The sequence below is a fragment of the Anabas testudineus genome, chromosome 12, assembly GCF_900324465.2.
Source record: "Anabas testudineus chromosome 12, fAnaTes1.2, whole genome shotgun sequence".
In the NCBI taxonomy this organism is placed as follows: domain Eukaryota; kingdom Metazoa; phylum Chordata; class Actinopteri; order Anabantiformes; family Anabantidae; genus Anabas; species Anabas testudineus.
Window position 1 is genome coordinate 14,209,888 of NC_046621.1, and position 136,928 is coordinate 14,346,815.

At 41.0% G+C, this 136,928-nt stretch overlaps 3 protein-coding genes across 12 annotated transcripts; all 3 read right to left on the bottom strand.

The window, feature by feature from the left end:
* Positions 1 to 6,355: 6,355 nt before the first annotated feature.
* kiaa1109 (KIAA1109 ortholog) lies at positions 6,356 to 69,279 on the bottom strand. 10 transcript variants are annotated; one of them, XM_026354879.1, is made up of 90 exons: positions 69,152 to 69,279; positions 66,397 to 66,532; positions 65,391 to 65,507; positions 64,140 to 64,218; positions 63,983 to 64,047; positions 62,414 to 62,588; positions 61,822 to 61,903; positions 61,472 to 61,665; positions 60,968 to 61,047; positions 60,016 to 60,166; positions 59,598 to 59,754; positions 59,119 to 59,197; positions 58,533 to 58,624; positions 58,280 to 58,397; positions 58,053 to 58,208; positions 57,337 to 57,434; positions 56,943 to 57,127; positions 56,137 to 56,243; positions 55,733 to 55,965; positions 55,411 to 55,629; positions 54,913 to 55,050; positions 54,385 to 54,561; positions 54,106 to 54,234; positions 53,372 to 53,491; positions 52,904 to 53,235; positions 52,057 to 52,307; positions 51,707 to 51,947; positions 51,005 to 51,496; positions 49,496 to 49,769; positions 48,975 to 49,112; positions 48,747 to 48,817; positions 48,439 to 48,612; positions 47,794 to 47,914; positions 47,521 to 47,670; positions 46,067 to 46,194; positions 45,596 to 45,798; positions 45,228 to 45,422; positions 44,887 to 45,098; positions 43,983 to 44,134; positions 43,309 to 43,459; positions 42,962 to 43,114; positions 42,474 to 42,714; positions 42,081 to 42,223; positions 41,030 to 41,261; positions 40,579 to 40,740; positions 39,160 to 39,344; positions 38,500 to 38,672; positions 37,735 to 38,317; positions 36,535 to 36,733; positions 34,522 to 34,785; positions 34,056 to 34,149; positions 32,414 to 32,620; positions 31,575 to 31,810; positions 31,028 to 31,272; positions 30,812 to 30,917; positions 30,096 to 30,193; positions 29,759 to 29,947; positions 29,503 to 29,671; positions 27,665 to 27,876; positions 26,650 to 26,736; positions 25,566 to 25,764; positions 25,289 to 25,348; positions 24,900 to 25,126; positions 23,883 to 24,059; positions 23,213 to 23,343; positions 22,947 to 23,070; positions 22,694 to 22,806; positions 22,097 to 22,187; positions 21,750 to 21,809; positions 19,489 to 19,757; positions 19,114 to 19,329; positions 18,666 to 18,846; positions 18,381 to 18,570; positions 17,882 to 18,043; positions 17,626 to 17,765; positions 17,228 to 17,423; positions 16,477 to 16,677; positions 16,019 to 16,195; positions 15,455 to 15,592; positions 14,654 to 14,899; positions 14,313 to 14,466; positions 12,852 to 13,009; positions 11,944 to 12,133; positions 11,557 to 11,774; positions 10,913 to 11,176; positions 10,564 to 10,767; positions 9,792 to 9,977; positions 8,783 to 8,917; positions 7,898 to 8,063; positions 6,356 to 7,292 (listed from the first exon to the last, which is right to left on the bottom strand). In XM_026354879.1, the coding sequence occupies exons 2-90, from the start codon at positions 66,500 to 66,502 to the stop codon at positions 7,076 to 7,078; spliced, it is 15,510 nt and encodes a 5,169-aa protein (XP_026210664.1). In that variant the 5' UTR covers positions 66,503 to 66,532; positions 69,152 to 69,279; the 3' UTR covers positions 6,356 to 7,075. The 10 variants fall into 10 exon arrangements, with proteins under 10 accessions (XP_026210664.1, XP_026210668.1, XP_026210667.1 ...); XM_026354883.1 differs by having other exon boundaries at positions 19,489 to 19,592; positions 42,081 to 42,229; XM_026354882.1 differs by having other exon boundaries at positions 18,474 to 18,570; positions 42,081 to 42,229.
* A 2,379-nt stretch (positions 69,280 to 71,658) lies between these two features.
* Positions 71,659 to 84,342, bottom strand: c9orf72 (C9orf72-SMCR8 complex subunit). The gene is made up of 10 exons (XM_026356251.1): positions 84,201 to 84,342; positions 82,889 to 83,374; positions 81,884 to 81,979; positions 81,238 to 81,302; positions 80,063 to 80,135; positions 79,319 to 79,435; positions 78,157 to 78,392; positions 77,545 to 77,602; positions 76,649 to 76,758; positions 71,659 to 72,940 (listed from the first exon to the last, which is right to left on the bottom strand). The coding sequence occupies exons 2-10, from the start codon at positions 83,333 to 83,335 to the stop codon at positions 72,754 to 72,756; spliced, it is 1,389 nt and encodes a 462-aa protein (XP_026212036.1). The 5' UTR covers positions 83,336 to 83,374; positions 84,201 to 84,342; the 3' UTR covers positions 71,659 to 72,753.
* A 14,817-nt stretch (positions 84,343 to 99,159) lies between these two features.
* Positions 99,160 to 126,665, bottom strand: lingo2b (leucine rich repeat and Ig domain containing 2b). The gene is given in 3 exon segments (XM_033326274.1): positions 99,160 to 101,404; positions 101,406 to 102,534; positions 126,420 to 126,665. Coding segments are annotated over 2 exon segments (1,839 nt in total). The 5' UTR covers positions 102,462 to 102,534; positions 126,420 to 126,665; the 3' UTR covers positions 99,160 to 100,621.
* Between the last annotated feature and the right edge of the window lie 10,263 nt (positions 126,666 to 136,928).

A 136,928-nucleotide genomic window follows, 5' to 3' on the forward strand; every position in this document is an offset into this window, starting at 1 on the left:
TGATGCCTTTAATCCTGCCCTCTGGAAGTTGTTGCTGTTGTCTTCCTTAGTCTACCTGTTCTATGTTTGTTACTTAGTGCACCAGTTGTTTCTTCCTTCTTCAGGACATTCCCAATGGTTGTACTGACTATAAATTATATTTTGTGCAATGGCTCCGATTCATTTCCCTTTATTCTCTCAGCTTTACAATTTCTTGTTTTTTCATTGACAGTTCTCTGTTTTTTTTGTTGGTTACACCTCTTAACTATAAATGCAGTTTGGACAGGCAAAACCTAAATCTATAACTGAAACTGAAACTTATTGTTGGAACAATCAACACACCTGGGCAACTAAACTCACCTGTCAGTCACATGTTCCAATAGATTTTCTCAAATGAAAAATGGGTGGGTTCAACAAAAGGTGCTATCTATCTAACATGTTACCAAAGTTTAGCAGGGATAACATTCAGCATATTAGTTAGTTTGCTCAGCACTAAACATAAAGAACAGCTGGTTTTACAGGTAACAGGTCATACACTCTTGTTGCCCAGCTAGACATTCCTGTAACCATAAATAAAAACAAAAAGATTGAAACAGGCGTTTCCATTGTTCCGTGACGACTCTAACTCTCTTTCACTCCTGCCACTTCAACATCTGGCAGCTGACAGGATTTTATCTGACGCTAACAGAAGAAATCATCTCTCCCTTTCCCATTAGTTTCATTATTGATAGGTGTTTGTCAGCACAGATGCATAAGCGGCTTCCCACCGAGCAAAAACGCAATCACAGGCTTGCTCTTACTCAAACCTGCACTGGGGCCTTTGTGGTATGTCTTGATCCCCCCTGAACCTCCATCTTTTCTTGTCTCTTTTCAACTGAAACTGTTCACTTACACCAAACATAATATTTAAAAGCACACATCTCCTGTTTCCAATCTCTCTCTCTGCCTTGACATGCAACACATTTCTGAGCAGGAACATCTGACAGCTACTACACTAGATTTAATTTAATGTAGAATTCTAACCACCAAAGGGCCTTTCCCTATTGTTTCCATGTAATGAATGTAAGCTTTTATTTTTTTTCCATAGCGTTTGTCCAAATAAAGGTAAGGCTTCCAAATACCTCAGGGATCCAGAGCCTTGGTAAAGGTTACTGTCGCTCTCTGAAGGTGAAGGAACAGCTGAAATAAAATTCTAACAAAAATATCAACCTTCAAAAATAAAACCAAAATAATATGGACTGAACTAGACAAAATGTGTGTCAGCCGGCATGAGCTCTACACAAAAATAGCCCCTATAATCACATACAGTATATTACAGGTGACCTTTAAATCTCCAACTGAAGAGGTAGAAGCTAAAGGTCAAAAGAAACTTTATCATCAAAATTTCCCCCCAAAATGGGTTAAATAAAAGGTAAGAGGGTTTTTACCTACAATACATTGCGGTGGGTTTATATGTCAAGGTATTTATGGGTATTTCCGTCACACCAAAGGTTTAGAGTCTTATTTAAAGTCATTTCCAACTGGGAGCTTGTACTGTACAGGGACAAATGGAGGAGACCTGGAATTGAGCTCTGTGGGAGTTTTTAGGGACCTCCTAGAGATGAATCGTCAGACAGAGGTCTATTAGAGAGACAGGATCAGAGACAGGACAGTGCCGAGCCACATGCCCACCGTAGTGCTTAAGTGAGTTGATTAAAAATTCATGATCAAATCTCGGATGGTGAGCTGAGGTCAGAAAGAATGTAATTTCCTGGCTAAAACTATTTTTTAAGTTATGCTGGGTATGTTCTGAGGTTACTGGAAAAAAAACTAAAGAGGAATTTTCTCAAAATTCTTTGTATCTAAAAACCTTATGTGTTATATTGTTGACCTGCAAGTTGTACTTTTACTTCCATTATAGGAGTTCTCAGAAGGATCCTTGTTGAGGCGCACACTGTGTTCCTTCACATATAATATCGATTCAGGCCGACTCTCACTGCATTAGTCACGACTGCTCAACTGAAAAGACACAATAAAGTAGCTGGTGTGGTATCTGAACACAAAGGTGAGGATAAGCATCGTCACTTTCAGTCAAGTACATTCAAGTCTGTTGTGCTTTCGTTGCCCTTTTAAAAGCGACGATTAGCCCAAGAGGCTTTCAATGTAAATAGTCCCAGGATGAAACACCTCGCATCCTTGCTCACATAAATCATGGGTCACTGAACATGCTGTGAGGTAGCAGATGTATCTAAAGTTCACGTTGTGCCTTGAGAAATGTTGAACTAAAACACCAGTTGGGGCGAATTAATCAAAAAACACAAACGTGAACAGGCTCAGAACGACAACACTGAGAATATGTGAAGATTGGACCACCAAGCTTTCATGGCGCAGTGGTTCCCTTTGTTGAAATGAGCTCTAACAGGCTCCCAGTGTGTGTGTGTGTGTGTGTGTGTGTGTGTGTGTTTTCTGTGTGTTTCTCTGGTGTTAAAGCCGTTTTCAGCTTTTATCTTTTGGTGCCAGAGATAAGTCTGACAAGTGTCACAGGTGAGACATGCCTTGTGGTCCTGACGACCGAGACGTGACTGGTTGGAAACAGACTGTGAGAATATTGAGAAAATGTCTTTTTTTTTCTCCTCTGTTTATTTATTCATGTAATTTTTTACTCCATCCCTCTCAAACCTCTCTTTTAATGAACCGAGAGGAGCTGGCAGCGATGTCCTGCCCCGTCTTTGGCTCCTGAGCTGTATTAGTCCTGGGGCACTCTGGGGTATTACTCTGGGCTGGATGGGAGGGGGGGGTGGGGGTGGGGGTTCAGACTGGGTCACCAAATTCCAAGGACTGATATATTAGATGCATTTATTTATTTATCGGTGTTTATTTCTTTCTAGCTAATTGTTCATTTTGCCTCCCTCTGTGCTTTTCTCACCTGCCCAATACCCCTAACCCGGTACCTGCCCCCTCTCCCACCACCCTAATGCACTTTGACACACACATGCACGTACACTTGTGGCCGTGTTCTATATCCTGTCCTGATACGTGTTGTGAATTTAGAAGTAAAGGAAGGACGGAAACATTGAGGTGGAGGTGGAGACTAGAACGCAGCTCGGCGGAGAGGAACGAAATTGGTTGCACATTATTCTCTATCTCATCTATTCTAGCTCGTCTCAGCTGATTCGCAACATCCACTGAGGAGCTGTAATATTGATGTAGATATGTCCAAATCAAATGTTAAACAGCGGCTCCTTTTTGTGGCAACGAAAATCAAGAGGGCAGTGGAACGAGCCCTCAACGCCTCTGACTCTGACCATCAGCCTGGATGTATGTGACGACAAACAGTTAGTTAGTCACTAATGCCTTTGTCTGTGTGTGGTTCTGAGCAGGTAGCAGGTGGCATCCAGCAGATGTGGAGCTCCATTAACATTAGTAACAGTCAAAAGTCGCTCTTTATTCATTCTACGTTTTGGTGCCACTCGTGTGCAGAGCAACGACCTGTAAACACACCGTCGACACATTTATCTCCATATAAAGTGCTGTACACAGGACGTCTTTTCCTATTTGCACACGGCAGACGTGGAGCAACACTTATTTGGAGTTGTGTTTCTGGCCACCCAGCAGCTTTAAGCCTAATATTCAATCTGGTCACATGTCTGAAGGTTAGTTCCACTGTCCTCACTGAGAAATGTATGAGAGGCTGTATTTCCACAGGGCCTGACAGCTTTTACACTGCTGGCTGACTGGTTCACAGGGAGATTGAACTTTTCTAACTTGGCACTAGTACAGAAGCAGCATATTCCAGCTAGCACATTTAAATAAGGGAGCTGCAGCAGCCACCGTGGATTCTCACGGCGAGGAAATTCCTGGCGACTAAGCGGTCAGGGATGTCACGACCCAGTGAGCGAGGACTAACGCAGTCTGTGTGCGGTCACACTCAACCCATCCTACTAACTACCAGCTGCTGCCTTCAGAAACCCAAACCTTATTGTACCACTGAATTATTAAATCGAGGTAAAGCTGATGAAGTGGAACAAGCAATTAGAAACTCAATCAAAAAGGCAGCTCAAATCTCAGTTTGCTCATTTGTATTAAGACGGTTTAGTTGCCGTACATCACAACGGCACTCTGAGTTATTCAGTTTAATGAAGCTCAGCCGGTTCTGCAGGAAGGTGTGATGCCAACCGCTTTTCTTTCCGTCGTGTGAGGAGTGATGACTTACATATCAGGGTGATCATTTGAAGAATATTGTTGCCTAAACAGCAATTTTCTGGAACGTCTATATAACGATTATTAAGATAATGGACCTTGTAGAAACATAATCAGAGTGGAATTTTGGCCTGTGCAATATGATGCAGTGGATGATTGTTACAGCTCATCATGAGGACTAAAAGAAAAGGGAACCATTAACATTAACATTAACATTATATTTTTTAATATATTAAGTTGTGCAACCTCCCACTACAAATGATCTAAATTAGACTTCAAAAACAAGATATGACTCCAGACTGTTCCTGTTGCCAGTTCACTGCTCCACTGAGCTCCTGGACAGTCTGTGGTGGTACTTCTCAGATGCACCGATACAGGACGTCCCTTAAATGCTCGGTTGGGTTTATGTCAGGGGAACGTGAGGACCAGTCAGCATCAATGCCTTCATCATCCAGGAACTGCCTACACGCTCTGGCCACATAGAGTTGATCGTTGTCCTGCACCAGTAGAAATCCGGGTCTCAGGATACCTCACAGGAGTCAAGGTACGAGGGGCTATAACACAGAGACTTGTGCAGACCTCCAGGCATGTGCTTCCCGAGACCATCGCTGATCAAGCACCAAGCCTAAAAAGAGCATTTGTTTGTTTGTTTGTTGCCCATGTTGTCACCTTCATTTACACCTTCTAAATGGACGGATTAACATACTGTGATGATTTGATTTTTAGGACAAGTGGATTTCACTGTGTTAAAAACATTCTTTAAAACTTCTACTGTTCGGTTTCAATACGCTGCCTCCTGCCTACTAATAACTTCCATCCTTGAAAAAGAGAAAGCATTTTTCTAACAGTAAGTGAAAAATTAAACTAGCATGTGGTTCACTTCAAAGCTTCCGGTGCCATCACTTATAACTGTTCATGCTCACCCTTGTATTAAATTTAACACCCACACCCAATTAAGACTGTTACTACCATGTGCTGGCCACTTATCGGACAGTCCAGAGCTTGGTGGAGCCTGTCCAGCAGTTTGATGCACATCCAGGAGGGACAGAGTTGGGCAATTTTGAAGCTGTTCACCGTCTCTGACCACTTCATTACTTTTTAATGTTTTCTACTCCATTTCTATTTTATAATTCAGTAGCATGACAGTATACTGTAGGGAGCTGAAGAGTCATTAAGGAGTCCAGCCTTCAGGACAACTGGCTTTTGACTCCATCTACTGGTCACCGACTTGGCTTTTATGTTGAAGTGCATGCTGTACTGTACTGTAGCTCTGTGAAGTGGAGGAAATAAGAGAGTAGTGCGCAACAATATGTAAAACAGAAATTGCTTCAAAGGAAAGCTTGTGCAGCAGAGAGAATAAGAGTCAAAAATAATATCTGGCCGTGGCAAAGCAAGAGCACAAACTTGAGTGTGCTCCCACACTGAGCTGTCTGACTTTCCTCAGGTGACACTGCTGTAATCTCACAGCAGACATCACAGAGGAAAGCCGCGGCTCCCTTCCTCTCCACAGTGCCACCGCGTTTTCCTTCACCCTCCGACGCACCATCAAAAATGCAAAACCGTGGCGTGGAACCAAAAGTGGAACATGGCTCATGGTGAGAGGGGATATCGCAGTGGAGGAGATTAGCGCTGGTGGAGGGCGTCTTACAGTCAGAGTGCTGTATTAGCAAAAGCCTGACAAGCACTGGAGGAACCTCACAGAAGCTGTTACAAATCACTAAGTGAAGCTTACAATTGCAGTAATTGTCATTAATTAACCTAAAAACCCAGAACAAAAGCAAAACAAATATTACAGCTGATATTCTTAAAGCTTTGTTTCAAATTACAGTATATAAAGCATTTAGAAAAAAAAGAAGACAACATACTTCAGTTACTTAAAGTTTCATGTGAAGTCCTAAACTGCTGGCTGACAACACTGTTTGTGTTGCATTTCACAGATCGGAAAATGAGCAGTAAAAGCTTTTAGATGACAAGAGTGCCACATACAGAACCTGAGCAGCATTAAAGGGGAAACTCACGGGTGATTTCACAAGAGGCAAGATTGTTTAAAGTAGCAGTGTATTGATTTGTAGTCTCTTTCACAGGTTAAGCTTCAAAAACACTCAACTTCCCAGAATGCAACCAAAAGTTATTCGATAAGAGCTCCTTTAAATATAAGCCACAGATCAGCCCAAAATTAAAAGACCCTAGCTCAGTCTAAAATTCAATGACAGCATTTTTTTATTAAGTTAGGAAATCAACACATTTAAGGAATTTCATTATGTACACTGGTTCTACTGAATGGATTAAAAAAAGACAAAAAATAAGCTTGACACACCAAGCTAATTACATGTTATGGACTTTGCATTTCACATACCCATAAATAATGATTTCGGTTCTAATTAATAATTACAAGTTCATTTCATTCTCATATTACTGAGTGAATGCTGTGCTGTAACCTGCCAGTGTTTGTTTGTTCATGTCAAAATGAAAAATAAAACAAATCAAGGACATTACCACTGAAATGTTCATAAATATCTACACTATGTAATTCATAAAGCATATTCTACCACGTGTTCCATGGGAAACAAAGAAAAGGCAATGGTTTAAGAAATCATTTCTCATGAAATATTGGAAAGCCTTAAAATAAACTTGCACGCAATTCCAGTGGGGTCACTTACAACAGGTAAAAGAGGCGGAGGTTTTACCATTAAAGCAAGTAATGCAAGCATTTGCTACGTTGTTCAAAATATACAGAAAATAAAAATGGTGCAAAACTCTTCAGTCAGAGCTGTTAGTGACATGCACGGTAAACAACTACGCTGAAATTCACAGGGTTTTAGCAAGTGGGTGGTTTGACGTAGTACAGTAGTGGCCATTGTCATACAGTAATCCAGTGTTTGTGACCTGGCGAAAACATAAGCACAGCTTTTGTTCTTCAGTGTTCCTCTTTGTCGCGGCCTTTCTTGTCCTTCTCGTCCTGCAGGTAGGTGCCCAGCTTCTTGATCAGCACTGACAGCACCTTGTCCAGCGGGTCCATCACGCCCCTCTGCAGCCACTTGGGAATTGTTGTTCTGGCGTGATGGAAGCCGAGCTTCTGCAAGATGTAGTCTACGCCCACGGGGTCAATCTTACGTCCCGTCCAGGAGATGAGCCTGAGGACAGAACAAATGTTTAGTCATTGTTGACATCATTTCAGAAAGTACAAGATAATTATTCTTGTATGTGTAATTCTTGTAAAATGGTGATTTTATACTGCTCACATGTCAAAACGTTAGTAGACCTCCACATTATGTTTTACTCTTACTTTTAGAGCTTATTACACCTTATACAACATCTGTATAAGGTGATTCCACCATGTGACAGATGTATTATTTATTCTATTTCTAGAATTAATAGTACAATGCAGGACACCAACTCACTCTAAGTGAAAAGGTTTTGGTTTACAATTGCTTGCATTTAAATTTTTTTGTATTCATATACAAAGATGCACGTCAGCCTTTTGTTCTTGCATTTGTACATTTGCTCCGTGCGTCATTGTAAAGTCTGATGTGGCCACGTTGTAATGAGGAGTGAAACAGTTTCCAGTGTCACAAATGCACTTCTATTTTCTCCTTGGCCAATTTCAAATGAGCATTATTCATGAATGAGCGCTGTGACTCAATTTGACTCCGTCATACAAAAGCGTGTGCGTCTGTTAACACACAGGAAAAAAGGAAAAACACTCCAAATGTCTGAGATGTGGTGGAGCGGAGCTGACCTGAGAGTCGGCTCCAAGTGCCACGTGTTACACGCAAACTCCCTCCAGTCCACTGTGGTGTAGTTGATGCACTCGTCCTTGTCCTTGTCCGAGGAGCTGTCGTCGTGCAAGGCGGTGGGGCTCTTCTGGCCAGGGCGCGCCGCGTACATCCGTGGAGCAAAAAGGGCTGAGGAAGCATAGGGAGAGGAAGAAAGGCAAGAACAATGTTTCAAATCCTCCGCTGCCTTCGTGTTTTCATTTTATCATGGCGAACACACAACCTCAGAGAAGCTGAGCACAACAAACATTCATTAATATCCCTCAAAGCCCTGTTGACACCTTGATAGTATAGATCACACCTCTATTCACATTCAAATACCCATCTGCCTGACTTCAATTAATCAGGATTAATCAAACACTGATGAAAATCTTCACCGCTTGTCTCTTTTCTCTTTCTGCTCAGCTGCAGAACCAACAGAACAAAATAGTGGTGCTTTTTTAATTGTCACGAAGAATGCGAGGTTGTCGGCATAGAGAGTGCTAATTTGCTCCTCCGTGACAATAGGAAACCCATTAAAATGCTGCCTGCATCGGGCTCTGTGACCTCCTCGCTGTGTGTGAAAATAACACTCAGCTGCCTGCACTTCCTGCTGCTCTCCAAAATGTGTCCAGCAGCATAAAACAGCCTTGCAGGTACAGAGGCAGACAGATGTTGTTCATTTTGTTATTTTGCCCTGGATAGTTGATGACTCACTTTGTGATGTGCAGTACAAAGCCTATTTGGAACTCGGAAGCGCCATTTTCAGTATTGAATACTATACTTTTCCAGTGTTGCACTTGATATGGATGCGTGTGTTCCACAGAGCATTTGCCTGCCATGACTGAATCAAAGTTATAGAGACAAACCTTTCTCCTTCTCCTTCAGGTAGGCTGACACCAGGTCGTGGAGGAACATGATGAGCTCAGCGTCCATGGTGACACAGATGTGGTCAGTGAATTCTGTCACAACGCTGCACTCCACTTTGGGTTTGCTGTTCGAGTCTGGAACAAAATCGGAAAAAAGCTTATTTACCCACAACTTCATTGTAGACTTTTGATAAGAAGGTTCCAACTTTTAGACCTGTACACTCAATAGGAAACTGTGGCTTAGTTTAGCTTGACATAAAGCCTGAGAACAGGGGCAACGAGCGAGCCTGGCTCACTAATCATCAAATTAAATACTGTTTGTTTAATCCAAACAGAAACCCTACAGCAACAACAAAAAGTGGCTGGTTGTCTTAAGTTATTATAATATAATTAGAACAGGAAAAAAGAAAATAATGTGAGAATGGCTGTAAACATAACCTGCAGAACTAGCACAGGCTGACAAAAGCTATTCACAAAGTTGTAAACTAAACAGCGTTTTATCATCAATCACTGTCCTCACAGCATTCCTCCCTGCCTAAAACAACAATATAAACAATCATTATTTCCTGAATGAAATATCGGTCACACCCCGTCTTTCAAATCGTCTGGAGCGAAGCGAAGAAGACGATTCAATTCGCACCTGGAGGCGAATGCATCTCACCCCTTTCACATAGCAATGGCTGGGAAGCTAATTTTGATCTGACTGTGCCGTAAAATGGCAAAGAAAGTAAATAAGTATATTCCCAAAATGTGTAACTGTTCCCCTCATAGCAGACACTGTTTTATACGAGAAGAGAACAAACTTTCTTTGTACAAATAAAATATGAGGTGTGCAGTAAAGTTAATACAATTGTGCTGAGGTTATGTTGGACAGGGGCAAAGGTTTCCACCATATTTACAGACCAACGTGATGAGAGTTTACAGTTTGACTTCAAAAACAGAGCATGAAAACACTTCCAACAACACGGCTTATTGCCTTGATGCGCCTTTTCATTACTTTGTGGAGTACCTGTCAGACAAGGTTCATCTGGATCTTGTACGTGGATGGACTTAAAGTCCAGCTGCATTCTGGGAAGGGCAAAGATGGTCTCCGTTTCATGGTTGTAGCTGCGGAAGCTGCTCAGCAGACTGGAGCTTTTGGCAGCCGCTCCACTCTCCTGGTTGTTGGCTTCTACATTCCTGAGCAAGTTTAACTCTGAAACAAGAGATAAGACGTGTCAAGACTCTTTAGAGTTTAAGGTCATGTTCACACTTCTCTGCTTTTCAGCGCCGTTAAAGACTATCTGCACCTATTTTACATTTAAGATAACAAGCTAAAGCTGCAAGGCAGAAAGTAGCTCTCGGGCTGTCTTCTTTTAGTTGGAGCTGTCTGAAGTTAAGAAAAGTTTGATGTTTGAATCAACCATTTACATTCAGTTGCCAGTTCCCGTTTCTGTATGTAGGCTGCAATAATTTATAGTGAGATTCCAAAGTAAAAAGAATCAAAAACTACAGCTGGAAAAATTAGGTTTTAATTAAAAGTTCCCACTATGAAAATTCCCATTTGATTTGGCTTAAAATTCAACTGTATATTAACATTCACAGGCAGACACCATGACAAAACCTGATCTACAAATGATCCCAGTGATGTCCACACGGTGAAGCTTACAGGTTTCATATTTGGGGAAAAGAGAGCGCTGCTACTCTCAGATTCAGCAGATACTATGAGCTGATCACAGCAGAACCACCAAATGTACGCTTTGTGCATTCTCGTACTTATGCAAGGCTACAGGACCGGTTACCTTCATTCCTCATGGCAGTGACGTAGCTAAACCATTCTTTGACAGTGGCGACTCCATGCGGAGGGTTTTCGTGCCTCCGGCGAGTTATTTTGGTAATGGTGGCCATGGGGCTTTCGAGGGCACCACAGGGTTTGGTCACCATGGTGTTATGACCAAGATGGAAATCCAGTGTTTGGACAATGTAGGTGGACTCATCTTTGGAGCCTGGATGTAACAGAAACAAAGATCAGTTATCAAATCTTATGTAACTAATGACTATTATGAGCATTATTATACTATTTGTAATTTTTTGATAGTCAGGGTCTAGTCAAAAAAAAACAAACAAACAATCAAAGGCTTTGAAATTAACATTTTGGCTCGCTGTCCTCCCAGATCTTCTGTGCCTCTGTCCAGAAGGCAATGTTGGGCTCTTCCAGGTGGAACAGAGCCCACGACTTGGAGCGGAAGTTGGGCCCATGGAAGCACGCCAGGGTCATGTGATTGCCATGGAGGCTCATTGAACCACCCAGCTGCACGGCGTCCTCGGGCAAAGGCATCTGGAAGAGGGAGATGTGGCAGCCGGCGATTACCTTCAGCACCCCGGGCCAGTGGCGGTGGTGGGCCGCATCCATGTCTGTGTGACAAAGAGGGTTTGGAAACACAAAATAAGAAGCAAGAGGGGGGGGGTGTAGGCAGATGAATCAATCCTGAATGGAACATGAGGCATGTTGTCAGTACCAGCGGGATCAGTTTTGTTTATTTTGTTGTTTTTGTCCTTTTACATGTGTGCAGCTCCAGCTTTTTGTTTTCAATTATTTCATAAGCATGTTCTATCATATTCAGTCGTTGCACGACCCTCTCAAAAAGTGGTACACAAATTAAGCTCATCTGAATTACAAATCATTTCGCTTTCTATAAGCAGCAGGATTGCCAAAGACACTTGCTGTGCATAGCTTCTTATGCTGCAGTCTGCACTAAATATTTCACCCAGCAGTATATAAAAGGCGTGCTTACAAAGCTCAGCTGCTCCTTTCTCAGCATTGATGACGGGGGTTTTTGGGGGCAGGTAGGGGCCAGGCCCCCAGGTGGAAAGGGCCCGCTTGCTGGTGTCGAACTGCTGAGTAAAAAACTCTTGCAGCTTCATGCCGATCTTGATGAGGTCTGGTGTGGTGGAGCGTGAAATGATCACCTGGAAAATGTCCCACTGCAAGTCTCCATGGATGAAGATCTCACTGGGAAAACAATGAGGAGAAAAGATGGAGAGGGAAGAAGTGATGGTGGGAAAGAGATGATTGAGGAGATAATTAAACTAGCACGATACAAAGACAGTAGAGTGTGCATTAAAGAAAACTGCTAATCTGGTGTCATTCACTGATATATTTATATATCATCGTTTCATACCTTTTCTCTGATAGGCTGGTGTCGACACTGCACAGGTTGACCTTCCATTCGTCCTGGAGCCGTAGGTCAGCATTACTGAACACACCCATCAGGATGCTAGAGCCCATGTAATCCACTCGCGCCTCTGTCGACCCCATGGTAATTTGGATCTTATGGCTGGGTTGCTGGTTGGGATGTTCAGAAATGTGGGCTGGAAGACAGATGCAAGGTGATTCGCACGGTATCACTAAGTGGCCACTATTACAGAAACAAGGTAATAACAGTGATTAAAGAAGGAACTACAGCAAACGTCTACCGTCTCAAATAGCCAGACCCTCCCACCATCACCACATCGCATATCCATCATATTAACAGAGGCTCCCTGATGCCCATATGTTACTATATACAACATCTCTGACATATGATTATTTCTTGTCTTAACAGGACATAACACTTGCTTTGTGCGTGGCTCTACATTACAAACTACATTAAAAAAGCATGTACAGCATGAGCTTTCTGTCCATTTCAGCTCTGGCTAGGCATTCATGGACAGTGCAGTGCTTATGTCATCCATCTTTCAAAAGCACTCAGAACCCAATAGCGTTTTGGGTTTCAAGTTGTCTGGGATTTAATGAGACCAACAATTCTTCTGCACCAAAAAAGGAGATTTACAGCAAAGTAATATCCATATGCAAAGATATAAAGAAATACAAACTTACAATCTATTTACAATGCAACATTTAAATATGTCCTATGTCAGATGCAATATATAAAAAAAAGTAAATATCTGTAAAATGTGAGAGAATGTGTGAAAAATCTGCACTGAACTCTGGCTCTGCTCCACAGTTTACACTCTGCTACAACAAGAGCTACTAATGAGTTGCAGAAAAACACCAGATGTCTGAAAAGTGGATGCATTGTTTACTTACCGACCATCCCCAGGGTGTTCACGTCTATATTGCCACCCACCACCCCGCCCTTGGAGTCGAGCTTGGAGCGGCCGAGGCCAACAGACATGCTGATTTCTCGGTCCTGGTTGCTTCCGACAGACAGTCGACCCTGACTCTTCAGGCCACTGGTCGTCCAGCTGCAGGGGCAAACATAACTGTGAGAGCTCCTGAAACACTGCTGAATAATGTAGAAGTGCTCTCTATGAAACATGAATGACTCATCGCAAGGACTGACCTGGGAATAAACACAGCTAACTCAAAAGAAAAAGACCAACAAATCTTGAGTGCTGAATTTGATTGACACGTCAACATATCAACTTTATTAGACTAACTTGCTTACTTCACCTTGTGTGTTATTAAATGTACCAACTTAATATTGTTAGGCTATTTGCTATAACTCAAATACATGAATTATAGCACCTGCATTAATGGTTAGTCACATCTCCTGTCTCTTTCTGAAAAAGAGGCAGGAGACGTGTGTGTGTGTGTGTGTGTGTGTGATGTGTGTGTTGCTCAGAGAGCTCACAGATTTCCAGAGTGGAAGACAACTTTTAACTTTATGATGAGGCAGAGCTCATGAAAAAGTGCTGCTTTAGTTATCGGGTGTTGTGTTTGTCACTGATTCAGCAGGATTTTCTGCACTTCTGTGTTAACGGAAAAGTTAACTCAAAGTTGGAAAGACAGCAAGTCGCAGTGGCTGAAATATAACAGAGTTTATGAAATGTATTGCGCCCATAAGAGTAGGTGATGAAAGGCCATAGGAGTTGAAGTGTCAGACGATGATCAAGTGTAGCTGGAAATATAAGAGTAGCAGCTGAATTGAGACACCCTAGAGGCATTTAAACAGCACTGTAGCAGCCAATTACACAAATGTAAACAAATGATCCTGACTTTGCTCAGGAGGAGTGGTCAATTACATTATACACTTAGATTTTTACCTTTACTTACTCCACCAATTGCCATGCACACTAAAGCTGTGTTTTCCAGTCACCATTATTGCTGTAATTAGGCAATCTTTCATTGAAAAAAGTTTTTTCTAGGTTTTTATTTCATTTCATGCAGCTGTCATGGGTGACATGAATCCCTCCTAGACTCATTTGGCAGAATGTTTAATTCCAGATTTAAATTTGAGGCTGGTAGCAAAACTCAGAGGATTTGTGTGCACGAGCCCTGAGGGTGAAAATGATGCAGATGTCTGTTTGTGTATAAATATTTATTAACTATTGCATCATCTGCTATATTTCTGCAGAAAAGGTTCTGAATGTTTGTTTCCAAAAGGGATAAAGCTGTGAAAAATGTAAAGATTCTTAGAGAAAATTTAAACTGTGCTTCCAATTTTATCTCTGTCACCGTTTTCTTTACATTAATTTTTAAAAATTCTGATGTAACAGTCAACTGAGTGTACACTAGGTACACTGTACAAATCATGTGAGAACTTACGTATTGTTTCCCATGACGTTGCTCATGTTCATTTGGACGGTGAGCTGTTTCAAGTTGATGGCGAACACCACCAATGTCTCCCATGGTGACCCCTGCTGACCTGCAGCTTTGCCATTTTTACTGAAGGAAGGAGTTGATGTTTTTGTCACTGAATCTAGAGGAGAGTGAATAAAGATTAGGAGAAAAAGGTTATTATGGTTATTTTCCATCTTCTCTTGTGGGTTTGTACAATGTCCTTTAAAATTAGACGTTTTCAATAGCAATGTTCACTCTGAAATGTAGCTTTTTGGCAAAAATGTGACAGTTTTTGAGTTCTGTTGTGAAACAGCAAGAGTAATTACCTCTCCTAGGAGCGGAGGAATCAGACACGCTCCTGGTGCGAACAGGTGCAGGGGATTTGAGGTGGCCCAGACCGCCAGGGGACATGTTGCTTCCAGTTGAGTGCTCTGAAAAGACATTGGGGGACTGAGGCATGTGCTGTGTCCCGGAGCTGCCATCCCACGTCCTCCAGTAGGCTTTGCGGCTGGACTCAGGGGACAGATGCTGGGTGATGTTTTCAGCTGAGTCAGGGGTGGCGGGGCCAGAGGCTGAAGCAAGGTAAAGGTTGAGAGGTGGAAGTTACGTACAGCCTTGGAAATGTCAACATGGAGCAGTGGGAGGAAATGTTGGCTGAAGGAAGGTCAGCAAGATGGGATATTAAAAATGAAAACAAGCTCAGCCTGTAGAGGTTAGTAGACAGACGGAGGCAGACACGTTTGAACAATCAAAAATCTACTTGTGCATTTCCGCGTATGGTAAAAACTTTTCCCTGTTTTTGTCAATATTATTTATTTTACTTCAAGGCCATGTTCAGTACTACTTTCAGACAAAAGTCAGACAGAAAGCATTCTGGAAAAGCACATGAACAGAAGAGCTTTGTCAGAGGTGCAGAGATGCTCGCTGTTCACTCTGTTCGATGCCACATAAAAGCAGAAATTTTACAAAGAGCTGGGCACAATTACTGTTCTCATTTTGGCACAGATTCAGCTAAGGCAGTTATGTTCTTCAAAAGAGTAGAGTGGTGTAAACACACCACACTTATGTATGTTTTGCTCAATAAACAAACCCAAAGCATAGCAAAGCACGTGCGAACAAATATTCACCTGGTAGGTTGATTGTCTGGTCTCCGAGAAAAAGGCGTCTGGCAATACTTCGTCTGTACCAGGCTCTTGGGAAGGCCAGGATCTCACTAAGTCGTCTCATGTCGTACTTGAAAGAAGCCGAGCCGATGTCACACACAGCTAAGAGAAGAACAATACATTTTTGTTTAGCTGCTAGACATCCTTTTAAATGTTTCCATAAACCTACAAGTGGGACTAAGCACTTGTGCACCCTGAATTCAAGGTTATCTTCAATGTGCCCTCAGTGTCCTTTCAAATGCTGGGGGACTATAATTAATTAATGAACAACTTAGGTAGCACTCACAATAAGAAAAAACAAACATTTCTTGGAGTACACTCTCAAAGCCTTGGTGAATTGGACAGCTTTACACCTCAAACTGCTCATAATGATGGTCTTAAGCTGAAACTGCAAAAACCTCTCAGTGCTTTATTGACTTACTCTACTTCTACAAACTTATAATTATATATAATTAAGTAAATTATGTGCTGTTCCTTAAAAAAACACTTAACAGATAAAATGTCAACCAATTATTTCTGACCGCATACCTGAGATGTTGATGAGGGTGGTGTCCATTTTGCCACTTTTGCCAGGAATGAAGCTTTCGATGAACGTGGGGCATCCAGTTCGCCTCATCCTGGATAAGCTGACCTTTACAAACTCCAGGTTGATACTCAGAGAATCTTTCCTTCCTGTTACTGAGGACGGCTCCTCGTCTACTGTACCTTTAAAAAAAAAAACATAATGGTCATAACATTAAAGTTTCACTTAATTTTAATCTCTCTGTCCTGTAACAATTAGTAACTAGTGAAAGATAATAATTTAATTTGAGCATTAAGTGGATTTCTTATACTAGTATCTACACCAGACATAGCTTATGTTAATGTTTTTTAAAGAACTCACAGAGTAAGAGGAAGCCTATCAGCAGTAACATTAGACACCATTTTTATTAAACATTCTATCCCCATATTATTAGCACATTAGAATATTACAAAACTTTCCTTACCTAATGGCCCTGGGCCCGGAGGCAGGCCTGTGACAGCAGATTTCTGCTTTCCGGCGCCATAGGGGTGGAAGACGTAGAGGGAAAAGTCAGACATGCATGCTGTGAAGCTGAGGCCTGAGGAGTTACTGGGGGGGCCAGTGAGGTCGGACTGGCTGCTGCTGTGGCGGCTCCTGCCCAGAGGGCTCCCAAGCAACGGAGATGCTGAAAGGATGCAGAAGGGTATGCATGGAGGGGAGTAAAAACAAAGCAGTCACAAAGAGTAGGTTTTAATCTACTAAAACATGATCATGATAAAGTTGCATTTTCAGTAAGTTACAGTAATTAGAGCAGAGCAACTGTCTGCAGTTCACTGAACTGCTGAAAATTTAAAGCTTCACATGAATATTAAAGTAATAATGTAATATTAATACCCAGCCAATCCCCCTTTGGCTTTAGAGCAAACTGTACATTTAGTGTAAATGTGACTAGACTGTAAAAAATAATACCTGAAATGAACTGTGACATAGCAAAAAACGTAAGGAATAGCAGAAGACACAGGATATGGCAATAAGAAGTAGAGATAGAAGCTGTGAGCAACATTAAATCACACAGGGACCAGACTTTCATGGAGTGACAGCTAATAGAAATGTCCACGGTGTGTGATAGCGATTTGGAATTTTGACTTCAAATATTTTGCTCTTCAAATCTCTCTTCACACATGAGAGCACTATTGGTCTGCTAAAACAAAATGATGCATCACAGATCTGCAGACCTTTGCTGGGAGGTGGTTTGGGGATATGCTGCCCCGGTGGAGTGGAGGAGGGGGGGTGAGATCCATCAGCGGGGTGGGCTCCTGTTGGGATCTCCAGTTCACCACGGTTCGATGAGAAGACCAGGTCTAGAGAGGGAAGTTTGAGCATACACTCTACCCTGGACATGGGGAGGCAGCTGAAGCGGATCTGAGAGGGCTGGAAACACCCAATAACTGACATTAACAGTCTGAAATTCTCAATTTGCTGTCAAGGTGTCTAACTGCCTTAATGCATGGCTATACATATTGCATCAATAATCATGCATGAATGATGAAACGTGACTGAAGTGAAATTTTTATTTTTTGTTACTGTCATTATTTAATGTTGAAGATTTCAGTGTGAAACTGTCCTCTGGTACCTGGACTCTGACATAGACAACCACATCAACAGGGAAGTAGGAGTAGGCTGATGTGGAAGAAGAAACAAGGGAGGTAGTAGACTCCTCCAGCGGCTCAACCGTGTCAAACTGACCCATGTCCTCTTCTTGGGAAGCTACAGCTGTATGTGTAAGCACAAAACAAGTTCACAATGAATGCCAGACACAGAGGAAGGTGTTATCGGTAAAGTCCCTTTGAGAAAAAGATCCATAAAACCATGTGGTTCATCAAACAAACCTGTGTAGTTCCTGTCCACGGGGGTGATAGGAATAGTCTCCAGTGCTTTTTCCAGAAAGTCCAGCAGACAGGGGCTGATGACCATTTCCTCTGGTAGAGTCTGGAGGGCCACCCAGGCATACAGCTTAGCCGTCTTTACTCCTCCGCTGCCCTTACCTTTGGCTACAAAGACACATGGTTAAAGTCCCCAATAACCTCAACTATTGGTATATGACTTACAATATTTCTGAAAGTTATTTTTTTCAAATTCGTTAATAGCAAAGTCTTAAAAACTGCCTTCAGTGTCTTTCCCTCTGTGGTTTGCATCAATATTCATGAGCCCATGTGATCAATTTGCCCTCTATGGTCATGCCTTCAAATTAAGGATGAAATCACATGCATTTGAAACGGTGGGTCCACGTGTAGATGTAAATCATCACGTCACAGAGGTGCGGCACTAGTCTTGGTGACTATGGATAGTGGTAGGGCATGCAATTAAAAATGAGGGAATGCTCAGTACCTGATGGAATAGGTGGGGGGGGGGGAGGTAGGAGCGAGTTAGTCTTGCTTTGGACAGCATTGGGAGGGTTGGGAGGACTGCTATCTTTCATACCATACAGCTTCGACTCTTTGGAGAGAGTGCGGGGGAGTGAGGATCCACGCGAGGCATTGGGCGACTCTGTCTTCAAGGTCTTGGAATTGTAGTGCAACTGGAGATAAAGAAAAAGTACTAATTATTTAAAGCACAAAAAAACGTTCCACAGCACAGAGCAGAAACCTATAGATGCAAAGGTGAGATGCTAACCTTAACGTCTACTCCTGGAATGTAGAAGACGGTGGTCTCCATGTCGTTAGACTTGGTCTGCAGGGAGGAGGGACACTTCTTTCCAGCTAGGAGATGGGTGGTAGAGGTGTAGGCTGGCTGTAGTTTCTTCTTTTTGGGGGGTGACTCCTGGTCCAGACTCCTGAGGCTGCGTTCACAGCTCCTATAAAACCCACAGGGAGAGGAGTTATTTCATGAGAAGGTGTTTTATTAACTTAGCCAAATACAGAAAGTTCTGTATCCAATGAAGACAAGTTGCCATGGATATTCCACATCTACAGCATAAAGTTTTATATAGCAAATCATTCAAATGGAATTTGAAAATGAAGTTTGATCTGACTCTATGAGAGACGCTATTTGAAAATGATGAAGGAAATGTCAGTCTGACTCTGAATGAAATTCTGAAGTTATCAGGTGGATTTCAGCGTACCTCCTTAAAGAAACGTCCTCATGCTCTGCTTGCTGAGTAGTGGGGTGGAGGACACACTTCCCGCTGTCAATCTCTACACGGACATCCAGTTCAAAGTCAATGTTTCTTTCAACTGCTGGTCCACTGAAGCTGCGGTTGGCTGGTGTGCTCGGCCAGCGCTCGCTGAACAGCTGAGTCACAGCAGAAAAGCCTGTGGACTTCTTGTGAGACGCTTGGCTGAAAACAAAGAGTAAAAGAATTGTTTAGTGATTTTTGAATTGCAAAGCTTTATAAAAGCTCTCAGGCAATTGTAATGTGAGTTCAATGGTGTTTCCTCCTATGGAACATTTATCTTAAGAATAAGACAAACAAAAACAAAACAATAAGACTACTCACAAGTGCCTTCGATAGCTCGGCAGTCTCTCGCGTTCAAACTCGTCCTCCTTCTCTGAGTCTTCGGAGGAGGAAGAGGACAGCTCGTCGCGCCTCATGTCGTCGTGCTGCAAGGGAATTGCGGGTGAAAAGACAGCAGGGGTGCCAGGGGCACTGAAAACTGAGCGCTGGCCCTCACTAACGGATGGAGAATGAAGATGGAGGTGATGATGAGGATGGGATGGCTCATCATTGGTGACTGACAACATGTCCACATCTGTCTCCTCAGGAAACTTGAGGAAAGGACAGAAAGTCAAAGTTTATGTCTGCATTAAGCTCTTCCTACTTACAGACATCAATCCAGCAATGTACTTGATGTCTTAAATAGGAAGCTAGAAAAAGACTCACAGCAGTGTTCTGTAGATTGGACATGTGGTTAATAAAGTATTTTCTTTTGTTGATTTCTGACATTTAGCCTAGTTTTAAGAGCATATGTCAAATGACAGAGCACTAGCAAGCTGCAAAGGTTCTCAGAGGAGCTGAGAGGTCATGCACTTTCTTTGAGGAGGAATGAAAGAGACACCGTGTGAGACAAGGAGGGTGATGAGGCTGACAGTGATATCCCGACAGGAGTAAAGGTGAAACACTCTCAAGAGGGTGACCGTGGAAAAAACCCAATAAAGTCGACAGCTGGAGAAAAAGACCAGGTGTCAATAGGAACAACAGATCCCCAAGGTGGATATCGACAGAGGCTGGCTGCTACTGACGTTTGCTCAATGCACCTGAAACAAATTCAGTCATACAGCCTAGATCTGTTATCGTTAAAGGGTGGTTACTGGTTATTGGCAGTGAAAAGAATTTGATCATTTACCCAAAGGAGGAAGCTAACTCACTAACTATTGAACTGTTTTCATTTTTACATTTTCCAGTACAGTATACAGTATATGAGTTTTTTTTTAATTTATAAAAGAAGCACAGTCCTGCTTGAATTTCTGCTGGTTGCCTGGCAACCTATTGATGACGACATAAAAACACTGTGCAAGACACCAAACCACACTTTAAATATTTTTATTCAGAGACAGTTTTTCTTGTGACTTCAGTCTCTATGCTAAGCCAAATCCTTTCCTGTCTTATACACTGATGGTTCAAATGAGACATTTAAAAACTTGGACTCACGTTCATCTACAATTGTAACCTGAATCTGTATTTTAGTTGATATACCCACACTACTGTGGTGAGAGAGGACATACAGTTTTGACAAACAATAGTAATAGACTGTGGTTCATTTGTTAATCATGCGTAGATGTTAGAAATGAATGAACAAAGGGATTTTTTTTGCCATTTCAAGACAGGATGAGAATGTGCGGTCCTATAATTCACTAAGTAGCATTCTAACAATACACTAATCTAGAGGTGAGCTATGTTATCATGTGAGCAAATTCAACTTGTGTTGAGGTTATCAATGAAATCAGGCAAAAAATAGCAATCTTGCATTCAGCATTTGTGTGGTGAGATACCAGTGTGTTGCTCCAATAAGAGAGAAGTGATAAGGACTGAACACACATCATTTGGTAACACATACAGTCATGTACAAAAGTTGGTACCCCATCGTTTCAGAAGAACAACATATTAAGTCTTTCACCGTGCCATTTTTTTTATATAACAACAACAACAACAAAAAAAAAAGATTCAGTAGCTTTTAGATCCACCTTTACAAGCAATAACTTGAAGTAATCCTTTCCTGTATAACTTAATCAGTCTCTCCCCTCTTTGTGGAGGATTTGTGGCCTGTTCTTTCCAACATTGCTTCAGTTTATTGAGATTTTTGGGCATTTTCTTATGCAAAGCTTGTTTTAAAGTCCAGCCACAGAATTTTAACTTGGAAGATGTAGCTTGTGGAGGCAATTTGCTGAGCACTGAAAGCATTAAGGGGTACTTACTAGTTCTCACGTTTTTATCTTTTTGACTCATTTCTGTCGACTAATGGCACAATAAAAAAATGACATGTAAAAAAAAACATAGATAAAAGAGAGTGTACTAACTTGGAACATGACTGTATGAGTATAAATCCAGAAACAAATCAGAATGTAAATCATAATCACGCAGAGAGGAGAGTAACACTAACTTATTATGCAAATGATTCATCATCATCCTGTTTTGATTTAGCATATATTTAAAATCTTATAAGCACTGTCAAGGTAACCACAGAGAAGAGGAAACATAAGTATTTGTCGGTGTTGGTTAGGTATTTTAAATTGTAAAATTTAACCTTTTAAACCATATACCTTGAATATTTCTCCAGGACTGACAGGTGCATTTGCAGAATCCAAGGCCTGATTATTAATCTTCAATTGAACAAAAGAGTTATTAAAAGAGCTCATCCAAAACAGAACAAAACAAACATCCTCAGAGCACAACTCCACCTCCATATAAAGCCTTTTGTAATCCACAGATTATGTATCGGCCAACATATTGAAGAAAAGCGCATGGAGATCCATTACACTTATAAATGCATGTGGAAATGGAGGATGAGGTGAAGATATTCAAACATGTCAACATAAAACAGCAGACTATTGAACATACCTACTTTTACAGACTGTGGAACATGTCTATAGAAAAACTGTAAATTTACCGTGTCCTGGATATTGAAGGTGACTCGGGGTCCAGGTGAGGAAACCTCCACACGGATATCAGGTAAATCGTCCACGTCCCCTATTCTGGAACTAAAGACACAGGAAAATGTCAGTATAGTGGGAGGAGATGCACATACACAGAACATACATTTTAATGGGACTGATATAATGTAAAGTTCCTTTCCTTTAATATACACCTTTTCCTTATTATTCATTAGATTTATTTCCAGTTATTTATTTTATTTATGTATTTTAACCACACAGACATTTTCATCACATAAAGGTCTGTGTGAGTGTGAGGTCTCTTTTTAATATCATTACTAAATCTGATATCTATGTAATTACTGTAAACAAATAAAATAAGCATATTTCTCTCCTCTACACTCTAATCAGTGAGTCACCACATGCTTTTTTGCAAAAAGGTTAATGGACAATGTGTTTCAAAAACATATAATGCAAATAGCAGAAGTGGTGTGAGACAGAGGTTAGCTGGTCTTGTTTGTTTACAGTAAATGCTGGATAAGGCACCCTTAAGGGTGTCATTTCTATGATAATGTGATACAGGGGGAATGCGACTACCGCTGCCCTTTAGTTACCTCTGTCTGTCCATCCTTTTTAGAGGCGGTCTGCCTGCTGCTGCTGAGATGCTTTTGGAACGGTTGTAACTTGGTTTGTAGCCAAGACCCCACTTATCCTTTAGAGAGGCCGCCTGGTAAAGAACAAAGAGTCAAAAACAGGTCTCTTAAAACTATAACTGAGACCTACATTCTGGCATCAGTCTGCATTTTTGCACTGATTGCTGTGACACACAAAGTGCCTATTGGGGAAAGTAAATAGATTTGAATTTACCCTCATGCTGGAGCGACGCAGTTTCTTCCTGACATCTCTCCTGATGTCATTGACAGCCACAGACTCCAGTTGCTGATAGCGCTGGATCTCCTGGTTGATGGTGCCTTCGCTGGCCCCCAATTTCCTGTGGTGATGACAAGAGAATGCAGATATGTTTTATTAGGTGAGCAATTAAATATAAGGCAGTTCTACATCATCTGAACTTTTGATAAATATTAGCGTCAGACCATGAAGAATCAAATGAAGAAGGTAAAAACAAATCCTACTTGAGGTCATCGATGACTTTTGCCTGTTCATTCAGCTCTCTGATGTCCACCACTCTCTTGGAGAACTTCCTCCCTCGAGCATCAATCACCTGGTTCCCCATCACCATCTGTCTTCTGGGGTCAATGGTCTCCTGTTGGTTCATAATACCCAAACAGATTTATGAGGTAGAATTCAAGATAAAATGAATGAAACCCGCTGACCAAAGCTCAGAATATATTTATTTCTGAAAAGCAGTCGTGTTTCCACCACACTATAAATCTGAATGCATTCTTCCCAAATGTGTCTGATTAAAATTGGTTCATTTTTGCTATGATGTAATTACAATAGGCCCCATGTAGATCAGTGATAAAAACCAAAACAAAAAACAAACAAACAAACAAAAAACACCATCACCACCATCACCATACCATTCAAAATGAAAGAGAAATTAAAGCTCTATTGGCACAGGGGATTGTGCAATCCCAATTTATTTCTTTTCACCCATCAACCCATCAATGAAGCTTAATGAGGAGGACAGTGAAAGCAAATGCTACGCAACACTATTCTCCATTGCTATGTTATTTAAATAAAGCATAGAATAGTATGCCCAGCATTGCAGGTGACTGCAATGTGACGCCAAGTGATTTTGTCAGCCCAGAGAAGAGTTTAACGCTGTGGGTAACTACATACACAGGCCCAGGAGAGAGGTCTTTGAGCCCTGGCACTGCCCGCTCGCAGGCGAGGCGATGCACAGTTTAAGTTGTCAGCTGCGACAGATACACTCTCAGGCCTGGGGCTGAGGCCCAGGATGTGGTTTACCAGACGCTTCCTTAAGGTCAGCCGAGGGCTGAACGGGCTCTCTGGACTCTGAAAACAATGGCAGGGACAAGTGGGTGGATAGATAGAAGAGTGGACGAGTCGTGTCACAATTTACCTTTTGGAGCTTAACAGTATGTGAGGTAGGATGTTGATGTATTGATGTAATAATAAAAAGGAAGAGTATGACCTTCTGGGAATTGTAGGTTTTTGTTTTCTTGCAGAGGACTAGAAAATTGACAACACTTCCAAATGTATACATTTAACAACAACAACCTGCAGCCAGTTAGCTTACCTTACCAGTTAACGAAGTCAGTTAGCATAGCATAAAGACTGGAAGCAGCTGATATTTCTTCTAATATTAGTTTTTTAAAGATATATTTCTATTGTGTATATACATAAAACTGCTCAAAATGTGGAAGTTCCTGGAGTCTTGTCATCACCTTGACCATTCCAGGCACCCTTGCTGAGACTGTATCCAGGCAACAAATCTGTTGCATATAGGCAAATTTAGTTACCTTTAAAAGGGACCAGGCAGTATGTGTACAGTCTTTATGCTAAGCTAATTTAACAGTCTGCTGTATTTAGCATTCCGATATGTACTTGCATCTACCTCTACAAAAAATATAATATATGCATAATCAAACATGTGTAATTACTTTAACTCATGACAAGCACATATGATAATCTCAACAGCTCCAGTTCAGTACTTCTGATCAGTGTCTAAAGTTTACACCTGTAAACTTTCAAGAAACACAAAACAAAACTATTGGCTCTACTGCTGTCAGAAATAAAAAAATAAGTGTTCAAACAGGCTAGCTTTTTCTGTGATGTGTGTGTGTGGGGGGGTTTATGGTTATAAGTAAAGTAATAGTTAAGGTATTCACTAACCATGTGGATGGTGGGGGACATGGGGTCAGCCTCGTCCTCATCTGAAAGATCTGCCATATTGACAGAATTCAGGTCAGCGATGTCGTCTATGTCCTCCTCGCCTGTCAGTGATGTCAGCGTGTTGCCCAGAGCATTGAGCCGTTTGCCAATGTTGGGATCCATGTGAACATCAATACCGCACATTTTCCAAAGCACGTTCAGAGTCCAGGTACCTGCACTATTGCTCTCTGTTTTGACGATGTCAGCAGGGAAAGGAAAGCAAGAATTGAAGGGGTTTGCTGATGAGATTAATGCAAAATAATATTTTCAATCATAAGTCTCAAGCTTACTTTGCAGCTCTAGGGTGTGATTCATATTTTATGGCCTATAGCTTAGTTAAAAGAACTTGCCTGCAGAGGGCTGCCCCGTAGTCCTTGAACATACTTCATATGTACCATCAGGGACTACACCTGTATACAGAGCACACACAGAAACGCAGAAAACAGCAAATCAATATTTCAGACATGTTGCTACCTACTGAAGTCAGGTCATGAATCACACTATGACAAGCCCATATAATTTACAGTGAGGAGCCTTTCCCTGCATGTTATGCTCTTTTATCTTTTGATGGGAGTTAGTGTAAAAAAAACTTTGTTGAAACATGTATGAATGTAATTAATCACTCACAAGCGTTCATGACCAGATCCCCACGGATTTCAGGCTTCCAGTCGTCCCAGGTGGTCTCGAAGCCCTCTGCGAAGCGGATGCAGAAATTCTTGAAGTGTCCTTTGCTCACAAGGGACTCAGAAGAGCAGGCAGTGATCAGTGTGCTCTCAATGGTCAGGACCAGAGCCGATCCTGTATCAAATTCTATGGTATGGTTGGCCTGGTGGAGGAACAAGGAGAGAGGTTATCTGGGCCTCAAGTAAACAGGAGAGTATAAGGAAAAAGAACCCACTTTCATGTGCTTGGAAAAGTCAGAGATGGCTGGTAACATTTCATTCTACCACATTGTAGAGCCACTTATAACGTCTGAAAGAGTTCTTTTATTCACATTATGGTTGTGCAAAATAATGACGCTATCTGGGAAATTTGCAAACGACAAATAATAAGATCTGCTGTATGAATAAAATGTTACCAAACCATTCACTTTGTTAGACTGGGTTTAATTGTACGATTGGAAAAGGTTGGATTAACTCTGCATTATTCCTAAAACAGCACCCTGATCATTATCTCAGCCATAACTGGAGACAGACATTTTTATGTCTAAATTCTGACTCTCCAGTTATTTATCACTTGGATAAAAATCAGACTTCAGTTTTAGGACAATTACTGCAGTAATCCAGTTTGTTTGTCACATGCTTTTATTCTTGCAAGAGTCGAAAAGACTGAGCCTGCCATGTGCACCATTCACTGTCATTCTTGATCTACTGTAGTGTTACTAGATATAAAATTTAACACACTTTTATGGCAGTTTCTGAAAGGTTATTATTTCTGTTTTAGAAAAAAACATAAGGCAGGCCCTAGACAGCAACTGGCATAACCTTATTTTAGTAATAACAAACCCAAACCACCTCAGACACCAGCTCAAGCGTCATTCATTTTTATGTGTGTGAAGGAAATCTGATTGCTACAAAGTGATATGACCCACCATTTTAAACCAAACCACACTTGTGATGCAGTGTATTTGTGGTAAGGAGGAATAATAGATCACAGTAATTCACTGTCCCACAACAAGCCATCACAAGAGATGTAATAAATTGTTGGTTACTTTTCGTGCATTTTTTTGCTGGCCTACTGATGCTTTGCTGGCCCCAGCTTCAGAGTTGATGCCCTCCGTAACTGGTACATGTCCTCTCTATGGAAATAAGTGTGACACAACAGCTGGTATATGTCGTCTCAATGGACACGCTGTAAGTATAACAAGACAACTGATATGGACCATCAAATAATATCCAGTGTTTCCCCTTAAATGTCCTCCTGTTCCAATATTATCCAAAATGTGAGTTTTTATAATATGTACCTCTCTACACATTCAGTATATATTTTTGAAGTTATGAAATATAGAACTTCACACACTTCCTACATCAAAAATAATATACAAACAAATGAATAATTTAAAGTCTTGAGAATACTAAAGCAGCAGACATTAATAAACCCCTCCCAAAAAAACAACAACAAAAAAAGCTGAACACTGAACCTGCTGTCTAACTGTTAATTGTCTAATCAACTCTATGATAGGCTAAATGAAACATACACAGAACATATGCTGTGACATAACAATATGTAGGTATTGTTATTGCTTTACACTAAAAAACAAATATGTTAGGCCAGTCTGCATACCAACAGCTACTGTAGGGGAAACACTGATATCAACACCGATAACAAAAAATTACTCTTTTTAGGAGCATAAAGATTAAGACAGCAACTCTAGGCTCTTAAAAGAAGAAAAATCCACATCACTTGTGTAGAAAATGAAAATAACGATATGTATATCTATTGCTCTTAACGTTTGTAAAAATCAGATTCCTAGTGAAAGGGAAAGAAAAATATTTTAAAAAACTTTAAAACTCTCTGTTGCATTACATTAAAAAATACATGGTAAGTCCGTTTAATTAAATAACCTTAAGATGATATGACATGATTGTTACCCTGCTATTGTTTATAAATCTATCAAGTACAATATATGAACTTTGACATCTATCTCCAGAGGTTTAGATGTTTATAAAAAAAACAGTTTGACAACGCTGACTATGGGAGATCAAAACCCAAGCATAGCTGTTTACCAGAGATGTGTTGGTGATGGGCAGGCAGATGCCCAAGTCGTTGACGGTCAGTTGCAGGAAGAGGGTGCTGAAGGCCTGAGCTGAGGTCTGTTGAATGCCTGGCAGCTTGTCTACCACCTCTTTTGTAGCCACGTGGATGTCCTTGTTGAGGGCCAAACGCTGCTCATTCCAGTTGTCATATGCTGCCTTGTAATTCAGCCAGAAGAGCACAGCTGCAGGAGGGCACACAGCAGGCAAAAGTGTAAATGAGATCCTGAATGTCGTGTAAATAAGATGCATTGAGGTCAGAACTGTCAAGTAACAACATCATACAAAGTTCTACTTTTGTTGTGGGGAAAAAATCCAAATAGTTACAGTGGCAAGAAAAAGTATGTGAACTTTTGGAATTCATTGCTTTTTTGCAATAATTTGTCATAAAACGTTATCTGATCTTCATCTAAGTCAACAATCAAATATCATGTGCCTAAAATAATAATAATAAAAAAAATGTAATCTTTCATTGAGAACCGTAAAAAGCTCGTAGTGCTACTGGAAAAAGTATGTTAACCCTTGGAATAATGCAAGCATACCTGGAGTCGGCTTAAGAAGATTAGTTTGGATGTGTAGACTAGAGCTACTTTGACTGACAAAAACCACTCAAATAAAGAATGTGCTTATGTGAGCCATGCCTGGCCAAAAGGAGCTTTGAGAGGATCTACGATTAACAACTGTTAATTTACAAAAAACTGGAAAGGGTTACAAAAGGGTTCACCAGTCTACAGTTATGCAAACAATCTACAAATGGAGACACTTTGGGACTGTGGCCAAGAAGTAGGGGGCCAGTCAAAATAACCCCAAGAACACAACAAACACTCATCAATGAGGTAAAGAAGCAACCCAGAGAGACAGACAAATATTTGAAGGTTATCATTGGAACTGGCTAACATCTGTGTTCATGAGTCTACAGTAGGTAAAATGCGGAACTAGCAGGGTGTCTATGGCAGGACACCACAAAGGAAGCTGCTGCTTACTAAAAAAAACATAAAGATGAATTCCCAAGTGTATCACAAAAACATCTTCAGGATATTTTGACAATGTCTGGACATCAGCTGAAACTATGTAGAAGTTGGGTTATGCTACAGGACAATGACCCAAAACACCAAAGCAAGTCCACAACAGAATGGCTTCAGAAAAACAAAATATGCCCTTTGGAGGTCAAGACAAAGCCCAGACCTCAACCCAATAGAGATGCTATAGAACGACTTGAAGAGAGCCACAGAGACAGAGCTAAAGCAGTTCTGCAGGAAGAATGGGCTAAAATTCCTCCAGGACGATGTGCAGGTCTGATCCACAGCTACAGGAAGCGCCTCGTTGAGTATATTGCTGTCAAGGTACGGGGTCAACCAGTTGCTGTTTCGATTGTTTTTTGTCAATCGAAGTAACTCTAGTGCACGCCCTCAAAATATTTTTCTTCCAGGTATGCTAACACCTGACTCCAACTAGCTTTTTAGAGGATGCATTAACTCTGTATTATTATTATTATTCCGGGTTCACATACTCTTTCTACTAGCACTATGAGGTTTTTATGGTTGTTCTCAATAAATACATGAAAGATCATTAGTTTTTGTGTGTCAGATCATGTTTTCTAAAGGAATTATTGCTATTATACTGTATTAAAGAACAAACCCCTATGTTCCTGTGTTGGTGATACAGGACCTAACTGAACTATCCAAAAATTGATCAGACAGACCAAATTCCACATTGTGCTGATGGTGTAATATAATTTGTTAAGGTATTATATATATGACCAGTTTAAACATCTGATATGACATGTAATGTAAAGAAAAAGTTAAGTGAACCTCTGTCGAATGCCACTGGTTGGGCAAAAACAATTGGCCTGTTCAGTGTGATGAGAACAGCCTCCTTGTCGGAGGAGCCACTGATCTCCTCCTGCAGAGCATTCCGCAGACCAATCCGAGTTTGGAAGTACGCTACCTGGTGGAAATCTGAGCCAGCTTCTTCATATACCTGTAAAGTCAAAGAGACAAAGGACATCAGACAGTGATCTATTGTGAAGTCAAGACTCTGCATCTGTAGTGAAGAACATGTCTGTACCTGATGTTTGACAATTTGTCCAAGGGCCAGGTTGAGATCTACTTGACATTTGCCAAAGAGCTTTAAGTAACTGCTGCTGCCACCCGGCTGGGTTTTACATTGGATCCTGTTGGATAGTTCCAGCTCAATGAGACCGGTCTCAAAGCGCACCGCTCGCATTGAAGGAGTGGTGGCTGTCATCTGGATTCCCTGTGAACAAGAACATTTAATTTGGAAAACTCTTCAATTTGGTTCCTAAAGCATGAATCCCCTGATGGTAACTCTTCACTAGTTGTATCACTTAAAAGAAACTAAAGTTTGTAACAAAATCCTGAGCTACCGCATTTTGCATTTTTACCTTAAACATGAGGCTGAGAGAGTAAAGCAGGATTTTTGGCTTGTCGGCATCTGTTGAGGTGTCATGCTCGTTCCACAATGGGATGGGCTGTTCGCCTCCTGCATTCACACAAAGCATACAAATTGACTTCACAGCTTCACACAGGTCTTTGTAAGATGCTATAAAATGCAATACAGTGGGATTATGTTCTCTGTGTGTGAATGCATAGCCCTGAATATATGCAATATGTGTCGTAGTGTCCCATTGCAACCGCATTTAAAGACTCCTCCCTGATGTGAATTCTTGCCTTCCAGCTGAAGGGTGTACCATTATTCTTTACCCTAACATTGCACAAAACCTCTAGTTCCCTCTCCCTGCTGGGCAATTACATTGATTAAGCTTAGTGAGTTAAACAAATTACTATCAATAATGTGGAAATGAACACGACTGGATTTGTGCCAGTGTCTTGGGCATTATTTTGTATTGGAAATTATTTTTTTTTAGTGACTTAAGCAGCAGCTGCAGGGTAAAGGATACTGTGGGGAACTGTCAGATGTTTAAGATGAGATTAGCTTTATTGATCTGAGAATGAAACTGAACTGTTGTAACAGCAAAGAACAGGATATAGTTTTGTATTGGTTCTGTATGTGTAGATTTTATCAATTGCAATTACAATTTATAACTGATGTAAGCTTGTAGCCATGTAAAATTGTGCGTGTTGGTCTTTGGTACAGTACCTGACACCTTCTGGATCACCTCGTTGACCTCTTTCATGAAAACCTTCTGCAGGAAAACCAGGTGGTTGAGCAGGTCTGTGGTCAGGTTGTGCTCAAATGAACCAATCTGCACATCAGAGAAGTCAAGTATGTGATCCATCTTGGTGGCTAATGTCTGGCTATTGTTTCCTGGTATGATATACAAAAAAGTGAGAGGTCTCAATCTGAGCCTCTTACCTCAGCCACACAGCGCAGGTAGTTGCCCTGCAGGTAGTTCCCTTGCTTTGCCGGGATGTCGTCTGGTGCCCAGCCCTGGTCTGAGTGGCTCTCATGGTCCTCCATGATGTACTCTCCTGACATGGTGACTGGAGGCAGGGTGAGACTGGCTGATGGTGGCATGGTGGATTTGTCAACTGGGGACACTTTTGACTGGAAGCAAAGCTTGTGGTTTGGCAACTCAAAGGTGAAACTGGTTTGTGCCCCTAGATGAAAGAGAAGTAAAGATAGGAAAAAATGTTTAATATAAATATATATGTTTATATATAAATATTATATTAAATTAAATTATTAAAAATAATATAGTTTTTTATTCTTTTGCAGGGCTAAGGCCAAGATTATTGATAGAGTAAAAAGAAACATATCACAACCCAACAAAGGCTGTCTTTTGACACAGAAAGTTAAAAGTGCTGTACAATACTTAGTACTAGGTGAAAACCAATTTGCTCCCTTGTGCATCTTTTTATGGATGGGTGGAAATCAATGTCAGATTTCATTTCACACACACCTGTCATGCCGTGGCTCTTCATGCGACCCATTTTATACTCTGCTTTCAGTGAGGGCAGCAGGGCAGCTCCGATGGTGATGCCATCCATCATGGCGCTGAACTTGAGGACAATTGGCTTCTTCTCCAAGCCTTCGGGAAGCTGGGGGAACTCATTAGCCTCTACAGGGGTCTGATTGATGCTGGATGCTTTGTCAGAGGGCTGAGGGGTTGGAGTGTCCTCCCTGTTAGGAGGTTGACTGCAAGAAAAAATTGTTGCATTTGCTTATCATCTACCTAGAAGTGGCCTTATATATGTGTAGTAGGTGTGCTATCCGGAGATTTTTGTTATGTTACTGGCTGGACTTGATTTGGCATCCAGTATCTCATAATTTCTATCACATTAATCCCAAACTGCTGGGGCAAACTGATGTTAAACTATAAACTAAAAAACTGTAAGCTAGCGCTTAGCATTTAGGTATGTGTATGCAGAGCTTTGCAGATATATGCTTATATTTCGATGAATATCACACTATACAAAAGTTCTTTAATATCCTAAGCACGCCTACAACTCTATAAATATATTAACATAATTCAGTGTATTACCATGGAAACCCACTACACACACGATTTGAAAGCCGTTAACTGGCAACAGTGTGGATACGCTGTAGAAACTTATGCAGATGAAATACTAGAATATATCAAATACAAATTACTGTGTAATGTCATTAGAGGCTGCATGACATCTTCATTTAAACTTTTAAATATAGTTGCAAACATTTTCAGCCAGTTCTTATTTATTTTCAAGGCTCTAAATGACACTTGCTTACATTAAAATGAAAAGCTAAATGAAGCAGACATACATGTTAGAGGGCTGGCGAATGAGGTCAGAGATCTGTTTGGAGAGCTGGTGGGAGCTGCGGACCATCATGCTGTGCAAAGTAGCTGGGTGCTGTGGGATGTTGATCATGATAGCTCCCACTTTTAAAACGGCTGCGTTATTGGTCTTCAGTCCTCGCTGGGCGCTGTACAAGGCCTGGGACTTAGCGATGTTGCATTTGACCACAGTTCTAAAACACAGAGTGAAATCGAATGAGCAAAAGCAATAAAACAGAGTTGTTTGCCCCCCAGACGATGTGGACATATAAATGAATGTGCAACTTAAGTGGAAATACTGAGAGGACATCAAAAATACCATGCAGATTCAGAACAGCATTCATTTTTCTGAGCATGGGAATGAGGAGCAATGATAACAGTGACACATGTTCCACTATGAATGAATAAGGTAATGATCTATGGCGGCTGAATTCATGGACTCTTATTTAGATTCTTACACTTGCTTTTATCACATACTCAAATAGAAGAAACTGAAACTAAATGCTGAACTATCAAACAGACTATATGATATTTCTGCTTTTGATCAACTTCAGATCAGTTACTCTTGACTCTGTCTATCCAATGGAAGTGGCTTCATTCACATCTAACACAGTTACTGTCAGAACAAGCGTGGTCCTGAGAAACTGTAACTGTGGTTTACAGGTGACAGACAAATGAAAGATGCACAATTCAATGGGCAGTTGTGTTGTGCATGTGAACCCTGAAATGGAAGTAATAACATACAGAAACTCTTGTTTAGCTGTGCTGGTAGGAGATGTTGGGAAATCCTCCAATCTATGCAAGTAGTTGGAAGAGAAAGCAAAAAAGTAAAGAGTGAGAAGAAGAGCAGAAGAAAGGGTGAAAGACACCGTAAGGTGAGAATGCAGTGTTTGAAAAAGGATTCACTTGGCCTATGGCCTAATAAATGTCAAAAGTCAAAAAGGCTAGTAGTAGAGAAATCTATCATTGTGGTTATGTGCAGCATTACCACCATTCTTTTACCATGTTTTAGAGCGTACTGTATGAAAAACAGGATTAAGTTTGAGTTTTATTTTCACAGCGGAAGAATCAGTTAAATAGAACAAGATGAAAGCAGCAGCAAAAGTTTTAAACTGAATCAGAGCAGTGTGGAGATACATCAGCCTGTCTGAATGCATGACTACACGGCTTGGAACCTGATTACGGTGGTTATGTTTTAGAGATGTTTTATTGAAATACTGCTCCCACTTTTTATTTGTTCAGAAAAAGGTTTTCCTCTTTGACTGCACTTGCTATTTTGATTTGAGAAACTTAACCATTACATTTATACAGTTCAATCAGTCAATTAATATTGCCTTTAGGTAACAACAAATAATCAAAGAACCAAAAGCCATACATTTGTTGCAATTATACAACCAAAAATTAACAATTCAAAATAAACTTTAATCTAATTCAACAAAAAAAAAAAAGATATACTATATAGGTATTACTGCATACACAGAGCAAAAGCTCAACTGACAAAACATTATTCAGCTGACAGATAGGATCATCTGCTAAAAAGATGAAGAAAAAGAAAATCATTTTTTTAAATAAAAAAAATATTTGTAAAAACCCATAAATTGGCACGATGGAAAGAGACTTTGTACGTACTGGATGTCAGGAGTTATGCCCTCCAGCAAAACAATATTCACTCCTCCTATGTGAGCAGATGCACATGTTTCAGTCATTTTCTGGTGCAGGATATCTGTGAACACATGGCCATTAAGAAGAAAATTAACCAGAATGAAATCAACAGCTGCCAAGAATTACTGGATTCCTGTTTTTTTATTTATTTTTTATTTAATTTGTTTGCAGAAATGCATCACTACCAGTTGTTAATTGTATTTTGTGTATCCAAACACTCATTCGAACAAGACACCAGATAGCTTTTATAAATTCAAACTTTATATTTCTAAAACTCTTAAAGAGAACAACAGAAGGCAGCTTACACAGTGGCTTCTTTTTTCTTAACCATATCAGTGAGATTGACTTCTGGTGATTGACTTTACAGTAGTGAAATCCTCATATAAAACACAAACAGTAAAAACAGTACTTATCACACAGATCTCCGTCTCACCTTTCATCTTCTCCTTCAGGGTGAAGCTTCCATGGATCTTTTTGAGCTCAGCCTCCATGGTCAGCCCGCCAATGTCTGCCTCCAGGTGGGTGCGATTCACCATGCCGATGCCAAACACTATAAGTGTCACGTGCTGGGGCTCAGAGTTCACCAGGCTACGCCGTCTCCCACCTGCACCTACCGGCTTATTGGGTGTGTTGGAGTCCTGCTGCTCGTTCTCAAAGATGACTTTGCAGAGAGGTTCTGACGGCCGACGCCCACCTTCTGCAGAAAGTATGCATGTACAGGAGGTTATGCAGAGTTGCACATTACACAGTAATACCGCTATTATTCATTCAGAACATTTTTGTTAAAACTAGAAATTATTTATGGAGAATAATTGTAGTACATATGTTAATTCCTTCTAACAGCCTGACCTAAACTTTGCTTGTGACTACAAAATGATTGAGCAGTTTTAAGTTTTATTCCCTTACAAAGCCACTTTTTCAGGGATCTACTGTGTGTTCTGTTGAAACACTGCTTCACTACCTTAAGCTCCTCTGTTAATTAACTCAGAAGGAGAGTATAGGGTCAGAGCAGCAGAAAAGAGTACTATAGTGATGAAATTATGAATTATAAATGAATAATATGGCAAATGGGAAACGTTATAAGCAACAAAGCAGAAAGGTATATACACCTCAGCTAAGGTGACCTGAGAAGGGAAATGTCACAGGCCAAACACAGTTACAAGGAGGACTGAAGAGCCCTTCAGCTCTTCTGATCCCAGATGTATTTAGCAAGGCAAGACAAAGACCATATCATCATCATGATATAATGTGGACAACACAATGTAGCACAGTCTTAACATGTAGAGCATATTATACAGTAGTTATAGTAAGACTTATGGCACCATGTATGACATAGTACATACTTACTGATACCTGCACTTTACATCTCTTTGCATTTCTGGTATATGTACATGCTAAATGTATATCAGTGGCTCTGAACCTAAAATTAATTCATTACATTTATTCTTAATTCATTAAAAATGAATGAAATCAATATTTGAATAGGTTTAGTTATGCACTGATTGCATTTCTCCATCTTTCCTTAATTAACAGGAGCAACAGGTAATAGAAACAGAAGAATGTAACCATGCACCAAATGTTTTAATAGTCATTACTTGGTGGATTATTTTTGCCTTACAAAAATGCAGCTTCGTATCTTCTTCAGTCACAGTAAATAACTCAGTAAATAACACCGGCGACGTGCTGTGTGTGTATCTATGATGTTACTGACTCTTACTGTGTGTGCAACAGAGCATGTGAGCAGGCAAAGTTTGGACACAGCAGCTTTTTGTCCCTCTCACACAACAAGCTATAAGCATTGCTAAGCCTGACTCACGATGACAGCTTTGAGCAGGAGAGCGAAGCGGATGAACTGTGAGGAGGGGGAATTCTCTCCACTCCGATGCGCTGGGGTGCATGACGTGAACCATCATGCTTCTAAATATGATCGGCACAAAATTGGTTATCTTAAACTAATTGGCCAGACAGCCGCCATAACCGAACAAGCTTAAAACTGGCCAATTCCGATCTCTAGGTGATTAATCAGGGCATCTCTATACGTTACATATGGTATCATGAGAAATGCTCATGTTTAGATTTTGAATCAAAATCACAAAAATATTATGTTTGTGTAGTAAATCAGTAATAATAGGAAAAAATATATTAGCAGAAGCAAATAGACAAAGAAGGAAGAAGGGTGTAAACAAATTGTCAAAAGAGAATGTAGGATGTAGGAGCAAAGCTTGTGGAAAGGAGACAGTGCAGAGTGCATGTAAAGAACTGCAAGGAAGAAAAAAAAGATTGAACCTGACAGGAACAAAAACAAGCACGATTGTGTGCAAATAATGTGTGAAAGAAGGTATGGTAGGTAAAGGGAAAGTGAAGCTGAAAAGGGGTGTAAAGAAAGGACAAAAATGAAGGACTGACTAACTGACTGACTGACTGACTGCTGGAAACTGATTCCCACCTGAAAGGCAGTTCTCTGGGGAGTTTTTCTCCAGGATGCCAGTGGGATCTGAGATGAGGGAGTAGAAGTTAAGCAGCTTGTACATGTTCTGCCAACATTCTGCTGATGGCTCGCTCTGCTCCGACACTGTGATGGAGTCTGAATCGTCCATCTGGATTGCCATGTGGTCTGCCACGTCACGGGAGCCCTTCCTCGACACCTAAAGACGTTACACAATGTTCCAGATTATGAAACAAATAGAAATATCACAATACACATCACAGGGCTGAAGAGTAAATAAACAACCTTCTTCTTTACTTCGCCAACTGTTTATTGTAACAGTAAAGTTAATCTGTCACAACTGTTTTAGATAATAAAATCTGTATTGTGTGCTGTAGACAATATTCATAGAAGGTACTTGCAGTCTGTCACGAATCCTTCTGATACATCGTGTGCTTACATTAAAGCCTAATCAAAAAAAAAAATTTCCTTGTGCTAACTATCCAGTCAGACAGATTTGCAGAGATTATTCACTTTATATTTGGCCTTTAAGCTGTGGACTTAATAAAACACTTATTTTTTTATTATCTACTGGCTCCCTCTAGGGTTTGTGTGTCGGAAATGTCAGTCAATGTTACACAAAGCATTTTGTGGCTTTACTCATCATTTTAAAAGGTTTGTAAAGATGTGCTACTAAGAAATGACAGTCCAGAGACCATTTGAGTCTGATTGAGTAGGTACCAAGCTGTAGATTATTTCCATTCTATGAAACAGCCTGCTGTTGCTTTTGAGACTAGGAAAGTTTATTTGCCATTTCAGCATTTAGAGTATTAATGGTGTAGCATGATCGCACTGAAGGGTTATACATTCTTAAATTTTTGGCTGAAGTATTGTTATGATGTTATGTTATGTGAATATTCTCAGTCATGCAGGTGAGGTCAATCTAACTGTCCATCTAATGAGCCTATTCAGGGATAAATTTGCGTTTGCTGACCAGATTTCTATAGTTACAATAAATGAGTGCCATTGCTGTGACTCAACTGGCAGATATATATTATTACACTGTTATATTTTTATTTTTTTCCTGTTGTGCTACTCTGACATAAAGCCAGTGCTTTGTGTCTCAGGACAACAGCTATATGAGTTTTCAAAAGTGCAATGGGATACATCTCTCTTGTATTCCCATATCTTTTGGAGGTAACTTAAAAATATTATTACTACCTTGGAGGTGCGGCGCTCTGAACGTCCAAGAGAGCTGCGTCCTCGTGGCTCCCGTCTCCCCAACGTATCCATGCCCGATGGAGGTCCGTTAGGTGGTATACCTCCAGTAATGCCCGCTGTTCCTCCACCTGCTCCTACCCCTCTCTTGCTCTTCAGAGTTTGGGTTCCACTCCGGCCGGTTCCATTAAGGCTGCCTCTGGAGCTGCGGCTGAAGTCGGATGACCTGAAATGTCGGTATGGACGTGCTTTGAAGGTTGGGGTCGGGGAGGCTGAGCCGGCAGTGTATCGGCTTAGCTTGATATCAGTCTGTGTGGCTTTGATGTCGTCAATCATGGTGCTGAATTGGTGTATGAGGCGTACCAGGGCCATGTCAACGCGCTGGCTAATAGCCTGGCAGGCTGTGGTGAAATCACAGTGGAATGTGTTGTAGTGTCGGCGGTTGAGGTCATGAAAAGACAGCGGGACTGTGGTGGAGCCCTGAGGAGCACTGGTAGACTTCTCCATCACCACTGCATTCAGGCTAAATGTCTCAATCAGAAGTGCTGGCTTGAACTCAAGTGGAGGGGGGTTCACCATGCCTTGTCTATACACAGAGGGCAGACAGACTGGGTGTTATGTATGTATTTTTCATTCTATACTTCTTGATGTATATATCACACAAACAAAACAAACAAAGACAAATCAACAAGCAAGGGAAAAGAACAAACTATGTTCCTAATTATTTTGCCATAATGTTGGCATGTTATTGTTGTAAATGTATTTTACCTTCTTCTTTTATTTTTGCGCTCCTTGGAGGTGTCAGAGTCAACAATGTCTGCTCTCAGACATTCAAGGTTGCCAGAAAAAGACAGGTGCTCTCCAAAATACATCTTGTAACTAAGAGGAGTGGTGTCCTGAGCCTGGATGCCTGTGTAGTTCAGCAAAGGCTTGAAAACAACCTGAGGGGAGAAACCGGATATCAAGGCACAGAACAGAAATGCCTTTTTTTAGAGGTGATGAACTGTGATCCCTGCAGAAGGCGCTTCAGAAACATATCCTAAAATGCTGAAAATGGTAAGGAAAGTTATGGTAAGGACTAACCTGAGATATGGGAACACAATAAATAATCCCTAAAAAAAGGTGAGTCTCTAAATACTCATTGTTTCATCCATCTCATTGTTTTAGGTGACATTACTACACCATTATATTAACAGTGACTATTGGAAAGGTCCATTGCTCTGCCTCTGCTCTGAACTTAGCTATTTGCCAGTCAATATATATTAATCTTTAACGTTTTAACAGCATTTCATTAAAAAAAAAATACTTCAAAACCACAAACTCCCATTTGAAGACTTATCACTGAGTTGCAGACATTATGCTACTTGCCTGCCTAATGAAAGTTCGGGCACAATGGTTGAACAAATGACAAAGAGCAGTGGACAGCACCTGAGCATCAGCCAGTTGAACAGCAGCAGGACACTGGTTGCCCTCTTCTATGTCGGCTATGTCGTCCTGGCTTGTGCTGTGCTGGGAATGCTGGGAGTGGGTTCCATCTAGGGTGTTCTGGTCACTGGAGAGCACTGTGTTGAAGTCAGATGCGGAGGGGATTGTAGGTAGGTTACACGTCCCACCTAAGGGAGAGAAAGGGCAGCTTGAGATACATGTGCTGTAGGGCCAGGCAGATCCTATGACCTACACTGCTGTTTCCTTGCTAGAATATGATTGCACCTGAGCACGTGAGCACTTACAGGATGTGACAGGGCTGAGAACGTGTGAACTGCAGTGAGTGCGGAGAGTGAAACATTTCACCACTCCAGCTCCTCAAAACAAATATGTTAGGGGGTAATTAAATAGAAGGTAACACTCTCATTATGAAGAGTATGAAGGGGAACTTTATGGCCATTTTCTGAACAATTCGGCAATCTAAACAACCACATAACAGCCTCTTCATTTGTTTGGGAGAAAGTGTTTAGGCTAATTTGCTGTGCTGTCACTGACTGACAGCTGGATGAGTAGATAATGACAAACCTTATCATCTTATGCACAAATCCAGCCAATACCCACACATAATTGTACCCACACAATCAAGGAGTGCTCTGCAAAACTGAGTAAGTAAGATGTGTTTTTTCAGAGATACATGTTCCAAATTCTGAATTGATATTGGGTGAGGATGAAACAATTGTAGAGCGAGGACAGTTAAATTTGAGGTTGCTAATTTGTTCTAACATGTTCTGGTTTGTACTGTGAGGAAGGGTGGGGGGGTCTTGCTTTAACTCCACTTTGAATCAAATTTTTCATTATTAAACCCATTTTGGTTGCAGTATACAGATTTAAAAACATAAAAAACAACGATATGCAATGAAAAGAACGGTAAAATGTACAACACATCAGTTTCCAAGTTGTATTCAGAGGTTGACACCAAATTCTATTATTTAACTAAAGAAAGTGAACAAACTAACTCCTAGGTAACTAATACGTTCACAAACATCACCAGCACAACACTTAGCAACAATCCCTGACCTCCTTCTGGGCTTTTAGCTGTAGGCAGTGGTTGACACTGGTAGTTGTTCACAGGTGAATCCAGTGGGTCTAATAAAAAGGGTTCCTCAGCTGTTATACATAGCAGAGTAGAACTGTGAAGGTGTTGATGATTAGTATTCTTTCTAACAGTATTATAATTGTGCGTTTAAAAAAATAATAATTTTGCCTTTAGTGTTGCAATGAAATGAATTTATCCTAAAGAACAGAAATCCCAAAATTAATGAATTTTCTGAATATAAAGTACATCTTTATCCATATCTTTGGAAAACATATGCATAGAAAATCATCTCCCCTACACCAAGGTCTGAATCCACAGTGTCTGACCTGTTTGTAGGCTGTTGTGCTGAGAGCGATTGACTGGCGACTCCTGGTTTCCAGCACAAGTCCTGTTGCCAACAGCGTTGGACATCCAGTTGTAAAAACTGACGGAAGAGGGCTCCGACAGCAGCGGGTGCTCTGTCAGCATGTCTGTTCCTAAGCTGTTTCCTGAGGGCAACAAGAGAGAGACAGAATAGATTACAAAAAACCTGGACATCACACAGTTATTGACTGCTGCTCCGTGATAAAGTTCATCTTTCATTGGGCTCCCGGGGAGGGATGAAACAGTTTTAGCTTGTTATAATTCACATTACTGAACAGTAGAGGTCAGTATTGCAGCAAAAGTGACAAGTAGACTGTTCAATGTTGTAACAAAAATAAGGTTTACAATTTTAATCAGTGGCTGCCAGAACTTTCCACACACTACAGTTAGCAGTAGTGGTTCAGGCATGAGTACCTGTGCGAGTGAGGGAGCTGCTCTTGGCTGCTGAGGCAGCAGATGGTTCGTTCCTTTGAGGTGTGCCCTCCAGCAGATTGTGCAGACTCCGAAAGCTGCCCGTCAAGTTGCTCAGGAGACTCTCTTTCCTGGGGCTGTCCTTGGCTGGCAGGCCTGCACGACTCACATGGGCAGGTGAGTCAGCTGCTGTATCACCACTGGTGTAGCTCAGCGACTGGTATGGATGGGAGCCCTGGGTGTGACAAATGTACAGATTTTTGAAAGGAGGTCACGTTCACAGAGCATCACTTTTCAGAATCTGCCAGTGGCTTTTTATTTTTAAAGACAAGTGGGATAGGTTGTGTCTGGCACCATTAGGGGAAAACATTATTGAAAGAGCTAAATAACCTCAACAGACCCTGAGAAGGTACAGACACATCCTACTTTTATGTGGCAGAGAAAGGAAAAAGTAATCTCTCCACTGAGCTGTGATTCCTCCTGGTGGGATCATCTTCACATAACAGTCAGTACAGCAACATTTTATGCAAAATGTCTATCTCTTTATGAGCATGTGTAGCATCATAGAAGACTAAGAAAACAACAAATATTCAATTTGTAGGTGCTAGAAAAAAAATCTATATGAAGATTTATCAAAATTGTTCTGATTAATTTACAGGTGATTTAATTACACATGATTAATCAACTAATAATTTTAACTGTGGTGTTTTGAGTTTAATACATTTAGTTTTTCCTTTATGGTTACAGTTCTCTTCATGCACTGAAAAAGGCAAAAGAGGATTTCTAAACATATATATAATCTTTGTCTCTCTGATAGCTTGCCATGTAATCCTCTACCTTTGGGAAATGTGACATAACTTATGCTAACACATTGTAGAGGCTACAAAGAATGTCCTTTCAAAAACCTAGTATCTGTGATTGCACTAGAGCTACAAATTCTGGTAACCTCTCATCTTCTGTGAAAATCTGTTTCTGAACCTCTATAGCAAGGTTGGACTTGTAAAGAACTACACAATCTGGTTGATAACAGAAAGATTAATTTTCAATGTTGTACCTTTATCCTGAGCACAGACTCGTTGTGTGTGTGGGATTTGGACAGTTTCCTCATGATCTCCACTCCACTGACAGGTCCAGAGTTGGCTTCCTTCGGCGGGGGACGACTGCATGCTCCCTCCAGCAACATGGTGTGTTCACTCACTGTGGCTTCACAATAATTACATAAAATAAAACTCCTACAAGGACTATGCACTTGACTGCTATAAAAGTAAACATGGAAATACACTCATTTCATCTCTGCATCTCCTTTCTAACAACAAGTGGTAACAGTTTGTTTATTTATGCACAAACACTTAAGAAGTAGAGGTTAAGAGTTTAGCAGTCCATCTGTAGCAACAGATGGGTGGGTCAACACAATATCACATACACACTGAAAGCTGTAAGTTCCCACCTGCGTCAAATTCAAATTCAGCTCCGTCAGCACTGGTGTCACTCTGTAGTGCAGCGCCATTGTCCAAGCCAAGAATGGTCTCACCGAGGCTCTGCTGAGGCTCTTTGGGTTTTGTAAGCTGGTTGGGCCTTATCAGACCAATAGCCTTGAAACCCTGTGTTACCACAATGAATTTCATCCATTGTCTGGCCAGAGCTACTAGACCTTTCTTTAGTGTCACAAGGGCTGGAACCCCGTCATTCTGGGGTAGAAAGAGGAGGAAAGAAGTGGATTAATGTCAGTTTTTCAGACTGGTAAAGGATTATTAGATGTGTGAAGGCGAGCCAAGAGCACTTAAAACCACTCTCAATAATTGCCAGTTGTACACTTGGGTCCAACTGAGCCTATATAACTTAAGTATTAGCCATTTTAATTACATATGATCAAGTTTGAGAGCTTTGTATATGTGAAGCAAGAAAAAATATAGAATTAAAAAGCTTTGCACAAACCATGGTAGCCTCCTCTATGACAGAGTAGTCAGCTTGTTGTAGATAGCGGTGCAGGATATTACAAAGCATACAGGAGGGATTCTCGTGCAGGTAGCGAGCTCGTTTAGTAACACGGTTGTACTTGCTCCTTATTGGGATATGGATGCTCTTTCTCTGTTGAAAAATGAAAAAAAAAAAAAAAAAAATGTTACACACTAGCAGAGTAAAACTATTATTTCAGTTTTGGAGTCCTACACAAGTTGTTCAAAAGTTAGTTTGAGAAAAAAGGCAATGGCAATCAACTTTATTATTATCAGAAGATCTTTGATCAGAGATCATTTGAATATGTTTTTAGATGTACTGCTGACCTCGAGAGCTTCTGTCATAATGCAGCCCATAACAGCACACACACGCAGTGTGCCCTCCATGTCCAGCTTGCGTAGTGAAGATTTGAGCTGGTCGATGGGAACCAACCAAGCTCCGATGGCAGGTGTGGCTGTGCTGAGCAGATTTAACTGCCTGTAAACACAACGGAGTCGAGGAAGCTTCAGTCATCTTATATACACCTTACAAATGTCAACAACTTTCTTCTTTACTTTCACAAAGGTTAGCGTTGATCTTTGGTCTTCATTTTTAGCTGCACAGATCAAGTACATGGCGCAGTTGGTTAGTTGAGCTGAGTTCTAATAATGCTCACATCCTCACTACAGAACAGAATGTACGTGTCAGTTTGATCAGTTTGATGACCTGTGAGTCTGACAGGCCTGCATCAGCAGCAAAGTTGATAATGGCTGACAACCGTTGCCAGGGGCACACGGGAGGATTTTCATAAAGCCTCCTCCAGCAAGTAACACTGTGATGTGTATGATACTAAAATACCTACCTCTCCACTCAGCTTGCTTTATTGTAGCCAGATGACAGTGAAATGTTGCTTTTTGTACAGCTTTATTTTTTGTGTCGTTTCAGCACAAATCTGTCACTCACTATAATTATGTGAAAGCATCTATGTAAACAGGTCCATCTTTTATCAGTGACGTCATACCTTGAGATTGCCTGCGAAGGCGAACGCACATTAGTGGGAGCAGCAAAACTGAACCAGATCTCTCTGATGGTCAGCTTCATGCTGCTAGAGTCAGGGGGTGGTGGCATGAGGGGGAGGTCCTTCTTCAGGTCATCTGACTCAACCCCTTCATCCTTCAAAGCAGAACAGAGCAGGATTTAACAGGTGGGTGTGAATTGCTAGTGGGAATGAGTTCCATTGTTGAAGCTTTGATACAGATTTTGTGCTATTATCTGTGACTGAAAACACACTGCATTGCTTTCAGCATGATGATAAATCCTTCTTGACAAATGTTCAAGATAAGAGCAGATCTTTGCTTGTTTGAGTACTTTTATCTCTTTCTTTTCACTCTGATAAGGCTCCAACTGGTTATCTCAAATAAGTCTAATTTTCTGCATACCCAAGATGATTGATGCTAATTTTTAAGTGAGGAGGACAATTATTTAAATCTACACCAGAAGAAGAGGCACTGACATATTTGAGATACAAAAAAAATACATCAATATGCCATCATTTTAAAATGAGACAGGCCTGACATTAACATTGTGCAGCAGAGCTTTAATCCTCTGTGACATTAGATTAATTCTAACTAACAAATGGTGTAAACAGGTGCAAATGACACGATGAAGGAATCAACTTTAAGATAATTTAGTTATGAAATGGTGGAAACAGACATGACTACATTTTTGACATTATTATAACAAGTCCTAAACATATTGATTGATCTTGCACAACTTGACAACAAGGTAGTACAAGATACAAGATAGGGCGCTAGTACATATCACATTTAAAAAGCAACATTTAAGGTGTAAGCAGGGGTAAAGCAGGTCTGACATGGGTTTGATAAATTGCTACTTCACAGTATGAGTCCATCTTATTGTCTCACCTGCTCGTCTGAGTCTGAATGTTCATTGGCATCAGAGCCAGGGCTGATAGTATCATGTGGCAGGTTATCATCAGAGACGTCAGTGCTGTAACCACTGCCCGTCTGGGAACCTGTCGAACCATTGGACTTAGACATCCCAGTCTTCCCCCCATTGTCCGAGCGCCCCATTACACCAAATGCATTGTACAGAATGGCTCCAGACTGACGACCCCCTGCAAAATACAGTGTAATACAGTACATCCACAAATCTGTACACATGTTCACTAAAGGCTTTCCCTTTTGGTTTTATCATTTCTACAGGTCTCAGTTTAAGTAATGATTCATGCTCTGAGTTGTTTTACCCTTGACTGTGAGATTCTCAATGCCACATTCAAACATAATCCAGCCCCATTTCTCAAGAGATGTGCAACGACCAAGATCTGCTGTGGCCTGGGCATCTGTTTCATCGACCAGTGTAAACTCCTCCATCTCCTCCAGGCCAAAGAGCACTTTGGACTTCTCAAAGGGAATGGCTGTGATGGCACATGTGCCAATGTCTGCAGAAGGAGAAGGAACAACACAACTGTTAAAAAAAGTAGGATTTTAGGGACAACTCTTACAGTGCATTAACAAGAAGATTGCAAGTCAGGTAAAGGCTGTATTGCTTTGAAATGAGGCACATGAAAAATAAAAATGTTATTTGTTATGTCATGTTATTTGTGTCATCTACCTGTGGAATCAAGGCCTCGGAGCTGGCTGTGAATACGGTGGACATTGAGCCTTGCTGCAATCTCTTTGCCTTTCTCGATACCAGCATTGGAGCGCAGAGAGCCCGATGACTGAGGCTGCATCTTTGTAGCTGATGCATACTTTTCCAACATGACTGATGGTCGACCATGTTCTGTGGTGTTGGGATTCTCCTCTACAATACCCCTGAAAGGAACAAAAGCAAATGCATGTTTGCATGTTGTCAGGTAATGCTGTTCGACGAAATCACCCCTTCTGGATGTAAGATGACGAAGAATCTTAAATCTTGAAAAAAACACACAAAGTCACAATTAAATATTCCACGAGGCATTTTAAGGCAAGCATATTCGCTCCGTAGAGGTGGTCAAAAAAAAAACCTTTGTCACCAAACAGACACACACACACACACACAATAATATTGGGGGGTGGGGGTGGGGGGTAGTCAAGGCATTACCTGTTCATCCTGAACTGGGTGGCTATCCTGTCGAAGCACAGCGCTACTAGAGACACATGTGTGACACACTTACTGGAGCAAGACGGTGACCCCTCCTCTACAGAAGCCTGCAGAAGGCAAAGGTTCACCTGCACAGAAAGAGAATAAAACAAAAAAGACAAATAAACCAAACTGCAGTAAACACTACCATGCTGCAAAATACTGAAATCTCATCTTATAAATAACAAATAACAGCAATACCCACAAGAATATGATTATAAAGAGAAATCAGTGCTCCACTGGGAGAACCACAGTAATTAAGAGAGAGTGTTTGTGAGGCTAATTTCCCCAAATGCACTGCTTTTGTCCTAACTATGTGAAGATAAAATAGGTCAAAACAGAAAATCAATATCACAGTGACTGCAAATGAAAGTAATGTATTATGTGTCCAGTAAAACATTTAGTAAAAGCAGACACTGACTTCTATTCAACAGCAAAATAAAATATGAGCATTTTTATATTTTAATAGTGAGACAACCATTAAATGAGTTCACATTTAAAACGTGGCTTTATGAGCTGACCCATTCTAATGGTTCTATTCACTACAGTGTTTGTCATATACACTGCCTGTCCGAAAAAAAGATACACACTAATATTTTGTTGGACTACCTTTGGCTTTGATTAAAGCATGCATTTTATGTGGCATCGATGTGATGTGATAAGCTTCTGCAATGTCACAACATTCATTCCTGTCCACAGCTGCATTAATTTTTCTGCCAAAATCTTGTATTGATGATGGAAGAGTCAGACTGCTGGTTATTCAGTATATTCAGGTATTCAGCTGACCTCACACTTTGGACACATAACTTTGTTCAACCTAGACCAACTGCAGCAACCCCAGGTCATAACACTGCCCCCACAGGCTTGTACGGTAGGTACTAGACATGATGGCTGCATCACTTCACCGCCTCTCTTCTTACACTGATGTGCCCATCACTCTGGAACAGGGTAAATCTGGACTCATCAGACCACATGACCTTCTTCCATTGGACAGTTCTTAACCCAGTTTTAGTAGTTTTATCAATCTCCTTAGATGTTTGTCTTTACTTGATTTGTGACAATAATTTGACCCTTCTGAAACAGATTAACATCTTTTCCACAGCCACAGGATGTGTCTTCTGACATGGTTGTTTAAAAAATGAGAAGTTACTCACTGCATCGGTTAGGGTTAAATAACTTGTTGCCAGCTGAAACATAATCATCCATGCAGTAATTATCCAGTTGGAGGTTAATTCCTTTTGCTTAGTTAACTCCAGGTGGTGACTTTTTTTTGGAGGGCAGTGTAGTAACCATTAAAATGTCAAGTGGTCTACAGTAATGCTCATGATTCTGTGCTTGTTCTTGAACCTTTCTTGGTCAGAGCACATTTTGAGGAATGCTGATGGCCTCTCATTATTCAGGGTCATGGTTCTTACCTTGGGGATGGACACATTGGCTTGAAGGCCCTTGATTTTCACATTATCTGGTTTGACGGACAGGTCCGTCTGGCCCTGAGAGATGTTGAGGGAACCAGGGGTTGTGCCCTCTGTCTTGGACAGTTTGTGCTCCTGCTTGGCTGCTTGGCTCTGTTCAGATGCAAAACAGTGAGACATAAATTACTGGACAACAAAACGACTTTTAAACTGTGAAGCTGAATTTGTTGAATCAAAGCAGCTGTAAATTGGTAGAATCTGTGCATTTGTACTTACAGACTCAGTGACAGTGGACTTGCTGATCTGGTAGGCTTCATTGAGGACTTTCCCATGTAGGTCATCCAGAATGGCTGCAGGGTGACGAATACTGGCAAAGTGGACCATGGACTCAATGTACCTGAAACAGACCAAACACACAGGCAATAAGACAAAAACGTATAGCACTATTAATATTATGTTTTATTTAGTTAATTATCTTTGTGAAATAAAGTCTTGGTGTTAAGGGACTATTAACATTTAATGATATTTTAATATAGTCACATTTACTATGCGAGTACTTGGACATTCTTGAACATTATAGCTATAGTTCTCCCACCTCCCAGCCAAGAACTATAAGAGCATTGTTACTGTTGCACTGCTAGCCTTCGGCAAACATGATTCACAAGCTTCACATGATAGACAATCAAGACTGAGACCAGACTCTGAAGCTCTACAGCAAGTCATCAGAAATTTGGAGCCAAGATGCAATGTGCACAGCAATTCATTTCACTTATGGTCAAAACGCCTCAGGTTACAAAAAAAAGGTCAGATCAAGAAAGCAGCTTGGAAAGCACCATATTCATTCTATTTCATTTCCACAACATAGCGACACCTTAAACTAAACATAGACATTAGAAACATTTAATAAAGGCCATCTGGTACCTGTCCAGGGATTCGGCCACCAGGGGAGTGAGCACCACATTAATGGCCCCCTTCACTTCTACAATGGCAGTGGTCCTGGTTTGAGCTAATGGCTGCTCCAGCGTCCAATCATCTGTTGTTGTGTCCTCATCTGTGTTCTCCATGGCTCTCTTATCCAGAGGGGTATACGGTGTACTATGGAAGAACAGAGAGACAATCTCTGATTATGCAGTACACTGCAATAATCAAACACAGCCCAACTTGCTACTTGAAAGGACAGTGTGAATTTATTCATCCCATGGGGATGAAATGAAATGTGACTTAAGTACCTGTTGTTCTCCCCCATCAGCTGAACTCCTCTATCTAGCAGAGAGCTGGCTGACAGGCCCTGCTTTATCACCTGAAATGCAAAAGAAAACATTACAGGAAACTGATGCACTACGCTTATTAAAGATGCACACACTCTTTATTTAAACAGACATAACAATCAAATAATTCTAAAGTGTATAATAACTTTAATACACATATACAAAGACTGTAAATCATGAGGCAAACACCTTAAAGCTTGGCACAGAGAGCTGGTCGAAGGAGGCAGAGCTCTCTTCGCTGGTGGGTGTATCCAGATCTAAGGGGCGGTGCAGAGAAGACTTGGAGGTTCTCTTATTGGTAGGCTGCTTGACAGACCAGTTTGAGACCTGGCAGAGAGGATGTACAAATGTTTAATTTGGAGGAAAGTCAACACAGTGACAATAAACAGATGGTATATATGGTGCGACAAAGTATATATATATGACTCACAAACTCATATGTGAGAGAGTGAGACAGTAACACTTGGTACTCTGGACCTTATAAATCGTGACGTGGACAAATGAAAAGGTATTATAATGTGGCTACATAAAGATATGTGTGAATACATTTCCAAACGTCACATCATCTAAACACAGCCATATAGATTTGTAGAGGAGTGATGGATTAGAAAACAATACATTCAAAAGTGACACGTTCAGCGCCTTGCATCTGCTGCAGGTATTAGTGACCCAGACTTTGCACAGATGTTGACGAGCATGAAATCTTTTACCTGGTAATGACCAAGGTAGCTCTGGTAACATGCCATCACATGAGGCTGTCGAGTGACTGGTCCAGGTTCAGCAGTTTTCTCTGCCTCCACTGAGCTCTCCTCCTCCATGGCCAGGGCAGAGACAAAGGAAGCCTGAGACGTGTGGCTGGGCAGGGAATGTGGCGGCAGCGGGGGCAGGATTGGGGGCATGGGCAGGGGGCGTGGCTCAGTGATCAGCTCCCCATTAAGAACATAGGTGAGGGGACCCTCAACGCTATGGTAGATGGAGCTCCGGCTGGGAAAGAAAAATAAATATATATGAAGTGTGAATAATGTAGTTTTAAAAAAGTATTGAATTTTCTGTTTTATTATTATTTATGTGATCAGCACTAATTAAAGTAAAATGTCACCAACAACCATGCTTGCGAAATGCTTTTTAGCAGCATTTGCGACAAAATCTATGATACTACTGCTCTGTAAATGTTCTTACTTTCTTGAATCCAACCTTATTTTTACAGGCTTGTGGCAGTTCAAACTTTTCATGAGACCAAATTGATCATTTCTGTTTGCGTGGAGGCTGCATCAATCAAAAAGCATGTTGAAATCAATGTGAGAACATTTTGGGTAATAGAAAAATGACAAGGTAGTAGCACAAGAAAACTGAAATCCAGTTTGCAAAACACACCAGCAGTAAGCATCTGCCTATAGATCAAACATCTCATTTGCTACAACCCGTCTACACCACATCCATCTATACATGATCGAATCAAAGTAATAAATGAAAGCTGCAATGTGTTTGGCTTCGGGGCACAATGCTTTACACAATGAAATTCATAACTGTGTGGGTATTAAAACGAAAAATGTCAAAACACTGTTAATGTATTCCTAATATAATGTGCCATCAAAACGTTTTACAAAGATGGCAAAGTTGTCAGTGTGAGCCATAAGTTATTTAGTCATGTTATTCAGTGTAATCGTACATGGCCTGTTTTTCCATTCCAAGCTGTTCTTATAGCTTTACTACATTACTTTTGATGTTTTCAGAAGACTTAAAACTAAGATTTACTTTTAACTCCAACTACAGTGAAAGTAAAAAAAGAGCTAATCATAACTTCTATAGCTCTATTTAAATGTAGATTGAATATATAATTAGTTCTTTAATAAAATATTGAAATTGTGAATTCCTGCACTCATCAGAATCTTAAAATGTAAATGATGAAGGGCAAAGTCATTCACAATGGCCCCTTAACATTATTCATGGGGTAACTCTTTAAGCTATCTGGGAAGGTCAAAACTTGCTAGAGAGGCCATTAATTCATCTGCTTTTACAGATGAGAAATGAGAGAAACTTTGATGTTACTGTGAGCTGTCTTGAATCTACCTTAATTCCATACTTAACCTTGTAATTGATCTGGCCATCCAACCAGTCCCGTCTCAAAATGTTAAACTTTTTAACTTTGAGAACTTTTGTGAACATTGGCAGAATATCTCATGCTCTATTTTCCATAGTGTATCATTGTATAAACTGACCTGTAGTTCTCCATATGATATGGAGGTTGCTGTGGCTGTTGCATCTGCTGCCTCCTCTTCTTCTTCCGACCCGGGTATGTCCCTGGACCCTCATCTGCACTACTGATTGGGTCAAAGTCCTCAGCGGCAGAGAAGTAGGCCTCACTGTCGGCCACTGACATGCTGGAATCTGCAGATCGATACTGATGGAAGGTATTGGAGTCAGCTGATGGAGTGAAGGGAAAGGAGCCGTAACTCCTACGCTGACGGGGTGAATCCAGGACATTTTCATCACTGCGAGAAACCTCACTGCTGAACTGGACGCCCCCAGACAGAACCGGTGGGGGTTTGTCAGCGAAGACGGCAGCTGATAGGCTCTTGGTACTGCCCAGTCGACCTGAATGCACAGACGCCTGGCGCTTGAGAGGAGAGCAGAGGGGTGAGCGCACTGATGTACGGTCCTGGGAGCTGTTGGGTGAGACTGGTGAGACCTCTGGGACCTCCCCCAAGGTGCTGCACAGTAACATTAGGAAAAAGGAAGAATGAAATACTGGTTGTTAGTCATTAAAATTCTGTAATTATAATTAAACAGCAACTACACCCTGGGTGTAAATTTAACTTGAGATGCCAAATTGTGGTTTCTATATGATTTCCAAAAATCACGTAGTACAATAATTATACATTCAACAATCTAATCAGCCTGTGAGGTTGGAGGTCACTCACTCAGCAGGGCTTTTTCCATTTATGGGGAACACACGCTCTTCTGTACTTGGCGAAGGCGTGTCCCTCTCTCCAGCCAGCAATGGCAAAGCAGCACTAGAAGAACTATTTTCTTCAGAGGAAGAGGCGGAGCTGTGGGAGCGCTGGGGCACCTGGAGACTGAGGTGTTGCTGACCACGCCTTTCAGGAAGCTCAGGAGGCAGACACGGGGAGTGTGTGTCTGTTTTCAGTCCAACAACTCTCCCTAAGAAAACACATTGTGGGTGTAACTATACTTTATTTTACATGAAATCCACAAGAATTCTCTGAAGCAATTCCTGTGGGTTGAACCACTTTTCTTAACAAACCCATACCATCCACTTTTGGCGTTTCTTTTGTAATGATCCACTCTCCAGGCTGTAGTAAGGACTGCCCGTAACACATGTCAGACTCGGTGCTGGAGGAGGAGAACGCAGATGATGAAGATGGCGTCAACTCATCAAGTTTGAAGAAGTCCAGGCCCATGTTGTTGCCTCCAAAGAACCTGCAGCCTCCGAGGCAGCCACAGCGGTTCTTGGTGCGCTTGTTTCGAATGCTTGCTTCTTCTGGCCACAGGAACCAAAGTCTGGGGAGAAGACAGGGAAAGACGGCAATTTACAGACAATGATGAAGAGAGCGATGAACATACATACAGACGTTGTCGTTTACTGTTTTCCAGATACTTGGGTAGGTAAAGTTAGAACTTTTCTTGTAGTTAAAGTTATAAGAAACACCATTTCCAGTTATATGCTGTAGACCAATGAAATTTATAATTATTATGTTGAATTTATTAACACAATAGTCGTTGTTACCAATGATGACGTGGATTACTGCATCTACTTTACTACCATTACGTACAGAACATCATACTGTTTTAATATCACTCACTAAAAACTGTTAAACGAGGAGTGACTCATTTCAACTCTGAAGAATTTCACTGTAGACAAACCATGTTTTTAAAACAGTCACTTGATAAAAATATAGGGGGCTTCTATCCGTTTCTTTTACCTTTATTTTTTTTTATTATATTATGATGAACAACAGTGGCTAATAAACAAAGGTAGAAATATATAATGTACTGTAAATAATATAATAATAATTCCTGCAAATGATGCACACATATATCTAAAGTGGGAAGTGATTGGAAAAGTAAATAATAGTTAACACTCTAACACTTTCTACCTTTTGGTCTGAGCATCATGTAGCTCCAGAAAATGCCGCTGAACGTCACATTTGGCTGGGTGGTCAGCGGCCAGGGCAATGTCTGCTGTGATGAGGTTCAGGTTGACTGAACCTGCCTCCAGCCAGACAGAGCGTCGCAGCAAAGGGGGCTGACTGAGACCTAATGGCTGACCCGGTGCCTGACCCTGTCCAGCTGGCTGTAGCCTGGTCGCTTCGCTGTGCTGCTGCTGTTCAATGAACTGGCGGATTTTTATGTCCTGCACAACAGCACTGATGCCTTCTCCCACTGCCTGGTTATGCAAGTTGCAGTTAGCTACGCGAATAATATTCGTCTGAAAATGAAGACAGGAAAGAAAAATTTAGGATCTGTTTATCTGTACATACGTATAAACCCACATACAATTAAACAGTTATAAAAAAATAAAATAAAATCTTGACTTTAATACATAAATAGTTGGAGCTAATTACCTTGATGTTGGCAGCACACCCATGTTCCACAATGAAGAGGTCAACTCCATCCATGGCCAGTCGGGTCATGGTATACTTCAGCTCCTCTGATGTACGACAGTGGCCTGGAAGGCAGCTTAGCTGAAAGACAATCATTTAGTAACCAAAACTTTTCATAGTTGCAAGGAAGCCATTTCCAATTTAGTCTGACTTTACATACTGCTACAGGCTGTAGCCACAGCTGCTCAGTTGTCAGAAACTAATGAGGGCTCTCAGGCAGAATTTTTAAAAATATCCTTGTTAGTATTTGCATAGAAACAAGGCATTTCGTGAAACAGACTTGTTTTCTCCAAACATTATTTCATGCATCATGGTGTTGGCTATGTATGTTATATATGTCTGCTGGCAGCAGATCAATAGTTTTGTGGTAGCTGGTGTTGTTCTGTTTCTCCAACTGAGTCAAAATATGCTTTCTGAGTCAAACATCATTACAGAAAAGTTCACAGTGGTCTCCATTTATTATCTGATGTCATTTGTGCTTTTTCCCCACATCGGACCATTTTGAGTAATATTTAATCTAAACAAAGACTTCAGCCATAATGAGCTAGTTTAGTAGCTTCGAGTGTGAGATCCATACACACAGCTGCAAAGTAGTTCCAAACAATGCAAGACAACTACAGGAAAGCAAGTGCAAATGTGTGAAGAAATCAGGTCGTCTGTACATTTCAATGGTAGAGAATAATGCCTATTTGTACCTTTGCATCGCAGATGCGACGGTCAACACCATGTTGGCAGATGACGGAGGGTTTGGGTTGCTCCAGCTGGAACTCCCGGGACACAACGTGGAAAAGGAAAGTCTCACCCCACTCTATCATACTGGCCAACTAATGACCACAACCACAACGGGACACATTAGTGATTTACAGTATCTATAATTATAATTTCTTTAAGTAGAAAAGCATGGAATAATAAAAAAAGCACTGTATGAGTACAGTAAAATACACTAAATATAACACAAGCTGTAACACACACACCTGAGGAACAGTAACCCTGCCGGTGAGCCCCCCAGCCTGCATGTCGATTAACCAAGCATATTCTAGTGTGTCACTGCCCAAAGGGAGACCCTGAGCGGAGAACATGGCATGGGCCCTCATCTGTAGACCAGACAGACTCAAATGGCCGTCCCTCAACACACCGTCTGCTGTGGGACGCTGTGGGTTAAAGACCAGATTAATAAAGGAGAACTGTGTTGCTAATAGCAATCTTTAACGTAAGTGTGAAATTACATGAAGTTTTACACTGTGTAATACTGACAACTTCAGGATTTACTTGTGGTGTTTAAGGACGTGTCATCCTTGTAAAAATGTAAACATCAACATGGTCATTTCAACAGAAGAAGACAGTAATTACATGATTTTGTGTTTGTATACTGTTTGGTTTATTGTAGCTATAATCATCACAAAAGGTTTACTGTTACTATACCTGCTGTGCTGCTGTGCTTCACAAAAGAAATCTAAATAAGTGCATTGTATGGAGCAACGTCAGAAAAGTGTGTTTCATACCTGGTAGTTGTCACTAATGAAGATGTGAATGGGAGACAGAAGCAACTGAAGCATCGTCTCCTTGTAACCCTTTTTCATCTCAAAGCACAGCCGCTCCAAGAAGCCAGATGGCCCTTCGGGGCCCTCGCTGCTGCAGTGCTGGAGGCACCCAAGGAAGTAAGTAAACACGTGGTGTCATGCATCAGGATATTTTCATAAACACAAACAAATAACAACTTTAAAGCTGGTTTAAATCAAAAAAGAGACAAATGATAGTTAATAAAGTAAGATAACATACACATCCACACACTTCACTTCCCAATTACATTATACATTATATATGTTCTAATTTTTTCCTTCTGTGGCCAATATTAACACTTAGTCCACATTTTTATTATTTATTTCACACTGCAGAGATTTATTATCTAAGTGTCTCCTATTTGCTTCACGTCTTTGTCGATTTCTCTTTACCATTTTTTAAGCCAAACCATTAAACTGAACTACAGTCACAAATCCTACCACTGGCAGTCGGCCATGGACTTTGTAGAGGTTGATGAGCACAGTGATGTCCCAGGGGCGCAGGTCAAGGGGATGAATGTCTGAGGACTGCTTCTGTTCACTGTCCTCCATGCCAAGAGGAGACCAACCAAGGCCTGAGGAGGTCGAGGTGGATAACACAGGACTGGATACAGCCTCCTCAAAATCTGTGTACATGTCGTCTTCACCAAAATAGTTTTCCTATAAATTTTAAGGGGTTGGAGACTCATGACTTTCTAATTATCACTTACCAAAGAAGCAAAAACTACAAGATTATTACTAAATAATTCACTGTTTTCTGTACCTTGATGGAGATCAATGCTCGTAGCAAAGGTCCATATAGAATGATTTGAGAATCTGGGGACATTTCCATCTCTACATGAAGTCTGTCAGGGGGTAGCTCCGAGGGGTCAGTGGGCAGCCGGCTACGGGCAGCTGAAGCAGACGTAGAGGTGTAGCGTGGCGCAGCGTTGTGGGGTACAGAGGTGTGTTCAGGAGGTCGCAATGCTGACAGCATGGATTCCTCCATCTCAGACACTGGGTATAGAATCACAGGGAAGTTAGATAAGGGACAAGGAAAGGTAAAGACAAGGTAAGATTTAAGAAAAAAAAAAGAGGTAAAATTCCTTGCACAGACCACAGTCTAATGGGAGGCTGAGTGGCTTTACAAAGAACAACAAAGAAGTGACACCAAGGCAGTGAGCTTACATGACTGCTTGAGCTGCTCATCAGCCTTCTGGGGATAAATGGGGTGCCAGGTGTAATCAATGATGAGCAAGAAGTTGGGAACACTCCAGCAATCCACCCAGCCAGCTCTGATGTAGGACAAAACAAAACACATATGCTAAGAGCATTCATTATGTTAAGTTTATCATCATTTCAAGTGGATTTACCGGTTCATTTTTCGCTTTATGAACCGTTCAACTCAAGGACATCCAGTAGCGGTGAGAGACGGCAAATGGGTCACGCCTGGTTTTTCTACAGCATAAAGAATTTGATCACAATTTCCCAAGGGGGAAAGTGGTGTAGTATATTCAGTATAGTCTTCTACCAGGTTATACATATAATTTATTTTGATGTTGTGTTGTCATGTACAACATGTACAATGCAGATGCTATCCAACAGGCAAGGCTTTAGCAGCATCTCTTTGAACTTTCACTGATCTTTAGGGTGGCATAACATAATTATAAGATACTTTTTCACAAAAATATGGACACAAAATAAATCCCATTTTCAACACAGCACAATACTGAAAGAGTACTATTAGATCAGCCAACACATCTAATTTAAAACTAACAGACAGCAACTACTAAAGCATCCAGCGCATGCAAAGTGAAGGTTAGTGGTACATTTATCTGAAATTATCACCTACTACCTTGGCAACGTTTTCCTTTTTACCTAAGCACTGATGTGAGTCAGTGTTACAATGATGAATCACCCTGCTCTTTGCTAACACACTCAATTTTTGCCCACACCTAGAGAGAAATAATACATAATGCCCAGGTTTAACTCACTCTGCGTGGGTGATGTTCCTCCAGCGGGACTTGGTGGGTTTAGAAGAGGGAGCACCTTGAGTCTCCCCTGACATGAACATGTCTGGGGGCAGCTTGACATTCTGGTAGTCTTTGGCCAGGGTGAGAAGGGGATAGCGGCTTGGGTGGCACTCGGGCAGGGACAGTCGCATGTCTGTATCCTCTGCCTGAGGAGGACAAAGCATGTATACGTTCATGCACCCACACACATTCAGAGGTGGTGTCAAAGTACGCACATCTGTGGGTTCCCAGCAAAAGCATCTGAAGCTCAGATATCAGCCAGTATGACACACACAGTATACGCACTCTTTTGTAGAGTATATTTTCATATTCTTTTTAAACAGGATAATTTTCTGATCCTGAAGGCATGACTTACCTTCAAGCTGAAGCGAGTATGGCAGGTGGTTGGAACAAACTCATTGAAAGGCAAAGTGAAGTCTATATTGAGCGTCTCGCCACACGCTGCCAGGTATACTATAGAGGATCAATAATGCAATTGATTAGTCTGCTCTGCTCTGGTATTAAGTGGAGTATATACTGTACAATATATCATGACCTAATCGAGTTAAAGTATCCTGTCACGGGCAGTTTCCAGTGTTAAAGAGGGATTCATGTATGAATTGCCTTCATGGCTGGATCTTGATTGGTCTATTTTGTGTGCTAAAGCTAAACACACAGGTCTATTTATTAGGCTGCAAAAAACTATAAAATGACTACATTACTCAACTACAGTATCTACTTATAAAGGACATTTTAATAATAGATTGAATGTGATTTTTTTTCACTTAACTTCACTTTTAATGGCTGACATTTCTTTTACAGTGGTCAATGTAAGATAAAATGCTACTATAAATATAGCTTCAGTGCAGACTCTGTGGTGTCTGGAAAGAAATAATGACATTTACTCTCATTTCATTTATTTTCTTTACTGTCACTACAGCTAACATTTCAATACGGTACTGTATATCTCATACTGTTACTGAAATCCGTTGTAGTAAGAGAAAAGCCAGCATCTCACCAAACACCTGTGCCTTTGGCAATAACATCTGGTCATAACAAATCTTGGTTTTGTTTTTAGATTGACTTTCATACCATTCTCTTGCTGCTTGGTAGAACAGTCAATCCAGTTGTGTTGGTTTGCCGCCCAGATCATCTCGAACTGGTGGAAAAGAATTTTGAATTTCCAGGCATAGGGCACAAAGGAATAGATGTCTGGGGCACTGTCACTTGCCCAGTCCTGGATCAAATCTAAAAAGAATGAAAGAGCAGTTATTATCATGTATTTGTGTCTTCTGTCCTGTGTATTTGCTGGGCCTTGCCTGTGAAGAAGTTTTTCTGCGCGTAGATGAAGTGGTAAGTGGCCTTATACACCTCAATCTCACACTGCCACGACTGAGGCATGTTCCACACCCGAGGGTAACTGGCTATCACATGGAACTGAAATAAAGGCAGAGACAGATCATGTTTTTATTTGTATGAGTGCACTTAATCTGTAAAGTATATGACTCCTCCGTGGACATTAAAGAAAGTAAAAAGTGGCCATTCTTTTTCATGTAACTGCTTTCTACATACAGCTAACATCTCAGCCTCCAGAAGAGTCCTGTACTGCATGCTGCTGGTGGTGTCCACGTGAAGCAGCTGACCTTTGATAGTGGGTGAGTAGCCTGAGAATAGAGCACAAAAACAGAAAAACAGGACCATCAATTCTCAAAACCCCCAAACCTGTAGGTGAGTTCTAGCAAAACCTGAAAGACTATTTCTGGGAACATTGGGAGCACTGAATGATGGCTGTAAAAAATATTATCTGCTCGATGTGACAATTAATAATTAATTATGATACTAGGCACAGGTGACACAGAGTGCTACATTTCTCACTTACTGACAAAATAGTCCTTGGCCCTGCTAATTGCTTCGAAAAAAAAAAAATCAGTTGTTAGAAACATTGAAGAATCTTTAAATCTAATATAAAAAACATTTTGACATCCTTAAGTTTGTCTTCATCTTGACTTTTGAGAAACTCAAGATGGGCACAGAAACAAGTCTGCTTGAGTCTATGAGCAGCATTGGTCCTTGAGCCTGTAGCACATCAATTGACAAAACCAATTTGAGTACTGACATATTGGCCTGCTGGTCTCATTTCTTTAGAACATACACTTACCCTTCTCTCCGACAGTCATAGGGATGTTGACTTCCAGGTAAGAACCTGCACCTACATTCACATGGATCGCATTGGTTTCCTAGTAACAGGGAGAGTGAGACGAGACATTAAAATAACACATGCTGTCGAATTATAAGAGAAGGTACCTTACTACCTTAAAAATAAAAGAAAGACTCATTCTCTGAACAAAAGAGGCAATGAAATGACATCCATGACTTAACCCATCTGATGTTTCAATTCATTGTACATTTATGTTGTTATTTAGTATGCGCATTACATGCTTAGCTTTGTAAAAACCCTGCACTGCTCCAGGATGAAAATTTGAAAAAGCATAAAACATGAACCTATATCAGCAGCTAAAACATGGTGAAGTAAAGACAAAGACAAGGAGAGCAGCAGGAAGAGGAAGACAGATCAAAGGGGGTGGTAAAAAAGAGAGGAAAAAAAGACGAGAAGAAAGCAGTGAGAGCAAGAGTCACCCTGTTTTTAGTGAAAAGCAGATCGATGGTGGCGTCAGCTATGATGTTCATGCGGAGTTCAAAGGCCTGGATCTGCCTGGGTTTTCCTGGCTGGGCAACCTCGGTCACTTTCATGGCCTGGTAATCAGCGGGGAGGAAGAACTTCCACAGACAGTCCCTAAGAAAGTTATATGCTCAGGTAAATGCAAAACCAGCAGGTTTGCAAAGACAAAGTCTGAGATGTTCACTTTCTGATGTTTCAACAACAAAGTCTAAAATGAAAACCTTTTACAAGTGCAAATGCTGATAAAACACACCTAACACACCAGTATGCCCTAATGCAAGCACCTATAACCACACTTTAATGTCAGAATAAATGCTGTTTATAATGTGGACACTGGTTAATAAATGTATAGATTTATATGTGTTTGTTACACACCTCTGGCGATCTGCCCAGGGACCATAGTTGAAGTCAGTTCCTTTTCCACAGACAATGTCTAGACCCCAACATGGAGGCAAATCTTGGAGTTTGTCACCCTCACTGCATGTTTCTGCCTCCTCCCCACTCTCCTGCTCCACAGGGACCAGACCTACACATATATACACACACAAACACGTCGAACAGCTATACACAACCTCAAACCTTTGTTACTGACGGTGTACTAGTGAACATATGTGATAGTGATATAAGTATTTATCATTATATAAACCTTTGGAATTTCATGGTTTCCTGCATTAATTTGTCATTAAATGTCATCTGATCTTCATCTAACCCAAGTATTAACAAATGTATTGTGCCTAAAGTAATAACAAAAAAAATCTGATCTTTCACGTCTTTCTATTGAGAACAACCATTAAAACCTCGTAGTGCTAGTGGAAGAAGTATTTGAACCCTTGGAATAATGACCTCCAAAAGGTCATTGGAGTCCGACATTAAAATACCTGGAAGACAATTATTTTGAGTGTGTGGACTAGAGCTGTTTCGACTGACAAAATCTACTCAAACTTTTTGAGTCTGCTCCGTCCAAGAAGAATACGCTTATATGAGCCATGTGAGCCAAAAAGACCTTTCAGAGGCTCTACGATCAACAAATGTTGTATTACAAGTTGGAAAGGGTTAGAAAGAGATTTAAAAGACTTTAGAGACTCACCAGTCTACAGTTATAGATACAAACAATCTACAAATAGAGTTATCACCAGTTATTATTTCTAAGGGTTCACATATTATTTCCACTAGCACTATGAGGTTGTTATGGTTGTTCTCAATAAAGACATGGAAGATCAGAATTTTTTTGTTTGTTGTCATTATTTTAGGCACATTATATTTGTCAATGCTCTTGAGATGCTTTTTTAGCCACTGTACATACAGCACAGGGAGTGTGCATCCCTACCGGGTTCATCTTGGTAATAGTAAATGTCAACATCATTGGACTGCATGACCACAAAGCCTTCTCCCATCAGTCTTGGGGGTCTAGAGAAGAAATCCATAGAGTTGCAGTTTATACACAAAGGCAGATTTTTATTTTCAAAAACAAAACAAACAAACACAGTTATATCAATTATATATATATATTAAAAAAAAGTATTGGTAAAATAAATTTTTAATCGCCATGCAAGAATTTGGCAAAATTCTTGCATGGCGACACAAATTTGAACTTTTATAAACTGGCGGTGGCCCTGTTTCACTGAACATTTCCAATCTTTACAGCTTAAAGAGCGTTAACGTTAATTGTCTGCACGCTGTTTCATTCAGGTAAGTGTGGATAATGGCTTACACAAAAAAGTTTGTGTCAATTTGTTTGCTGTTGCTATTTTTGCTATTTAAATAAATTTCAGCCATGAATTAAAACAGCAACACTTAGATGTAATTTAATTAAATGTTGCCTCAGACTTACTCGTCATTCTGCATGCCTAAATAGCGTGGACTGGGAACCAGCATGACGCGCACATTCTCCAGTGAACCTTTAATGATGTGCATGTACTGGTCCAGATGGCTGGATGGAGGCTTTGTTGCGTATGTCAGGAAGGCATCCTCAAAGTTCACACACAGAGTCTGGGGGAGATGGTGGTTCCCAAATGCCAAACGACCCTAAAGGCGAGAAAATGATAAATGGAATATGAATATGAATATAAATATGAAGGAGCAAGGCTCTCATTTTTCTCAACAATGCTCTTGAGCAACTGCTGTCACTTAGCTGTCTTACCAAATTTAATTCATTTTTTGTTACATTTCTGAAGTACTTACAGTGCTGATGTTAACTTTGATTACAGGAATGAGGGAGCGCCAAGATGACGTGGGGTCTGAACTCTCTGCTTTGATGTTCACACTATAGAAGAACGAGAAGACAACAGCTTGTTAGTGCTACACTCCCAGGTAGAACAATTAATCTGACTGCCAGTGGGAAATAACAATAGCTCTATTTTGTGCCTGCACTCCCAATGCATTTTATAATAATACAGAATAAAGGGGGCCTGATGTGCAGCTTATTCAGATTGTGTCATCAAATCTCCCATCATCAATCTTCTCTGATAGAAAAACTGCTGAATCCAGCTTTTTTGCATTCCCAACCACATCTCTGAACTTTCTCTTTCATTTCTGCACTAGTAAACTCAAGCCAAATACTGACAAGATAAGAAACATACTTAATGTACATGGCACTATTATAATTAAAAAGCTATTTACTGAGTAATTCCCACTTAGTATATTTTTTATGTATTTTGAGATGATTGTTACACATATAAAAATATGGGCAGATTTTAATGCATCCTAATGTTAATGTTGCCTCAATAACCCTACCATTAAACACAAGACCAATTTTCTTCCATGTTATTCACACCTTTCCAGGGTCTTGTTTCCATCCTCTCGTCCCCTCTCATCGTCTTTTTTAGTTGTTATGAGTGTCGGTTCCAGTCCGAAGGTCTCCTGTAGTCGTGCGTACAGGTCGGTGCGATTGTAGACGTGAAACTCAAAGCCGTTAACTGTCATGTAAAGTCTGGTTTCTGCCTTGGGGTCTAATTAGACAAGAGAGAAAAACCTCACAACTCATCATCAGGACAAGCATTTTCCTTCTGTCTATGTTCATGTTTCCTTCCAAGTTTATTTGCATAGCTAGCATCTCTCAAATAAGAGTTGGGGACCATTTGAATACCTTACAAAATAAAGTAATATAGATTTACTGTCATCATATGCTTGATAAATCATTTCCTTGTTTGGTTTATATGTAAAATAGTGAAACATGCATGATCGCACAGTCCTCTCCAAAGGTTTTGGAACAACAAGGCTAGCTCATTTGTTTTTGCTGTACACTGAAGACATTTGGGTTTAACATTTCAGCTTTTAGTTGACATTATTTACACTCTATTATACAGCACAGAAGATAGAACCTGTTGTATTCATTCCTTCGAGCCATGAAGACTCAAGCCATGACCCTATCTCTGCCATACAAAGATGAGCTTGTATGGTTTGGATCATGAGCGCATCCTTTCTTCTCCCACACTTTCTTCAAACAGTGGACTGTGATACCTTCACCTCTACTCTGTGGAGCTTTGGATTTTCCCTTCACAACTTTCACAAAGCATCTGTGATCAGCTGTCCGACTTGTTCTCTGTATGTGGCTCAGTACATCAGTATTTTGTTTTTTTTTATTCAGTACATTGCTGTATTTTTAGGCTATGCCCAATGTTTGTACAGTTTCTCAGTTTTTCCCTCTTTTCTAATATTCTAAATGGCTGCTTTCTCCTGCTGACAGCTCCCTGGTTTTCATATAGATTTATTCTATTTTAACAACAAATGCAGTCATCACTGAGCATATATTTAGAGCTAGTTATTATTTTAAAACAAATCTCAAAGGACACTCACAAAAAAGACGTCAAAAAAGATGTCAATCACACGCTCCAATACTTTTTCTCACTTGAAATATGGGTCATCTGATACAATAGGTGCCATCTTCTTTGTTGTTGTTTAGTACACCAAGGTGAACATGGCAATTAAATAAAAGCTGAAATTCAGAACTTTTGTCTCATATCCACTAGTTGATATTAAACCTCACTTGTCTTCAGTGCACAGCAAAAACAGACTTTTGTCATTCCAATATTTAAGAGAGAACTGCAGTCCAGTTTAACAGCAAAGATACTCAGTTTATCATCTAAGAAAAAAAAGAACCAGCAAATATTTACAACCGCAATTTCCAGAAAAATTTTCTTATATGACTTTTTGTAAAATGAAATAAAAACTAACATCTGTGATTTGTTAATTTGCTTGAACCTTTACTTATCTGATTAAAGTACAAAGATACGGTTTTGAGTATTTACACAGAACAACATAATCATATTTTGTAGCCAAAAGCAAATGTATAGTTTGATGCCTGAAACATGCTAAAAACACAGGACAGTCACAGTCCACTCACCATGCTGTTTCTGTTTTGGGTTATACATTTTCCACCAACGAAATATAAGGAAGCCATCCTGTATTCTGCCACACAGAAAACAACATGATCAGTGAGCAAGCTACAAGATGTTAAAGGAACAGGAGAGAAGCAAAGAACGTAGCATGGATCAGGTTACCTGATAGACATGTCTTGGTTGATGAAGTAGACGTCTCTGAACATAACTTTCCCCGACAGCACAGAAAAGGAGAAAGAGCCTGTGGAAAAGGGGGGTGACACATTGAGTTACTATGTTTTTTTTACAGGAGTATTTAAAAGTTGCAAACTCAATTGTAGACAAGGGTGAATTGGATTACAGTGATATTAACTGAAGTTAACAAACTAGTTATATAAAAGTCATGTTATTACATAGTTGTGTAAAGCCTGATAAAAATATCGCTTATCATTGAGGAAAAAAAATTAGGATCCAAATGTACAGCAACAACAAGAACATCACGGATTCTCACTGAGCAGGAAAAACAGCCATGAAAACTGATCATCGTTCAAGTTCAACTGTCACCATGCTTGACGATAAGTACTTCTTCCTGTGTGCAGTCTTTTTTTAGCTTTCTGCTGACAGACTGCTGGCTTTCACTGGAAAGCTTCTTTTGGTCAGTAATACCCACCAAATCTAAGCAGGAATCTTTACACAGCTCAGGCACGGTAGTGAGAAGAACACATACAAACCTGCTGAGCATAAAAGAGGGTTTTCTATTATAAAGGTTTGTGCTGCTATTTACTTCCAAACACTAATATCCTTCCAAGGCTTTAAGTAAATGCCACCTCTAAAGCTTGGAACAATCTTTGTGGAGTTTCTAAATCAATAAAAAAAAGGTTTTAAAAATAGTTTAGCAGGCACACAGGTGGCTGCTCACTTTGTAATGACACATATTGGCAAAGTGACATTAACTAAGCCATACCCTCCTCATAAAAAATGTAGCGCTGTTGTGATACTTGTTCTTGCGCTTCACATTTACTCAGCCAGTCAGCTGTGGGTTTCTGCCAACATAAACTGCTCTGATGCTAAATATACAATTTTGACTGTTTACTTACAACCATGTTTCACTACAAAGCTGGAAGCAATATGAAATGTTCTGGAGCAGATGCACCTGGCAAGATTTAGAGAAATTAATGTTTCTAGAACAAAGCATTAAGTATTAAGATTATGGACTAAATGTGCTTTATACAAGAATTCCTGTGTCAGTTATGTAGATAAACTCAAGCTGGTGTTGTTTGCTTTGCTTTTCTGGCTCTATGGAGATAATCACAGAGAGAACTTGGCTCATCATGAAATATTCAGCAGACTGAGTAAACGCCTTGAACTGAAAGCTTTGGCAGTACTCTGCCTGCCTTATCATCACTGCATGACCGAAGCTCCTGATCAACGCACCGATGTGAATGTACCCATCCTTGTAGAGTCTGTTGATGATGAGGGTGAGGATGAGGCCAATGTTGCGGGAGTTGTAATAAGTTAAATAGATGATCCATCCACAGGACAGAATGGTGGCTGAAAGGCAAAAATACAACATGTAAGGAAGAGTGGTGAATTTTAAGTTAACAGGTGCTCAGCTGTAATTAATCCACCCCCCCGCCATCTCTCTCAGTTACACTCCACTGTTCCCAGCTACTTCTATCCTGACAAGACAAAGACTCATCCTTACAAAGAAATTCCACAGATAAAAGTTCATTATTTTTTAGGAATGAATATAGCAAAGAAGGTGGAATTTAAAAAGAAACGACTTTTTGTCAGTTTTGGGCTGACAGCTTTGTGGTACTGCTGCACCAAAGGTTTGTTTGAGTTTTACTTCTTTGTCCCCAAAGGTTGTGTCTCCTTGAAGACACCACCGTCACATACAAACAAGTAACCCATCAGCTTCATTGTGTGAGTCATCCTACACTGTTTGCCTGCCGAGAGCCGCACCTGGACTAAGCAATAACTAGAAGCTATCATTTGTCATGCTTTAATTAGATCAATGAAGAAAAGACACGGCCAGCATGACTAAATGAAACTAAACTGAAACTAAAAGCAAACGCTGATTAAAATCTTTCGTGAACTGCGATCTTAAACGCATTAGGGAATATTACAGTGGTTTATCATTTATCATAGTTGATATATTGTAGAAGTCAATGCTACAAACTTTAATTTAGAGGAACTGAGATAATATTATTACTCATCCAAATAGTCAATATGGGGACCTGGCTGGAGAACATATTAGCAAAACTCTCTTTACTAAAAGAGGTAAATATTTAAACACAAGTAGTAAACAATTTCCTGCTAGGTCATTGTAATTCAAGAGAAATCAACTGCTCTTCACGTGTGATCGATTACTTGAAGCCCCAAGAAAATATATGTTGATCTGGATCTTTTTTCCACAATGCAAATATTGAGCTCTCACCGACAAGGAGCCAAATGAAGTTTGAGTCGTGCTTGTTAAGAAAATCATCCAGATCCACGTAGCTCGGGAAGGTGCTTTCATTGTTTTTGGCCGCATGCCCTTCCATGGCTACAGGCTCTCAGTATGATGTCTAAACCTAAAACAGTAAGGTGACAAGATTATTTCCATGGCACAGGAATACAACTGAGAGAAAAGCAAAGGAAAAAATAAACACTACAAGGCAAATACACCACAGCAAATACTGACACAAGATCGTTTTACAAGGAAAAGGTGTGAAACATCAACTTTAGTGGGTACTGCATACCATTTCCAGAAAGAGACAACTAAAACTAAATTGTTAAATAAACCGGTGGTAGACAGGATGGAAAAACATACGAACAGATGGCTATTTCAAGTTAAGCAAATTACATTTAAGACTTGTTCTAAGTGCAATTTAATACCCGTTTCATTCATCAAAATATGTACAATTTTAGTAAATAAACAGTTGGGATGGTAAGAGGACTAGCATGCATTGCAGCTGTATATAACATTAAGTCATAATAATATAATTATATTAATAATAATATAAAATAATATTATAAAATATTTTCGTAAATAAATAACTATACATGCAATATAACCATGACAGCCCGGGTTTGTGTCTATCTGGGGACCGTTGTTGTATATCACACCCCCCCGTGTTTCCCATCAGCCTCTTGTACAACTATCAAATAAAGGCTAAAAGTCGAATGATACTAACAATATAGAATACATAAATAAATAAACCTCTATAATATATTTTAAATATAATATCTGTATTTGTCAAAAAGGTGCTGCTTCCACTCTGCCAGCAATCATTCTATAAATGTCAATGTCATGCAAAAAAAACGATTTAAAAACAGATTTATGTCTCAGTGAGAATAAAATGGCTGTGTGTATGCACATATGCACAGTCTGACAGAAATTTGGTGGATCACGTTTCCATTCTATTTTAACCACTTCAAATCATTCTGTATATGTTGCCAACTTAGCTACGTAAGTTATATTTGCATATCACTGTATGTCTATACTACTATACTTGTTCAAACAGCTTTTACAGGAAGGCATATTTTATTTTATTTTATTTTATGTGTAAAAGGGGGCTGGTGGACGGGTGTGTATGGCTGTAAGTGTATACTGTCATCCTAGTCAGCCTGAGCTTATGTTAAAAGCTTGAATACATACAAACAGACTTAGACACACAAACACAAATCCCCATCTAATCCACCTTAAATGACATAGGCTGGAAAAATCACTGAGATGAAACCAAACACAGCACTCACTTGCAGAAAACACAGTTTCTAAATTTGTCTTTTTGACTGATTCTACATTTTATAAAATTAAACTTAATTAAAAATCTAATTATAGGTTAGATTTGACATTCCAAATTTTATTAGAAGATCTGGATCTCTAGAGTCTCTGATCTATAAGTCTGATGATCATTACCACAATTAGTTCAGCTCCCCATGATAAATGTATAAGCAACTTTCTACTAAAGTACCTGAGATTGAATCCATCTGAAAACATGACCACATTCCTCCAGTTACAGGGGCTGGGATAAGATATGAATACAGATTACACTGCCTTCTCAGAAATTGACTCATCAGACACCTGTGACCTGAGTGTTTTTAGTTTTGGTTTAGAAGCGGTTATATAACTTTAGTGAAAAGGGCAACTCTGTCAACTACAGTTATTCCTTAACGTTTTCATTTTAAAAACTCCTTCAACAATCAACAGACTAAACACTTCATCTTTCATCAATTAAAGTGCTAACTGAGGACAATTTGGGGAAGTAACTATTTCTATTATCCTTGCAGACATAACAGGATTAAATGCAGTAAATACAGTTGATCACAAACTGGTCCACAGATACATAAACTGATTATCAATACTGCTGCAGCTGGTATAAGTATATCAATGCTCAAAACAGCATAGGACTGAATGAATGGTCAAAAATCATACTGATTTTAAATTATGTCTTGCAGATTTAACCATGCTCACAGTGCAAACCTCAATGACATCCAGGTAGTTATAATAACGTTAACTTTGCTAGGAACTTAGCTGAACACGATTTGAAATCTTTTCAGCCTTGTTAGAGACATTCAGTCGTCGTACAGATGATTAACAGAACATCACTTTAAACATTTAATCCCAATACTTTCCGTGCTGTCTTGCTGTCAGTGTATCATACATGACAGACAGAAGAGAGTAGTCGTTCATGTAGACAGTTTTACCTGGACTTGTTTACATGTTCAACTGGTAAAGCTATCACCAACACAGTTTCCTCTTTTTGATACAATCGTATTGATTTCGTAAAGTCCTACACTACTAGGCGTACACTGCTGGCTAAATCACCAATTCACTTTACTTAAAGATGTAACGTTAACCTGTAACCCAGAGCCATGGCGTTACCTGAAACTAACCACAGACCTACTGTGGGTTAGCTAATCCCACAATTTCCTGAGCATTATCCTCTTTACTAAAAACAATAACCCAACATTGTTCGGTGTGTATAACGTTATTACGAGGCTATTATAAGGTTGCTGACCCGTCCAGCACAGCTAGCCAGCTACACGGCTAATGACGTTGTTGCTTGTCGATAATGCGGTTATTAAGCTAACTGCTAAATATCATAACGTTAGCAGTGAGGTGAGCTAGCAAGCTATTGACAGGCCGCACCCTATAACTTCTCTGTATTCAAATTGTACAAACAAATCTATTAATGCTCCTACAATACCTTAACGTCTTCGATAAAGCATTTGGTTTCATGTTTGCTCCAGTTATTCAGAAGTTGTTGTCCATTTGTCGTGTCAGACATGGGTACAGCTAGCATCCTGTGTTGAATATTTACCTGGCAGACAGCCAGTTACGATCACTTCCTGTTCTGTCGACTGTAGTCACAGAATTAACCAATAGGAAAAAACGGCTCGTCAGAAGAGGACCAATTAAATAAAAGCTTGTTAACAGACGTTTATTTCCACCTATCAGCATGAATGTTTTTATGACAGTGTGTTGCTACCATTCTTTTGATTTCACAGCAGGATCAATTAGATTTAGGTTATGACTAAATTTGCCTAAATTTATTATTATGTTTATGAAACTTAAACAAAAAGAACTAGTATATAGTATACAGTAAATGTATACACACGTAACTATCATAAAAACCTCACAGTGATTTTTCAAAATAAGGTCTGAAGCAAAATGATTAGTTGTCATATAGATAAATTTGTATATAATATGTATGTATATGTATGGAACCACTCCATATCAAGATATTATAAGTGTTATTAGCATGGTGGTTAGAGTTGATGAGTTATAATCACAAACATTGACTGTCTAGATTGCATTCTTAAAATAACCAACCAAAGACACACCTAGCCACGGCTTTCAATCATCAAAAACCATTTTTCCCTGCAATTTTATAAATCAGATATTTTGTAAATAGTCACTGCATTGCTCTAAACTGATCTTTGGGTGTATATGTGAAAAGCAGAGTAATCCATGTACATTTTCTTTTACGTAATTGCAACAGAACAGCATTACAGGTGCAAAGCTCATATATTAACTTTACATAACTTTGGAATGATTTATGTCAATTAAGATTTGTACAGTCAATTAAAAACAAGACTAAAGAATCTACAACCATAGCAGCTTTGAGAGTCTGTACTTTGACACAGTGCTGCTTTGAGCAAATACTAGTGCCTGACAAGCCGGGACAGACCTTTGCCATAGAAAAGAATGAACTTTTCAAAGACAAGGAAATACTCTAGACTAGAGCAAGTGCGGCACATTTTTAGGCTAGTCTCAACTTGTTTAACAAGAGAATGAAAGAACAGTGCTGTGCTGTTATAATGTTTATCATGCATAACCAATTAGCCCTAAACCTAAAGTCCAGTTGAGTCTGGTGAGAATGACATTAAGCAATTGTCTATAAATCACACATCTGCAGTTAGGGTTCTGGGATGTTTACCTGTTTTTATCAAGTTAATTAATAAAGTTTCTTGGATTTTGAGCAGTTGAACACTGTTTTTTTGTAGCCTGGGGACCTCAGGAAGGAACGCAAGGGGCCAATTAGATTTTTTGTTCTACTTAAAAACAATATGAACTCAACATACCACAAAAAGCTACGACTACAGTGTCAACATCTTGGTTATTTCTAAGAATTACAAGAACTCTAGGGTATTGTTTAAGTTGTTGCCATGCCTCCTTCCAGTCACAACAACAAAGCTTCCTTAAAGAACATGTACAAGCCGCCTGGTTGAAAAAGGTGCCAAACATCAGGCCTTTCCCTTAAGGCCATCCTACTTTTGTGTCATCTTAAAAGAAACCACATCTCACATGACTATTTCAGCTAAATTCCTGAAGGTCTTCGGTACAGTCCCTGCAGATATTCCATTAGTAATTAACAGCTTGTTCACTTTCGGTTCATTCCCCTTTTGTTTTAAATATGCAATAGTTCAAAGCCCTCTAGAGGACATGTAATTTTCATTTTCTCGCTCGAGGCAATCACAGAAAAATACAATCATCAAGCTGCCTTTATTCATCCAGTAGTTTAGAGGAAAAAGTTCCAGCATAGATGATATAATTTATAATTAACCACATCTTACCCTGCTACACTAGTTCTAAATGAAATACCCCCACTAAATTAATGGCATAGATACAGTCAGGTCCAAAAGGCCCAGAAAACAACTGTGATGATGGAAGAGTGTCCAAACACACCTGGACATGAATATGATCCGACTTATAAAAACCTTCTATCATGGAGCATTAAAAACTTTCTATAAATTAGGGAAAAAACTGAACATTTTAGATAAGGTTTGCTTTAGAATGCAAACGGCTGCTTCTATTTGTAATAATTAGCGTCTTTGTCAAAAGAGGAAGGATGAACTATTTCATAATAATGAGTCAAATGAATTTAATCTATCGTCTGAGCTAACTGGATTCCCGGAAACATCTCAGAGCTTTTTAACAACAGTCAGGACTTGGCTTGATATCAGAGTGCAATTGAATCTATGATATTTAATTTATTGATCCCTATGTGGAAATTCATACCAATGATGATGACGAAGCTGCCGTTTTAGGCGCTGCGGTCACCTGCTTGTTGTATGTCTTGCCCAGGGCCACATAAACAGGAGGTGGGGATCAACCCTGCTGTTTGTGAACCTAAGCACAGACTATGTCAATTCATATCTATCAACTGATCAATAAGATCAATTATGTACAAAAGAGAAAGGTTGCGTTTCTTTTTCAGTGTTTATTACTGGTTGCTGTACAGTGTAAACAGACTGGTAAAATTCCACTATTAGGTCAAAGTAAATGATAAAGCAAAAAGAAAGTGAACAAAGTGAGGAGATGTAGATTAAACAAGCAGGAAAAAAAGTGTTGATTCAAACTTAAATGTAAATATAAAAAGGAAATATTGCACATTACCAAGTCAACATATTATAATAGCAAAACAATTTGTATTTTTGGAAGCCGTACTCAAAAGCACATGAACTGAATTACTCGACTTTAACAACACAGAAAATGTACGGTTTGCAGCCAAGCTGGATAATCCAAGCAACAAACAGCTCAGCTGCTGCTGCTGCTGCTGCTGTGGGAGGAAAAGAAAATCTGCGTGGAGTCATTTAATGATAACACTGTCGGCCACAAACACAGACCTGCTTTGTCAGGGTGGACTGTGGTAAGATTTCATTTAACAGTGCTTTTGTTCTTCTGTTTTAATAAAATCTCTCTGCTGTGTGATTACTCGCCACCTTTTCTGCACCGTTCACGTCCAACACATATTAACTGAATTTTTTGAAACGGGCAATTTTCGAGGTTCAAGAGGTTCAACTCTCTCGACTGAGGGTGTTGTTTAACACAAAATGTGAAGAAGCTAATAAGGCATGGTTTAATAAATATCATTTAAATGAAATTGTAAGTGTCCTGCTGGGCACCTCAGCCAATTTTCCCACCATAAATTAATACTAACAGAAGGCATAAAATACATGAATAATACATCCAACAGGGAATAATTTAAGTCTTCTAAAAACATTTAACTCCTATGCTGACAGCTGATCAAGGCAATCTATCAAACATTTTATTCATATGGCTCATAACAGCAGTAACAATCAATCTTCAAAATCATGCCTTGTACAGAACACACAAATATGCTATAAATGTTCTTCCCATTCCATCAAAGCAGGAACAAATACTCCAGTCTCACCAGTACGCATGCACGTGCCTTCAAGTAATAATGAAACAAAACAAAAATAAAAAACAAAACAAAAAACTATGCAACTAAATGCCTGCTTCCATTAGGCATCCAATATATAAAGTGCAGGTGAAGATCGCCGTTTAAAAGCTCATGAGTACATCTCGCTCCTGCATGCTGGTGAGGAAGGGCTTCCCAAACACGAACGAGTGCAGTCCTGCCCGAAGCTTTTCGGCAAAGGCCATTACGATGTTCAGATCTCCTTCCACGGTCAGATCCAGATCCGTCTTCAAATTGCGCAAAGATCGAAACGGCTTCTTCCCTTTTTGCCTGCGGAGTCAGGAGGAGAGACATTGTAGTGTCGCTGTTAACAGCCTACAATACACAGGGTCACAGGATTTGCATTAGCATCTAGTTGGGTTGCAGCTGTGCACAGAGATGCCATGGCACGATGAATAATGTATGCTGCTTCAGGATGGCAACTGAGCGTAAACAATCTTGTCAAGGCACCTGTAAAATAGTATGCCCTTAGACCTCAGACTGTTAGCAACACCGTAAGCATGACAGCTTTAATGCTTTCACACACGCACACAAATGATGGTCGTGCTTGTGTATTTAGTGCTGCCTTTGGAATGAGATATGTTCAGGCGTTTACTGTGTGCAAGGAAAAATGGAATTAAGAGTGTTGTTTCTGGAAACATTTCAAAGATGAGGAAAGTAATATTTGGTGTAGTGTTTAGCAGAAAACTGCAGCAAGCATCTGTATTTTTATTACTTTAGTTCTGATGATGGACGATGTGTTTCTCATTTTCTGATCTACAAATGAACTTAAACTGAAGGTGTCTTGTAGGTTTCCCCTCCAATAGTATAGCTGTCAGGTCTGATGTGTTGGATTAAATGTAAAAGCCTATGTTTTAGTGTTTGTTTACCTTCACCTATGAAATATAAAGCGTGCTTCAACAAATTTAAAGTCTGCATGTAATTCTGTTGATGTAAAAAAGTCCTGATTAAGAGTGTGTTAGTAATACTTCTGCACAATAAAGAAGTACTTTGTTGTCTTTGAGTTTTCTTTTTTTATAAACAGGAGAAAAGCAAGACTGTAGAACTAGAAGAACAAACAGGAGTGCCTGCTGTCCCAAAGGCAGTGGGAAGATCTTTGCACTGTTGAGAAACACAGAAGGGAGAAGGGATGGATGAGTCAAGCGCAGATGGAGCGGTAACCGCCACAGGGAGGTTGGCATGAAAAACCACGGGGAAAGCTGAAGACATGGTGGACTGCTGAGTCTCCGGTGACCTATTGGCAATTACCAAGGTGCTTCTGGAGCTGAGCCAGAAGGTGGTTACTGTAACCCTGACAGGACTAGAGCGTGACTAGAGATTAAATTCTTTTACAAGTAACTAAACACGATTTCCAGAGAGGAGGGTGGTTTAGCAGAGTGTAAAGCTACACTACTGGTTTATAACTTGTCTCACCAGCGAGTGAATGATCTGGCAACTGCCTAAAATAAAAGACATTAATGCAAAGTGTGATGTGCGGCCATCAAAAGCCACTAGGTCACCTTGCAACCTGGCACACAATCTCATTTCTGTACCTAAGGGGGGCAGAGTAATGAGATTCTCTTGTCAGTGATCAAATGACGATCATAAAAACATCATTTAGTGTTTTGATGAAGATGATAGAAAACTCCAGTCGTCTCTGGTGCTGCGCCAGAGACTCTCAGAAGTTGAGCAGTGTTGACTGTGAGGGCCATGGCATGTGCCTTACTGCAATTTCTTGCTCAACACATTATTCTTCTGCAATGTAGAAGGGGAAGCTGTCATTCTGGAATGATGCCTGTGATTCATCACCAGCCCCTTCCTCCCAGTTTCCTCCCAACACCAATCATCCTTTAAACCAGTCCTGTGAGGCTGGCTCAAACATTCAAGGTAAATTTTGCAACTACAGCTGAAATGATTTTCCTTATTTATTAATTCACATATATGTATGTATATATAATAATATACAGTATTATTCAATACAATCATAAATGAGACGAGCCAGAAAAGCAGCTAATTTTGATGTATGAAAAGCCTGAACTAGCAAGCGTTCAGCATTTTTGCTTAATAAATCAAAATGGTGGTGGATGGATTTTCTTTTGATCAGTCTATGAGTCTAACTCGGTTCTGTGGTGGTTGAAAAAAATAATTCAAAATTGTAAAATATCCATAATAAAAAGATAAATATGCAGACTGCTATTTCAGTTTTTCAAATATTTTAGTGCTACATTTTACTGTGCTTCAGCGTTGAATGTGTAACTGGTAGACTATTCATTTTTAGTTTAGTAGACAGGAGGGAACTAAAAATGATTGAAATGCCTCCACTCGTTTTACCAGATACAAATGTGCCAACTTCACCTGGAAAATATATTTAACAACCAGAGTAGAGCATATTAGAATTTGTAAATGTGACAACATGTCTGCTATTCTGGTGGGGAACAGAAACAGAGAGGCAGAACATGAAAACAGACTGCCGGTTTGCTCTTCAGTGTGTATGTCTACATCAGCAGTTTGACACTGTGAGCTCCCCCTCAGACAGAATCCAAACAACTGCTGTCGCCTACACTTTGAGCCCTGTTAGTCACTAGCCTCGATTTGCTTACTTTCTGGTCAATTTTCGCATTGAAAATTATGCCGAATTAAACATTTGCAATCGAATGTACCCATGAATGTACAGATTACTACACCTGGACTACTGGGGTACTGAAGAAAATGTGATGTGTGTGTTTAAAGTAGCTATATTATTCTTAATTTAGGCTTTATTTTGCTATTCTGGGGTTCCACTGGAACAAGGCTATTTAATATTAAAGTAAAAAAAAAAAATAGACATACATGTTTATAAGCTTTCTTTATGCAACAGCTCCTCTGGCCTTGAGCCTGAAAGGACTCATTTGAGCCTTCCAGCTGAGACTCCAGCTAGTGTCACAATAAATTGTAGAGAAAGATGTCTAGTTCACATGAAAATAGAAGCTAAACAATCCACATGCCTGCTGCCCAAAAACACAAAGTCAGCTAACAGTCTCACTGGTACTGTGTGACGTAGAATAAAGCGATCGATCAGCCAGCATGCAGACACACATTCACATCAAGCGTAGGACCTCTGACTACGTGTAACATTTGGCACCCAACGTCATAAAAGTATTTGCTGGACATTTTTTGTACTATTAAAAAAGTTCTGTTGAATTTTGTGGAAGGGTACCAACAAATTCAGTATACCTGGAGCAATTAACTGATTCTGAAACGTGTCTCTCTTGAACATTTCAGTCGTTTACAGTCAGTGCAGGATGAGGGATGACTCCTGGTCATAGGAATTGTTAGGCAGAACGCTGCAGGCATTCTTCCTAAACAAGTAACCTGCATGGCAGCTCTGCATGGTAATCTGACCATATCTTTCACTCTGTGCTTGACATGCTGCTTTTTATCTTCATCTGTTCATCAAGTGTCTGCTTTACACCTCCAGTCAGTCGAACCAGAGCGATTTTCATTGCATTCCCATGCATTTCAACATCATGGGTAGAGCGACACAGCTCTCTGCCTTGGAGCTCTGAGTGGGTGCTCTCAAACTGCACCTGGCTGTTTTCTCTCATGCAACCATATTGTCCATCCTATGATTTAAATCATTTGTCTTCCAGGGGTTGTCATACAACATTAACAGATACCCATAAACTCTGAACTGAGCCTTTTTTGACTCTAAACTTAGTGAGGTGCTTTACAACAGGACACACACTACAAGGCTTCAGGGTATTTCTGGCTATGTGTCGTATTGGGAGGGGCAGCCGCTGTCAGCGCAAGGTCATCTGCTGCAGTGCAAAGTCAAAGCAAAAACAATGACAAAAAAAAAAAAAGATTACTGTATTAGCTCTCGTGTTTACATCATCTGATTCGTCCCATGGTGCTGTGTGTGTGTGTGTGTGTGTGTGTGTGAGCACAGTGGACTACAGCCACACATGAATCCCCATTTTTGGCTCTCTGGATTAAAGTCATATAAGTGACAGCTCTTACGTTTCGTCCTCGATGTACTTGAGCAGTGCGAGGGCCTTCCTGTGGAGAAGCAACAGGAACTGGGCCAGATAGGTGCTCCGCAGGGAAAGGCCCGGCTTCAGCATGAACACCTGGGTACAACACAGGTTGTCAATTAGTAGTCCAGACAACAGCTCTGCTGGAAAAGGTTGGAATATAACACAACCCTTTCTCCTTTGTGCTAACCTTGAGAAAGAAACATGAGAAAAACAACAGCAAGTCTGGGAGCGCGTTCATGGGAATGGGTGACAGGTTAAGACCCATGGGAATAAGCTCTCTCTGACGTTTTCTACCTATGGGCTCTAGGGATTACATATGTGAGATGGAAGAAACATATTTCAAGTAGTTTTGTTCTCTATAGCAAGGTAGCTCAAAGAAAAGATGACTAAGACAGTGACACTTTTAACTTCAAAATACATTACACGAGTAAAAAAAAAAAAAAAAAAAACACAAACAGGTTTGCCTCAGATTGCAAGAACAAACAACATCACTTGGTGATTTCACATTCCTTACACATTTTTTCTGCATTGTTAAATCTGAATTTGAAAGTGAATCTATCACTGAGGTTGCTATTCTTATCTTTATAACGAATATCCTAGGACGATGCTGGTGAAAACATTCTAGCAATTTTCTTCATAGACCACTGTGATACATGACACAGACCATACAAGTGTATCATATATTATCTCAACAATGATCAAAGTAACATGCAGTTATGACTATAGTATATTTTATTAAATATAAATTATAACAGTATTTACTCTATTTATACACTTAATGTATTTTTTTCTCTTTTCTTATTTCTTTTGACAGGTTTTTTTTTTCCATCAAAATGATACAGAGAAGCAGAAGAAACACAAAATGTACTGTATTCTTACCTCATCTATAAATGACTTGACCAATGTATCTTTATGCATGACATCTTGAAATATATTCCTAAAAAGAAAGACAGTGGTTAGGACACTCAGGCAATTCATTTAAAGATTTTGTTAGTAATACTATATAACCTGTGTAAAGTTTTATTTTATTGAGTAGCTGAAATTTGATGCCTCAAAAGTGCTTGGTCAAGTGGCTGCTCAGCTGTTCGATAGCCAGATGTGCATTATTCCCTCATTAGTTCATTTACAACTAAACAATGTCTGGAGCTGATTTCAATTTGATCATTTGTATTTGCAATCTGCTGTTGTCAACTGTCAATATGAAGCCACTGCCAGTGAAGCAAGCCCCTGTTAGGCTGAATAACCAAAACGAACCTATGAGAGATATACTGTAGAGCTTTGTGGTTTTAGTGGGGTTTGCAGTTGACATGCATGTATATTCTAATAGTTAGTATTTCTGAAGTGTCTAGGCTAATAATATCCATCTATATTATTGAAATGGTTGTCATTTCAACATAGCTGGTAGAACATGTAGCTAAAAAAAAAATCTTACTTATGAGCCTGACAGTACAACAAAAACCTAATATACAGCTGACAACATATACGGCTTACAGGTCAGGTGTGAAGGTTTCATCTGTGTGGATGACTGTATCTGGAGGTATGTCCTCCTCGCTATCCGTCTTCCAGAGCGTGCTCAGCTCAGACCGCATGTAGCGCCGCTGGTTGTATGTGTGCTCATGACATGGCGGCATCTGCTTCACCGTGTTGATGTCAACGTCGATGTGAGTGGTCGGGTATGGCGAGTAGAGCACCTGACGGAAAGGCAGGACGAAGCTGCCTGTGGAGTCCTGGAAATGAAATGGGGGTGGGGGGGGTTAGTGACAACCTGCCAGCCCTTGGGTAATCTTGCAATCTGGTATTATTGTTATTTTATGTGACATGTGACAGTGTGTTCATATTATTCTGTGTAGTGTGTGGGGAATCTGTTCCCTCCAACGCGTTCTGTCCCAATCCAAAGAGCAGGCAACACACTGCACACTACACCCCTATAAGAATAAAACAATAGGAAGCTGCTTGCTTGCAAAAAGCGAAATTATTTAGTGGAACTTCTGACCTGCATATAAAAACACAATAAAAAAGGGATGGAACCCGAGTAGCTTGCCGAAACATCCTATATCCGTGTCATGTATATGCAAAGAAGCTTTAATAAATAATTTCACTTCGTGAAACCAGGGGGCTTCCAATATCCCTTCTGTTGTTTCTCCCGAGGCGCATTTCTTTGATTTCCCACTGCATTTCAAGTGAAAATCTATAAGAGATCCACAACTGACTTTATGAGCTCTGCCAAGTTTTCTCATTCTGTTTTGTTGACTTAATGTAGCATTAAATCATCCTGCCCCGCTGTAGCAGCAGTAAATAACATGACAACGTCTCTAAAATGTTTTACTTTGCTGATGTTCACAACATTTCAGTTTAACACTTGACCCCAAAAAGCGTTCTTTTGGTTAAACACAGTAGAATACGTTTACTGTGTGCATGGAAAGGTGACTGGAAATAATCCTTATGCTGACAATACAAAAAGCTTTTTGTATTGAAACAGAACTGGATCTAATGCAGAGTAGAAGAATAAAAAAATAGCGAGAATATAATGAAAAAGAAACTGGGTCACCACAACAAGCCGGGCGAGATCAAACAAGCAGTTGAAACAGTACAAAAACCAGACCCTGATTTGAATCATGTTGTCTTATGTAATGAAAGGAAGCCGGTTGGATACCTTGAGCAGACCCTGGACAAACAGGCCAGTGTCGTATTTGAAGGAAGAGTCAGCCTTGCACAGGCGAGAGCACTTCCTCTCCGCCAGGGTGAGGAAGAGGCAGAGCGTGCGCACGATCTGCAAGGAATGAACTGAGATTTGTCAATCAATCAAGGCTGTGACAGGTCAACTCTTTAATACGGATTTCAGGTGACAGTATTTTGACACAAAATACACAAAACTTTATACAGCTGTTTGCCACTGGACAGTGTGGGTAAAATTCTAATGGCCTTTTGTTGGCAACTGTTGTACGATAAAAACAAAAGTGGTGGATTCCTGCACAGTGTTTGCTCAACGTTTACTAAAAGGAGCCACATTTTCATTACTCCATAATCTGACATTAGGCTTGAGGCTAGTTGTTAGATACAAATAAAAGTCTTGATTAAACTGGTTCTCAAATAAGGCCTCTAGCCAATAACCGTCAAATTAAGGCTGTGTATGCTTTTGCTATGCAGTATATTGGCAAAACTGCTGCTTTCATCTATAGACTACTGTAAACGGTACATTGTGTGCTATATCACGTTACTTTCTCAGTTATCATTCACAGCTCATCTCACTTCAATTCCAATAACTGCTTATTTTAAGTAAGGTATATCCTTTCTCATATTCCTGCGCTGCCAACACAGCACACTTTAAAACCATTTTAGATTATGCAGATGCATTACAGATTGCGTCTGTTTGCAGCCACTAATCCAGTAAATTTACCTTATTTACTTTCTCTGGGTTGCTTCCAACCACTATTGAGCAGCCGCAAGTCTGTAGATGGGAGCTGATGGCCCTGAACCAAAGAGACACAGACATGCAAATCAGAGTCAGTTAGTGTCATTAGCATTGCTTTCGTTACTAAAGACATATTTTAACAATAATGATTGACATAGACGAACACATTTCTCAAGCTTTACATAGAGGGAGGAAGAAGATGTTAGGTGAGATTGTTTTCAGAGTTCTACCTACTAATCCTTGTACCTGTCCACTTATGTGGTTTTCACTCATATTCTGAGAAATTAAACTATTGTGTTGATCACAAACACAATGAAAAGTTGGGCTTCCATAAGCATAGTTCCACTGTTTATTTTTTTATTGTTCTCCTAATAGTTTCACTATCTTAATTAACCTTAATTATTAATCTTAATTTATCTTATTTACTAAGGAAAATAATCTAATGTTATGCATTTGTGGGTGACAAATGTATAGTTAGTAGTTAATTTAGTACAGTAGTCTCAAGGTATCAATCCATTAACTGAAGCCCAACAAAGAGTAGGTTCATGCAGCAGAGCAGGGGCTCTAAATACACAAGTTGTTCTAGTAAAAAATGGTTAAAGCTGAAGAAATGTAATGTTTGGTTCAGTATGGAAGTCCTGTGAAGGGCCTGAAGCAGACGGTTTATTTGAGTAGCTCAAACAGCAGCACAAAGTTTCAATTGTTCGTTAAGGGGATGGAATTAAATCCCTTCAAGATTCTGTGCAGGGCTAAAAAACATCAACAGGAAATGTTTAGTCAACCTGATTGTTGCATAAGGGGATAACAACAGTTACTGAAATTCTAAAGGGTTCATAAAATTTCAAGCACCACTGTACTACAACTATTTTTTTCTTTATTATAAAACTCTTACATGAGCTATAAATATACTTGGGCTCCAGTTTACAGGTTCACTGCCATGTCCACAGGATGCTGAACTAATCCTGTTCAACTCTGAGCAATTGGGACCTTCAGAATGGACTTTCCAGGCCCTCAACACTTAACAGCAATTTAGCCTTCGTCCTTTCTCTGGAGGAAACTTCAGCTAAGTGGAGAGCTATTACTCATCATTGGAAGGTTGATGGGTGTTAAATGGGCATTGTTCATCATCTGTCTCTATTTGCCTGCGCCGGAGTGCTTACTTGTGGAGGAAATCCTCGTGGCAGCTGTCCCCGATGTCATCATCATTTAGCACCGTGTCTTTTATCTACTCAGCAGGAGTGAAACAAATGAGTCATTTTTAAAATTGGTCGCAACAAAGGCAAAAGTGATGATGGGCACATTTGCAGGCACTGTCATGAAAATAAGATGCAAAAAACATCATCGTGTAAGACTGCAGGGTTCTGGGTAGGTTCTTCATGCTTGCTTTTTTGTCGCATTTGTATATTAAAGCGCAACAAATGTGTTGAATCACGCTGGGTGGTAATCTTGGCGAAGAACCTGGATAATTTATAACTCTTAGAAATATTTATTTGAGCAAGTGAAAATGTGAAACAAGCGGAATTTGCTGAAGCTAGAGACACAATCTAATGTATATAAAATAATGTATTTAAAATACACCCAGTTCAGCCACTGCAGCCATTGATGTTTAATTCTAGCTGGCCTGTATCTTACATATAGACGAGCTTTCACTTGATATTTAAGGTAACATTTTAATACAAGGAAGGCATATGGAGATTTTTTACCATTCACATACACGTGCAGCCCAAACTAGACAGCAACAAAACGAAATGTACCCTGGTAAAACAGAATAGGATTACTGTGAGTGTGTGTGTAGGTGCTGCTCACATCTATATCTTCTGGCACACTATGTGTCTTCATAGAGGCCAACAGCTCCATAATAGGCACAATCTCCAAGCTCAGCACAGAAATGATGTTGTAGCCCTGAAGTTGAAGGAAAAAAAGAAACTAAAATTAAAAAAATTGATTGATTCTTTGACAGTGACCTGCATTTTGTGGGCCAGAGGCTCAGATTTCTGGATAAATATTTTGTCTACTGGTTGCTGTGCTGCACCTGCTACCCCCAGAAACTAATAAATGTCGTACTTTAATACATATAGTTTCACTGATGACACACCGTCAGTCTCTGAATGATGATAACAGGCTATACGTGCTTGTGCAGAGACGCAAGACCTCAATTCCAACCAGACAGTTCTGAGAGCCACATTACTAAAGATTGGTGTGAATTATGTTATCTAATTGAGGATGCAAGTGGCCCATTACAATACAAAAAAGTTTATAATCTTTGCAACATATAATTTCAAGCAGAAACGATCCAATGGAAGAATGGGTCTAAGATTACGAATCCGACCATACATTCAATGCCAACTTTGTGCACTTGACAGTTTTTGACACACAGTGATAAAGACACATAAAGATACATTATGGTTGCTGCAAAAAATCTAAATCTACAGTATATATAGTTTTTCAAAGCAACAAAAAAAAGGGCAGAAAAAGGCCAAACTGCAACTGTGAAAATTACAAGAACATTTATATCGAGGGAAGAGGCTGAGATAAGAAAAGTAGCCCTAACCCCTATTATTACCTGCTCACTGGCTTCCTCTGTATGAGCTCTTAGACCACATTAGCTAACTTACTCCTCTATGTTCGGAGACCTCAACTTTATTAAATTGCCAATACTGCTACATTCCCAAATGGGTAAAACAGAGGTGAGAGATTATTCAATACCTTTTTTAAATCAGGTTAGATAAGGACTTAAAATTCCTTTTATGAATATAAAGGGTAATAGCTGGTGTACTGTTGTGTGAATACTAAGTGGAAAGAGCATGGTACCTTCTGCATCCAAATGCGGCCCTTGCGGATGGCGTGTTTTAGCCTCTCCACACAGATGGTGTGCAGAGGCAAGTAGAAGGCCAGCTCTGTCTGAGGCAGGATAATGGACAAGGCACATGTGTTCTTGTCCCCCTTCAGCTCGCCGTCAAAGATGAGGGAGACAATGATGACACCCTTCTCTGCCAGAACAAAGAACTTCACATCCACGGCGCCACACTCAGCGCTACGCAGAATCTCTCCATTGAGAGTGTGATTGGCCAAGAAAGTGATCTCTCCATCACTGAGGAACATCAGCTGGTCACCCTTTGGCGCCCAGATGTGGCGAACTCGTGGACCCAGGATGTTGTCCCAGTAGGCAAAGGTGGCTGCCAGCAGTGGGCATTCTCCCTCCACTGCTACCTCAGACTTTGCCACAGCAGGTGACTGGGGTGGACAGCCAGAAGACATTGGAGTAGCGTGGGAATGTCTGATGATATAATATTCAAACTAAGGAGGGAAAAAAAAACAGTTTCAAATAAAGCATCATTCCTAAAATATTTAAATATAATTAAATATAATTACATTGTTGCTTCAACTTTCAAAGGTACCTTTTTAGAACCCCTTTCAGCCAAGTTAGCACATGCTAACACATCTAAATGAGCCTTCTCTATAAATGTGATGTGATTTGTTTTGCTGGTGAAGTCAGCTGACACTGTTTAGATCCACCCTAAGGCTACTTCTCTTTTTCTGACTATGTCTAGTAACAGAGTGTTGGCAAGACATTAAACCCTGGACATGAATAAGTGCATTTAACGTTAATTCGATAACAATGTCTCATATTATTTATACCTTTATCTCCGCTCCCTATATTAAGGTTAGATATGCTTCTAGGGTTGAGAGATGAGGTATATTAGACACATTTAAATAGCAATAAATAATATATTAAAATACTGTTTGGTTGACCATATATATGCCGATTTACTAGCATCCCCTATTTAGTTAGGATCTATAGTTTTTCTGCTTCCAGATAGTTATGTATATCTGTATAGAAGCTATGTAAATTTATTTTGACAGTTTTTGCAACAGGATTTGGTGTTACATATTTAAACAGTTAAATAGCCGTCTTGCAAAGTTAAGCAACGATTAACAGGGGATTAGTTAATATAAAGAATTCAATGCCCCTATCAGTACAGTGTAAAGGGAGAAATTAAACGTTGATAACGTTGTTCTATCTGCTGATAATTTATAGTAGGCTAACCCATGCTAGCTCGCTAACTTGCTTTCGCTAATTAGCTAACACTGGCAAAGTGAAATGACATCGCCATCGCCTTACTTGCTCCGTCTTTCGGTGCTAAATCGCCGCGCCACAGAGTTTCTAGAGGGAGAGATTTAAATGCTGTAGGAAAGTCATCGTTGCTTCTCTGTTACTGCCATGACATGTGATTAGCCAGCTGCAGACTTGTTGTCTTCACGAGACTTCCTCATACGTACGTCTTACGTCAGTCACTGACAGGTGCACAGCGTCCTCTGGTGAACGCCGCGTGGAAGTGGACGTTGATAAATCAATGATGTCATCTTTAATCCAGGCTGCTACCTGCAGAAAATGAGTCATTTAAATTAATTTGGTCACACATGTGGATGTATCTGCAGGACAAAACACTTTGATTCCAAATGAATAGCACCTCGCTTCAGTTGTGCAGGCTGCTCTGTCGTTTGTTTCTCTCCCTTTAATCAGACCACTGTAAATTGTATCCACAACATTTCCCAAGAGTACCTGGCAAACCCCCACAGAGGGATCCTGAGCTGTTCTGACAGATGTTAATGTGATTGTGTGAGTCTCCTTGAGGGTTTATTTGACATTTTCAGATTTATCAGAATGTTAAACACAGAACAACTCTTGTTCCTCCTTTACCGTGAGCATTGTCTCATCCAGTGAGTCCCTCCCATCATAGAAACATGGCTGAACTACTGTAAGACCACTTATTTCACACCTATTATTGGACACTATATAGGCTATTCATCTACCCACTGTATATACACTTGAGCTTGCACCTAATTCACGGTATAACTCCTAATGGTCTCAGCACGATGCTAATGGGATGGCTGATGCTGTTGGCTCTAACTGGCTCATCAGCACTTCAGAGAGTGAATTGCTTCTGCAAACAGTCAGCCCTAATTATGGAAAACAGTTATGCAGAACGTTAAAAGTGGCATGCTCAGTCGTGTCGCCGTATATGACCACCATTTCTGCTCTCTCAGCCCTGAATTGTTTCTGTTCCTTCGACCACAGCTGGTGTCCATTCTGCTCAGTCTGTCTTTGGCTGTTTTCAATTTCGTTGGAGGTCTCTTGTGACTTGTTGCAATCCAGGACTGCAAATCTCACTGAGTAAACTTGTGGTGGACAGGCTACAAATACCAAGAAGCACTGTTCTACAGGCTTTCCAGCCTTTTTCTGTTGAGCCTAATCCGTTCATAAACCTCTTCTACATTAGCACTTCCCTTTTGCGCAGCGAGGTCCCCGAAGTGAACCGTTTTAGGCCACAAAAGATCAATAGATCAGTAGAGGCCGGTTCACGTCTACTCATACTTCACAGTTACACAGTCCCATTTCACCTCAGCAGTTCGGTACTGTGTCCACATTACTGCCGACGCTGCACCAATCTGCCTGTCAATCACACGCTCCACTTCACCCTCGCTGCTCAACAAAACACCAAGTTGCTTTAAAATGAACTGACGACGCCAACCGAACAACGTTGTCTGCAAAAAAGCCGAGAAGCAATTCTGAGGAACCCAAATCTGATCTGAACTCAAGTGGAGCACTGTCCTCAAACCGGACTTCATTTGCATCCTCACAGCAGCACTCACACTGTAAGCATCTCTCAATATACTATATAGTACAAATCAAAACTTGCTGCAAATGATACTGAATATACTTCAGCACATATTCTTTCTACTGTACCCTTCTGTGTGTTCTGTCTCTCCCCAGTGCTTACATTATTCCTTCCTATCTTGAGGATTTCTTTGCCTAACCCTTCTCTGTTTGTCAGCCCTTTTCTGTATGAGCGTCAACAAGCAACAGCAAACTTGGACAATGTGTGGTCCGTCGGCCTGTTAGTCTGCTGAAAAAAAAAACAAAAAACAAGGTTGGCTCCTACTGAAGTTTTCAAGGTCAGCGACTGTCAACAGTCACTCACTCCAGATTGTGTAGCTCCTGGCTGCCTGCTGATGTGATTGCACTCTGGGAACAGCACTGCAGTAGAACTGCTGCGACAGTGGTCAGAGGCTGATTTCAAATGCTTCTTTACATTTGTGAAAAAACAAAAAAAATATATATATATGTATGATCAGCAAATTTGTACAGCTATTTTTAATTTAATGATAAATCTATCATTCTGTAATTTTCCACAACTACGTTGTACACTATGTGTTATTCAGTAGTTCTTTCTAATTTCCTCTTGGTGGACTGGCTACACATCAAACCAGGTGTTTTTCTTGTTTTACCCCACATATATGTAATTATCTCTGCCCCAATGAACACCCTGAGAGGAAGAAAGGCTCATCCTCAACCAGGATCGTGCCAGATTAAAAGGATTTTAATGTACCTCATCACCTTGTTTTACATAAGTGCCTCAAGATTTTTTCCTTTTTCTGTTATGATTCTTTTCATCTTCAAAAGTACCTCGAGGTTCCCAGATCGCAGTTCATGGGAAACTGATGGAGAGCTTGGCTTTGACTGTCTTTTCTGAATTCTCATCAATGACTCTTGGACCACACTGACCTCCATCGTTTGGGTCAAGGATGAGATATGTTAAAATTAATTATTTTAATTCAGTTTCTGTAGCATTAATCCCTTTGTATTAGCACTTGTTGGGACAACAAAGTAACATGATGAATGTGCGGGAGGAACACATAGCATGAATGAGATTAACCCTTTAGGGGCTTTGTGTCTCGAGACCACTACAAAGATGCAATGTGATACTCTAACCATCCACAGTCAGGACAAGCTCTACAGGTAATCAATGTACTGACAGTGTTAGCAGCACTGTAATGGTGTTACCGTGTTGCTGCAGGTTTGCTGGGTTGCAACGTAGCCCACAATATCCTTGTGTCTTTAAGTACCACTTGTTTTCTAACTGCAGAATTATAGTCATGCACTTGGAGCTTTCTCACTGTGGGTGAATAGATGCAGTATTGTAATGTGTGGACTCATTTATCTTTTAAATGAGTCCACACATTATAAAAGTGTTAAAAATGAAGCTATAGTAAGGAGTTAGTATAGCTCCCCTTTTGAAACCATAACTTGTCATTTTACATCACTGCATTGATGGATCTGTGTGATCATATTGGCAAAAATCATGTGAGTCTTCCTCTGCTTCCAGACTGCAGCCTGTTATTGACCTCGCTGTGCACTCATAACACCTTCAGACATCCTGTCTTAATTCCCCGAATTTACGCCTCGCCTGTAAAGATTGCACTATGCTACCTTCTTTAACTATTCAGCCTCTCTGATTCTGTTTAAAATCCACCCTCGTCAATGTAGACTCTGCTTCCTTTGACAGTAGAAAGGTTTCATTTAAAATTTGCATGACTTTCGCTTTCAATGTAGCTCATCATTCAGCTTGGTGAGCAGACTTTTTGTGCAGCAGTAGTACCGTTGTCTTTAGCTGTCATTTTTATCCATATGTGGCCTAATGAGGGGAAGGCAGAATGTGAAAAAATAATAGTTCAGAGTGTGGAAAAACAAGCAGCTTCTCTAAACGTCGGTAACTGGAAATGGTTTTTGTTCTTAGGTTGACTAGGTTAGGTTTGGAGGCATATAGAAATAACCACCAACTGATGATTAGTTACTTAAATAATTAAACATCCCTAGCAGAGTCTAGTGTTGCTGTCAGAGGTTTAACATTGGAGTGACATAAAGGAACAGTTGCATTACCCTACTTAATGCTGCACTAGCAGCATGGCTCTATGGAAATGTCAGTCTGTCAGTCCACAGTGAAATATCTCTCAACAGCTACAAGATGGATCGCCATGAGGTTTTATAAAGTCATTGATGGTTATTGGCGATCCACCAACTTTTCCTCTAGCTGGATACACAAATACATCCCAAACCATCAGCTCAAGATTCATTTTACTTGGTCTCAGGCTCCATCTTCTCCAGACATAAACAACATTTGACCAAGAGCGACTACTTCTGGGAGTCCACCATCTTTGTTTGTGGGATGTGCTCGACATCAACAAGGTAAAACATCACACCTGCTGAACAGCACCCTGCTGTGCCTCATGTCGCTGTTGCATTTCAGTCTTGTTAAATCAGAAAAGGTACTAATTATGATAATTATGAGACTCCTCTGTTTTGTTTTTCTTTTTTTTCTTCTTCTTTTGACTTGCATATGGAGCCTTGTTATTGCACTAAATAGCATTAGCAAGTTAATTTTCATTAATCATTTGAAATTCCAATAAATTACAGCTCATTATTGTAAACTGCGCTTTAAGGTAAGAATGTTAATGTTCTACCCTGGATGAAGACAGCGTAGTCACTGAGCATCTCGCTAAGTCGTTTCAAATGAATCTACAATGTGTTTGGCACAGTAAATACCTCATGAATTGCTAATAAAATTAATTGGGGATTTTAAGTACAAAGAGCTAAATTGGATGACTGAGCAGTGATCTGCACTAAAAACTCTGAGGTTATGGAGTCTGGCTGTGTCTCTGTTTCTGTGGTTCACTTCATTAGTGTCAATGTTTTTGCTTAGGGAGACGTGATTGAGAGTAGTGACAGCACAGCACCTCCTTTCATCTGACATTAGACAGACAGACGGGCTCCTGTTTCCGCCCCGGCCGACAGCCTGATGCCCACCGCCAGCATCCATTAGGATCGGTTTAACATCAGTCCTCTCCCCACTAATCTACATGGCCACGAGAAATGGGTCAAAACTGCACTCCGAGCAGCCTCCGAGGCCTCCATGAATCCTAACTTCCCTCATTCTGCCACCCTACTCTAATTTCTTTGTGAAAGAACCTCCCAATTTGCCATCACATACCGCGAGTTAGATCTGGAAATATCACGCACATCGGTGATGAAGCCAGACATGCTGGGTACATGCTGTGCCGGGTACAATGGCAGAAGATTAAACATTATAAAACACTGACATGAAGACACATTGCAAATAGAGTGAGAAGAAGAACAAAGATTACTCAGATGAATAATATGTATGTATGATCACGAAGATCCGCAGTCTGTCATGCTCGTGATCACGCTCAGTAAAGGCTGATCATGCCAATTGCAATTACTCCTTAATTTTTAAAAAGGCCAAAGCATGGGCAGACTACTGGGCCGTAATAAGCCTGATCCCTTTGTGTGATTTCAAAGCAGGCTGCAGGTTTGAAACAAGGCGCACAACAACGATCTGTGTTCACATTCAAAAGAGGCAACTTCAAAGAAGCTCATTTTCTCTTGCCCAGCTGCACTGTGGCTCGCTGCCACAGGCCAATCGTTATAATGAGTATCAAAATGTACTGTGGAAAAGACGGCTCCACAGAGTCACGCTGCAAGATACTGTGCATCATCAATGAATCGAACAGTGTCGCAAAGACTGAGCATCAATACATCAAACTCAAAGCTACGGTATGTAACTTCTTCGTTCATTTACTTTTTTTTTAAGCATTCTCCAAAAACAATTGTTATATGCAGATTGACCGTTAAGACTCAGACTCATTGAAGAGTGTGGCAGCCGTGCAGAGAAAAGACCATGTTTTTATTAAGAGAAAAGCAGCTTTATCAAACTGATCACACATACAGCGCTTTGTTAATATTGTAAATGACTATTGGAGCTGGAAACAGCTGTTTTTAAATTAATATGAACACACAGAGGCCTGTCATCAGCAAACATTAGCACTGCCTTCCAATTCCATGGTGTGGTAGTTAATGCAGGTCCATCAATTTAATAGATTAACTACAATGAAGATGTCGATGTATCTTTTCTTGAATATCATGGTAATTCCTATGTGACTCCAATCTTTGATTGTCAGCGTAGCTGTTTATGTGTTGCAGTTTTGTAGACTGACACCTGAAGCACTGGGCAGGATGGAGTGGACTGATTTCAACTCTACTGCTTGACGTGATACTGGATGGTGAATAGATTTGATAGAATAAAGATGGAAGGAAACATCTTAAAACATGAATATAAAAAAAAATAATAATCTAAATAAATAGAATGGGTGTTAATTATTCAAATGAAAAGCCAGATATAAATATAAACATAAATCAAAAGAATTTTAAATCAATATGGAAACTGACAGGCAAAGGAGTCCTGGATCAATTTTTACCTGATTTGTAACTTTTTGGGTAAAGCAGATAGGAGAGCGTGGCAGTGGTCCCATCTGCTGGAATATAAAGCAGGCATTAGTCTCTCTGTGTCACTCAGAGAGAGAAATGGATGCACTTTAGCTGTATTTTTCAGACGACAAAAAGCAGATTTGGTGCGAAACCCCATGTGAGCCCTAAAGAGTCTAGGATGACACTGAGGTTTCTTGTCTGTAGGCTCGGGGTAAGTCCTAGACAATTTAATTTTGTGGCCAGTTTCTCTCTCTGAGCCTTAGATCCTATAACTAAAATCTCTATTTTATCCTGGTTTGGCTGTGTAAGGTTTTGTGACATCCAGGAACTCATATCTATAATATAAGTTCGCACTGGATCACAGATCATGATACAAATTGGAAATTCGACAGATTATTTGGCAGCATGGCCAAAACCTTACTGTGACAGCAACTAGCTACACATTGAATACTCATTTTATTTAATCTAATTGTAGACTGATACAGAGAGGTCAGGAAAAGGCACATGATCAGCCACAAGCACCGAGTGAGCTATCACACTTGCCCACTGTGTGTTCACACCTTTGCCTAATACATCAAAGTCTTCTCCTCTCAGCTCCATCCTTGTGCCAAAAACCTGCAATCTGCAAAAAGCACCAAAGTGTAATGTGACCAGAGGATCTATCTACCTATCGGATCTCTTCCTGCATTTAGCCGAGCCTGCATGCTGCCTTCCCGACTGGTTCGTCCTCACGAACAAACAAAATGCCACCTTGTTTTCTCTTTTGAAAGCTTAGCTCTCCTCTCAGTGGTTGTTCTAGACTCATCTATGAGACAACTTTTGTTTTGCACCATGATAGAATTAGCACGACCAACACGTTGCGTCCTCAGCTATCCATTTCAATCACTTTGGGAGATGAAAGCACTTACCTGCCCTCAAGTCCCACACTTGTCTCCCACTAAAGGTTCTTTTCTGCACGTTCCCACTTCATCCACTGGCCCCGCTGTGTCTGAGAAACCGCACCTGCACGTCTGGCAGCACTTTCCTGCCTTTGAATCTCAGTCGCAGTTGCTGTTGTCTCCAAGTAGGCCATAACATGCTCAAATTGAACTCACCCTGTCCATGCTGTACCTTCCCTATAATGTCACTGTGCCTAAGTGCTGCTTGAGCCTGTAAAACTATCTCCCTCGGGCTTCACTTCGTCCCAGCTGAGACTGTTCTGGCATCACTCTCTGAATAAAGATCCCCCCCGTAACCTTCTCTAAGACCTATGTAGGAAGATGGTGCTTCCTCCATTCTAATAAGCCTCTACAGTTCCCACTAATACTCCTTTTCTCTAATACCACAAGTCCCAAACCTTTCCATGCCATTTTCAGAAATACAACCTTATGTCTTCTTTTACTTTTTTACTACTGTCCCTTTACTTTTCCATGGTTACCACACAATCAATAAACACAACCAATCACGCGATTATTAATTTACTTTCTTAGTTGTTTTAAAATCTATTCTATTAGCACTGAAGACAGTTACCCACCCAATCACTGGGTTTTCCAAAAATCGACTTACTTACACCTGAAATCTTGAGATGGCATCAATACAATGTTTGCCAGCACCGAGAATGTCTTTATAATGAAATCAATAGCTGCTCCTCCAAATGGAGAATACCAGAATGTATTAAAAGCCAGAGAGCATCCTGCGAAGGTTTTGAGAGTATAATTATTATATAATCATTATTATAAGTCTTGATTCACTTTTCAGATTTGATCAATTTCCACTTCAAATGACCACAAAGCTCACTTATACACTGCATTTCTAACAGAAAAGGATCTTTGTGTCGCACACCAGCATGTCTTTATTTCTTGGTTGCTATTAATGTTTTCGTATCACTTTCATTTACAAATGCGTTTGTATCCTGGCTAATATTTCCTCATTCTGTCTGCGTGTGAAGGTGCATGATGAAAAGGCTATATTCTTATATTAGAAGCTATCTTTTCTGGCCGAGCATTCCAAACTAAGCACTGGAAATAAGTGAAATTGCAAATTCATGGTATTACTAAAGATTCAATGAGACGTGGCCCATCTTTGAGCCATTCAGCAAATGTTGCACAACACAATGTCCTGACTCTATGTTGTCTCTATGCCTTGTCTCTGCCTGAGCGACGATTTTAACACAACTTGCCTCATACTTCTTGAAATGTTCCACCTTTCCCACCGACCTGCTCTTTTCTATGAGTGTTACTTTGTTTCTTGCAGGTTTGCTTGGGTCAGGACCAAAGCTTCCCCAATCCCTTTGAACTTGTTTTCCAATCCCCCATGTCAGTGGCACTTCGTGGGGCTACTTTACTTCTTGGACTTCAGCAGTCAGGCATCAAATTCACTAAAGTTCTGGAGAATGAAATGAATGAGAAAATCTTCCAAAAAGACTTCCAAATAAAGAAGCAAAACATGCTATACATCATGGATGAGGGAAAGCAGGAGACGATAAGCAAGAGCACAGTAACTATGTATAAGAAAAGCACACTGAGTGTTTATTGTGTTATTATTTTACTTTAGTCACATTATATTTGTTAATACTCTTGACTTAGATGAAGATCAGATCACATTTTCTGACAAATGATGCAGAAAACCATGAAATTCACACACATACTTTTTCTTGCCACTGTAAAACCAAACGAAGCCACAACAAACCCAGTTTGTCCAAATCATGATGCTTGAGACCAGGGCGCCAGGACACAGGAGACGTTTTCAGCTACTCAGTAGACAATGGTCAAGAAGCGAAAACGCAACAGGACATCAACAGAATGCGTGTGAGTGAAATTGGATATAAAGCCCTTGTCATTTATGGTACTCTGGGGTTTTGCAGATTTGTCCAGTGCTGACATACTGTACAGTGTGTGCTTGTAATCTTTGCAGTATTTTATTGTTTGACTGCCACCGTGATTTACTGTACACTACAAACGTGACACGCTGACTTACTTGGCTGAACCAATGTACTAGATTTGTGTGTCGGGATTTTTCTTTAGGGGTTCATTTATGCCCTGTTGCTCTTATTACCACTGTGCCTTCAGCCACTGTTAAGTGTCAAGCCCATGTTATTCCTGCAGATTTAAATTCCTCTAGACATTCTTCCTATACACTGCCAAGACATTAAGGGACTCCCAGACGCTTCCAAACGGTGACAGTTTTTGGAAGCAAGCCAAGCAGAGACAGCCGTCTGGGTTTCCCGTGAGTCTTTTATCCAGGATCAAACAATCAAACAGACAACATGAAACATGCAGCACAGGCACTTCTTCTGCTTATTGCTCCCTTTTTGTGAAAAAGCTGAACAGACTATAATGATTATTCAGGCGGCTGCTTTCTCCAGACGCGCTTGAAGTGACATTCTGCCGTCTGCAGGCTCGGTCTAACTCATCTTGCAGCACCTGCTGAGGCAGGGGTGTATATATATATTTAGGAGCAGGTGATCCGTGTTATTTCCATTCACAACAGCTTTTTAGCTCATCATTTAATTTGGCAGGCAGTGGGTCTTTTACATAGTCACCACTGATGTCACATAGTCCATAGATTCTGTGGCAGAAGGGAGGCATATTCATCCCTGCCACGAACTCTGATGCACCACCGATTAACAGCGTGTGTGCGCTGTGTGGTAATGAGCCAAGAGCTGTTTGTTCGGCAAGCTTCTCGCTATCTCCAAGCTCTGCCCACCAGCAGCGCTGCATATATTTGATTTTAACTTGAGGTATTTCAGGGCTTAAAGTGAGGAAACATTAAACTTTCATCAGCTGCTATCTCCTGGGTTTACCTCCTCAGCTTATGGCTTTCATTCTGTTGGTAATTGCATTAGCCCCTCAGGTCCCTGTCATTCATTCTGTCTAATTAGCTCTCCTGACCCTCTAAGCATGGCGGTGACCTCTTCATCCAGTAAAGGCGACGACTTCTGCCTCATCCCTTTGACTGCTGACTCACATGCTAAACACACACAATTAGAACAAGGTATTTGTTGAACTTTCCAAGGAGTTTTAATTGTTCTTACTTAGATCTGTTTCAAGCAGTGGTCCCATTTGCTGCCAGCGCTCTGCGTAAAAGGCCAAGCAAGCTGCATGTAGGTCACATCTGCGTGTTTAAACAGACTTGTGCGATGGGTGCAAAAGTAACAGCCACTGGCCAGCCCTCCAGAATGCACCAAATTAATTGGTGATTCACTGACAAGAACACTATCATGCAAAGACGACTGTGTCTTGTGAGAGCGACTTTCAGTTGAACAATGGGCCCATTTAAAGCTGACTGGGAGGCTTGTTGTACGGAGAATTAATGTTTGAATTAATCAGCACCTAGCTTTGCTTTTCTTCCTCTGTGATTTAGTGTGTGTGTGTGTGTGTTAGGAAACGGGGCAGGGATTCATAACTCACAAATTAATCATTTATAATCATTCCTCTCCGTTGCTAACTGCAGTGCAACCGTAAAGTGAAAACTAACGTGCATTGATAAGATACAACGACATGTAAATGACATGTTGCTCTCCATTCCTTATCCTTCAAAATAAAGTTATAGCTCTGGGGTTTTTTAAGAACAATACCGCAGTGCTGCTGAGTAGACGCTGGTTTGAACACTTGGCTGCCTACCGGGCTAGTGTTCACACAGGCTGCCAGAGGACATCTCTAATGTGACTGTAATTCCCCATGGCCTCAGCACAAATCACACTGCATGCCTGCAGGCACCCAGCTGTAATTTCCTTATACACATGTAGTGTTCTGCAGGGAGGGGGCCTTCATAAGCTGCCAGCCCAGGCTAATACAACTCAGGGGAGAAGTCTGTAAAGTGACGTCACGCTGAAGCTTTTCTAGCCCCAGAGCTTTGGTCGATGTATCAATTCAACCAACACCCCCGGGGTTCGACTACTGATGCAATGTGATGGGCTTCTTTTCTGTTATTGCTCTCATCTTTCACACTGCACCTCTCGCTGACACTTGCCACGAGCTGTGTTTTAATGGGGCAGTTCCACAGAGATGAGATGAGTGGTGCTTGACTTTAACCAGTGCAGGGTTAAATGGGGGGAGCTGATGGTGAGTGCGGTTTCACCATCGCTGGCAATCAGAATAAAGTGCACTGGTCTCCAGCATGAAGCACAACTTAATTGCCAGAGAAAACAAAAATAGCGGCACTGATATGACAAAGTGTGTCCATCCACCTGTTTGTTTGACAATGACAAATTGGATGAGCTATGTAAAAATACTAAATACTACGACCAGACCTCCAGTTTTAAAGCGTCAAAAATATGTGAAGTTATGAATTTTATTCTATCATTAACTGACTTACAAGTAAACTCATTCAAACTCTAGAGCCGATCTTAAATTTGACATTTGCATTTGTAATCTTCTGTTGTTTATTATCAAGTGGAGTGAAGCAAGTCATCGTTAGGCAGAAAAACTAAAACAAACCTGTGAAAAGACAGAAAGCACAGGTGAGTTTGGAGGTAATGGAAAACAAAGGTGGTTGACGACAAAATCATTTTTTCTGTGGTGTAGAAAATAAACATTTACAGCATTCAGATAATGAACACCCTGCAGGAGGTGCAGTAGGCGTATCTGTGTCACCAGCTATGAGGAGACTTATATACAGATGGTTGATCACAGAACGTAAAGCACCAGTAAGTTTTAAAAATTGGAAGAGCGAATTAGAAAAGAAAAGAAAGAAGAAAATCTCTCTCTCTCTATATATATATATATATATACACAGATCAAACAAATTATCAGCTTAAAACATGCAAATAAATGAATCTGAGAGTGAAGGAAAAAGTGAGACTAGGATAATGACTAACAATATGAAGGTTAAATGTAGTGGTAAAAAATCCATCAACGCTAAAAGGAGCAGACCAGAACATCAGGCTGATTTCAAAGAAGTAGCTGTGATGAAGGCCTCGTGTCACAGTAATTTCCTCTGGTTCAAAAAGCCGCACTTGAACACATTGCAAAGATGCAGAGGGCCAGCTAGCACTTACCTTCTGCACCTGTGCGTGAACAAATTATTCTCCACATCAGGAGGTGGCAGTAGAGTATTGAAGAGCATAAACAAAGCAGCATTTACTTACTTACCCCCCCCCGCCGCCGTGGTCAGTTTCAGTTTCTTCTGTCTCGACGGCCTAAACGTTGTTGTACTAGAATGTTGATATTAGATCATAATAAAAAATGAGAGCGCATTTGCTTCCTCTGTGTCATCACTTTCTGTTTCTATTCTTGTGCACTGATTTGCTAAATAGCTACCATTAGGCACCAAGGTAGTGGATCCAGACCAAGTAGCTGTAGTAATAAAAATCCTTGAGTGGATTAAATCGAGCCGGTGTGTTACATGGCTTAAAAACGTAACATTTCATTAATGAGCAATCGCGTTACTTCTTCTTTTAAGAGTCACATAAAAGCTGCGGGAGTGGGTTTTTTCTTCTTCGTGAAATTGCCAGACGCTTGCTTCCCTCTGTTTTCCTTTGCTGCCCAGATATGGACTGTACGCGGATTCCACAGATGAGGACATTTCCAACACTGTGAGAGATGCCGAGCTGCAGCTTTAGAAGCTGTAAACACAATCATAAATCTCACGCTCCATCTGTTTTCTTTTCTAAGTTTTCAGCAGTAAGGGTATGTTTACTGCTGGCTTGTGTGAGCCAAGTTTTTGTTTTTTTTTCTTTTTCTCAAAATGCCACAGAAAACTATCAATTAAGTTTCCAAAATGCTTGTAGTTGTACGTACGTGAACTGATCACTCCGTAGCCGGGGTGTTTAATTTGTTGCAGATATGATCAAATGGGAAAGGAGAGTAATTAGTGTAGCCGTTGCAATAATGTAAATGCAAAGAGGGCCAAACTCCTGTGGTGATGGATGGTCTGAGGGGAATTAGTGGCAGAGCTCCAGCCTCTATTACCACAACGCGACACCAGCGGCATCAACACTAACAGGCTTCTACATTCCACTTTTACAGCTCCTCTCTGAGGGCTTGCTGAGGTCCTGTGTGGCATGAACCTGCCATCTCTTCAGGCCGGCTCGATTAGCGACTGACCTTTCATTACTGCCTGTACATCATCAGCGAGCCCCGGGGCACTGGGTAGAGCCACCGCACCAATCTCCTATATTTCTTATTGATTCGGCTGACCGTGAAGCCCACATCAAAACAGCACCGAAGTCTGGAGGAACCAGACAGTGAAAGGTAGCGGTGGCAATGATTGGTGACACAGATAAGACATTTCTAGCACAGTGAATACAAAATCTAGAGTCTACCTGTCGTTCTGTTTCTGTACATGAAGGACAGAGAGGCAGCTTGTCTTAACTTAACAAAGTCACATTTAATACACAGCACAATGTGTCTGAATGTGATATAAAGGGGATCTCATGAGGCACGATGAACTTTCAATCCCCTCTGAATCACAAATAGTTTTCATGTCAGTCACTGGCCAGCAGGACCAAGATCCCCACATGGAGATGGTCCTCTGCAACAGTCGAGCTCAGCTGAAGCGCTGCGCCCGGCCTCATAGGCTCGGATTCATGCTTTGAATCCCGCTCTTTGATGCAGCTTCGATGCGAGGCTGTGGCAGATTCTTTGCAGCGATCCTTTATGATGTGTGAAATCATTCATTTAGGCGAGCGTGGCCCCGAGCGTGAACACCTCTGCCAGCAAACGCTCCTTAAGCGTTTTAACTCACCCAAAGTGCTGGCCGTCCTCTATTTACAGCAAGAAGTGATGGTTTTAATCACAGGCCTAGAACTAATAAGGTAGTGTTTCTTTGCCAGAGCACTAAGCAGGGGGATCTTTTACATTCTAATTTAAATTACACGTTGTTAACCGCTGGTATGAGCTTGTATCATTAAAGAACTCTGCCAGAAATGTCCCTTCTACGACATATATTACGTGAATAAACTAGACACTAATAGAATAATTACGTTTCCTCACCACTGTTTACAGCGCTGTCTCGTTAAAAGGGAGAGTGCAACAGAAATAATAAAAGTCTATTGCAGGCCCTCTGATCTCGTCTTCGTACAGCATCAGCAGCAGCAGCAGCCTGAATATTCCCTGTGAGGCTTCACACACGAACAGCGACTGAAATTCTTTTCTACTATTAAGATGATAACATCGCATGCTGTCTGAAAGAGAAGCTTTCTGTTACAGCAGCGTTTCCTTTTTATCACAGTGTCAGGTGAGGCAGAAAGGAAAGCAGCTGTCGAGATGGGTTTTTTGGCGAAGCGGGATTGGATGGAAACGTATTGATACGAGCTCAGGTAGGTCGTGGAGGTTTTCACCCGGACTGCTTTAAGTGTCAGGACGTGAACCGCATCACGTGGCCTGATTTGCTCACTAACAGGTTATTTAGGCTGCGCACTACATGCTGTAGCTCAAAGCGTCCCAATTCTGAGCGCTTCTCGTGCCCCAGTTTTGATGTTTACTGATCAGTGTGAACAGCGAAAAAGTAACAGCCACAGCGAGTCACAGTTTTTTCCCATTCCCACCTGAGTCACGTGGATTTCAGGGTGGCTCGCTGCCTCATGAATACACAAACCAGGAACTGAATCTACAGCCACATTAGCATCTATATGAAGCTGTACCCAGGCAAGACTCTTGTTATTTATCTCTCTAGACATAAATTCTGAACAGACCAGGGGCAGTTCCTCTGGAGTTTTAGGTGTTGTGTATGTTCAATTGTTTATCTGTGTCGTATATGAAAAACCATATGTAAAAATATAACAGACGCAGACAGACGCCACACATGAAAAGGTGTCATGACTCCTTTCGGCATTGAGGTGTGAACACCAGTGGCTAATTTGAAAGTGTAAACTGGTGCAATAATGCCCGAGCGATATGTTTTTACTGTTAAAAATATCAGGATTATAATAATATAATACTACAACGTTTGATTTATAGTAAAACATGTTGAGTTTACATAAAAGTAGAAAAACCACAATTTAAACTACTGTGACTTCAGTCTGAGGGGTATGATTAAGATTTATTTTAATTGGAAAATATACCCATAAATTTGTCATATGAAAACAATTATACAACCTTGAACATTTTATCACAACAGGATCACACAAGTTAACACCCACGTCCCTGCATTACAAAGAATTGCCCCCTTTTTTTTTTCTAAACATTGAAAACATTTTAAAACGAAAAAAATTAAAAATAAAATAACAATACAAGATTCCACTACGACTTTCAAACTACCATCTATTTAATACCCAGAACCCCTTGGTGCCCTAGGGAAGAATCCAGACATGCTAGCTTGAAGCAGTGCGATCAAAGAAATATGAGAGAAGAGGGAAATTCAACCTATAAATCTGCGAAAGCTCAACTTTGTCTTGTCCCAAAGTGGGTGCTGACCAGTAAATCCTGACCATAGTGTCTGGTAACTGACTCTTTTATATCATATCAGGGGATTTGCCTGGCAGGAAAGCCTGCCCGTGATTTATTACGTTATAAAATGGTTTTAACATGCCATTTCTATAGCTGGAAGCCAGAGTAATAACACCACTGACCACTGCTATTTCTCAAGATAGGTGTGCAGTGCCGCTGTAAAGTGAGCCCTGTGTCTTCACACTGTAACAGCTGTGTGTGTTGAACATCTTCAGTTTTAAAAAAGTCCCTATCTAACATTGGAGTCATTCCACAGGGGACAATGACACATTTCAAAAATGTATGCAGCATTTCTCTTGAACATAATATTTGTGATTTTGCATACAAACACAAATAGTCCTGTTTTTTGTTTCCGCAACAGTGACAAAACTGCTGTAACAATGACTAAACAAGAACAAAGGCCTGAAAAAAAACCAAAAAACGCTCTGGGGCCCTTTGTTCGTTTTAATTGTTCTGTCCAACAAGAAAGGCAATGCGTGCACATGCACAAAGAAACACACAAATGCAACATGCGCACACTGATGCACGCACACACGCACGCACACACACAAGAACACACACACACACACACATACACACAACACACGTCTTTTATACTGCAGCTAAAATGAATATTAGACAATTTAGTCCTGACATGTTGCAGCGATGACGGCTCTACTGCCACGCGAAGATATCCCCTGTCTCTCCCAGCGGCTCCCTCCTTCACCTTGATGTCACGGTGAGTCGACAACATCGTTACTCATCACATCACCACTGAAACACATGCCTAGTGCAGCACTATTTCACTCCCATATTGATATGTTGGTTATAGTATTATATTCAATGTACTGTATGAGAACATTATGTCATATAAACACGTCCACGGTTTCATATATCACTTTTATATTCACATGTCCACTTTACCACTAGATCACCGTCATATCGACACCCACTATAATAGTACATGACTTTCGTTTGTCACAAATCCACTGCGTCATAGAAAAACACTTTTTTTTTTCAGCTGATATGTGTGCATTGTGTTGACGTCACTGTCGTCAGTCTGCAGCGTTTTCAAATCATTTTCATGTTGACCCGCCGTGGGCCACTGGTTTCCGTCACCTCAGACGATGCCCCATTGGATTTGCGTGGGACATACTCAATATCAAAGTTGCTCTTATGGCGTCCTTTCCCTCGGCTCCAGGCAAACAGAAGCAGGAAGCAGAAGACGACCACACCTAGGAAGGACAGGCAGCCCATAGCTGTAGATATAATGATAGTCTTAATGTCTATAGGGACTGTCATGTTGTACAATACTGTCCCGTTCCCCGATGTGCTGTTAGAGTCTGTCAGATAGTATGAGCTCCTGCTGCTATTGTGAAATCTGTCCCCAATGCCCAGGCTTTTCACAGCTAAAGAGGCTGACAGGCTAGCGTTACCAGCAGGGTTACTAGCAATACATAGGTACACCCCACTGTCATGCAGCTCCGCCGTTTTGATCTCCAGGGTACCATCTGGTTGCACCTCCACTCTACCACTGCTCTTAGCTGTGATGTATCGTCTGTGAGGTGTAATCCAGACCACGGTGGGCCGCGGCGCTCCCTCTGCCATGCAGCTCAGGCGGACCATCTGACCCTCATCAGCCATCAGCAGCTGTGTCATGTTGGGTCCAATCCGTGGCTTAGTGCAAGTCATGTACCTAGAGATCAAAGGCTCCTTGAGGTCACGGAGCGTTTTACCTACGAGGTGCTCGGGGGCTCTGCATTCAGGCTGGGCATCCAGAATCTGCAGAGAGGGGGGCTTGTGGCTATTGAGCAGCCAAAGCAATCTGCAGTCACACACTAATGGATTTCCACCCTAGACAAAGCCTCTGGAGGCTGCCCGTTGAGGCAAACACTCCCCTTTCCAGCGAGTCCAAGCGGTTTTGTGACACATCCAGTAGTTGCAAAGATTTGAGGCCCATGAAAGCAAATGGCTCAATAGAAATGAGCTGAGCCCCTTGGAGGCGGAGCTCCAGCAGGTGCGGGAGTTGACCCAACTCTCCCTGATGGATGTGCTGGATACGGCAATAGGATAAGTTGAGATGTGTGAGGTAGGGAAGGTTGCGCAGCGCTGCACCGGGGAAGGCAGATAGGTTAGTGTTGGTTATGAATAAGGTTGTGAGGTTGAGGCCGTGCAGTGAGAGGGGAGGTATTGTGTCCAACCAGGGCCAGTAATCGATCTCTAATCTGCGGAGACGGGATAACTTCTTATAGGAGAAAGGCTTTAGAAAACTAATGCTCAGGTACCGCATGCGCAGTTCAACTAGACTGTGCAGATGTGCCAGAGCATCAGTAGGGACCACAGTCAGATTAGAGCGTTCCAGGGTCAGTCTCTGGAGTCCAAGTAATCCTGTGAAGGCCCGCTGGGAGATGAACACAAGCTCGTTATCGCCCACCTCCAGGGAAGTCAACTTGCGCAGATCCTGAAAGGCATGGTCCAGAAGAACCACTAGTCGGTTGTGGCTGAGGTCAAGACGGGTGAGGTTGGTCAGGCCTGACAGCACGCCAGCAGGAACCAGCTGAAGCAAGTTATTGCAGAAGTTGAGCGATCGGAGAGCAAGCTGGGAACGAAATGAGCCGGGCTCAACCACACTAATGAGGTTGTCGCTGAGGTCCAGGTCCTCCAGTTGCTGGAACGAAGAAAAGTTGTCTGGCGTAATGATGCGTAGCTTGTTCTTACTGAGGTCCAGGACACGCGTCTCAATAGGGATCCCTTCGGGGATGGTGACCAGGCGCTTGCGATGGCAGCTGACTGATTTGCTCTGGGCCGAGCACTCGCAGCGGGCGGGGCAGCTCAGAGCTGAGCTGGCCAGGAGAAGCAGCAAGGCCCCGCCCAGGAAGAGGTGGCAGTGGTGCGGGGCTGGGTGTCGCATGTCTCTTTTACCCACGTTGCCCTCTGTCACGGCACAGCTTCTCGTCTATACAGAGCACCATCACGGACAAGCCCTGGAAGACAATGCAGGAACAAGAAATGCATTAGAATAATCCACACTCAACTCAACTGACTGTCTTCGTCTGTTGCACCCTCCCCGTTCCCGCCTGCTTATACTTTCAACCTTTTACACTTTATGCCTTCTTAAACTGCCAAGTCCTTTCTGCCTTAATGGACTGTCCCTTCTGCTGGCAAGGTGGATAAAACGGAATTAAACTCACAGCAGGGCAAGACACGGCAAGAGAAATATCAGCAGCAGAAAAATGTGAAAGCTCATCACTGTGTTAGCACAAAAGGTTGCAGGCTAACTGGAGATGCTTTATGAGGATGGGAGATGTTTGCGCCCGATGGCGAGAGATGACCCTCGTTAGAGTTAGTGCACTGAGGCTAAACGCCTCGGTGGATTTGTTGACCCTGCACGTGTGCGTTGATTCCCAGATAACAGCGCTCGTATGTCTGTGTGTCTGAACACAAGTGATCAAATGTTCAGACTGAAACATGAACTCAATTGGAAATGAAGTGGCAGATTTTATTTTTAAGCCAAGGCACATAACGTAACCTCAGCTGGGTTAATGGAAACAAATAAATACGACTCGTTAGTGAGTAAACAACGCACAGTAACACAGTACAGTACAGTACTGACTCATCTCACTGTCTGCTTTCTTCTACGCTCAACTTTCTATCTTTATCACTAAGATGTTGCGTTTAAACATATGGTTTTTCACATAGAGAAAGCATATTTTTTTTAATATTTACTGATTAATAAGAGAAAAAAAAGCAAGCAAAGAACATGGGAACTGTGAAAAATAACAGCTGAATACATTTACATAATCCTCACAACTGTTTCTGTTTGCCTTATTGCTTTATTGCTCTTTTGGTCACATTTTTTCGCTTGTCATCACAAATTGCAGAGTCCTTTTTATTCTATATATTTGTAATACAGCTGTTCATGAAATAAAGCAGCTTTCCCACAGCAATCAGTTAACTTTTATTCTATGTTAAAGCCATTTCCTGTTTGATGTGCTGTACGGCGCCAGCGATCACGTATCATAAAAAGTGGATTCTTATGGTGAAAATAGCTCCGAGGCACATCAGCTGTGAAATTAGCAGCGATCCTCGAAACATTTACGTGATTGTTTTTATGTATTGGTCATTTCCTTCACATTGAATTGAACCTGGGAGAGTAGCTTTTGCTTCCTGCATTGGTCATTTCTTTTCTTCATTTTGTTCAGTCACTCAGTGAAACGTGGCTCCAATTCCAAATCACCACACGGTGTGTGTGTGTGTGTGTGTGTGTGTGTGTGTGGGTGCGTGGGGAGGGTGATAACGACGACTTAATGAGGGGATGGATGCAGAGTTTAACTGTAAAACATTACGTTCTCTCAGAGTCATGTCTCTCCACAACCCGGAAAAGACACAGACCTGACAGAAAAATACCTTCCAGCAGCCACAGGTTGTTGAATTGACAGATGGCTATGTAGACAGAGAGCCTGGCCATAATTGCCTCATTACCAGTAGTGTCTGCATTCTGCTCATGGCTATCTTTGCCAATTAGGTGTGCAGATTGTAAGACACATCTGTGAGCAATGGAAATTTCAATGCAATTCATAAAGGCAAAGAAAAATGTTAGAAATCCTAAGAGCCCCTTAACAAAGCCTTCTGACTGCTTGCAGAGCTTTGTCATTCACTGCAAAGCAAAAAATCCTGCCGAGGTAAGCAAATGATGAGCACACAGACAGACACATACCTTACTTTGATAGTGAAGTGAGAGACGTTGAGAAAATAGCCAAGTAGGAGCCGCAGAGCACACTCACTCTTCCTCTTTCCCACAGCACTCACCCCTCCGCCCGGCTCTGTAGCATCAGCGGCGGCACTACTCACATCTCCATCTCCCTCCTCTTTCCCTCTCCTCTCTATCGCTGTTTCATCTCTCCGTCCTCCTGTTAACACATCTTCCTCCTAACTCCTTTTCTCTCCCCGGTCCTGCCTGGCCTGGCAAAAGCCCCAGTCCGTTCATCAGTCCCTGCAGGCTGGGTTTTTATCGATCACAGCGCAGGCACATCAGATGCCAGGAATGTAGCCTTTAACAAAGAGCAGGCCGTTGCCACAGCAACTACAAACCCTTACTCCCATCCGCTCTATGTTGTCTGCCAATCACATTAATGAAAAAAAAGGAAGAAATTGAGCAAGGAAGATGATTTTTTTTTTTTCATATTCCTTTAGTTCTCGCATTCAGAGATCACGCAAATTGAATTCCTGGCAATTTAGTTTCACTGGTATAGCGGATCCCAGTTTAAGGTGTTTCCAAGCTGTCACTCTGATCGCCCTATTTGTCTACCTGTCTTGTTGCCCATCCATCTGGTGCTCTGGTAACTATCTATCTGTCTACCTTATTATCCATCCACAAGCCTGCTTCTGTCTTTGTGTATTTATCAGTCTGCCTTTACCCGTCAGCCTGTGTTGATCTCTGCTTCTCTGTTTAATAATTACAGTCCAGTTGTCTGTTGCTGCAGTGGGGAACTGCTCTGGTGATCTGATGGAGAGTTGTGTGTCAGGCAGCATGCAGCATCTCTACACGGCTCTGTTCAGAGTTGGACATGAAAACACTACAGCCTCGTAAGTTATTTAAGCTCACATCAGAAAAAAAAAAAAGAAGCACACCATCACTATGCTGGAGCACTTTTTCGGATTTCTCCAGGCTCAAACCTTAAAGGGAGACCCAGCTTCTCTGGCAGGCAATTGTAAAGCTCTCATTTCTAAACTGTTAACACATCAGAATTTCTGCCTTTTCGAGCTGCAAAGCCACATTTCAAATCTAAATCTGTTGAGATGCACCTTTCACAAAGCAGACACTGATAAAATAAGGATGATTCCCCATAGACTGCAAATCATGTCCTTGGATTAAAATACTATTTCAGCACTTGTACAAGTGCATAACCTTGAAAAATGATTTAGCTTTGATTCTGACCAGCAGTCTGTTTGATGTCCCAATCCATGTCTAGCATCTAGAGCACTACTATCCTCTAACTGCTTTCTTTCTTTTGGTGTTCAGTTATTTGCCTTTATGACATGTTTGTACCTCCACAGAATGACTGAATGGGTTGCTGATAAGGGCTGACAGTATGTAATATAATGGTTTGTGATCCTTCAAAAATCTATTTATATGTCAGAATGCGGCTTCGAAGAATACAAACTTATGGAGACTCAATAAAACCAAGAAAAACAATCTGACAATGTGAGCCACAGATGACAAATCCCTGAACTGTAGCTAAAATTTTCAGCATCACTAAATCACTTCTTCAAACACTGGTAGGATTCTAATGAATAATTTGAAGTTTTTGCTGAAAACTGGCGGCTTCCATTTTATTTTGTTCTGTAGCACCTGATCAAAATTAGTTACAGATTAACTTATTTTGACGTGAGCTCTGTTTTTCTGGCAAAATGCAACTAAAGCTTTTCAGACTTTCGGAGAATGACAGATGGTGCAAGGAGAAACAAATCTATTCCAAAAATAAGGAGTAATACCGTGAAACTGCTAGTTCATGGGAGGAGTAGGTCAAAATCAAAGATACATCTTGTAAAATGCATGTTTTATTATAATATACAGTATAATAACATCTTCTGTAGCTGCCCTTAGTTCTTAGGAGAAGTTGATCTATGATAGCCTGGCCCAGGCTCATCTATAGTAGGTGTCACACATCCAGTACTATAATGACCATCTCTTAGCACATTTGAGCTTGGCCATATTTTTAGAATCACTTAGAGCTGACCAAGATGGAAAACATACAAGATCCCACTGAATTCTGGGTAAATGTTAATGGTGAGGGGGGTCATTGAGAAGGGCAGCCTACAGGGTTGAGCGTTTTGGGATTTGGTTCTGAATTGGATTAGAGTCACAGTGAAACTGTAGAAAATCTGACAACCGAAAAGGAGCTGTAGGGTGATGCATGAGTCACTGTGAGAGTGAGAGTGAGAAGAGGGAAAAATAAGAGAGATTAAGATAAAGCAGAAATACAGGAAGAAATGTGGAAAGCCACGCTTACGAGATCAGATACAAGCCTTGTTTGCTTTGGTTGACTGTGATTTCTAATGTGATCTTAACCAAGTAAGGCGGGAGAAAGTGGTCACGGTGCTTCCAGGAGATCCCCCGTAATACCCGAGCTATTCTCCATACACACGTTGATTTTAATCTGTGGGACAGTTTGTCAAGATGAGCACCCGAGCACCCCTGTTCATTATCACACCTCCTTCCAGATATGGCCTCTGACAGGACCACATACATTTCAAACTGAGAAGTACTTAATTGGACAAATGCTTTGGCTCAATGTTGAACTATTACACTGCAGAAAGGGAACACATTTTTTTGTTCTGTTTTAAAATGTGACTGCTTATAAATATTAAGTTTATCCGACTAGTTTTTCTATTTCTCTTAACTAACAAGGTTGTCCAGTAGCCTGTCCATGGTTTTTCTCATCTAATAGTTATTTCTAGTTTTAGAAATAAATTCATTCAACAATACAACTTGTGGTTCAAAGTTCAAAGTAAAACTACACTAACTAAACTCGCTATAACTAAAGAAACACTCCCCACTGAAAGTATTGCAACAACAAGGTAAATTTATTTGTGTTTGCTGTACTCTGAGGACATTTGCTTTGTTGAGCTGGCAGTATGTTTTAACTCATTGTGCGGCATGATGAGGTTCTTCCAGATTTGTTTTGATGCATGAGCCTATTCCTCATGCAGCCATGCCTGACCAAGCCATGACACGACCACTAACGTGTGTTATTAGTTTGTAGGGTTTGGGTCTTGTGGTTTGGCATCTTTATTTCTGCTCATGAAGCCTTCTTCTTGGATTGTGATACTTTTAGCCCTGATCTGTGGCTGTTTATACAGATTCTACCAAGTTATGGTTTAGCTGGTGTAGCCCTCTGAAGTCCACTCAGACCACTATATTAAATATTTTATACTAGAATTTATCAGTTAATGTTTCAAATAACTCTAAATTACAGAATTGCCACAAAGTTATTAATGAATAATAAATCAATTTAACAGTGTCCTTAGTTGCTCATTAACACAGTGCTTCGTGTATCTGTGTGCGAAGTATCATCTGCAGTGCGGCAACTTTAAGATGTTTAAACTTTAAATGTTATTAGCGCTGTAACCCCTACATATTTGGTACAGTATATAATGTTAAAGAGCATGATGTATAATAATCTCTACTAAAAATCCTCTCTCCTCTGTTCCTCTGGGGCTTTGAATTCATTTACATGACTCCAATTATTTCCCACCCAGCCCCTTGGAAGAAAGCCATTATTATTTCCCTCAACACAAATGTTATTTGGTTCACACCCATTACAACCACTGCAAAAAAAAGTTGAATGCACATTTTCTTGTGTATTTAGAAAAACAAACAAAACATCAATTTCTTCAAAGTTTTTGTCACTTTGGATTGCTGCAGTCATAAAATAGTACAAGACATCCATTCATCCCTTGTTTTCTTTTGAAATATTAATCACAGACCCAACTGCTCTGCTGCTCGTGCTCATTTCCGAATATACCCATGACAGGAACAATGGAATTATTTTGCATGAGTGTTCGCATGCAAGCAATTATAGTGGCAGTGTGAGCATACAATGTAACATGCTTTGCATGATAACTATCCTGAAATGACAATGTGATTAAACCCAACCTTGTTTTTACATCTATTGAAGCACAGATGTGTGTACAGACTTTGTTTACACTAGTGTTTTACATGGAATTTGATGCTAATTCAAGGATGGAATTTGTTGTAAGATGTTAAATCAACAAAACCACCTAAGGAGGCGTTTGAAGAAAACCAGTTAATTGCTCTTTGTACTGTTAAGAAAGAGAAGCAGAGGAGTTAAAGTTTTAAAGATTGTGCAAAAGTATCAGGAATTGAACCCATAACATTTTGCACTTTCAGTGCAGCCCAACCTCGGTTTAATGAAAATTCAGTGTATTCACCGCAAATACTAACAAGCCAAGTGCATTTTCTATTCTGGGAATAGTAGCAGTCTGCACACCCACTGACCACCCTGCAGAGTGCAAAATGTCAGCGGAGTTTTCAGGATGCTGTTGGGAGTCGGAAGTCGAGCGTGTTCTTCTTGGCTAATTAGTGCTTGTGCATTCAAACTCTGCCAATTAAACAGCTCCTTTCTGCACCACTGGCCATGTTTCCTCTGAAGCTGTGCCTTGTTGAGCCATCAGCATTGTATCCTGTCTTCCACCATGTGGCATGCTGTACTTCAGTTGTGCCGTAAGCTCACAGGGGATGTTTCTTTACCTTCCAGTTTCTGTATATAGAAAATTCCTGTTATAACTTCATCGTTTGCTCATACCAACAGACAGAGGGAGGGATGGCATAGTGGCCCAAACAAAGAGCACACTGCAACATTACAACACAGCTTCCACGCTGGTGAGATGAACAATGTGAACATTAACTTCGCCCACTATCTGAATTATGTCATGATAGCTTGTTCCAGTTTTTCCTGCTTGCCACAATAAAATGTTAACTCTAATTGAAGGCCCTCCTGACAGAATGGTGAGTTTGCTCCTTGTTATAATAATGTGATAATATTTTACATCTTGCTCTTATGTCAGGACAAATGTCGGAATCACAAAATACTGTGACCAGATAGGACCTGGTCACAGGTGAGCATTGTAGTACTAGTACTAGTTCTGTAAAATGCAGAAATAAAACTATAACAAACATTTATGCAAAGGACGCCTACTATATATCTGAATAATAATAATAATAATAAAAGTAATTACTGTATTTAATAGGAGAAGGGAGGCAGCAATGGTACCCCTCTGTTTTTTTTTCCTCTTAAACATTAACATGCATACATTCAAATCTGTATCTACCAGTACTAAAAAATTGTGTATCAATATTCATACTTCATTGTACATTTATGCTTTACGCCACTTCATATTCTACTGCTGCACCGTTGTCATTGAAGGACAGTCACAGAGTAATCATATTGAGAGGAATGATTGCTTCAAAAGACGCTATTGCTTCATTTCAATGGCTGCTTAGGTTTCCAGCAAAAAGGAATAATCAGATTTTCCACGGTGTGTTGACTGGAATTACGTTTCCCTACCTATCTTGGCAAGTGTTTTGTAGGATAGCAGATTTTTCTCACCGTCTCTCTGTTGTTGTTGCTTATAAATCAGTGTTACTTGAAGGACACTCACCATATTAGGTTTCTGTCTAATTTTAGTCTCGGGAGGTAGAACTCATCCATTTTTCATGGTACTGTATATGTATACCACCACTGATTTCTAGGCCCCCTTCCCCATTCATCCTAAATGAGATTCGTCTCAGCATAGTTCACCATATATTTTTTTTTACCAGCTCTAATATTGATATCTCCTTTAAAAAAAAGGAAAAAAATCCATGTAATTTGTTTCAAAACTGCATTATTTTCTAGTTTCAGCAGTTTGTAGGAGCGCCATCCAAGGCTTACTGCAGCTGGGGTAGGGGTTAGGATTATCTTCTGTTAAGCTTGTGTGAATTTCTAACAGTCATGCAGTGTATCATAAACACCAAAATAGCCCACATACAGGGTTTTACTTAACTGAAGCAAAACGACATACAACGCAATGTTTAATTAGCAATTTCCAAAAGGTGAAAAAACTTCATCTGCTACCTTTGAAACTTTCGGTTTCAGATTGTGCCGGACCACATCAGCAAAGAGGCGTCATCACTTGAAAAGGTCAAGTGTCAACTTACATCTATTCTTTACCTCTAAAAATAAAAGAGGGAAAAGGAACCCGCTCATATTAAATGGTCTCTTGTTGTGGCAACATTTTTATGGCTGCCACAAGACTCAAGGGAAGCATTTGTACTGTCCTAGTAGGGGCCTGTTGCAATTATATGGAGCCCACATCGATCCCAAGTATTGATTAGAGTCCGTCCTTGATTTTAAGATTCAAGAGATGCTTCTTGAGATTCCACAGGAAATGAGAACAATGGAAAGTACCCTCATTTGAAAACAAAGAGGAACCTCATAAATAAGTCATTTTCTACTTTGAGGAGTGAAATAAATGACTATATCTTGTCGATGTGTTGTGTTCTTAAGAACTGGTGTTTTAATAAGAGTCTGTAAAAACAGCTGGATTTAATTGCTGAGAGATGACAGGCAGGTAAGATGTAACTGTCTTAAAATGAACTTTTGTAGAACAGATGGTCGAGGGAAATGTTCCATCGCACACGGCACAGGGAGCAGCACATCCTGCTCTGGGTATTAGCAAAGTGTCAGCTTCCAACTTCCAAAAGCAAAACTTGGACGAGAAGATTGAGAACACTCGATCACGTCGATCTGTCTCCTCAGGTAGCCTAGCCTAGCTTAGCATAAACACAAAGCCCAGTAAAACCCACGGCTGACTCGGAATGTGCCAGATCATTTCAGACAGTGAGTCCTTCAGTCTGGAGCCAGCCAAGAAGTGAACACACGTCCGTACATATTGTCATCCATCATCTGAAATGTTGTAACAGTCCAGTCGCTCAAACCACTTGTCGAGACAGTCTGAAACGCACAATGTATGTTTTCATATCTAAATACCAATGCACAAGACAAGGACACTAAATGAACGACGGCTCTAGTGCATGTTGCTGGTCCGACTGCACGTCCAATGTTAGTGGAAGCCACCTCACAGATGTTTATACATGGACAGACATCTCGGCTGTCCACTTCTCTTGGGCTCATTCACTCCTGGGTGCAGGACTCATTCACTGAGAAAAGATAATTCATCTTTGTGAATGACAGGCCAACAGCCCTTAGTTAACAATATGTAGTTACATCATTAGGTGTTTAACTACTGCTTTCTATAAAATGAGCCTTTTTTTGGAGATTCAGATGTAGTGCATGGAGACATCTTCCTTCTTTCTGCACACGGCTTCTGGGTCAATGACTAGTTGATAATAGTTTCCTCTTATAAATGAAGTATTTCACCTGATAGTAAACAGTGTGTGTAGTTACTATAGACATCAACTATCATTTCCACTAGTCATTTCCTATCAGCTGCCAGTGATGAATGATTTGTGATTCTAATCATCTGTGCTTTCATTCCCTGTTTTTGTCGTTGTACTTGTACTGCTCTCATTCCCCTTGAAAGTCTCCTCCACTTACAAACCATGTCTGCGTGGGACCTGATATTTTCACTGTATTCAGCTCCACATTTCTAGGAAGTAATTTTGGCTGTTGGCAATTATTAATAAGAATTTGATGAAAGCCTGAAGGCTGGGTTGATCTCTGGAGCGGCTAGTTTTTTTCAGACAGATGTTTGAACTCATGCGGATGTTTTGTGCCAAAGCCTCAACATGTTCTCACCGGCTTCAAATCCATTTGTATTTAGGCAGGGATTGAGTGAAATAAGCTACAGCACTTAAGACCTTGTTAAGTAAATATGTACATTTTATAATAATAATAAAAAAAAGTGAGTGGAAGATGATAAAAATCATCTCCTTCAAATTTAATGTCAATCACTGCATGAAAAGGTTTTTGGCTTATTATCAACACATATTTACAACTAAATACACAGAGCATCAGTGCAGTAAATATTGGCTGTGTTAACATCAGTGTGTACTGGAAGCATGAACTTTCCTGTCATTTTCCTAGAGAGCTGTGTAGTTAGCATCATCTCTTTTACATCGGGCCCTCAGCGAGGGATTAGCCAGTCCTCACTGGCACTGAATAACATGGGGGGATTAGCACTTTCGCCTGTCACCAAATCATTCTGACGGATTAGCAATCTCCACTGTCACTCCCGAGAATTCCAGCTCCGAACGAATTCGAGTCATTGTGACGGCCAAGGTGACATTGGAGTAAAAAGAAAAGCGTCGTTTTCATCAACCCTTTGTGACACGCTCTCGCTCCACACTCAGCATGAACAATGTTAACATGGCGGACACTTAGTTGAGGTTAATTGACAGCATGAGCGCCAGCAGTCAGGTGGGCTTAGGCGCTATTGAATGAGTAAAGGCTCACTTTATAATTTTCATAGACGGAAGTGAAAGTAAAATACTGAACATACTTATTATCTGTGCTGAAGTCTAAATTTAAAATTTAAGTTTAAACTCAATAGTTCATGCGGTGTTGTCTAAATATGAACACTCTAATGACAAACTTACAGTTACAGGAACATTGCTGGCATGCTTATAACTTTCTTTGCAGAGTTACCAAGTTGAGTAATGAGGTAAGTTTGGTTGAAGCTCTCTGGGTGAGTTAAGGTAAGCAGCAAGGCAAACAGGAACAGCAGGCAGCGATGTGGGCAGTTAATGGCATGGGTCATTAATGTTAAGGCTGCTAAAGCAAGCGGGGGCAAAAACACGCTTATATACTGTGCAAAGCATGAAAATAATGTGCTCAACACAACAACCCCTTGAACACAGGTTTCCCAGTGCACGGGTGCAGCCAACTACTGTGCATCTGTAGGAGTGAATGCACACTTTGCGTCGCCTTTTGCAGAGTTCGCACCGTTTGCCGAAGAGGACGGGGCTCGCGAGGATCAGCAACCAGTGTTGTGTTGGCTGTTCTGCTTTGACCCACCCTGACAGCAAGCTGGGTTCTGAATCTTGCCAGCCCCATTACGGTCTTTTAAGCCTGCGTGCCCCCTCTGCCAACAGGCTTAATCAGTGTCACTGAACTGCTGGTCGACTTGTTAGTGTTGGGCTGAGAGCTGAAGACCGTCATCCGACTGGAATGGGCATCGTTATTTTATCTACAAACACAGACAAGTGTTTAAAGAGCGACTTCCAGTTCGGATGAAGTTAATCAAACCCGATCCTTCATAAGACCTTGGATGTAGTTTTCACATGTCCAAAACTCTAGACTCCACCCAAAAATAGAGAAACTGGACCTGATGAAGACATGAATATATTCAGACCATGAAATACAGAAGGAGACAATTCATTCCTCTTGGTCCTATATTTTACCTCTAGTAATTATACAATGTCATGAAATTAATTTCCACTGCTACACTTTTGCTCAGCTGTGCCTGTAAAAGCAGATGATCCTCCTCAAATGATTGAATTAGCTGTGAAAAGCTAAATGTCAGCTAAGTGGACATGCTCCTCCAAACCTGTCTGATCTCCTTAGACTTAAACTTTATATTCCGTGTCCTCTTCTCTGTCACAGTGCGGGGCTCCTGTCTGCCCTCGGAGTTAAAAAGAAGTCAGCTTGCTGCAGGGCCTTTACCTATCATGCCCCCTTTCCTCTGGAATAACCTCCCAGCTGACATCAGTCTCAGCTGAAGCCTTTAAATCCAAACGTATAACTCATGTTTACGCCTTCACTTTCAGTTAAGTCTCTGATTGCTTCAGGCCTTGTACCTGTTATCATTCTCCATCCAGAGGGGGGTGTCTCAGTCTCAAAAACAATGAGGGGAAAATAATGTGTTACCTATTAAACCTTCCATGCACACTATAGTCCATGTTGTCCTGCATGTTTATGAAAAACACTGCATCTCCCTAACCTTTTATTTTATTGTTCCTTCAAGCGGTGTGCCCATGTCTTGCTCTCTTCCCATATCATCCTCCCTGTCCTTTTGTTTCAGCTGTCCCGGGATCTCTCTCTGTCTCTCTGTGGCTGTTGGTGCCTCATTTCCAGATGTTTTGGATCTGAGACTTTGTCCTCCAAGCTTCTCTCTTGCCTCCCTCCCGGTGTTGATGTTGTGCTCATCTTTACTTTCTTCTGTGTGTTTGTTTCTGTCTCCAGCTGTGGCAGTGGTATAGCCATGTTTTGCCTCTCGTGTCGTCTGTCCTATTTCCAGGTCTTCGTTGCAGTGAGTGTGGCTCAGGCCCTAGTTCTTAGTCCACCTGGAAGCAGCTTGATATCATCATATATCATATTCTTCACCCAGTCTGTAAGACTGTCATCCTAATTGTCCATATTACAAATCTGCTACGCACTATTGAATTTAGAATAATTAAAAACACACTATAGCAGCAAATCCTCACAACCTCTGAATACTTGGCAGTTTTCCATGACGAATGACAAAGAAGATTTACTGCACTGTAACATTTTCTTTTCAGCTATTGATCAATTGACATAGTCTGAGTTCACGTTTCTCAGCACTGCTGCAGTTAATACTGGCCAGCAGTAAAGATCAATGATCACTTAATACACCTATATTCAGGTCTCTCTGTGGCCTGTCGAAAACCACCTGTCAGCGCTTAACACTAAGAGGTCTGAGCAGGACTGTCTCAAAAGAAAGAGCTTTTGAACAGTTTGAGAATAAAAAAAAATCCATGTTCAAATACACTTTAGCTGAGGAAAGAACAGGGTGAATGTGGGTTCACCCTGTTTCATCAACATAGATATGCATAGAAATGATGCTACCAGTAAAAATCAATCATTACCTAATACCCCTAATGTGTCTCTTCTTTAGGTGAAAGTGTTCCTGCAATAAAAGCGTGATTGTAGAATACTGTTGGTGAATTTCTAACAAAAATAGTGACAGAAGCCTGAGGCTGACTAAGACACAACCTCCTCTCCCGTGATTTGTTTACGCTGGAATGCAGATCCACAGACTTAATGTAACAGCATCAAATTAGTGTGTATGTGTGTGAGGGAGACAGAGACACAGAGAGAGAGAGAGAGAGGGAGCTTACTGGCTGTTTTTGACAGGATATTGCCTGCCTTTTACACCTGCCGCATAATTGGCTGTGTGCAAACATAGCCAGAGTCTGGCGACTCCCCTGGGAATGGAGTGGGTTTGGACCATGTTAAATGTTCACTAAATGCACTGAAATCCCAGGCTAACTCACATTCACATGCATGCATAAATATTCCAAAACATGCCCGATATTCACTTGAAAGCCTTGTGACTAAGTGAGAAGGAAATACTCCATTGCTGCACAATGACTACTTTAGACCCCATACTGGCTGCTCAAAGGAGGGCTGGTTCAGCTAGAATTATTACACATTTAAGCTCTATTTCTCTCGTGGAGTCATCTAAACGAATGGTATCCTGAAAGGCAAATCTCCTGGGGAAGCTACTGTAGTTTAAAGACCATCCGACTGAGAAAGTAACACAGAAAACCATTTAGCTCAACTTTTATTTGGCACTGTGAAGCCATGCATTTTCATCCTTCTGCAGGCTTTTTCTGTATGCAGTAGCTAAGCCGCTTCAACATTATGAATCTCACAAATTGTGGCATTCATGAAAACTAAGCATATGCCAGAAAATCAATACGGAGAAGCTGAGGACAAAGGGGCCTCTGTAGCGAAGCCCTTGTCTTACACAGGATGGAGAACTACTGGTGGCATGCATCCATTAGCACCTCATCTATTTTCTATCAATGGAATAGAGAGGAGCAGAGTAAATAGTAGCAGCTGCTCCGGCTACAGGAGACACTTCTAAGCACTGGGTACTAGTTTGAAACCTGGATGATGATACATCTGTAATCCTGCTTTTCTTCAAAGTACAGGTGATCTTAGGCGAGAAGAACGTGTACTGTGCAGAGGCACTCTCACACACCTTTTCTTTTTTCTTACAGAATTGTATTGTTTCGTCCTGCACGTTAGTATTTTGGAAAACGTAGTTTATTAGTCAGTGTGTACAACATGAACTAAGGCGTCCACAGGAGCATCACAAAGCTGAGCAAAGAGCGCTTAACATTATTCTCATGCTGGTTTGTGGCAAAAAAATACTTCATTTTGATTTTTGGGAAAGTAACTTCTTTTTTGTGTGTGTGTGATAAAAAGCGCGTAAATAAGACATGAAGCTATATTGAGTTCAGAGAGATAAGTGGCCTGACAAATTATCAGCTCAGTGATTGAGGTCTGGTCCAAGCGGAAGTGCTGAGTGCACTTAGCACGTCTCGGCAACCTGAGTGCACCCTGCTGGTTCTCTCGCCTTTAATGATCCATTAAAACTCATAAACGGCTGAAAACATTTGTTGCTCACAGAAATAATATTCTTACCATTCACACGCGGCAATCAGAAACAAATTGACTAATCTGAATCGAGCCTTCTGCAGCTTAACAGTCCACGTCTCATTTGATGTGTTTGGCAGTAGGTTGACATAAAGAACCTTTTTTTTTTTTGTCTTTGCAGTGGAGATATATTACAGAGCCCACTGAATGACTTTATGATTATGCGTTATCGTTGGGAGAAGTCAAAAGACATTGTGTGAAAGCTACATGGAACTCACTGAAAGAACGAACAATGAAGGAGACAAAGCCGTTTGAAGGAAAGCGGGCATAACAAGATGACAGAGCTGCACAACAATAGAAATCCCTTAATGCACTTAACATCACATCAATGCCAAGTCATGCAACGCTAAAAACGTCTCAGGGTGAAATTTGGAGCAGTTCTCTCGTGAGGACTCAGATTTAGGGAAAATTTAAGTGAAGTAGCAGAATTCTACTCAAGTAAAGTAGTCCTGCAATCATTCTGTGTCTAATGAATCCCACGGCGAGTTACCGAACAAACCGGCCCCAAAATAGTGGAGAGGAGAGGCTGCTACTCGGGAAATCCAAAATAAACTTTGCTGTTTAAGTTGCCTGCATCATAGGCACTATGGATTTGCAGGAAATGCATTGAAATAATTAGGGCAGAACAGAAAGGTATTTTGGAGCAAAACCATGTTTGTGTCGCTAAAGAATTTGACATCATGGTCAAACAACTGGAGAAAACAACCATCTGAAAGTGCTTTCTTTGCCATTCGTGTTCTTTCCAAGCTGAACTCTTGCACCCGTTGCTTTAAGACATACACCGTCAGCAACCACAGGTGTTGCTAAATCAGCTGCGACTAACTCACCGGCGCCAAAAACAACTAAATCACCTAGAATCTCGAGACATAAAATGTATCCCCGAGTAGCTCGTTGCTTGTACAAAAATCCCAGGCACCAGAAATACATCAGACGCGAAGGAGGTGAAAAGGCAATAAAAGTAACAAGCATCAGCCCTGGTGCACAAGGAAGCATCACTCCTGAGCAGTGAAGTGGCTGTAACTGTGCCAGTGTTTCTACCCATATTTTCAGCTGGAATTGAAATACGCATGAAATAATATGGCTGTGGAATTAACTTCTCACTGAAACAAAGGGAGGTAAACAGATTACAGCAGGTTAGCAATCATTTTAAGCACAAATGGAAAGCGAGGCACTGTATATTACACCATTTTAGCATAAATATTACATCTTCCAGTTGAACACATTGGTTAGAGTAACACATCCTGTTCATAGCCCCTTCTTCTCCTGTTTTCCTGAACTACGAGCTGTTGATTTCTGTTGGAGCACGATGCTGGCCACGCTAACAGTCGGCGTGTGTAATAAGGGACCGTCTTCTTCTGCGGCGGATCCGTTTCCAACACCACTATGCTAATTAATCCCCAAAGCAGCTGACAAGCACAGTCAGAAGGAACGCTTGCACATTTTCCAAGATTAGGAGAAATGTGACACAGTCAGGATGTTTTTATTTATTTATTAGTTGTTTCCATTTAAGTTGTCATTGTCCAATGTGCGAGATTCAGACATTCGTTCTGCAGAAACCGCCTTTGACCCGAGACGCTCGTACTTTCATTTCTTGCACAGTGCCTGCCAGCTGAATTGCAGGAATCTTACGGCGTTAGAGCGAATGCACTTATTTTGGCAAACAAGACTAAACACGAAATTAGTCCATTTCCACAGAGCTCATGTTTATGCATGAAACAAGCCCTCTCATCAGTGTGAGGTTACAACATACCATTTGCAAAGCTCCCATTCCCCCCCCCCCCCACCCCAAATGATGCTGTTGCTGTTTACACGCACAAATTTGCCCTGAAAATGGCAGATTTGACTTTGATATTTTTAAAGGCGGTGTCTGTTTTAAACGGGCTTCGCTTTGAGTGCAATAAGTAAAGCTTTTACTCCGCCTTTACTCGCTCTATTTCTATGACAGTTTGATAGACCTTTACAACCACTGCCGAGGTTTATTTGCTGAGGTTTTCAGATGTCTGCTGCTGAGATTTCTGCCTCTACCACAACACAATGGAGGTGAATGGAATTTAAATGCAATAACTTCTGCTGCTCCTTTGTCATCTTCCTCACTGCCTGTCTCACACTGTAAAGACGTTTTCTGCACAGTCAGATAAAGTGAAAATTATTGATGAAAAGTCATCTGTGGCTGTCTTCGGCATCTTTGATGTATTTATTCGCGCAAACAACCCACATCAGTATAAACTTTGTGTGCAACAAAAGTTCCAGAGTCACTTTCTCCGCTGCACACGACTGTAAAACACATTTAAGACAGCTCAGACACACACTGGAGAGACTTTAGAAAACATGTGACTTTGGATTAACAGACAAACTTACCAACAATCTACCTGCATAAAACGTCTGTGTTGCTGTTTCCTGCCTGGCATCATTTGCAGGCATGTGGTGCACATACATGAGCCAAAATCTAAATTAAACAGCACCATGAATGCAAATACATTTAGACACGTATTCTATTACAAGGCACTATTTTGACACCAATAAATCCAAAGCAATATAAATTCTAATTATATTATACTCAATATATACTCTATATAATAATGTTTTCAAAAAAGTTGGATGCTGTGTAAAATGTAAAAACACATGAAATGACTTAAAACCTACATATTTAATTGATAGTACAATAACAACATATGACATTTTAAACTGGGACATTAGTTTTGTCAGCAACATGTTGTCAGTGACAGGTCAGTGACTTTTCAGATGCTTTTAGCGACTGTTTTACAGACTTTTAGTAAAGAAAGAAGTGTGAATAAGCTGTGAACTCACTGAAACAACTAACCTTAAAGTTAAGTATATCTATAATATTTAAACACGGTTTAGTAGCGTGAATTAATTCTAGTGTTTGGGTTCACTTATGATGAGTCTGCACAGCAGTCAAATGAAACCCTTTTTAAAATCTGAGGTAGATTTACATGCTTGTTGATGTGATGATGAGCGTAAAGGTTTCAGCTACTTTGCACTGAAAATCATTGGCAACACTAGATTGGCTGTAACAATAAGCAGTAAGGGTGAGGTGACTCAGTCAATACTCAACGTCCAGGATCTTCAGGGGGCACTGCTTTAAAAACAGACAAGCAAATGTAACCAAGATCCAGAGACATTCCTGCTATTTCTGGACCCAAGCTCATTTTAGAGCTTGGAAAACTACGCAGAAGCAGGACTATCTGGGCTGTTATGAGCATTATTGCACAGAGCACATGGAAGTTGCACATCCATGAAGGCACCATTGCTGACGAATGATATATGCAGGTGTTGGGGAAACAAATGCTGCCACAGAGATGACGTCTTACTCGGGAGAAATCCTGCTTATTTCTGTGACACAATGTTAAACCACATTGTGCATGTGAATCCATCAGCATGGCTCCATAGTAAAAGAGTCCTGGTGCTAAACTGGTCCGCCAGCAGGCCACATGGGTTCCAAATGATTTGCAAAGCATTCAGTTTTTATTTGCATTTCACTGAACCATTGCGAAAAGCCAGGCTGAGCGCTAATTCTGCAGGCTACCTCAGCTTCAGATGCTCCGTGTGGCAGCAGCACAGAAGGACACAGCTATTACGGGGCACGTGGCTCCGCTGCTGTCATCCTGCAAAGCCACTGAAGCCGGGGCTTTGGCCACCCACCAACCGCATGGCCCCACGGCAAAGAGTGTGCTCTCAGTCGCTGGCGTCTACGCAACAGGACAGCTGAGAGGCCACGGGCTCCACAACTGGAAACACGCAGGCCTGGCGCTGCACTGTCAGTTTAATGGCCTTTGTGTGCTTTGAAGTGCTTTACAATGATGAGGGGGGTGAGTGCATTAAGAGTACAGCTTGCTGGGCCAATCGTATTGACAGGTTTGTTACTGCAGTACAGCATGTGTTCCCTGGGAGCGTTGCTCTGTTCCCCACCCCGAACAAACAGCCCGTTTGTATCGGCACTCGCTATCTTTATTTGTGCTATTACGGAGCACTCCAGCGAAGCCATCCTGCATCCTGTCACAGAGGTGAATAAAGCCATATTGACCATTTCAGACTGGAATAATATTTGTTCTGAAATGTGCAACAGCAGGCAGTCTTGTTCGCTCCATCATACATGACAGGCAATCATCAGTTGTTTTTATTACCAAGCATATGATGTCAGGAAATCACTTTGATTTGTGTTCGTCTGTCACCTGGTGCCATTTATTACACCCTTGCTGGGCCAGGAAGCCCAACACGTAGTATCTTTTTATACAGGGGGTTTATTTAGCAAGTACTAAAAGTTTTATGTCGCACGATAACAACTGCAGATCCTGCTGCCTTACCTTTATTTCACAAGGTGATGAAACGCCTGACTCTGCACGTGCGATAGCCGGTGATGTTGCTCTTCATTGCTGCCGTAAAATGCATCATGCAAAACCAATCACTATTAGCCTGGCCATTACTGCACGCTCAAGTTAACGTTCGCTTTAGCGCTGAAAGCCGGTGGGATTCAACAGTGAGCAGGGGAGATCTAATATGTCTTCACATTATTCTTTTAGGGCCAAACATTTAGCTCGCGCTGCCACTCGCCTAAGACGTATCAGGTTTACTTTATTTCACGCGCTACGGTTCGTGCACTTTAAATGACATTCCTAAATGCCTCCCTGTTGACTTTTGGCATCGTCTCTGCCCTGTTATCCAATTCACAACGGTCTTTATAACCTTTCCTTGCTCATTTCTCCTGCCTTTTATTTTAGTTTCATAAAGCCCTCAGGGCTTCCATTTCTATCACCTGCACTATGTCTTATCTATTTACCTCTCACGCGTTTCTATCATTTTTACTGAACGTGTGACTAAAGTAAGTTTGCCACAGCGGAGATGGAGGTCGGCAGCAGGAGCGAGGTCGGGGGAGCTAATGATAGAATATGGGCCAGATGCAGGGCTGCAGCAGGAGGAAGCAGCTAACGGAGGGCAGGAGGGCTGCCAGGTGGCTCTGGCACTCTCATCTCACACCTGGCTCTCGGATTATGCCACATTGAATTCCTTGCCTCTCCAGTTTGCATCCGTGAAAGTCCGTTTGTCGCAAACACCGAGGAAATTCGTGTGGAAATCATTTAGACCAATTCTTCGAGCACCAGGTGAAATGTGACTTCCGGCGAAATAGCAATGTGCTCAATTCCTAACTGGGGCTATTAGAGCACACTTTCACAGTCAAATCTGAATAAATAAGGTGTCATTTTGTTGAAGAGACTTTACTTTACTGGTGTTAAATTGTATGTAAAAGAAAGTTACTGAGTTCCTTCTATTAAACTGTTTTCTTGCTCCTATTCACAGGCAGCGACTAGCGGCTAGCGACTTTTGGGACTTAGCTAGCGTTAGACAGTCAACAGGCCACCAGAAGGTGTGCAGTCTTAAATGAACTACTGTTAACATACATATTGGTAAAATAAAGTAAAGATTATAGTGGCTATAGCAACAAAAGTTGTATTTTAAGGTAGTTTCACTCCATTGTGCTGAAAGCCTTTTTTCCCTCCAGAGACTGGAGGTCTTTGTCCATGTGAAGGATGTGCGCCATTATGTGCTCCTGACGTTGCTGAGAGCTGAGCATGTTCATATAGAGCAGAACGAGTGGCAGACACTTGGAAACATTTGGACTCTTAGCACCTCCGAGGTGTTTCAGGCGGCCGTTAGCACCTTCCTCCAGCGTGTGCAGTGCTGCCAGATGAAGAAAGGGGTGCACTGGGTGTTCACCGACTTACAATAGGGAGACAAATAACCTTATTAGATATTAATGCGGTGTGTAACTGCATTGGGTGAGTACGGTGTTCGGTACAGTGTGGTCAATGTGCCCTTTGAGACACCAGATGGTTATTTTAATGGGAATAAATGCAGAAATAAGGAGGACATGCATGAGAGAAGTGGTAATAATGCATCAAAACTCACAGCGCTCTATATAAGCCAAAAGAAATCTGATTCTGTACATTAACCCGCTCTGATCTTGATCTGGATTTCCTGATATATGCCACCATACTACATGTTTTCATTAAGGATTGGCCTCCTGTTGTCTTGATTTCCAGCATTAAAAGTACGGTCTGTGTTGATTATTGCCATTATCATTATTATTATACTTGCCCTGACAGTTATGATTATAATTTTAGTCCTGATTAAAGATTTCCTGTTTCTCCAGGAACTTCACGTGACTCTCATCTCCAGCAACATCCTCCGTCACACATCCACACATTCATTATTAATATGTGACATCTGCAAGAAATAATGGTTGTTGGCAGCTTTCGTTTAGATTCTGGCAAAAATAAATAAATAAATAAAAACCCAGGTGTCTGTGCGTGTGTTTATGTGCAAGACAAAGAGCATGCAAGGCAGCCTGTGCGGGAGGAGGGAGGTGCGACATACCTGAGCAAAAAATAGGCTCTTTGAGTGTTGGAGAATAATTCTGCTCTTGTGAATTTCCCACGCACCACTGTTACATTTTAATCATGCACCGAAGACAGGGGAACCTTGAGTTTGTTGAAACTGACGCCTACAGAAACCTGCATCTGCAATGCTAATCACACTCCAGCAAAGGGCCCCACAGACCAGCCTCGTCTTCTCTGTCAAACTAAAATTCGTCTCCAATAACAACCGAGCGCTCCATGGCTCGCTGCATTGCTAATGCGTTGCAGGGCTACATCTGGAGAGATCTTCACCGTCCTGTCACTGTGTATTGAGGATAGGAGCACGGAGATTAAGAGAGGGGACTGTATAGTATTATTTTTAGCCTGCGATGATGCATGCTTCTATTTCCGCTGCCCTGTGATGTTAGTTGTGTTTAGGTCGTCTGTGCTGCTTCATCTTTTATCTAAATTTAGACACCTGCCAGCTCCTTTGCAAAGCCGAGGTTCAGTGAAGTTAAGACCTCGAAGTACATGATGAAAGATTTGGGACACGTTCTTCTGGACGGAGAGCCATTCTTTAAGCCAGTTAGGCTTTTTCTTCCCATTCCAGAGCACCTCGTATCAGAAAACCTGAGACGCCCCCTGTGTTTGTGGCTATTTTGAGATTCCTCTCAGAGAGCTCTTAGCATCACCTAAAAAGGGGCTCCACGCCGCTAACAAGTGGTTTCATCCCTGCAATTTGCTGCACTTTCCCCTGTCTTTGTAATCCAGCATTTGGGGAACTTTCCTCTTGTCTCCACTTGTTGCAGCCACTTCTTCCCTTTGCTCCATAAAACCCCTCAGTTACATAAAAGCCGTCCACGTTGCACCTTTGCAGGTCGTCCCTATAGAGCTGACACCTGCGTGTGGTGGATACCGCTCATTCATCTTGTTAAGGAAAAATCTTAAAAGATTAGGTTATTTTGCACCACTTGGGACAAATCTTAATACTCAAAAGCTTTGTAAACATGACTCCTGGGGATTGATCACGTGTTTTTGCTGAGAGCTGTGTCTGCTGCTCTTGTTCTGCTGTACTGTGCACAAGAATTCTTAGAAGAGGACAGGAAGTCGAAAGAAGTTCATCGTCATTTTTCTAATAGATATTTATTATATACTCCTGAATCTGAATATAATACACTGCAAAAGCATGAAACCTGCATTTTATACGAGAGGAAATGGCCACTACATCCCTAGCTCGAGCTCAATTGGAGACTAATTGTTGCTCCATGTTGTTGCCTGTCTCACCTTCCTCTTACTGTAGCACAAAAATCTTTAGGTCACTTGTTGCTGCAGCATGAGGCATGAGCCATGTTACAATAATAATAAGTAAGGATCTATTTCAAGAGCTTTTGTGTCCATGCTTACATTCTTCCATTTGGCTAAAGATTGTCTTCTTTTGAAACGTGGGGCTGTTTACAGATTTTTATGTGGGTGTGTCATGTGAGCACTGAAGTCCTAACATTACCAATAAAGGAAAATCATCGGAGCTAAAAACCGGCACTGCTTTTCACATTATTGGCACCATGTGAGGGGAAGAAATGTGCCAAGAAGCGACCAGCTGGTTTGTGTGCAGCTACGTGGCTACATTAACTCATTTGTTTGTTCATGAGGAGCAGTGACAAATGAAGGCGTCTGAACTTTAGCAGCTGGGCTGCCGAGGTCAAGATGCTGGTCGCAGTTATCGTGGCCAACGCAGATCCATCGAGGAAGTGTGAAATCTGATTAACAGTAACCAGGGTCGGTGGAAAAAGGACTGAGGGGCGTTCGCGTCCTCATGGGAGTTGAAACACGTGAACGTTTTCATGTGCTTGATCGTAACCGTGAACACTATCCCGTATGACACAAACCCAGGCACGACAAGCCCTGCGAGTGACTTCCACATGAACAGAGGAGGTGGTGGGAGGGAAGGAAGCCTGCGAGGAGAACACACAGCACGGGGAAGGAGAAAGAAAAAAAAAAAAGGAGAGACAATCCCACCTTCCCCCCTTCCCTCCATTATCTCCTTTCCCATCCCCCTCTCACCCTTAACGAGGGATAGTTTTCTCCTTGCCTCTCATCACTCTCCTCCCCTCTGTTCCTCACCGTCTCCGGGGACCAAACACACCCCTGACAGGTTGCCATAGAAACGCCTCACACACACTCACCCGCGCTCTCTCTCTCTCTCTCTTTCAGACACACTCTGTCTCTCTCTCTCTCTCTCTCTGTCTTGCAGCGGTAACGCCTGTATCCCCGCTCCCTCCTCCATTAGCATCCCTCTCGCTCTGAGACAACAGGGGCAGCGCTTGATGAAAACCCTCAGGTGCCTGCACCTGAATGAATTCGTCACAAGGAAACTTATGACAGCACGCTTTTATATTCTTTTATTTGACACAGCTCAACAAACTATCGTTCTTCACTGACTCTTCTTGTATTTACATATAGCTTCCAAATGCATTTGTGGCAATTTCCTCTGAACCTTGCGCTCCATTATAAAGATAGGACCAACTCGATTGAATTAGCACACAATTACTGCTGCTATGCCAGACCCAATTAATGGCAGCGGAAGTCAGACATGAGACAGTAGCTGAGTCCCTTGGCTGGAGCATAACTCATTTATAATTCAGTCCTATTTCGCCTACTTAAGGTCAGGATGGAAGTGTGTAAAGTGAGGGTTTTTTTTTTGTTTTTTTTGCAAGCACTCATCCACATGAAAGGATGTCTCTACTGTGTATCTCACCCCCACAAGCTTTTAGGAATCCTGGTCCACTCTGGAGGGGGTACAACAAAAAATATCCCGGCTGTTTTCCTCTGCTGCAGGGCCACTTTGACTCACAGCAGAGTGCCAGCCGGCAACTTCATACAGTGCATGTGTCATCCCCCGCTGTGCGGCTCAGGGAGGGTTTCATCCACCTTGTAAAGTCTGTTGCTGTCATTGTGTCACACAGTGTACGGATGAAATCTCTTTGCTTCAGTGAAAAGAGAATTACAGTCAGATCCACAGGCGTCACCACACCCTAGGCTACAATGTACACATATTCCAAAATAAAACCTAATTTATTAATGCCACTTAATATATTCTCTTTTCATCCCAAAATCCTAAGAGGGGGTGGGAGCGGGGGGGTGGAAACTGGCGTCATCCACCCAAACTCAGGCAGTGAATGCACCACATTTTCAGCACCTACATCACTCCCAAACCGAGGTAGAGATTTTATCTCCATTCATCACCACAGACCTCACGGGGACCTCATCACTTCTCCTGTTTTTAGTTATTTAACGACTTGCGCACTCCCCCCCGAAACCCCTCTCACCTCGTGCCCACATCAGGACTACGCCTATAGTCTGCTGATGAAACCAAGTGTCAATATCTGTTTCTTGCGGTTTTTACAGCCAGTTGAGTCGAGCAGGGAAATATTTTCATTCATCGTGGCAACAGATTGAAGCCACAAAGTGTAAATATACCCCCCCCCCACACACACACACACACTTTTTCCTAAACTATAACTCAGCTAAAGCTGTTGAGGTTCAGTGATGTGTGGTGAGTCTTACCTTTTACCTGCTCCTCCACATGCCAAAATCCACCTTCACGATTTACATCACTGAGTGGGAGTCCGAGGCACACACTCTGTGACTAACACACACTCACACACTTGCACAGACTGTTAATGCAATCCTCTCTCTGAGGTCTCCGTCCGCTGTCTTCCATGGAAAAACTACCTTCATAAGAACCAGTGTTTTTTTTTTTGTTGTTTTTTTATTTCTTTTTTTTTCCTATGTGGTTTTGTCTCCGGTAACCAGGCAGCTCATCCTTCCTGACAGCAGCTCCAGGTTTAACGAAGCATCAGCACCGCGCTAGATGACGGTGGGTAGAGAGAGAGAGAGAGGAGGAGAGACTGAGAGAAGAGGGAGAGAGGCGTCAAGCCAGCAGCTGCAGCTTGGGAGAGACTGAGGTCATTTTGCCTTCAGAGTAAAAGCCTGAAATAAAATAAAACTGACATCTCCAATTCATATAAAAGAATGAGAATTTGAAAGCTACAAACTTAACATAGGTGCTCACTAAATGTCTGAGAATGACTGGTGAGCTTTCATGGGTTCTGCTGCACGCAAATACTCAGCGGCCTCACTTCAGATGTAGTTTTTGTCAGTAGGATTTTTAATTTAAATTTTACAAATATGCTAATTAGGACTGGGTGAAATGCATGTTCCAGTTCCAATAGCTCCGTGTCAGGCTAATAGTTGTTAACTAGCATTAGAAAATCTATAATACAGTGGCACTGCAGTGTTACCATTATTACCATTACCATTATTACCAACATTGCCTAAATGAAACCAAGCATAGATTGTTATGGAGCCAAGGCTGTGGTGAAAGGTCCTGCTGTTTTCGTCTGAGAGAAAATCAATAACCAGCTAAGACTAGATGGCGTAGTTATCATGGTATACGTTTAGAGTATGGCAACAGGTTTTAGGGTTTGAGTCCACTGCAAACATAAAAAAACAGCTGATAGGTTTACACACTTGATGAGAATAAATCTCTCTGATCATGTTTACTTAACAGCTTTGTGATTTTTTTCTTCTGTCTGTTTTATTTGTTTTATTCATTTGCTTTTATTTGGTTTATTTATGTTGAATTTATTTCCACCATTTGTCAGGTTTGGTCCTGTACACATCTTTAATATTTGATGAATTTAAACTGGTTTGTGAGCCTATGAACCTATACTCTGGTCATTACTAATTCTTGTAAGTGGGCCCTTCACACGCCAAGATGGTCAATGAACCTCTGTAGTCAACCACATGTTTAGAGTAATGACATGAAAAAGAAGACGAGACAAACACTCCTTTTCTGGTGTGTGGAAATAGATCAAATGTCACATTAGCATCAACTCACAGGCTTCTCATAGACAACCAGTATTGATCAATTCTCCAATCAATCTCTGTTAGAACAAACAAGTCATTATATCAGAGGTGCACAACACGGACTCCGAGATAAGCTTAGCTAGGTTTTAAGAAAAGGTCAATATCTGGCCATCAGTCAAACCCAGATCAAATCTTTCCTGCTAGAAGGAGGATTTGATTTCAGGCTTTCATTCAACCATGTCAGCTTAAACTACTTCTACAGCTCGTGTCGCAGGAAATCACGTGGAACAAGAACAGAGGTGCTTTGATTTCAAACGATTTCTTTTTCCGCTCGCTTCTCCTATAAACAGTGTGCGATTTATTTTGAAAGATTTGCAGGAAGTTCTGCCTCATATTTTTCTTGGCTTGCCACTGGGGTGATGGGGATCCAGTCTTCCAAGTTAATCAGTCCACTATTGCCAGCGCACAGCAGTTCACAGCATGGGATGAAAAAAAAAAAAAGAGAGAGAGCGAGGAGGTGCCTCTGGAATCCATTTTGGTTCTAACTCAACTTTACTCCAAGATCAGCTGAAATCCATTATTCCTTTAATCTTTGTAACTCATACACAAGAGGCCTGCCCTTACATTTCCCTTACTTTGAATCTGTGGCACACTCTCCCTCGTAACAGAGTCTCTGGTGACCCCCGACTCACAAATGGTTTTATGAAGATATGACGTGGGTGACAGTGTTTTCTTACACTTCTATCCTTACGAGGACGAGATTTAGATTCTAATAGGGTTAGGTTATAGGTGTGTTAGAGATTTCATATTGGTTGGTTTTAGGTTTTAATTTTTATTCAGGGGCCTCTACACAAAAAGTTTTTAATGATACTTGAGACAAAACTTCCAGCTTAACTGAGTGGGTGGGTGCCACTGTGTATTTTGTAGGCATACGTGGGCGTGTTTATGGATTGACCACGTTTGTATGTAGGATTGTTGGGAACATTTTAAGAGGATACAGAGAGGGAGTGTAGGACTGCCAGGAGTGGACAGAGCAGAAAGACACATTTTGTGATTTCTTTTACATATGTCTACTCTTTCTATTGTTTGATGTGGACAGCCATCATCACAGCAGGGAGGTTTCAACATCAAATACCCAGAAGCATAACATGACCCTATAATACTATCATATAACTCAGAGCGATGGTTGTGCACAGAAATTTAAGATACTCATACATGAGATGCATTCCCATGTATGAACACTGTGGCAGCAACAAATGGAAAGGAATAGATGTTCACAAAGAAACTATTCCATTTTGGTCAGGGATGACTAGGCCCAAGTCTATCCTCTAGTCAATAACAATTTGAATACTCCAGACATATACACACAGAAGTACAAAAAGTACGCACACATCTGCTACTATTGAAAATTCAGAGAGAACAGACGAGCAGACCAGCCACAGCAAAAAAGTGAAAAAAGAGAAAAGTATATTTCCGTTTCCAATCCACACATTGTTTATAGCAAGCAGACTGCAAGACCTTCAGTATACGCTTTGAGTTATGGTCTAGTCACAGAACAAGCCTGGCTCTCTATAATAAATAAATCCTCCTACAAGCACATTTAAAGAGATATAGATATATATATATATATATATTCATAGAGAGAGAGACTTTACTAAACAAGTGGAAATTGGAACATTTTTCTGGGGAGTTTTACGGCATATAATGTGTTAATTAGGGGCTTTAAAGGTTCTTGGTGTTTTCTCCTGCTTCCAGTGTTTATGCTAAACTAAGCCAAACTCTAATTCAGCTTTGTGCAAGAAAGGGAAACATACACACCAATAACCCACAGCATTCAAAAGGGATTGCATTGCCTGTGCAGGTGGTTTTAATGCATGGGTCCTTCTGTGCTACAGAAGCTCTTCTGCGGGATTAGTCCAGACGGGCTATCCTAAGCTTCCCCACATGCATCAATCGAGCCTTGGGCGTCCATGACCCTGTTGGACCACTGGGACCACTGACGCTCTGACCCAGTCATCTAGCCATCACTATGTGGCCCTTGCCAGAGTCAGTCACATCCTTACACTTGCCCATTTGTCTTGCTTCCAATATATCAACTTCAATTTATCAACCGAGACATTCACTCATTGCCTAATCCATCCCACCCCTTGACAGATACCATTGTAGCAAGATAATCAGCGTTATTCACCTCACCTGTCTGTGACCTGAATGTTGTGGCTGATTGGTGCTTCAGGTGTAACATCATCAGTCTCTTTACAAGTAGTATGAGTCCATAAAAAGCATTGTGACAAATATGGAGAGTCACAAAGTTAACGGGCAGGTTAAATCAAAATGAGCTCACCATAAAGCAGTGGATGGAATGAATGAGAGTTTAACAGTACAGCTGAGGTTGTATTGTATCTTTCAGGTGTGGGAATGGGGACAAAGTGTTGTCAGTGGAAGGTCCTCAAAAGAACAGAAATAGAATAGCGTGTGTGTGTGTGTGTGTGTGTGAGATGGAGAGAGCGGCGTTGGAGGGAGGATGGCAGGAATATTGATTCCCCTGTCTTCATTAGCATGTACCTGTGGGGCTAACGTCTCTATGGGGTTCTGGCTAGACAACCTAACACTCCGTTGCTTTCCCTGTGGTGAGAGACTGGCTTACCACTCCCCGCCTGCACCGCATGACACTTTGGACTGAGAGGGAGACCAAAATAGCAGCAGTAAAGACAGAACCAGAGACCAAAGAGGTACACACACACACACACACACACACACACACACAGTTCTATAGCAACCACACCGAGAGGGAGACCTAAAATGTCTGTGGCTCTTTACACTTTTTATTGCTCCATAATTCTTCCCACCTCAATTAATCACGGCGTTAACATCAAATATTCCACGTCTCAGTTTGATCCACTGTCCTCGTCTCAGCTTTTTCGCTTGTAAAGCTACTTTAATTACATTCACTTGTATTCAAATTCCCAGGCCCTGTAAAAGCATTTCATTTGATGGATTGGACATTACTGAAACACCTCAATTAAAATCAAGAAAAAAGGAAATACAAAACAAACTCATTAAATGGGAGGAACTAATCCCCCATTAGCTTTTTTCAACACAATCCTTTGATTTGATGTGCAGAACCTAAATGAGGGCGCAGGAATGTAAATAGGCCTCACAGAAAAGCTTCGTTCTTGGATGCTCTCACATTGGTAACAAACAGTTTGTTCTCTGTAGAAGCTACTGGTCTGCAACAGACCGAGTTTTTCTACTGATTCTTTTTCATGATTCTTTTTCTTGATTCCTTGTTAGTCACAGAGCTCTTATTTAATAAAGATGCTTTTATTGTCTAACTTCATGCAGGCTGAAGGAGTCCCTCTTACGGATCTAGCCTAATATTAACAATATCTGATTGATTTGCTATGTCCAGCTGTGTTAAGCGTATGTTTTTCACAGCGGACTTAAAGATCTGCAGTGCAAAACGTCTCTTTTTAATCTGGTTTAAAGACAAGACTATAAAAATGTTGTCATCATGAGCAAATTAGCTCAAAGCACATTTTGTGTTGGTGTTTGACAGAGACATTATACATTTTGGCCATTTTTTAGAAGTGTTTTGTAAAAATAGAAGGAGAAATCTAATTTATCTAATTAATTGTGCACAAAGAAGAAAAAGAATGACAAGTCACAAGAAATGAATAACTTTTTCATCATGTCAGAAACTAATGTAAATGTTTCCTATCTGACAACATAGTACAGTGTAGCAGCCACAAGTATTATCAGCAAGTAAATAGTACTTAATAATAATACTAAAATTAGTAATACTAATACTACTACTACTAATAATAATAATATTACATTAATTATGCTTCCACAGCCTGTACAGTGATTAATATTTTGTGTATTGACTTACAAAGTTATAGCATGGCAGATATTTACTTGACTGAGGGGAAATAGTGACAGAGGCTGGGCTATAAGTATAAGCAACTTGCATTTTGACATTTTGCATTGATAAACAGAAAATATTATTTCACTGTCTTAATATCTCCAGTGATTAAAACATAGGGTGTCTGACATTTCAATTTTCTTTTTTAATAATCTAACTCAAAAGGTCAGAAGAGGAGACTGTAAACTTAATTTGAGACTGACAGGCTTTTCATAAATGAGGAGCGCACGCTGCCAGATCTAGATGACAGTAATTATGCCTTATGAAGCAAAAGTCACTTTTGCGATCATCTAATTTGTCCTGAATTAATACCAATCTGTTTGCCTCACCCGCTCTCCCCAGCAGGCTCATTATTGAAAAATGAGCCTGAGGGGGGAAAAAATGAGCATGAAAAAGTGCATTGTCATATTTAAAATGTAATCTAATAGTGTGACTGTTTACATTTGTATGCAAATGAATGCACAACCCTCATATTAATTGTTATCAATATAAAGTGGAACAACAACATGGAATTATTAGTGCAAATGAGAACCAGTGCTTCACTGAGTGACACACGTGCAGCTTGAAAGCAAATGAAGCGATGAGCCTAGTTTGAAAGATCTAAGGGGCAAAGTGACAGGCTGCCAGTCAGTCCCTCTCTCCTCTCCTCTCCTCTCCTCTCACCATGACCGTCTTCCACCTTCCCAGGGTCCGGTGGCAGTGGAGCCTCAGGGTCACAAGCATCTGGCTAACATCATAAATGTCGCCTCGTCCACACAGAGCTTGTGCAGAAAGGCAGAAACAACAGGGACAGACGGCAAACCATGTGGTCTCACCTCAATGGACTCGCAGAAAACAATCACAGCAACATCAAATCGGGTGTTGTGTGCCTGAGCTACCCTGGGATGTACTGTACCATGCTGGTGCCACAGTGGGGTACTCAGTCATCTGGCATTAATGAGGTTTTATTGTCTCACCAAATCTGGAATGTGTTGAGGAATTTCTTTCTTTCTAATTCTTCTTTTGTGGACATTTTGAAACAGCGAATGTGTGGGAACAAGCTCTGTAAACCTCTCTCCCTTCCACAGGTCCATCTGCCTTCCACTGAGACTGTGGCTTGTCCCTTGCTCATGCCAACACCAGCCTCCTGGTTATCTTGTGAGCTACAGTGGGTTTGGCCGGAGATGTTAGGTTGTGTGACAGCTCGTCCTTAGACAAGCGGCAGCGCCTCCAGCTGATCTGCTCTGCCACAGCGGTCGCCGCTGTCCACAGGTCGAATCAGGCTGCGTATCGCCACTCGGAGCGCTCAGAAATCTGTTTAAAGGTCACGCTCCAAAGTAAATACACAACACAGTAATGTTTGGCTTAGTGCGGCTTATTTGATAGGATTTTCCAAGTAGAAAGTCAAATCTTATTTGACATTTAGTAATAGCTGAATAATGCAGGCTCGTACAGTAGCAAAGCGTCTTGGTAAGAGCAGGTTTATTTTAAAGAAATAGTAGAGCTTATCTGCGTTCAGTCCAAATGTCGTGTTTGTATACTATTAATATCGCATCTGGATCTGCCAAATGACTAAATGTAATGTCAATGTAAACACGTGGTTAGCTTAGCTCAGTCTGGACGGAAGGCAGACTACAAGCTGTTGGCCAGATTAACCATCTTAGTGTAAAATAACTTATATGATGATTATGATGTATTTACCTAAATACATGCATTTTGGCTTTTAGCACTTCAGTTTCAAATAGAAATAGTACAACAAAGTACATGTGTATTACAGTTAAAACATTTACATTATTATTGAACCCTTAGCATATTTCTGTTTAGGTCACCGTGGTGTATGTGCACAATAAGACATTGCCTATAGGGAAAGAGATGCATTATGCATGGAAAGTAGAGGATAAAGTGTCTGGTTAGCATAGGAGACAAGGGTATTAACCACTTTATCACTGGTCAAGTGCCCTGTGACTCCCAATACCTGCAAAGATCGCTGCAGCCTCCCTTCAATTTTATTGTGCTGTAGGAGGGAAATTGGTCAGGAGAGAGCAGTAAAACCCGGTGAGCTTGTGTAATAACTAGTGGCTGGGTGTCACGAAATCATCTTACTACCAAAACCTGGTAAATGAGAAAACAGAGGAAGTGATCAGACCACAGACTTTCAAACCGGTCATCAATGAATGGCACGGGGAACAGCTGAGCTTAATGTTAAGAAAATATCCAACATATTGTGATTTCATCACAAAATTTTAAGCTTTCCGATGTTGTGAAAGCACTGAAATGATCATAAAAAATAAAATAACCTTTGCTAAATCATATCCCTGTAGTGCACCGCTGAACCACAGCGTTTATAATTACATGAACTGTTCATTATCCTGACTTATGCACAAAATACAGTCATGTAATTCAAGCTAAATGCTTTTCTATATGTGCCTTAGAAGAGCAATTAAAACAAAAAACAAAGCCCAATTCACTGTGTGCGTTAAAGTCACACAAGCCAGTCCTTTTACACGGTCTCGCACAAATGCTCTTGTTTGGGAATTACTGCGAGATAACAACCATGAAAAAGTGACAAGTGGCTCCGAGGTGGGCGTCGAATAGTTGGAGACTGAATCAGTTGGTGAGAACAAGCCAAGTGCACAAAAGGCAGCAACAGATTGCAAAGTACTCGAGGCACAAAAAGCAACCATTAAACACACCTACTAAGAATTATTAATAAAATGCCAGTTTAACCGAACAATTAATTGAATCTGTTCTAACAGGGATAGCACAGCACAGTACTCTACACTTGTGTTAAGGTTAGGCCTTCCCTCTGGGGACACCTATGATCAATACTGTAGTCATGCACCGGCAAAAGTGCTTCCTGATATACTGCTACTGGCAAAATCAACAAATATCTACATAACAAAGGTTCAACAATATCTGTGCTTTTCCACAACAGCAGCAATAATGGTCCTCAAATCACGACAGTGGCCTGGAGGTTAAATAATCTTTAAGACTGTGGCAGCCAACATAATACACTTTCCACTAGTTTATTGTATGCATGCAGTGCCTCTTAGTGCCTTAATTTAACACATCATTTCTTTGTTTTCTACTAACAGTTTCTATAAATATCTTGGACACCAAACGCACAAGGCAGGAATCACTGTTTGAATCAGTCAGACGGGATATGTCAATGTGTTCTGGGTCCACTTTACATTTTGTAGTATAAAAAAAATCCAGTCTTCTTTATTGCTTCACCAAATACATTACTTTTATCTTTTACTTTCCTGGATGGCTTTGTAACCATCTTACCACAGTCCACAGCTGGTGTGCTTGGGCTTTTATTTCTGTTGTCATTGGATTATGGGTCAGTAGTTCAAAACCCCAAGAGTTCGGTGCCCAAGGTTTAATTCACTGCATCGTGTTGAGTTCTCTGAAATCAACACAGGGTCACAATATTCGGCTGAATGCCCCCTAACAAGTTTCACCTTGAGCAGATGTGTGTGGCAGCCTTCAACAAGTGTGTGTGATATTTGTTAGTTAAATTGATTTTGTGGCACACACACAACTTTTAAGCACGGTCCACACATAGTTAAGATTAGGACTTGGGTACGTTAGCTGCATCATCCATGTATATGGGGTCACTGTCCTGTTGGAACCAATTATGTGTCCAAGTTTCAACTGTCTAGCTGGTGGTTTAGGGTTCTGCTGAAGGATTCAGAGGTACTCCTCCTTCATTATTCCATCCAATTTGCGCGATGCACCAGGTCCACTGGCAGGAAAACAGCCCCAGAGCATGACAGTAACACCAACATGCACAGTGACCCTGGTGTTCCAGCAGTAACCAGGTCATGGCAGACCTTGGTTCTTCCTGGGTTGCCACAACTCCAAATAACTTATATAATTGCATTTACACACAACAGTTTGAAGCGATGATCTTTGGATCGTCAGTTTAGTAATTGCTCCAAGTGGCATGCCTGTGTAAATATGCCATCCTCCTTCTTAGCGCTGCACTGAGCTCTCTGGATGCTCTTGTACTGTGTATTAGTCAATCCAATTAGTGCAGTCGAGCAAACCCTTGATGAGTGTATGTAAAGCTCTGACAGCAACATACTGAGTCACTTTGTGTGAACACGCTGACATTTCTTGGGTGTTGACTGCTTCGAACTGCACTTAGCATTTTATTATCATATCTGTATATTACCAGATCAAATGACTATGTGTTGACCTGTAGTTAAGGGCCTGGAGAGAATTGTCAAACAAGTCTGCAGCTCCACTCAGCTGTAAACAGGTTTTTCAGGATGCGTCACTTCACTGTTTCAGTCTTTCTCTCCAGAAATACTTTTGATCCCATCTCTCTCATTGCTCTCATTAACCTTTTCTGCAGCCACAACAAGCTTTATTATATATAGAAAATTCAACAACCCCACATGAGCAAGCACTAGGTGACAGTGGAGAGGAAGAAACCTCCCGCAGAACCAGGCTCAGGGTGGGCGGCCATCTGCCTCGACTGACCAGTCTATCATGTGATTTTTGTCCAGCATATCAGTCTATAGCTTTAAATCTCAGCCAATGTTTTTCACATTACCAGTGAATTATGGATGAGGCATAACAAAAAAACTCAAAGTTAGGAAAATATTCACCTCAGTGACTCTAGACAACAAATGAAAAATGACTACTGAATCTCTCGAGTTCATGTGTCACAGATGAATGACGCAGGGAGTGCACAGGGGGTTATTATTACCAGCCAATTTAATACACAACTGCGAGCGCATCCACCGTGAAACTTCACAAAAGGCTACGCTGATTATCTCCAGTTTGTGTGAACCCTATCGTCCTTTGAGGAGTTCGACGAATGCACAGCACAAATTATGAGAATCAGCATCGATTGAATATCTTCAAGCTGTTTGAAAAGTGCCCAAACTCATTGACTGACCCACGTGTTTCTTCACGATGTCCTCTTCGCGGCGTTGTTGTGCTGTGGTTCGATAGCCCTGCTGGTTTTTGTTCCGGCCCGCTAATGAGGAGCTAACTGACACCTGCGCTGCCAGGTGAATGTAATTAACGGTAATTAACCACCTGGTAAGACGGATAACCAGCAGCACTGTGGGTCCCGAGGACTGAATGGAGAATCACTGTATTAAAGAAACAAATCACCGGGTTAATTAACACAATGCAAATGAAATGTCAATTTCTCAATTAGCAGAGGAAAGAAGAAAAGGCCAAAGTGGTTTGTAGTAATGATTAAATGAGCACGAGTCACAAAAACGACCACCAAAGGAAAGCACACGCTGGAGGGAAATTACACATGGCTTAAAGGGGTAGTT

Bases quoted from the DNA above. Each gene is read 5' to 3' on its own strand.
- kiaa1109 (XM_026354878.1), bottom strand. From the start codon at position 66,502: ATGGAAGGGCATGCGGCCAAAAACAATGAAAGCACCTTCCCGAGCTAC. The intron at 53,236-53,371 runs GTAATTAGCTCC...CTTCATTTTCAG, and splicing joins GGTGTGCTGCCAACATCAAG to ACGAATATTATTCGCGTAGC. The intron at 30,918-31,027 runs GTAAGAGGCTCA...TCTGATGTGCAG, and splicing joins ACCTGCGCTGTGTGGCTGAG to ATTGGTTCATTTGAGCACAA.
- c9orf72 (XM_026356251.1), bottom strand. From the start codon at position 83,335: ATGTCTTCTGGCTGTCCACCCCAGTCACCTGCTGTGGCAAAGTCTGAG. The intron at 78,393-79,318 runs GTATCCAACCGG...TTTCATTTCCAG, and splicing joins TTGTCCAGGGTCTGCTCAAG to GACTCCACAGGCAGCTTCGT. The intron at 76,759-77,544 runs GTAAGAATACAG...TGTTGTACCCAG, and splicing joins TCAAGTCATTTATAGATGAG to GTGTTCATGCTGAAGCCGGG.